The sequence below is a fragment of the Carcharodon carcharias genome, chromosome 3 (genome assembly GCF_017639515.1).
Source record: "Carcharodon carcharias isolate sCarCar2 chromosome 3, sCarCar2.pri, whole genome shotgun sequence".
In the NCBI taxonomy this organism is placed as follows: Eukaryota; Metazoa; Chordata; class Chondrichthyes; order Lamniformes; family Lamnidae; genus Carcharodon; species Carcharodon carcharias.
The window spans coordinates 84,275,278-84,419,456 of record NC_054469.1 but is presented as its reverse complement, the minus strand read 5'-3'; the positions used below and the strand labels follow the sequence as shown (position 1 = coordinate 84,419,456).

The window sequence follows — 144,179 nt, the reverse complement described above, 5'->3', positions numbered from 1 at the left end:
TTTTAAGTGTCCAATTAATGGCCACTTAGGTGCCTCATCCACCCCACCACTATTTTACTCATAGCAGGGTAGGCCCAAGCCAGTCGGGTAGCCCAGAAAATTTTACTGGGCGAGCTGGTGTTGGGCAAGAACATGGGAGTATCCTCTTGGGGGGACCCTGTGCCCACTGGAGGCAACCCCCCACAATGTCATATCCTCCCCTTAACTGTCCCCTCCCAGCCTCTCAACCCCGGACCCCACCTCCCCCATCCCCTCACTGGGGCCTGCCAGCTGATACCTCGGACTTACCTTCAGTCCAGTCTCTATAACCTCCTATTGTTCGGGGTCTGCCTGCAGTCCCAGCTGTGGCCACTGCTCAATCCTGGTATTGCTGAGACGACAGGGCTTCTGATCAATCAGGTTGCCTGCAGCTCTCTAAGGCGTGACTACCTCTCTAGCTAGGAGAAGAAGTTTCACCCTGAGCCAATTAACGCCCTGCAGAGCATAAAATAGCTGCGAAGCAGTTGGCTTTCTCATGGGCAGGCTCCTGACTAACCTTTTGGTCGGCAACCGGGGATCACAACGCCCAGTAAAATCCAGACAAAACTTTTAATAACAGTCAGCAGCACATGGTTCCACTTTGCTGCTGACCATAAGGCCCAGTCCAGTACTTCCAATGCTTATTGAGGACAGGCTTCAAAGGGCGATCTTCAGCTTGTGGCATCAGAGGGGTTGTGGCTTTACTGGAATTGTGACTCACTGCAATGCCTCCCTACTCATCTCGCCAATTAATCCAGACAGCCGGGAGAGCAAGTTCCCGCTGCAGCCAACGAAAAAAGGTAGACATGTAGTTTTAAACGTAGTCAGCGGTACATGGCTGTGCTTCACCACTGACCACAAGATCCAGGCTAATTCTTGTCCTAGTTTTGAAGTTTGTTCAACCCTAACAAAATCAAGCATTAGTTTCAACTTTACTTAGTGTCAGCTTGGCTCAGCTACTAGCACTCTTGGCTTTGAGTCAGGAGTTTGTGGTTTTAATTTCTTCTTCAGCACTTTAACAGAAATGTTTAGAAAATTCACAGAGGCCCAATCCCAGGAGTAGCACTAATTCTTCCCTCAGCTCATCAGTTGTGTTTCATCACTAAATGTACCACGAATGATGTTACTAGACATTTTATTTTACTGGGGATGTAGAAATAGTCTCCAGTAAAAGCCCAAATGTACATATAGGTACACTACATTTGTTAGCTTTCTGAAAGAAGACTGTCATTATCATTCACTTATTGACAGCTTTTTAATTCCTCTCCAATGACAATGTCTATTTCAATCTTTCTCTTACTTTTCCACAAATTTAGAATTCTTAACTATCACCAGGGACCACTGATGACTAAGGTTTGACAGATCTTCCAGTCTCTGGATCATCGGACGCCAGACATATTACCAAAGATGCATGTCAGGACCTTGCACAAGTCCCGATGCACTGATCTCCAAAAGAATTACCTGGGAAGTTTGAACTTCTGATGGGCAAACCCTCTGCTCCTTGGGACACTTAAAGGTTTCCAACTCTGAGTTTGAGTCAGAGACTTTCAGACAGTTCTGACATATTTACCTGGATAGTTACCCAAGAATTGTTAGAAAAATCCTAGTCTAATGCCTGGGTAACTACCTCCTGGCTAGACCTGACCAATCCCCACCACCGACTACCCCCGACCAGATTTAACTAGCTCCTCGACCTGGCCGCCCTTCCCAACCCAACCATCTCCCAACCTGACCGCCTCCCGACCTGACCGCCCATCCTGATGTGACCACCCCTCCCAGCCTGGCCACCCCTCCCAACACAACCATCCCTCCGGACCTGATTACCCCTGATCTGACTGCCCCTTCTGAACTGACCACCCTTCGTGACCAGACTTCCCTTCCCAACCCAACCACCCATCTACTGACCCATTCACCTACCTAGTCACCTCACCCACCTGCCACCTACCCACTTGCCACTCTGTCCAGCTACCATCCTGCTCCCCTACGACCTCACCCACCTCCCAACCCACCCACTTACCTCATCCACCTAGCCACCTTTCCCACCCTACCCATTCACTAAGATTCATTCATTCACCCATTCCCTAACATTCACACTGCATATTTAAACTTATCTTACAGCAGCTAGTGCCATAAAAATGGGGTGTGTCCAGCCTTCCCTCCCCCTCCCCATGCTACTCCACTGCAAAGGAATCTCCAATAGACTGTATGCTCCACATTCCTGGAAAAGCGGTGCTTGGAAGACTCGCCCAAAAATGTCCAGCTGTACCGGGGCGCAGGAATGTATGGTCAGAGCAGCAATCCAATGGTGATTACCGTGTCACGGAAGATATGGGCCAAGGTTTAAGATGTCATTCACAACAGGTGTCCAAGCTCTGATCCCAGCTTGACTCCATCAACATCTATTCCCAATTTGACTTTGAACACCCAAGTTAGAAATCTGGAGCATTACCAGTCACAGCACAGTGAATTTGGATTGAAGCATTGGAATGCTGTCCCCTCTAGTCCACAAGACAGGGATAGCCTGATACATTTAAATGCATTCATGTTTTAGGAACACAGAGATGCCTCAGATACCAACTGATTCATGAATTAAATGTAATTTTTGCCAAATGTTAATAGCTATGGGATATTGATAGCAGAGGCGGAAATATGTGTCTTCTGTAAAGAAAATAAGACAAGTAGTTGATTTTTCAAAGCAAATGAATAATTAAATTGATAACTTTTATAGAGACCAGGAGATAGAGTGATTTAAAAAAATGTGAAGGTTAGACAGGTGCATCAGGAACAGATCAATATTGACCAATGATTTCGAGATAGTTTCTTAGAGCAGCACGTTCTGGAACCAACCAGAGAGCAGGTTATATTAGACTTGGTATTGTGTAAAGTGACAGGATTAATTAATGACGTCAGAGTAAAGGCACCTCTAGGTAGCAGCAACCACAATATGATTGAATTTTACATCCAGTTTGAAAGGGAGAAGAGTGGGTCTAAGACTAGTATCTTAAACTTAAATAAGGGCAGCAATGTGGGGAAACTTAAATAAGGGCAGCTATGTGGGGATGAAAGCTGATCTAGCTAAAGTGAACTAGGAAACTAGGCTAGAGGATAGATCAATAGCGAAGTAGTGGCAGATATTTAAGGGAATATTTCAGAGTATTCAGAATAAGTACATTCCTACTATAAAGAAAAATTCTAAGGGGTGGACCCACCATCTGTGGTTAACTAAAGATGTTAAAGAAAGCATCAAACTTAAGGAAAAAGTATACAACTCAGCAAGGATGAGTGGCAGAACAGACGATTGGACAGAATCTAAAGAATGGCAGAGAATGACTGAAAGGTTAATCAGGAGAAAGAAATTAGAGTATGAGAGGAAGCTAGCTAGAAATGTAAAAACAGATAGCAAAAGTTTCGACAGGTATTTAAAAAGAAAAAGAGTAAGTAAAGTGAGTTAAAAGCAAAATACTGTGAATGCTGGAAATCTGAAGCAAAAACAGAAAACGCTGGAAAACTCAACAGGTCGAAGGTAAAGTGAATGTTGGTCCCCTAGAGAAAGACAGTGGGAGTTTATAGTAAATAATAAGGAAATGGTGGAAGAAATGAATAAATATTTTGCTTCTATGTTCACTATAGAGGATACAAGAAACACTCCAGTAATAGCGGCAAATCAGGAGGTGAACAGGAGAAAGGAACTTAGTGAAATTGAAATTACTTGGGAAATGGTACTGAGCAAATTGTAGGAGCTGCAGGCTGGCAAGTATCCGGGTCCTGATAGACCACATCCGAGGGTCTTAAAAGAGGTGGCTAATGAGGTAGTCGATGCGCTGGTGTTAATTTTCCAAAATTCACTAGATCCTAGAAAGGTTCCATCAAATTAGAAAGTAACAATTATAAGTCCTCTATTCGAGAAGGGAGGGAGGCAGAGAACAGGAAACTATAGGCCAGTTAGCTTAACATCTGTCATGGGCAAGTTATTAGAATTGATCATTAAGGAGGTTATAGCTGAGCACTTAGAAGAGCTCAAGGCAATAGGGAAGAATCAGCATGGTTTTGTGAAAGGAATATCATGTTTAACCAATTTATTGGAATTTTTTGAAGGAGCAACATGCACAGTGGATAAAGGGGAGGCAGTAGGCATACTGTACTTGGACTTCCAGAAGGTATTTGAGAAGATGCCACATCAAAGATTATTATGGAAAATAAAAGTGCATGGTGTAGTGGGTAACATATTAGCTGGCTGAAGAAAGTAGAGAGTATGCATAAATGGGTCTTTTTTTGATTGGCAGGATCCGAGGAGTGGAGTCCCACAGGGGTCTGTACTGGGGCCTCAACTTTTCACAATTTACATCAATGACTTAGATGAGGGGAGTGATGACATGGTAGCTAAATTTGCAGATGACACAAAGATGGGTAGGAAAGTATGTTGTGAAGAGGATATGAGGAGGTTGCAGATAGATATAGATATGTTGAGTGAGTGGGCAAAGATCTGGCAAATGGAGTTCAATGTGGGAAAATATGAAGTTGTTCATTTTGGCAGGAAGAACAAAAAAGCAGAGTACTACTTAAATGGAGAATGGCTGCATAATTCTGAGGTGCAGAGGGATCTAAGTGTTCTTGTGCATGAGTCACAAAAAGTTAGTATGCAGGTACAGCAAGTAATTAAGAAGGCTAATGGAGTGCTATCCTTCATTACGAGAAGGATTGAACATGAAAGTAAGGATGTTATGCTTCAGTTATACAGAGCATTGGTGAGACCACACCTCGAATACTGTGTGCAGTTTTGGTCTCCTTATTTAAGAGTGGATGTAAATGCATTGGAGGCGGTTCAAAGGAGGTTTACTAGATTGATACCTGGATTGAGCAGGTTGTCTTTTGAGGAAAGCTTGGACAGACTGGGCTTGTTTCCACTGGAGTTTAGAAGAGTGAGGGGTGATTTGATTGAAGTTTACAAGATCCTGAACGGCCTTGACAAGGTGGACGTCGAAAGGATGTTTCCTCTTGTGGGTGAGTTCAGAACTAGGGGGCACTGTTTTAAAATTAGGGATCGCCCTTTTAGGACAGAGATGAGGGGAATTTTATTTTCTCAGAGGGTTGTGCGACTTTGGAATTCTCTGCCTCAGAAGGTGATGGAGGTGGGGTCATTGAATACTTTTAAGGCAGAGGTAGATAGATTCTTATTAGGCAAGGGAATCAGAGGTTATCGGGTTTAGGTGGGAATGTGGAAATTGAAACACAAGAAGATCAGCCATGAACTTATTGAATGGTAGAGCAGGCATGAGGGGACAAATGGTCTACTCCTGTTCCTATTTCTTATGTTCACAGATTGAAAAGATAATTGTTTACACCATTCCCATAACCACTACAATGAGTGTTCTCTCTTCTCACAACTTGTTTGATTACTACAAACAAAATTCAAGTGAAATTATAGTCAAATGTTAGATAAATAAAAAGAATAAATGAATTAAGAATTTATGGGGTGAATTTTCCCCCCATTAGGGGTGGTTGTGCGGGGACATTGGTGCCCCCAATCTGGTGCGCACTGTCATTTTATGTGGGTGGGCCAATTAAGGCCCCCCCAGTGTGAGGCACACCCAGAAGTGCTGTGCACTCCCTGTGAGCATGCGGTGCGGGGAGGGGGGGAATCCCTGAGTCGGGGCCTGTGATCTTTCGCGCATGCATGTGAAAGAGCGCAGAAATCTCCCTGAGGTATGGAGGTGCCTCAGGGAGATCAGTTTAAGTTCTGGAATATTTAATAAAGGTGAAAAAAAATTTTAAGGACATGTCCCCTCATATGAAATTGTCACATGAGCTGGGGCATGTCCATTAATTTTTTCAAAAAAATTTTATTTAAATAATAAACCTTTCATGAAACCTCATCCCGCCCGTGGATGAAGTTTCATGAAAAATGTGAAGGCCGTCTGGACTCTTCATCTGCCCGCCAACCTTAAGGTTGGACGGGCAGCATTCTTAACAACTTTAATTACTTTGTTAATGGCCTTAACAGGCCTTTGACAGTTTGGGAGGTGCGCAATTGACACAGATGTGCACCTGCCAAACTAACAATCTTAATTATGCGTGGTGTTGTTGGGACACCCGCCCGATGTCACCACGCATCATTTTACACATCAGTGAGCAGGCCCCGCCCCCGCTCACCGACAGGAAAATTCTTCCCTATGATTAATTTGATAACATATATTCACATCCAAGCTATACTCTCTTCTGTGTAGTCCCTCATTGAACTTCAATTTTGATATCCACTCCAATTTATGGCTCATATTTATTGTCATTTTTTATCTTCATGACTACTGATGCTAACAAATCAGGTTGATGAAGAAATAAATAAAATTTTAAATACTTATTTGGAATTATGTGAAAATTTTGTACACAGACTATAATGAAATGAGGGCTAATATGTTTTTGAGTAACAAGCAATGTAATTCATCTTGAAAGTCTCACAGCAAATTAAAAATTGACAACTTTCAATTAAGCAGTCTGTTAAAATTTCTGAACCAAGATAGGAAGCCAGTGAATTGAATGCTTAGAAGTAGCTGAATTAAGTGATATCATCAACACAACATGTTAAACAGCAGGGAGCATCATCAGTACTATTACAAATCTTATATTCATGATTATACAAAGCAGCAGCCAAGTTCTGATTTAAAATTTTGCAAAGAAATTTGTTAAATACTGTATTGCTTTTAGAACATTTTTAAAAATTTATCAAACATATTAGTAGTTAACCTTCAGGTTTGTTTCTCAAAATAATTTAAACTTTGTCCGCATTGTCAGAATCAAGGTCAGGTCCTAAAGTACAGCAATTGCAGAATGAACACTTTCCCACTTTATTCTGGCAAGTTTTCCTTCACCAGCTTCTCTGGGAGAGACTCACATATCGTCATAAACTTTGGGCAGATAAGCAGCATGGACTCATGCTTATCTCCCAAAGTTATTAACAAGTACAAAGATGCAGCTTAACCCTCAGCACCTTAGCAAATTCATCCCATGGCTAGATCCACAGGTGTATAGGTGGTGGGGGGTGGGGGGGGTTGCCGTCGGAATGAGGGGAGGGCAGGCCAACAGTGGCCTGCAGTTGTTTTGTGGAGCCAGGAGCAGCATTCCTACTTCCTCCAACTCCACAAAAAATCAAGGCTGTTCAAAGGTTTTGGGCCTTTATTGCGCAGCTATGAGACTTTCAAGATGAATTACATTGCTTGTTACTCAAGTTCCAGAAATACCAGCCAGAGTTTGCACATTGCTAGTGTAAACATTACAAACCCAGTTTGAAATCTGGGCAAGGTTTCATTTCAATATTGAAATGAGGCCTGTGTTCATTTCAAGAGGCTACTAGGGCCATTAAAAAAAAACCCAGCCAATCTCACAGTGGCCAAAATGCACTAATAAATTGATTATTGCTGTGCCCATTTTAGGCCCATAAAATGGGCACAATATTGATAAAGGTAGGTATCTACTATCCTATCAGTCCAGGTTACATTCCAAATTTGGGTGCTCGGAATGAGAGGATAAATTTCACTCACTACACCTGTTTGTCTGTGCTAGTTCAATGAACAACCTATTAGCCATAACATGTTACTTAATGTGAGGCTCTTGGGATTAGAAACAGTTAGACGCAGCTCAGACTTACAAGTGCTCGAGCAAATATGGCTTTTTTATTAAATAGGTTTCTCCATACTCTCCGCTTCTGTTTACAGTCCCTCTCCTTGTACAATTCTGCAATGCCAGCTTCAAGTGAACAATATGTATATTGTAATTTCAGAACACAACACTATACTTGCTTTTGAAGAACTCTGACGTTATGTTCCTTCTATCGGATCGCTTTGCTCAGCGAACACAGTTGCACATCTATCTATTGATGAGTGAGTTGGTAATTAAGATGATGCAGATGAAGAGACCATTGTAAGTTAAAACACATGCTGTTTATTAACATAAGTAATGGAACACTAACACAAGTGTCTTCTCAACCCAAACCCTACTCTAAAACTACTGATCAACAATGCAGCCCATACTAAACAACAACTGGGTAACACAATCACATGGTCAATCTGCTCACCTTCTCTTAAAGGTGTATTGTACCTCAGATTACCTTTACTCAAAGGTAAAATTTACAATCTCTACAATTTATCAACTATTTACAAAAACTATTTACAAATTCAGTGTCTCTGGAAGCCTCCCTCTCAGAAGTCATCTGTCCACTAGGCTATCCAGTAGGAACCTGTAAATTTGTTTCTTCAACTCTCTCAGGTTCAACGGATCCTACTGGTACTTCCAAACCAAGTGGAGATCCTTTCACATGTGATATAGACTCAAAAGGGAATGCTTGGCATATCCTTTCTTGTAGGTCTGTTTCCTTTCTCCTGAGGTGATCTACGTGTCTCCTAATTATCCAACCTTCGACCGATATGTGATAGGACAGGGGTCCAATCACTGCACTAACTTCATCTGATAGCCATTTGGGCCCATCTCCAAAGTTCTTTGCAAAAACTGTGTCATGAACAGTGAAGTTTCTTTCACGACTGTGATAATCAAGTCCATTTTTCTGGGCCTCCTGACTTCTCTCTACCCTCCCCCTAAATTCTGTCTCATGAGACTCAAACGTGTCCTGAGACTTCTCTTCATCAATAACTCTGAGGGGGTAATACTGGTAGCCATGTGTGGTCTAGTCCTATAGTTGAATAGGAAATGAGTAACCTAGTTGCAAAAGAGTTTCCATCCAGTTTTCTCATTCCGGAATTCAAGGTCTGGACTGCCCTTTCAGCCAACCCAATATACAGGGTGGTATGACAAGGTCTTAACATGTGTTATGCCATTGAGACTTGCAAATCTTTGGAATTCCCCACTGGTGAATGCTGTTCCATTACCAGACACTATCATTTCCAGTAACCCGTGTATCTCAAAACTCTGATGCAATCTGTCTATGGTAGCAGCAGTTGTGGGTAATCTTACTTCATATACATCCACCCACTTCGAGTGAGGATCTATGATCAAGAGGAACATTGTTCCCAAAAAGGGCTCTATGTAGTGAAGGTGGAGACGGACCCATGGCCTTCCCAGCCATTCCCAGGGATGCAATGGAGCCGAAGGGGGCAATTTCTGTACCTGTTGGCACTGTATGCAGCTCTTGACTAAGTTTTCAATTTTGGTATCCATCTCTGGCCACCGTAAGTAACCACACCAACATTTTCATTCTAGAGATGCCAGGGTGAGCACTATGCTATTCGGTCAGTAATGGCTTTCTTCCTCTTGGACGCATAATGTCTCTCGCTCCCAACAGCAAGATGCCATCCTGGCAGGTGAGCTCGTATCTCCTATTAAAATAAGGCTTCATCTTGTCAGACTTTGGCTCATTAGACCATCCCTGTAAGACTTGCTCCCTTACGTGAGACAAAACTGGATCGCATTTTGTCCACTCTCTTATGTGTTTGGCCTGTACTGGTGACGAATCCAGAAAGTTTCATAACAAGACAAGTTGTTGGGGAATTGGGACATTCACATTGCTGTCTTTCAGAGGTAATTGGTTCAGTGCATCGGCATTTGCAATCTGGCTTCCCAGCCGGTGGATAAAAGTATATTCGTAAGCAGCTAAAATCAGTACCCATGTTAGGGTGCGTGCGGAGGCAACTGGGGTTATGGTCTTGTTTTCACCTAACAAGTCTAGTAGTGGCTTGTAGTCAGAGACAATGGTAAAATGGCAATCATGGATGTATTGATGGAACTTCCAAATATAATGGGTAAGCTTTCTTTCTCTACTTGTGAGTATCTTCATTCTGCAACACTGAGTGTTCTTGAGACATAACCAATGGGCTGCTTGGAGCCATCCGCTATCCAGTGGGAGAGTACATGTGTTTCTCACATGTCGGTGCAGACTCGATGGGCCGAAGGGCATCTTCTGTACTGTGATTCTGTGATACTGCCCCTACTCCATAAAGGGATGCATCGCAGGTCAAAATTAATTCCTTCTTTGGGTTGAAATGTACCAACAGGGCTGATGAATGTAGCAACTGCTTTACTGTTGTAAAAGCCTGTTGTTGTGGAGTTTGCCAAGACCACCTGTGGTTTTTGTAGAGCAAACCATATAATGGAGCCAGTACTGTCAACAAATTTGGGAGAAAACAGCCATAATAGTCAATCATTCCCAAGAAAGTCTTGAGTTCTGTGGCATTTTTCGGTGCCGGCACCTCATGAATAGCTCTCACCTTTTCTTCCACTAGGTGAGGGCCCTGCGAGTTGACCCTATGACCCAGGTAAACCACTTCTTTTGCATGGAAATTATATTTTCTTCTTTTCAAACATACCCCAACTTGTGAGAAACGCTTCAACACCCCTTCCAGGTTAGCCTGTTTTATGATTTTGGTTATCAGGTTCACTTTGTCTGGCAAACACTAGCTGTGCCCTTGATATTAACACATTAGCTGGTGCTTGAAACAGGCAGAGAGACCAATTAACTGAACAAACACTGGTAGAACAGAGCACAAGTACCTTGTGCTTCATCAATCACCTCCAGCTCTAGATTTACAGTTACCCAAAAAACTCCTGCTGTGTAGCAATTTGTCAATACAGTCACATGGTCAACTAACCACATTCTCTTAAAGGTACATAGCACTCCACTTTACCACATCCCTTCCTCTTTACTTGAAAGTGCAATTGACAAGCATCACAATATCCCAATTATTTATACGAATGGCTATTTACAAGTCAAGTCTCTCAGGAGGCTTCCACGGACCTGTCGAGCGTCGTAGCTCAACGGCCTCAGCTGGTTTTTCCGAGACCCCCTTCTCAGGGGTCAACTGTCCACCAGGCTCTTCGATGGAAGTGGGCAAGTTTGTGTCTTCGACCCACTCGGGTTCAGCAGGCTCCTCCAGTACTCCCAAATTGTGTGACATTTCTTCCATGTGCAGTACAAACCCAAACGCAAATGATAACGGTATTCTTCCTTGCGGAACTGTCTCTCTTCTCCAGAGATGATCCATGTGGCGTCTAATTATTCAGCCGTTTACCAACACAGGAGGTCCTGTCACACCAATCACTTCACCTAATAGCCAATTGGGCCCATCTCCAAAGTTCTTCATGAGAACTGTGTCTCCCATAGTGAAATTTCTTTCATGATTATGGCCATCAAGTCTCGCCATCTGGGCATCTTGGCTTCTCTCCACCCTCCCCACTAAATTCCGCCTGATAAGAGTTAGATGGGTGCAAAGATGACTCTTCATTAGTAATTCAGTAGGGGAAATACCGGTGGTCATGTGTGGCATCATCTGGTATGCGAAAAGTGACCGTGACAATCTGGTGCTGATGGAATCCCTGTCCAGCTTTTTCATCCCGGACTTAAAAGTTTGGACCACCCGCTCAGCCAAACCATTAGAGGTGGGGTGATAAGGCAAGGTTTTGGTAGGTTATTCCATTGAAACCTATGGAACTCCCCGCTGGTAAATGCAGTCCCATTGTCTGACACGAGCACATCTAGTAACCCGTGCACTGCAAAACTCTGTTGCAAACGATCTATGGTGGCAGCAGACATGATGACCTGACTTCGTAGACATTGTTCTGTCGAAGGGTCATGAGGACTCGAAACGTCAACTCTTTTCTTCTCCGCCGATGCTGCCAGACCTGCTGAGTTTTTCCAGGTAATTCTGTTTTTGTTTTGGTCCATCCACTTGGAGTGGGCGTCTATTAGTGAAAGGCACATCTTGCTCAAGAAGGGCTCCACGTAGATGATGTGGAGATGAACCCATGGCCGCCCCAGCCATTCCTAGGGGAGCAATGGGGCTAAGGGGGGGTAGCTTTTGTACCTACTGGCATTGAAGACAACCTTTGACTAGGGTTTTTATGTCCACGTCCATCCCTGGCCACCACAAGTAGCTGCGCACAAGCATCTTCATCCAATTAATGCCAGGCTGAGCGCTATGTAATTCGGCCAGTAATGGCCTTTGCCCTCTTAGGTGCACAATAACCTTTGCTCCCCAGAGCAATATGCCAGCAGGTGAGCTTATATCTGTGATTGAAATAGGGCTTCATGTCATCAGACTTTGGTTCACCATCCATTCAAGATCTGCTCCCCAGGTGTGAGATAAAAGTGGATCTCGGCTTGTCCACTCACGGATTTGTTTGGCCTGAACAAGGGAGGAATCCAAAAAATTTAGTACTAAGACAAGTTCCTGGGGAATTGGAACCTTCTGGCAGGGGGAGGCGGCTCAGCACATCAGCATGTGTGATCTGGCTTCCCGATCGGTGAATAAAAGTGTATTCATAAGCAGCCAATATCAGTGCCCACCTCTGGATGCAAGCAGATGAGTTTGGGGGTATCGCTTTATCCTCCCCAAATAATCCCAGCAGAAGCTTGTGGTCAGATATAATGTGAAAATGGCGACCATGGAGGTAATGATGGAATTTCTGAACACCAGACACAACAGACAAGCCCTCCTTCTCAATTTGCTGCTCTGCAGCACTGAGCGTGCGAGATGTATAACCAATGGGTGGTTCAGAGCCATCTGATGAGAAAGTACAGCCCCTACTCCATAAGGGAATGTGTTGCAAGTTAAAATCAATTCTTTCTTTAGGTCAAAGTGGACCAATTGATCTTAACAATTGCTTTACCTTCAGAAACGCATCCTGGTGCGGAGCTTGCCAAATCCATTTATGGTTTTTCTTAAGCAATGTGTATAACGGAGCCAGTATTGTTGAGAAATCACCCATAGTAGTTTATCATGCCTAAGAAGGCCTTTAGTTCTGTGATGTTTCTTGGTGCAGGTGCCTCGCAAATAGCCTTGACTTTTTCTTCCACGAGATGCAGGCCCTGCACATCGACCTTATGGCCCAAGTAAACTACCTCTTTGACTTGGAAAAGAATTTTTCTCACTTCAAGCGCACCCCCACTTGTGGGAAACATTTCAGCACCTCCTCCAAATTAGCTAAGTGTCAGTTCATCCAGTGACTAAGACATCATCCAGATAAACAACGACATGGGACAGTCCCTGAAGCAGATTTTTCCATGGTACGCTGGAAAATAGCACAAACCAATGAGACCCTAAAGGAAAGTCGAGTATATTGATACAATCCTTGATGTGTATTGATGGTCATGAATTCCCTACAGCCTTCTTCCAACTCTACCTGCTGGCAGGCGTGGCTCATGTCGAGTTTTGAATATGTGATGCCCCCTGCCAATTTCGAATATAATTCATCAATCTTCAGTATCAGGTGTCTATCAAGCTTGGCCATACTGTTTAAAGTTAACTTATAGTCACTGCATAAGCAAACACTTTAGTCTGGCTTCAGTACGGGTGCTATGGATGTCGCCCACTCAGAAAATTGCACCGGTTGTAAGATACCCAGCTTTTCCAGCCTGTTTATCTTGGTCTCGACCTTGTCCCAATGAGCATAAGGGACTGGTCTGGCTCTGATAAATCTGGGGGTTGCATTAGGACCTATGTGGATTTTGGCTTGTAGCCCACGAATCCTTCCTAGCTCGACACTGAAAATGGAAGTGTACTTTTGTAACAATTCATATAAGTTTCTCGTTCTGATTTGACAAATCTCCCCCCATTGCAATTTTGGAGCCAGTTGCGACCAATTAAACTGGGGTCTTCCCCAGCTAATACTAGAAGGGGTAAATTTTCAGACTGATCCCCATGCTGCACCAAGACTTGACGTGTCCCTTTCACTCTTATTTCTTCACCCGTATATGTTTTTAATTTAGTGTCCGATTGCTCTAAACTTAAAGGATGGACTCCTTTATTCAAGTGTCTGAATGTACGTTCTCCTACGACAGACATTGATACCACAGTATCAACCTCCATCTTAATGGGTTGTTCATTGACTCTAAAGACTTCTCGGGTTGGCTCTGTTCTACCCACTTTCAGGTTGTACATTGAATAGATGTCAGATTCTACTTCCTCTGGTTCTTCAACAAGACAGATTTCGCGATTCCTACCTTTGTTTTTAAAATGCTGTCTCAGCCTATCTTGACAGTGCCACATAATGTGACCATTGTGATGGCAAAAAAAGCATTTGATATTTTTGAACTGTCAATCGCCTGGATACATTTCTCTCATTAATATCCTTGGTTTTCACTGTGGTACTGTTGTTCTTCAATGGTCTGTACATGGTGGGCGTTCCCCGCCTTTCTGCAGAGTCCAACGTTTTCGTGCCTTTTATTACCAGCCCTTCCCACCCTACAAGATGGACGGCACCATTTTGTGTATCTTTTATTGCCTCTGAGTCTCTAACAGCTCTCTCCACGGCTGTTGCCAATTCTAATGCCTTACTGAAGTCGAGATTAGTTTCTGATAGCAATTGCATTTGAATAGCATCATCCCCGATTCCACATGTCAATCGATCTCTCAACATATCATTAATTGAAGTTCCAAACTCACAATATTCCGTTAATTCCCTTAAAGCAGCTACATAGCCAGTGTTTGTCTCTCCTGGAAGCCTATTCCTCGAATTGAATTTAAAACACTGCATAGTGACTGACGGCTTTGGCTTCAGGTGGTTTTTTTACAATGTTTACTAACTCGTCGAAAGTCTTCATATCAGGGATGTTAGATGACTTGAGTCTGCTCAATACATTTTGCTTCCGCCTGTGGATAAAAGAATCGCCCTCTTCTTATCCTCCCTCATGATGTCATTAGCGATAAAGAAGAATGCTAGGCGTTCGATGTAATAAGACCAGTCATCGGAAATGGCATCGAATGGTTCAAGATGCCCAAACTGCAGCATACTCGATGCCTATAGAGACTGTGCTTTCAAACAACTTTTAAGGTCATGGCGAAGTAATGTAGCTGGCTTACCGCGGCTTTCTTGATTGCTGTCAATTGACCCGGTTTAACCTCATCGCCAGTTTTATGTTTTTGATTATCAGGTTCGCTTTGTCCGGCGAAAGCTAGCTGCACCCTTGATATTAGCACATTAGTTGATGCTTGAAACAATATCGGCAGAGAGACCAATCAATTGAACAAACACTGGTAGATTATTGGAACTAAGCTTCTTCAATCACCTCCATCTCTAGACTTACAGTTACCCAAGAAGACCCTGCTGTGTGGCAATTGGTCAATACAGTCACATGGTCAATTAACTAAATTCTCTTAAAGCTACATAGCACTCCACTTTACCACAGCCAGGTATTCTTCATCAGTTAGTCTTGTTACTAGGACATCATTGAGATAACCTACAACATGGGGCAGTCCTTGAGGTAAATTTTCCATACTCAATTAGAAAATGGCACAAGCCGATGAGACTCCGAGGGTAACCGGGTATATGGGTATAACCCCCTATGTGTGTTGATAGTCACAAAGACCCTAGATGCCTTTTCTAGTTTGACTTGCTGGTAAGCATGGCTTATGTCGAGTTTTGTGTATGCGGTTCCCCCTGCCAGCTTGGAGTACGATTAATCAATTTTCAGGATAGGATTCCGGTTAAGTCTGGCCACTTTGTTAACGGTCAACTTGTAGTCCCTGCATATTCGCACACTCTGGTCAGGCTTTAGTACTGGAATTATGGGCACTGCCCATTCGGAAAATTGTACAGGTTGTAAGACTCCCAACCATTTCAGCCTATCTAATTCGACATCGGCTTTTTCTCACAGTGCAGGGTACTGGCCCCACCTTCATGAATCCACGCGGATTTTGGCTTGCAGCCCTGTATCTTCCCAAGCTCCTCCCTGAAAATGGAGGCAGACTTCTGTAACAATTCTTGCAGATCTTTCATTCTGAGTTGAAAAATCTCAGTCCACTCCAACTTTATTTCCTTAAGCCAGTCTGACCAAGTAGACTTGGACCCTCCCCTGCTACCACTATTAGCGGTAGATTAACAGACTGATTCCCATACTGTACTGGAACCTTGCATATACCTCTTACTCGTATGTCTTCACCAATATCCATCTTTAACTTAGCACCTGAATTTTCCGGGTTTAATGAGTGGTCTCCTCCCTTCAGATATTTGAACGTATGTATTCCTCTATAATTGTCGTGGATGCCCCTGTATCTGGTCACATTACATTGAACCCTTCTTTTTGGCCAGACTCATCACTCCTGTGGCAACTAGACGTTAGAGGGCAACCCCAGAAGGCCGCCTCGTATTTGCCCTTCCCCCTCACTGCCATACCACAGCCTTCCATCCCCTTTGCCCCCCGTGTGTTCATTATCCCACCCTCACCTCACAGCCCATCCCCGGTTGAAGTGCTAGTTTCTGAAAGTGGAATTCTGTCTGACTACCACAGAGGTGCCCTTGTGGACAATGGTCTCAGCCACCTGGAGTAGAAGATCCCTGCATGCCCCAACCCCAGCTGCAGTACTAGTCACTGTCTGATAGTGGAGGCCTGCATGAGTATCACACACAGTGATGTTCTTTGGGACAATGTAGGCAAAGAGCAGGTGCAGACCAACCCTACAGCCCCAGCAGTGCAGTGTTCACCACAACAAGACCAGCGCAGCACTTTGGCAGGTAGGCTATGTGTGTTGTACTCACCTCAAAATTATGAGCGAACTAAGGCCCAACTTATGCACACCACCACTTTTCAAACAGGTTTGAGGCTGACGCAATTTCCCACTGGTGTGACGCAAGATCAGAAGACTTGACAAGGTTCTGGTGAGCAGCCATATTAATGAGCATCCATGAGATGTTAATGAATGCAAATGGTGTTCACACCATTGGGATAACTGACCCTTTATAAACCCACCTCGGGGAGAATTGCCAGCTGTTTTTTCACCAGTGGATTCCCGACTTTTTGCCTGCCGCTGGATTCTCCACTCCCACCCAGCATGAAACCCGTTGTGGGTGGGATGGGAAAGTTCCACTCTTCATTTTTGTTCCTCAGTGACTGGGTCAAGCACTCTCAGGTAATGTATAACTCTTTGTGCTCTGCCCCGGCGCTCTCCTTTTAAGACAAACGGTGTTTAGTACCCCTATTTTTTCATGGCAATTTTCTATATCTCATCCTAGTCACATGTATAGATCTGAGCTGAACTGCCAATTTAGGGTGGGGTTTTCCCCTCTGTACACTAAGTGCAGTGGTGGGAGTGTAAAACAGTGTTTCACCCGTTGGCTGCAATGGTGGGTTTTCAAGCCATATAGTCTGCTTCCTGCTCCATTAATCACGCACACACAGGAAACATACCAGAACATGGGTGGGCAGCCTCTGATTCGCCCGCCCCTGCCATGAGCTTCTTCACCCCAGGCACCATATTTAAACGGCACCCGTGCACAGCTCTTTCAATGTCAGCAGCCAGGACTGTCACAGATGAGAGAGATGGCCTCAAAAGGGAAGAAGACAGCTGCACCCAAATTCAGTGATGCCTCCCTGGAATGCTCCTGGATGCAGTCAAGGCCCGCCACTATGTCATCTGCCACTGTGATGGCTGGAGGGGGTCCACCAGCCTCACCACTCCAGTTTGGGAGGCGGTGGCAGCAGTGGTTAATGCCAAAGCAGCACAGAAGAGGTCTGCCACCCAGTGCGGAAAGAAAGTGAATGATCTCATCTGTGCCACCAGGATAAGTCAATCTTTTCATCACTACCAATTCACACACTTACCAGCCCGTCAGACATTCACTGGCATCTCACATGCCGCCCGCTCAAGAGACATCACTGCTCACTCTCTCACACACACCTTCACATCTCCATCTGGGCTCATCTCCTCTGCAGCTTGGGTCCTCAACCCATCTATGCCTGCACTCACCACTCACACATGGCAAGCATCCTTATCATCTGCCCTGGCAGGCGTCCTGCTCCCACTCTCCATCTGTCTTTATGCAGGACAAGCTCACACACAATTGGAGGAAGAGGTCTCAGACCAAGGGTGGAGTAGCCAAAATCAAGGTCCTCACTCCTTCCAGTTACTGAGCCATTGAGCTGGCTGGAGAGGAGCCTGCAGTGATGGCGAGGTGGGCGGCACACACCCAAGTGAGGATCCTGCACCAGCTTGTCCCTCAGGTAACCACATTGTGAGTGCATTGTCCTGTTTTAGAGTCACCTGCCATGCACTAATGATCTCTCCTTTCTTTCATAGACATCTCCAGAAAGTGCTCAAGGGCATCCACAAGCCAGCCCTCAGGTCCAGCCCTGATGACACTTAGGATGAGGAACTAGAGAAGAGCACCATAGAAGAGCTGTCATAGCGCTCACCCAAACCCTCCAGTGTTGCAGAGACACACACCTCAGTGAGACCTAGTTCTAGAGCAGCCTTGGGGTCACAATCTGAAGGGCACAGCACACAATCTGCTCCACAGCAGGTGGAGGCAAGGACATCCAAGATTGCCAGCACTTGGAGGACTGTTGGAGGCCATAAATCTGCAGATTCTGACTCAGATGAGGAGCCTCTGGACTCGGTCCTAAATCAGTTGGTGGAGCTGCAGCAACAATCACAGGAACATCTGGGAAGTGTGTCAGCTGTATTCCTCAGATTGCAACAGACAATGGAGGAGTCTGTCCACATTTGATCTCAGGTGATAGCCCCAGCATGCCAATGCACCGAGGTCAACACTGGTCGGGTGCCGACCACTATGGAGACATTGGTCCTGCGCTGCTGCAGGAGCAGCATTCCATCACTGTAGCCATTGGCAGCATCCATCAGTGGCTCCTAGATGGGCTACCTAGATTTCATTCCAGCTGCACCTTCTCACGGAGCCAGCCATGGGCCCTCGGGCACCCATAGGAAAGAGGGCCAGCAGCTGGGCACCCGGGGCCATTCAGGTGACTCCAGGACTGTCCAGCCGATCCCAATGCCCCCTTCCTGTGACCCAGTCACCTCTAGCTCCACAGGCTGAGGAGAATACAACTGCCCCACAGGAGGACACCCAAAGCAGAATGGGGCCCTCCAAAGTCTCAGTCTTCCAGAGAACGTCTGCCAAAGGCATCACAGACAACAGGGTGTAGCAGTCAGCAGGCTGCCTCCACCTCCACTGTGGATGTCGGGCATGCACTCAAATGTAGTGGTAGGGTTAGGAAAGTTAAAAAAATTTAGGAGCACAAGTGTTCACAACATGTATGTAATATTCACAAATGTAAATAGAACAGCACCCATTTCACATCTCCTCTTATTTATGCCTCTTTTTTATAATGAGCTATGTTGCTGTCAATCAGGTGTGATACCATGGTCCCTCTCCCACTTATCGTACACGTCGTTATCATGGATGTCTCATCCATGTAGTCTGCTTCCATATCACCACAATGTGTGTATCGATTTTCAGAGCAATCTCGACATCAGTGATGCCTCGACCTTAATGTTAAGTGTGCTTGTGGATGGAACCTCGTTCATATGTCTTGCAGGGTCATGTCATGTTTATTCTTGGCTGTGTAAGATTGAGGCAGAGGTGTTCTCCTATCTCATCTTCATTCTTGAAAGGTGAAGGTGTAGTGTACAAGGAGAAATGTGTTTTTGCCTAGAGAAGGGTCATATATCACGAAACTTCATGTGTTCTCTGTCATCCGGCAGGGTTTTCATGCTATGAGCCCATACTCAGGGCTCGTGTGCGCTGCTGTCTGCCAACTGCATTTCTGATTTTCTGAGTGTTCACCTGCTAAGCTCACCAATAACTGAGAGCACCTTGCCCCGAAACTCTGCCCCTCTCAGCCACATTATTTCCCTGGTGATCGATCCTGCAGCACTGAGCGTTTCTCCACCTGTAATTGTCTGGATTGTGACCGCAAGGGTTCTTGTCACAATGTTGGAGTGCAGCGGGCGTCCCATCACCGAAACACTCACTGAGACGCATAGTGATAATTGCAGATGGTGATTCTTGGCAGTTGATAGAGCTTTTGAGCAGGCTCTGGAAATGCACATCATAGCTTCAGACAATGTTGAGGGGAGCATTGGGATAGGAGCGAGGATGCACTGAAGCTGAAGTCTGCTCTTTATTAGCAATGACTCATGGTGTCTGAGCATTTTGGAGTTCGCAAGGGACAGGGCTGGACATTAGGGCAAAATGTGCATCTTAAAGAGGAGACATTTTAACGTCTGGCTCGCAAGTGGTTGAACATCGTCATCCTCAGCTGGTCCAGGTGCATGGTAAGGTGAGGATAAAAGCAGGCCAGCATCCCTAACTGAGAGTGCCGGATGTTAATGTGATAGAGAAGGAGGTGACACAGAGTATTGAGTCTCTGAATAGATTCACACTGTGGTATGTCCTTAGCTACCTTGGCCCAAGTGTCGCTTTGCGACGTTACACAGAATGCGTTGTCCCATTGCTGGAGATGGATCTTCTTGAGGAGCTTTGTCAGACTGAAGGCAGACAGCTATGAGCCCACTGAGGATAGTGGAACAGCTTCTGGCTCTTGTAGGCTGCTACTGCGACTGGGATGCTGGAGAGACGCTTGAAGAGGCAGCACCTTCTGACATCTGATGCCAGGGCTCCCTCCTCCAGTTAGCACCTTATCTCAGCAAGAACACATTCTTCCGAGGCTTCATCATCATTCAAAGGATCAGAACAATGTGAGCCTGATGTGTAGCTATTCACTCTCATATTGAAATGTGTGGTTGAAATGAGAGGAATAGCAACATTGGTGTTAATATTGGCCCATGAAGGAGGGGACCTGTCCAAAAGGGTACTCACTGCAACCCCTCATCCTCCTGGTGGAACCTGGTGGCTTTGAGGGCCTCATGCACTCACCTGCCTCGTTTGGCCTGTGCTATGGTCTCTTCCCCTGCAGCCCTGGCTTCCTGAAATTCAACACCCTCATCCCTTTCAATGTCCTCCTTATCAGAGGAGACGTGTAGCTCCTCCGTGTCGGCACCTGGCAAGTCCTCCCCACTTTGCAGTGCCAGGTTGTGCAGTGCGCAGCAAGCCACAATGTTCTGTGAGACCCTTTGGGGAATGTACTGGAGTGCTCTGGCAGATCTGTCCAGGCATCGGAATTGCATCTTCAAAATATTCAGGTAGCGGCATGAGCTACGTTGTAGCTTCTTTCTGCAAGACTTTGTGGCTGCCACATGGGCATCATCAGCCATGCCCTTTGCGGGTACCCTTTGTCACTGAGGAGCCAACCCTGGATCCTGTGTAATCCCTCGAAGCTGTCCAGGGTCTGTGATCTATTCAAGATGTATGAGTCATGGACGCTTCCTGAGTATCTGGCGCAAACCCTCTTGATCAGTTTCTTATGGTCGCTGACCAACTGCACATTGAGCAATTGGTAGCCTTTCTGGTTTATGTATTGGAGTGCCTGTTGCCAGGGAGCTTTTATAGACACATGAGCTCAGCTGATGACACCCTGCACCTGTGGGAATCCGGAAATAACAGCAAAGCCCAGTGCTCTGGCTACCTGGTTCGTTTGATCTCTGTCAAAGTTGAATTAATTGTGGGCCTTGGCAAAAAAGGCATCTGTGACCTCATGTATGCATTGAGAGATCCCATAGAGGTCTCCAGTGGAGCCCTGTAAGGTGCCACTGACAAAGAAGTTCAGAGTGGCCATTATTTTCAAAGTCACTGGCAATGGATACTCTCCTAGTCCCTGTGGCACCAATTCCTGGAGAATGTGGCTAAAGTGAGTCATCAGATCCCTGGACATGTGGAGGCATCAGAGTCACTGTCTCTTGTTCATCTGCAGAAAATGACATGTGAGTTCAGTACATCCTCGGTCTTGCGAGCTGCCTATGCACAATGAGCAGAAGGACCCTGCTGCCCCTTAGTCTTGAGGGTTTTACTCCTACCTTTGGTGAGCCAGGCACCTCTGTCACAATCTTCTCCTCCTTCTCTCCTGCCTGTATGTGCTTATGCAGGCGGCAATAAATCCAGACTCCATCTTCCTGATGGTCCCCTCCCTGCAGTATCAGTGAGAAACAAATACAAGTCAGCATTAATCTCCAAGGGCGACTAATTCCTGTCAATGGCTCATCAGTGAATATGGGTTCAAGGGCTTTGTTCAGTTTCAGCAACTACCCACCACTGAAATCCTGGCCGGCACAGAGTACATTTCATGCTGCTCTTTCCCCCCCACCACCACCCTCCTTTACATTACTGACTGCAATGATGTTGCTTTGGCCTGGCTCTTGTATGTGCTGCTTTCAGCCCAGGCGCTAAGATCCTCATTCATTGCACTCTAATACTAGACTCTTTGAAATAAACACGAGGGAAAATGTTTAGGCAGGAAATTAGATTATTTGAGGGGAACCTGAGGCTTCTCCTCTGTGAACTGTCCAGCCCCATGATTCTAAGACACATCTTGTCCAGTTGCCCCATTGTTCTGGAGTTCATTATCACACTGGGGAATTTCCACACTGTGAACAAAGGGTTAATACAAGGAGATCAATTAGTGCCACTTTTCAGGATTAGTCTCTATGAATGTGTATCATCGCTTCACTTTCCTGATTCCCTGCATTGTCATTGAACAGCTCCTAACATGTCTTAACTGTGCCCCTCTCCACATTTAGGAATGCACAGTTCAGTTGGGTGCCCCTTTAATCGGCCCCCCAGTGCATACACCTGTCCTCCAATCTATTCTCAGAGCCCTCACCAGTAGAGCTTCTCCTCATTTAAATTCCTTCACTGCAGGTTGGAAGATGGTGGTGCTGAGCTCTCACTGGTGGGCCAGCTTGGACCCTCCCTGTGTGAGTGTGGAAACCCCTTTCGATTGTCCCAGAGGAACTTAACGTTCAGGGTTCCCTCTCTCCAAGACCTCTCAATCTTCCCCTGTATTCCTTGATCCCATCATGATTGTGGTGGATATCGTTTGTTAGCCCCCTGAACATTTTGAGGCAGATGTGCCTATGCTCCCTGTGGACCTCGTCCCTCCCCATTTTGAGGCCACTTGCACAGTTAAACATATAGCACCACCCTCCTCGCCGATACCTTTGGATGCCCCCCAATGCCTTTCACCCATCTGCAGGCTGCACATGCTTCCCCTGATTGAGTGTACCATCTGCAGCCCAGTATGATGCCAGAAACCCCATGGACCGAGGCACATGACATTACAACCAGGCCCTGCGCACAACATGCTGGGCATGACTGAGACTGGACTAACATGCCCTCCCCCTCCCTGAACTGGGTCAAGGACAGCCTTTGCAAGATCAACAATGTAAAATGAGGTGCTTCTTCACTCAGCAATCCTCCCATCTGGCCGGAAGTGACTTATGTTATTCTGTAACATTCTCTTTCCCCATCCTGGCACTGAGGACACTAACCCCCTGCACCCCATCCCTCAGTCATACGTCTAAGCACAACCTTCCCAATCTTAGCCCACCTCTCTCTCTCTCTCTCTCTCTCTCTCTCTCCCTCCCTCTCTCTCTCTCTCTCTCTCTCTTCCACCCCCCACCCCCCCCCGCCACCCCCCCCCCCCCCGCCCCACCACCGGTGGAGCCCTTGTCCTGCACCCATTCCCATGCCTCAGGCCAGTTTCCTCCCTTCCCCTGTGGAACCCCTGCCCTGCAGCACATTAAAAGCCATAACAAAAACAGAATTACCTGGAAAAACTCAGCAGGTGTGGCAGCATCGGCGGAGAAGAAAAGAGTTGACGTTTCGAGTCCTCATGACCCTTCAACAGAACTGATTGAATGTTAGAAGAGGGGTGAAATATAAGCTGGTGGGGGGAGGGGTGGGGGGGAGAGAATTTGGGGGGTGGTGTGGTTGTAGAGACAAGCAAGCAGTGATAGGAGCAGATAATCAAAAGATGTCACAGACAAAGGAACAAAGAAGTGTTGAAGGTGGTGATATTATCGAAACAAATGTGCTAATTAAGAATGGATGGCCTTAGCATCTATTTGTCCTAGTCATGACGTAATTTGTACTGTGAGCTTTGACCATTCGAAACTGAATGATGTTGCTCAAGTTTCATTTCACCCTTTGCATGGAAAGGAAAAGTTGATTCCAACAGTATGGACTAGATTTAAATCCCAGTCACAAAATGAACAGTGTGTTTCTTTTTACTATAAATGATGCTTATCACTATTTATTGTATGATACCTTATCACTAAAGTTCCCAAAAACATAAAAGCACCCAAAGTACTCATGCATTTGACTCCTGATGCACAGTAATGTGGTTGAATCTTAACTGCCTGCTGAAATGCCCCAGCAAGCCACTCAGTTCAAGGGCAGTTAGGGATTGGCAACAAATACTGACCTTGACAGTGATGCCCACATCCCATGAAAGAATTTTTAAAAATTTCACAAGTAATAGAACTGGAGACAGTAATGAAGCAGTGTAGAAAAGGTTAATCAGAGCAGTGGAAGAAATGCTCCAGCTAACATGATTGATGAGGAAACCCACTTGTTTAGCACTGCTGTACTTTGTTTTATATTGGTGTAAATTCTATGTTTTATTTCGCAAATATAATATTATGATCCTTAAACCTCAATGCCTTAAAGTAACTAATCAGTGCCTAAATACTGTTTTGCAGTTGTGTGTCCGGAAATTGTTAAAAGTTTTTGAGTGAGTGAGTGAATACAGAAGTGGAATCTATTGTTAGAAGATAAGAAGTATGTTGACTTTGGGAAAATAAGTAAGTTATAAGTTTGCAATGGAACATTGTGCTACAGGATGAGACAGGCAGGCCTGGATGTTGGGAGATTGTGAAGTATGAATAGTTACCAGACTAATGTAGAAAAAATCAATATGATTGGAGAACAATTGGCTGCAGGAAGAATGTGCACTATGACTGGGCAACTGGTACATCATTGTCATCCGTACCTGTAAACAAAGCCGAAGAAACTTGTAAACAAAGTCGAGGGATCATAATGCCATTGAACTCCATTTTAAGTTTGAAAGTGACATATTCCGATCAGAAACAAGTACCTTAAACTTAAACAAAGCCAATTACGTTGGTATTAGGGGGGAACTGGCTAAGGTTAATTAGGCAAATAGACCAAAAGGTATGGAGGTAAATGAACAGTGGGAAACATTTGAAGAAACAATTCAAAATGTTCAGCATACATACATTCAATTGAAAAACAAAAACTCAATGAGAAAGACACATCCGTGGCTCACTCAGAAGGTAAGTATAGTATTAGATTAACAGAAGACACTTACAATGTTGTAAAATAAACAGTAACAAATCTGAGGATTAGGAGTGTTTTAGAAACCAGCAGAGGGCCACCAAAAAATTGATTTAAAAAACTAGAACATGAGAGAATATGCCAGGAACATAAAAACAGGTCGTAGGAGCTTTTATAAGTATACAAAGAGGAAGAAAGTAGCTAAAGTAAACGTTAGCTCCTTAGAAGTTTTATCTGTTAACCGATCCTTTACCCATGCTAAAATACTACCCACAGCTCCATGAGCCGTTATCTTGCCTATTAACCTTTTGGAAATCCAGATATATTATATCTAATGGTCCCCCTTTATCTACACCACTAGTTACATCCTCAAAAAGCTCCAATAAATTTGTCAAACATGATTTCCCTCTAATAAAAGCATGTTGACTTGTTCTAATCATACTATGAAGTAGAGACACGAGAAATTATCATGGGAATGAGGAAATAGCAGAGGCATTAAACAAATATTTTGTGTCTGTCTGCATGGTAGAAGACACAAGTTTCATGCCAGAAATAGACTAACCTAGGGGCTAAAAAGAGTGTGAAACTAAATAAATTAATATTAGCAGAGAAAGAGAATTGGCAAAACTGGAGGATCTAAAATCTGGCAAATCCCTGGGACCTGATGGCATACAGCTCAGTGTTCTAAAAGAAATAGCTGCAGAGATAGTGGATGTACTGGCTATGATTTTCCAAAATTCCTTAGATTTGGGAACAGTCCCATTAGATTGGAATTTGGCAAATCTTACACCACTTTTCAAGAAAGGAGGGAAAGAGAAAACAATGAACTGCAGGCCAGTTAGCCTAACATCATTTGTTGGGAAAATACTGGAATCTATTATTCAGGAAGTCTTAATGCACTTGGAAAAGCATAGTATAATTAGAAAAAGTCAACATGGTTTTACTAAAGGGAAATCATGTTTGACAAATTTATTGGAGTTTTTTGAGGATGTAACTAGTGGTGTAAATAAAGGGGGACCATTAGATGTAATATACCTGGATTTCCAAAAGGTTAATAGGCAAGTTAACGGCTCATGGAGCGGAGGGTAGTATTTTAGCGTGGGTAAAGGATCGGTTAACAGATAAAAAGCAGAGAGTGGGCATAAGTGGGGCTTTTTGAAACACCTAAGATCTTGAAGAGTCTTGACAGGGTGGATATGGAGAGGATGTTTTCTCTTGTTGGAGAATCTAGAACTATGGGCCACTGATACAAAATAAGGAGTCGCCCATTTAAGACAGACATGAGGAGTAATTTTTTCTCTCAGGACATGAGTCTTCAGAACTCTTCCTCAAACGGCAGTAGAAGCAGTGCCTTTGAATATTTTTAAGACAGAGGTAGATAGATTCCTGATAAGCAAGGGGGTGAAAGGTTATCAGGGGTAGGCGGGAATGTGGAGTTGAGGTTACAGTCAGGACGGCCGTGATCTTATCGTAAGGCAGAGCAGGCTCGAGCGGCTGAGTGGCCTACTCCTGCTCTTTGTTTGTATGTTTGAATGTTTTCAAGTTGGCAGGCAGTGAATAGTGGAGTGCCGCAAAAATCACTGCTGGTGCCTCAGCTATTTACAATCTATCCTAATGATTTAATTGAAGAGACAGAGTAATATATCAAAGTTTGCTGATGATACCAAGCTACATAGAGGATGCAAACAGGCTAAGTGAGTGGGCAACAAGATGGCAGATGGAGTATAATGTAGGGAAGTGTGAAGTTATTCACTTTGGTTGTAAGAATAGAAAAGCTGTATTTTTTAAAGGTGCAAAATTTGTAAGTGTTGATGTTCAAAGAGTCTTGGGTGTGCTCATACAAGGAATGCAGAAAGTTAGCATGCAGGTACAGGAAGCAATTAGGAATGTTGGCCTTTTTTGCAAGGTGATTAGAGTACAAGAATAATGGAGTCTTGCTACAGTTGCACAGGGTTTTGGTGATACTGTGTCTGGAATACTGTGTGTAGTTTTAGTTCCACATTTATGAAAGGATATACTTGTATTGGAGCTGTTACAGCAAAGTTTCACTAGATTAGTCCCTGGGATAAGGGGGTTGTCCTTTGATGAAAGGCTAAGTAAATTAGGCTTATATTCTCTGGAGTTTAGAAGAATGAGAGATGAAGTTGAAATCTACAAAATTCTGAGGGAGTTTGATAGGACTGACGCTGAGAGATTGATTCTGCCAGTTGTGGAGTCTAAAACACGGGGGCACAGTCTCAAGATAAGGGGCTGACCATTTAGGACTGAGATGAGGAGAAATTACTTCACTCAAAGGGTTGTGATTCTTTGGAATTCTCTACCCCAGAGAGTTGTGAATGCTCCATTGCTGAATACATTTAAGGCTGAGATAGACAGATTTTTTATCTCAGTGAATTAAGGGATATGCGGAGTAGGCAGGAAAATGGAGTTGAAGCCAAAGATCAGCCATGACCATGTGGAATGGTGGAGCAGGCTTGATGGGCCACATGGTCTACTCCTGCTCCTATTTCTTGTGTTCTTGAAGCAAAGTGCTGAATGATTACTTCCAAAATGGGTTGACTGGCATCGGGTCAGAAGTTAAAATTCAAAAAATCTGAAAAAGGAACTGAAGCTGTCTCAAATCCGTCCACTTCAGGTTTTAAAAGAGGCAAGGTAAAAGATTGATGACCAATCCGTTTGCAGGAAGCGGGTTGGTCTTTAAATATTGTAAAAAGCTGTGTGCCTTCATCTTAATAGTCATTCTATTTTTAACTCATATCAGCCTGGTTTCCCAGACCCTGGGATGCCTGGCAGGTGGAAGGAGGCAAGAAGGGCTGAACCAAGAGGTAACAGCCTTTACAGCACTGCTTGTGGGCCAAGCCTCCAGGCTCAACAAGCCATTAAACCATTGCAATATGTCTGTTCCATTCCCCACCATTGAACACCCCTGTGAATCTTTGTAATTTGTTAATCTCAGAGGGTTGTGGATGCTTCTCCATTGAGTATATTTAAAGCTGAGCTAGACAGAGTTTTGGTTTCTCAGGGAATCAGGGAATCACATAGGAAGCAGGAGGGAAAGTGGTGCTGAAGCCAAAGATCAGTCATGATCATCTTGAACGGCAAGAAGGCTTTCATGGTTGAATGGTATACTCGTGTTCCTATTTCTCATGTTCTTATGACCACCATCAGACTCCTACACCCCACCCCCCACATGTGACTACTTTCTGACACCTTCAGATTACCATTTTCCCCCACCCCAACCACTATTGGGCCATCTCTACCCCCACTCTGAACACCATCTGCCCCCCTAATCACCATCATACGCCTAGAATTTTGGACACCCAACATGCAAACGGAACCCACCCCATGATTATAACACCACCTGCAATCAAAGCCCCCTCATGGCCAGAACTGTCACTGCAATCAGAACACCCCCTGATCTGAATCTCCCATCAGTGTCAGGCCCAATCCTCCCATGATCGGAATGGTCTGCAATGATCAAAGCAGCCCCCACCTCCATAATTTGTACAGCTCTCCACCCCCTACTAGACCTACTTGCTCTCAGATCAGCTCAACTGTGGGCTGGTGCTGTAGGATTGCCCATTCCTCACCTGACAGGTCTCTAGGCTGTCAATCAGGCTGGCTGGAAACTTTAGAGGAAATGCATCTGGCAGTTAAAATCTACAGTACATTGAGGAAACCTGTACTTCTGAGTTTCCAGACCTCAAAACAACACCAGCTCCACAGAATGCACCTCCCAGTTAAAATCCCAGCCAAAGTCATTTGCTGATACGTTGAAGCAACTCACCAGGTAACTTTGACAACATCTCTCTTCCATATTGAATGGATACTAAAATGGCAAATGGAAATTACTCTACATCTAGATTGGGAGCTACAGTGAATCCTCTTCAGAAGGAAGAAGTTGGCCGACTGCACTTACAGCATAGTACTCAATATTTGGCCAGTTCAGTTTTGCCTCGCAGCAATATAGCATGATATCTTCTTCCTGCTATGGTCAATGTTACACGCTTTGCTGGTATATCTGAAATCTGTCATAAGATTAAATTCATTTTTCAAATACATTTATGAAGTCTGAAGGCCTGAACCTAAATTATATTTGAAGACATGGTGCATGATTATCTAACAACACAGAATAAATGATTTTTTGTCCAGACCTGATCGGTGATGCAGCAAGTTGGAGCATTGATGCGATACATAGATAAGAACTTGGTTTATACTCACAATCTCCCTGCTTGAGCTCCTGATCTCATCTAGACCAATGGGAAAAAATTTCTAGTGGATTCCAAATACTTTGATTGAGGACAAGAAAAAAATCAAAATACTTTGATTGAGGACAAGAAAAAAATCAAAAGAAGAACTTGTCTCCTAGCAGCTGAAGATACACTAAAACAAGGACATTAGACAACCACTGGTTCTGGGAATCTGAAATAACAAACTGAAAATTCTGGAAATACTCAGCAGATAAGGCAGCACCTGTGGAAGGAGAAACAGAGTTAACATTTCAGATCAATGACCTTTCATCAAAACTGGGACAAGTTAGAAATATTACTGGTTTTAAGCAAGTGAAAGGCGGTTGAATAGAAAAAAGAACAAAAGGGAAGGTCCATGATAGGATGGAAAGCAGGAGAAATTAAATGATAAAAGAGTTGGTGGTGGAGGGCCAAAGGGAGTAGTAATGAGTTCAAGTCAAGAAAGTTGGCCGGAATTTTCCGGCCTCGTTTGTGTTGGGCATCATGGCGGGCTCGGGGTCGGTGGGGGGAATATGGCGAGAAGGCCAAAAATTGGTTTCACACCATCATGAAACCAATTTGCGATCGTCTGTTCCACCCATCAATGGCAGGCCACGTTTCCCGCTGCCGCACATCGGGAACGTCATTTTAATATATTTAATACACTTAATTATAAGCCCTGCTCGCCGGAATCACCCCCCCCACACTGGAGCATCCGGGCCACACCAACGTGCTTCACAACTGTACAGGAGTGATGTGCACCTGGCGAGCTGCACTTCACTTGGGACTTCGAGGTTTATTTGCCTACCTTGCTTCATGCAGCACTCGCGGTCATCAGCGCCAGGCTTCACAGACAGCACCACATCACTCTTAGAGGGCTCTTAGAGGGCTCATGGGTAGGCCTCTACCTACCAGATCAGCCGTACGGCAGGTGATGGCTTTTCAACCACTGCAGGGCTAGGGCTTGCTTGGAGAAGAGGGAGAAGTGACCTCAGGCAAGGGAAGAGGCTGCAAGGTGAGGTCTGTATTGGGGAAGAGGATTATCCCAGGGTATGTGTGGGGGCACATGTTGATCTGTGCAAGTGGCCTCAAGGTAGTGAGGGCTGAGAAGGCAGAATTCAGAGGTGATGAGGCCAGATGGAGATGTGAGGGAGTGTGTGAGAGATTAAGTGGTGATATCCCTTGAGCTAGCAGTGAGATGCCAATGAATGTCTGATGGCCCTGTTGGTGTGTGAGTTTAGAATGATGAGATGGTTTCCTTACCCTGGTGGCACCTATGAGATCATTCATCTGTTTTCTGCACTGGATGGCCAACCTCTTGTGTGCAGCATTGGCACTGACCACCTCTGTCTTGGCCTCCCATGCTGGAGTGGTAAGACTGGTGGGCTTCCTGCAGCCAGAATGGGTGAAGAACACATAGCAGTAGGCCTCCACGGTGTCCAGAAAGCGTCCCAAGGATGCGTCACTGGATGTTGAACTTTTCTTGGCTTTTGGGGTCATGTCTTCACCAAAGCAGTCCTGGGCTGCAAACATCGCAAAATGCGCGCATGGCTGCAGTTTAAATATGGCACCCTGTGTGAGGAAGTGGCAAGGTAATGGTGTGGCAAATCAGAGGCTGCCCACCAGTGAGACAGAGTGTTTCCTTGGTTGCATAATTAACGAGGTGAGAATGGGATGATACAGCGCAACAACACACTATTGCAGCTGGTGCTTAAAACGACTTTTTCCTACCCAACACTGCACTTTATGCAAATCTGGGATGATTCTGCCCAAAGTATATATCTAGAGGAGCTGTGAACGTCAGACTTATGTACAGCTGCTGTCCAAAAGCAAGAGAAAAACTAGAATAAAACCTGCAAAAAGGAACAAAATGGGAGCAGCAATTATGGTCTGAAATTGTTGAACTCAGTGTTGAGCCTGGCAGACCATAATGTGCCTAATCAAAAGATGAGATGCTGTTCCTCGAGCTTGTGTTGAGCTTCACTGGAAGACTGCAGGAGGCAGTCACTGTCATTTAATCTCTCCTGTCTTCCACTCTATCACAGACATTCCCCTTTGTTCTTTATTCACACTCCCCCCTTTCACATGTTTAAAACCTATAATATTTCTAACTTTTTCCATTCTGATGAAAGGTCATTGACCTGAAACATCCACAGATGCTGCCAGAACTGCTGAGTACTTCCAGCATACATTTTCTACATTAGACAACTGTATTTGCATTAGGTAAACAGCCTTTCACAGATTGCCAGTTACATAAGTTTTTTTATTTATTCATGGGGTGTGGGCATTGCTGGCTAGGGCAGCATTTATTGCCCCTCCCTAATTGCCCTTGAGAAGGTAGTGGTGAGCTGCCTTCTTGAATCACTGCAGTCCATTTGGTGCAGGTACACCCACGGTGCTGTTAGGAGGGAGTTCCAGGATTTTGACCCAGCGACAGTGAAGGAACGGAAATAGATTTCCAAGTCTGGATGGTGACTGGCTTGGAGGGGACCTTCCAGGTGGTGGAGTTCCAATGTGTTTGCTGCCCTTGTCCTTCCAGGAGGTAGCGGTCGTGGGTTTGTGGTCATGGAAGGTGCTGTCTAAGCGGTAGGAGTGCCAATCAAGTAAATACTCTGACCTGGATGGTGTTGAGCTTCTTGAGTGTTGTTGGAACTGCACCATCGAAGCAAGCAGTGAGTACTCCTTCATACTCCTGACTGTGACCTTGTAGACGGTAGAGAATTTCTGCAGGGCCAGGAGGTAAGGCACTCGTTGCAGAGTACCTGGCATCTGTTCTTCTCTTGTAAGCAGGGTGTGGCTGGACCAGCTGAGCTTATGGTCACTGTCAACCCTTGAGTTGTTGTTTGTGGGGAACACAGCTGTTGAAGAAGAGAATGGGGTTGCATTTAAAGAGCACCTTTCAGGTTTCATGAATATCTTCCTTTGTGCCAGGTATGACACCAGTCACTGGATGGTTTTCCTTGTGATCCCCATTAACCTCAATTTTGCTTCAGTATCTTGGCGTTATGCTTGATCAAATGCTGCCTTGGTGTCAGAGTAGCTTTTTTTATCTCTCCTACATTTTAAAAGTAAGACTTCTATTTATATGCTACAAATTACTTTGAAGTGTTGTGACTATTGTTATACAAGCAAGTGTGGAAACTGTTTTACAGACAGCAGTGAGACGAATGATCAATTAAACTGCTTTCAATGGCATTAGCTGAGGGAAGAAATTTTACCAAGATAGTAGTAAATAGCACTAACACACGTTTATATCTAAAAATGTGAAATCCCATCTCCATATATCAACAATAAGATATCAGTTTGACAAATAGTATTAGTTCATCCTTGTAACATATTTTCAGCTTCTTTGATTCAGCAATCATGTATTTTATATAAAATGTTTTAAATAGGCTGCCAGATGGCTCTATTCCTTATAAAAAGTGAAGACTTTGAGACCACATTTTTGAAAAGCCAGCTAGTTTTATAACACTCTAGATTACTAAGCACAAATGAATTTCTGGACAAATATGAAGCCTTTTGGCTTCTTGACAAGCAAAGGGCTAGTAATGATTGTAGTGCTATCGCAATAAGGGATAATGGTCAAGTTTAAATGCCTAATACAATTAATATGTACATTGTGATATCATGAGCACTAATGCAATTATTTATGATTTAAGCTTATTATGTTTTTTACATTAGATTTGTGCTGCCTATTTTTTTAAATGATTACTGCATGCAGCCAGTGCTCCACTTGCTGTTCATTTCAGCGATGCCTGACATCACGAGTGGCTAGCACTACTTGAAAGGTAGCCTACACCTCTTAACGGAGTGATGCATTGTGGCTTCAAGAAGTGGTGGGAGTTTTTGCAAAAGTCAAACTTTGAAGAATGGCTGAACATGCAAGAAAGCGATTATCAAAGTTTCCAGACAATGCATTGGAGGTCTTGGTGGATGAGGTGGAAAGAAGGAGAGACATCTTGAATCTGCAAGGCTGGAAGGTGCCATTTAGATATCTCTGCATGAGGCAGTGGAAATAATCTTCCAAGAACAAGGTTGCAGTGCAAGAAGTTTAACAATCTGACATGAGTTATCAAGATGAGTGAGTTGATCTTAAATGGCATATCCTACCAACTGCATCGTTAACCTCATCCACCACTTAATTCATTGCCCTCCCATCACCCACCAACCAACAATTTCTAACAAACAGTAGTCAACTCTAAAATTCATATGCTTTATCCCGCCCTCACATGCAGGGCTGTTGCAAGCCATACACCCACAGCTCACAGTTCATACACATTGAGCTGAATTTAATTGAGGCAGTGGTGACCCCAGTGGTGGGCTGGAAAGCCTGGGTCAGCACCACCGCAGCCCCTTCTGGAAGCCGCAACCCAATTAAATGGCCATCAGGCAAATAAATGCCTGGCACTGGGGCTTCCATCCTTTTAAGGCCAGAGGGCCAGCAGCTCTTCAGTCCCAACAGTACCACCAGGAGCAGTGGCCACCGATCGTACTGCAACAAGCCAGGATGAACAAACATGGAGGAGGCCCCAAGTCTCAGGTAAGTGTGTCGGGTTCACTGGGCTAGTCAGGCAGGCCTCGGTGGGTGTGGTCATTGGTAAAGGCAAGGGATGTCTTTCTAAGAAGGCAGCACTTCCTGTGCTGGTGGGGCCCTCCATGTGACACAAGATGCCTGATCAAGAGGGCCCTCCCTCCCTGAGTACACAAGCAGGCCGCCAACTTTTGGGGCGGCTGCCCAATGTGGCATAGAACCCCTCCATCACTGGTACTAGTGGTGCCAAGATGAGTGCCCATTAGTTAGGCACATAAAGGCATCAATTGGCATCCAGATGGAATGGCCACCCTCAACCTTCCCCACCCTGGACCAAATTGCAGAGAGTTGGGAAGACAAAGGGCACCTCCTCCCTCCACGGCCCACGGCCTCCCACCTCCCAGCCTGCTCCCAAGAGCCAGATTAAATTCCGTCCATTAGCAATTAATGAACTATGATAGTCATATCACTCAAACATATTGCCTGACAGTCACTGATACACTTACTTCTCTCTGGCAAGAGAAAATGGCATAGAAAAGGAAGAACAGGTAGAACAGGTAGAACTGGAGGAGGATAAGTGTTTCTGCATGTTCTAACTCCATTACTTTCTCCTCTTCCTTCACCACAACCCAACCCCTGTCCCTTTTTCATTTCAGATGCCCAAGAACGGAAAGCCTCCCAGTTAGAGGGGGAAGAAGAAGAAGACAGTGAAAATGAAGTTAAAGCCTCACTTGATCTTACACTCACAACTAGCAGCTCAGAGACTGACACTGCATAAATTTTAGAGGCTGGATAGGTGAGGAATCTGCATATGCTGAGATGCTGGGAACAAGTGTGCAGGAAGGCAGGGGAGGGGAAATGATAATGAATACACAAACCTGACAAAAGGCAAGGTCAGGCAGAGAAGTCAGGTGAGGACTTCAATGGGTCAAGTCAAGGAGAAGGCTGATGGTTGTACACAAGCAAATGCTTGCAAGATACACTGGAAAGCCTACCAGAAAGTCAGCATTCAGCGCCAAGGGAGATGATGGAATCCAGCTCCAACTTGGCACAGGGCTTTGCATAAAACTTGGTGCCCATCCTTTCCAACATGGAACAAGTGGTCACATCGACTGGTACACTTGTGGAACCCACCATGGGGCACCATCTGATGAGTGATGTCACATGCTTTCTTTGCAGCACAACCAACCTCTGTCAAAGGCCTGAGTGCTGAAGTGGAACTGAGACTGCTGCCTTGCAAGCTCAGATACCTGGCTGTGAATGCCAGTATTGAAAGGGGCTTCTCGTGGTCCATCAACCTGTCTTCCAACAATCAGTAAGGTTGCTGAGGTGCTACCCTACGAGGGTAGCAGTAAGTCCATAGAGCATGAACCTGCTGTCTTTTCTCTGAATAACACATTCCTACTCCCAAGCCTGCCACTCCACTGGTGTCCATGCTGTTACCTGTACTTCAACACCAGCCTGACAGCTGCATGAGAAGTAATCAAACTTTATACAAGTACAGGAAAGTAGAAAATTACAACTGCAGCCAGAAGAAATAATCCAGCAACTAAACTGTAAGAAATTCATGATCCTTTTAAGGTCGCCACATAGTACCTAAAGCTCAGACACTATGCAGCCCAATTTCACCCCATATTAATTTTTCAATGCCATTAATCAAGTTTAGATCATTACCAGAATATCATAATTAAACAATGCAAATGATAACAGCCACCACTTAGTGCTCAAAAGGAGTGCTTTAACTTACCACTGGAGTACACTAAGTGTAAGAGTAAAAGGTAAAATGAGAGAAATATATAAATGAAGCATTGTAATGATATGAAATAACATAAATGAACTGGGCTAGTGATATAAATACTGTGGCTACAAGAACAGGTCAGAGGCTAAGAATCCTGCGATGAGTAACTCACCTCCTGACTCCCCAAAGCCTGTCCACCATCTACAAGGCACAAGTCAGGAGTATGATGGAATACTCTCCACTTGCCTGGATGAGTACAGCTCCAACAACACTCAAGAAGCTTGACACCATCCAGGAAAAAGTGGCCCACTTGATTGGTACCCCATCCACGAACATTCACTCCCTTCACCACCGACGAACAGTGGCAGCAGTGGGTGTCAGCTACAAGATGCACTGCAGGAACTCACCAAGGTTCCTAAGACAGCACTTTCCAAACCCACAATCACTACCTATTAGAAGGACAAGGGCAGCAAATACATGGGGACACCGCCACCTGGAAATTCCCCTCGAAGCCACACACCATCCTGACTTGGAAATATATTGATGTTACTTCACTGTCACTGTGTCAAAATCTGGGAACTCCCTTCCTAACAGCACTGTGGGTGTACCTATACCACATGGACTGCAACATTCATGAAGGCAGCTCACCACCACCTTCTCAAGGGAAATAAAGGATGGGCAATAAAAGCTGGCCAAGCCAGTGACACCCATATCCCATGAACATTTTTTTTTACAAATACTGCATAGGGCATTTGCCAGAGACCTTTTTAAATCTGTGTCTGATAATAGTCCTTCGAAGATATTTCTCTAACATTGACTCAGTGATTCAAACCAGAAATAGCAAGACAGTTCAGTCACATATTGAGGACGAATTGGTGCTCATTGTGCCTATTTACCAAAATACTTAGGAAGTTGGTTGGAAGTATCTGCCCTGTTTATGCAGAACCGCTTGAAGTAGAAGTGACTGTATTTCTTGAACATTGATGCTATGTAATCTGAAATGGAAAAACACAGAAAGACTTGCATTTAAAAAGCATTTCTCATGACCTCAGGACATCACAAACTGTTTAACAGCCAATTAAGTACTTTTGAAGTGTAGTCAGTTTCGTAATGTAGGAAACAAAGTTTTTTTTTTAGGACATGGCATGGTTCCATGAACAGCAATATTATAATGACTAGATAATGTATGGAAAGGTTCAATGTACAACCTATCCATATGACCTACGCTACTGGTAGCAGCTTCTTCTATTGCTACTTCAGTTCTGCTGCCACTCATAGTGGGTAACAATTTCTCAAGGTAGGTTATTCACAATGCTCCTGGCAGCACAGCCGTATTAATTATATAACAGCACTGCTGCCAAAAATAATACTGCTGCTAGTGATGCCAATGTAAGGTAAAGGCAACAGATCTCTGTAAATTAGTTACCATCATTCAAATAGGCATCAAACGAGGCAATAGCATTAGGCAACACAAAATATCACTGCAGACATGGGCCTTGATATTCCATTTGATAACTTGCAACATTTTTACGTCATTAAAAAATGAGTTGTGCCTGTCTCAGTACTTACACCAGTATTTCCTGGGTCAGTAATGGTCGGCACAAAACCAGCATAAAATGGGAGTAATCTGCTGGGTTGCAATGGAAAGTTGGAAATCAGTCTTTAGCAAGCCTATTCTGGCTGAAGACGGCAGCAACCAACTGAGGAACAACAGGTAAGTAAGGAACAGTTCTTGGCTCAGTGACTTGGCTGGATGTCTCATGTTTTTGTGCCACTTTGCAAGAATATCTAGTGCGATGCAGCAGAGGCATTCAAAAAAGAGTCAAAAGGCATGATACTGATACAGAGAAGAAGTTGACACCAACCTGTAAATTCTCCTTGGTCAACTCAAACTAAGGAGAAGCAAGTGCTGGGTGTCTTTAGCAGTACATTCTTCATCCTCTAAAAGTGAAAACTGCACAAATCACTCTTTGAAATGCATTTTGATTAAGAGGACACTAACTCAGAATTTCACGATAAGGCTAACTATCTCCTCATGGCAGTTATTTGCATGCACAACTCTAAAGCCCTTCCTCCATTTTAACAGGCTGATATCATATCCTTTGCATAGCGTTACTTCACCACTGGGCACACACATCTCAGTTGCTAGGTTTTACCTAATTCATTTGTTGCAGGAGAAAAAGGCAGACAATTCTTACAAGAGTCATGTCACTGGAGAGGTAACACCAGCGATGAGGAGAAGCCCACGGAGCTCATTCTGTGGGATATGGTAATTTCGGGGGAGTATTCCTGGTAGTGACTGAACACCAACAATGTCGCCAGGGCATCTCTTTGAAGATCATACAGCCACAAGCTTCCAGACCTTTCCTTGTCCCCTTAAAGTCAAGGAGCTAAGGTTTACCCATTCTGAGCTTGAACCCCATTCCTACAGATCCACCACAGTAATGGAGAGCAAAGAATGAGGAAGCTGAAGAGGAGGAAATCAAGGACCAGGTGACAGAGTATCTAGACCAACATGCTTCCCCTTACTACTCTGCTCAATGCCCTCAATTCCACTCACTGGATCACTGTCTCTTCACTACCTCACACCAGCCCAGAAGCTTTCACAAGGGAGATTAGACTGTGTTTGTGAGAATGCAGCACTGGTTGGTTCACAGAGCACAAATCTGTTGAAAGAGTGGAGAGTGGTTGAGGATTTATAACCTTCCAGATGGAGGGTAGGAGGAGGCAGCTGATGGCTTTGGAGTTATGGGATTTACAACTCGTGGGTGTTCAATTTTAAAGAATAAGCATTACATGCAGCCTCTGAATTTCAGTCTTTGAGGATATGCACCAGCTGACAGGTGTGACGCTAGAGTCTACTGTTTTCATTTGTGGCACCAACAAGGAAGTTCTTTCCTCCTTGCAGACATCAATCTAGCAGAGGCTGCAGATCAGGTGGCCAAGAATAGGCAATGCCCTACATATCATATCATATCATATTCCATATGATGGCAGCTATGATGCATGCTGTTGTTTGTTAGTGCATTTGTTAGGTCTGATAGATGCTATTAGACCTGCCATCCATGAATCAACAGTTCCAGAGAAATAGTGATGGCTGAGTTAACCTGCCTGATATTCCTGTATATTAGGACAGTAGTAGCACATATCATGTCTCCAGCCTTCCCCCTTATAGCACCATTGCCAGGCTGCCCCAAGAATAAGCTCCAGAAACGCAGTCAGCAATGGCCATCTGCCAGGAACCACTGCCTGGAGGAGGAGGATCATCTCAGGCCCATCAACTTTTTGTAGAACATGAGTATCCATTGCCACTTGAGATGTTGGACCTCAGGCTGCCCCCTTGCAGAAGCAATAGAATAACTGAAAGAAGGGCACATATCAGAAGAAGAAGAAGAAGAATAAGTAGGTATGAGGAAAGTGTATGTTGCTTACATTTACTTTGGAGTTTGCCGTAACACAATAGAATGCCTATTTGATTTTTATTTTTGGATGTTAAATTCATATAGGACTTACTGGTGATAAGCAGAATTGATGATAACCTTCCTAGTGTGCACAGGGGTACTAATGTAATTTAGCCAGTTAACTGTGCCAGCTTACAAGTGCAGATCATTGATAAGTTTCTCACTGCTTGGACGATCCTATCCGTTAGATTTTTGAGTCGAGTGAGAAGAAGCTTGGCTCCCAGTGGCAGGCTCCAACAGTTCCTGAACATATATCATCATGCATGTCATTTTTAAATGACCTTGACATCAAAGAGACTCCACCTAGCTCAACCCCAAAATGGTTACCCGTTGGGCAACTGACAAAGCGCAGGTTTGAGCTCTGACTAGGTGGACAGCAGATACTAAAAGCTCTTCATAAAAGGTACGGTGAAAAACACAAGAAGAAAATATATGAGTGCATTATTACTAATCCCTGAGGTTCTGGTATAGCAACTATCTGCACACTCAATCCCATTAGAATTATCAGGATAATTATAACGATTCTATGTGCCAAGTGGGAACTCATTTTCAAAGGGAGATCAGGTTGGGGAAATCAAAATTTCTTTATATTTTTAAACGGTCAGAGACTGGGAAATATTCAGAAGGACATGGGAGTACTTGTACATAGAGTCATAGGCCAGGATGTTCCCGTCAGCGATTTGGGAAGCATAGCGCTTCCTGTTGGGCAGGCCGCTGGGTGGGCCTTAATTGACCTGGCCACTCAAAATGGCGGTGGGCCCCATTTCAGTGGCAGGTGTCAGCTGTCCGCCCGCTGCCGAGCCAGTAGGGTCTACTCGCCCACCAAGGGCAAAATTCTGCCCAAGGAGTTTTACAGCACAGAAAGAGGCCCTTCAGCCAATCATTTCTGCACTGGTTATCAAGCCCCTATCTACTCTAATCCCAATTTCCAGCACTTGGCCCATAGCCTTGTATGCTATGGCATTTCAAGTGTTCATCTAAATACTTCTTAAATGTTGTGAGAGTTTTTGCCTCTACCACCCCCTCAGACAGTGTGTTCTGGATTCTAACCACCCTTTGGTTGAAATATATTTTCCTCAAATCACTTCTAAACCTCCTGCCCCTTACCTTAATTCTATGCCCCCTCGTTATTGATCCCTCCAGAAAGGGGAAAAGTTTCTTCCAATCTACACCGTCTATGCCCCTCATAATTTTGTACACTTCAGTCAGGCCCCCCCTCAGCCTTCTCTGCTCAAAGGAAAACAACCCCAGCCCATCTGCCCTCTCTTCATAGCTGAAATGCTCCAGCCCAGGCAACACCCTGGTGAATTTCCTCTGCACCCCCTCCCGTGCAATCACATTCTTCCTATACTGTGGTGACCAGAACTGCAAATAGTACTCCAGCTGTGGCCTAATGCTTTATACAATTCCGTTATAACTTCCCTGCTCTTGTAATCAGTGCCTTGACTAATAAAGGCAAGTATCCCATATGCCGTCTTAACCACCTTATCTACCTGTCCTGCTGCCTTCTATGGACATGCACACCTTTGTACTTCCTAGGGTCCTAATGTTCATCCTGTACTCCCTTGTCTTGTTGGTCATCCAAAAATGCATCACCTCACTTTTCAGGATTAAATTCCATTTGCCACTGTTCTGCCCATCTGACCAGCCTGTCTATATCATCCTGTAATCTAAGGCTTTCCTCCTTGTTATTTACCACACCACCAATTTTCGTGTTGTCTACGAACTTACTGATCATACCTCCTGCATTCATGTCTAGATCATTAATATACACCACAAACAGCAAGGGACCCAGCACTGAACACTGCGGTATGCCACTGGACACAGGCTTCCAGTCACAAAAACAACCTTCGACCATCACCCTATACCTTCTGCCACTAAGCCAATTTTGATCCAATTTGCAAAATTGCCCTGGGTCCCATGGCCTCTTACCTTCTTGACCAGTCTCCCAAATGAGACCTTGTCAAAAGCCTTACTGAAGTCCATGTAGACTACATCAACTACACTACCCTCATCTACACACCTAGTCACCTCAAAAATTCAATCAAATTCCTTAGACATGATCTCCTCCTAACAAGTTCTGCTGACTATCATTGATAATCTCCAAGTTGAGATTAATTCTGTCCCTCAGAAATTTTTCCAAAAGTTTCCCTACCAATGACATTAGACCCACTGCCCTATTGTTCCCTGGTTTATCCCTACCACCCTTCTTGAATAATGGTACCACATTAAGTGTCCTCCAGTCCTCTGACACCTCTCCTGAGGCCAGAGAGGATTTGAAAATTAATGTCAGTGTCCCTGCAATCTCTTCCCTTGCCTCCCACAGCAGCCTGGTATACATCTTATCTGGGTCTGGGGATTTATCCACTTTTAAGCCCTCTAAAACCACTAATATTTCCTCCTTCTCAATGCCAATTTGTTCAAGTATATCACAGTCCCTCTCCCTGATTTCTATACCTGCATTGTCCTTCTCTATAGTAAATGCAGATGCAAAGTATTCATTTAAAACCTCACCTATGTTTTCCAGCTCCTCACACAGATTGCCACTCTGGTCCCTAGTGGGCCCTACTTTTTCCCTGGTTATCTTCTTGCCCCTAATATACTGATAAAACGCCTTTGGATTTTCCTTTATTTTACCTGCACATGATTTTTCATGCCCCCTCTTCACTCTCCTAATTTCTTTTTTAAGTAACCCCCTGCACTTTCTATACTCTTCTAGGGCTTCCACTGCTTTAAGACCTCAGTATCTACCATAAGCTTCCCTTTTTTTTCTTATTCAATCCTCTATATTCCTCAACTTCCGGGGTTCTCTGGACTTGCTGGTCCCACCTTCACCTTTACAGGAACATGTCGGCCCTGCACTCCCAATATTTCCTTTTTGAATGATTCCAAATGCTCTGATGTAGATTTTCCTACAAGTAGCTGCTCCCAGTCCACTTTGGCCAGATCCTGTCTTATCATATTAAAATCGGCCTTCCCCCAATTCAGAACCTTTATTTCTGGTCCATCTTTGTGCTTTTCCATAACTACCTTAAATATTTACTGAGTTATGGTCACTATCATTGAAATGCTCCCCCACTGACACTTCTACCACTTGCCTGGCTTCGCTCCCTAAAACTAGGTCCAGCACTGCCCCCTCTCTTGTAGGACTTTCAACATATTGGCTTAAAAAGCTCTCCTAGATACATTTTAAGAATTCCTCCACCTCTAAGCCTTTCACACTTTGTCTATCCCAGTTAATATTGGGGAAGTTGAAATCCACTGCTATTATTACCCAATGGGCAGAATTTTCTGCCTGTCGGGTGGGCCGTGCGGGAGTGGGTCCTTGCCGCCATTTAATGCGGGTAGGCCAATTAAGGCCCGCCTGGTGTAAAATGCTGCTCCCAAGAACAGTGGGAGTGAGTGGGCAGTGGGACTGCTATGATCATCGGGCCCAATGGAAACCCAGCAGCCTGTTTAAAAGTGCACCTGCAGCCTTGCAAAGGCTATCAAACATGGCCAGCAGAAGGGCTCCCCCAAGCGCTGCTGGTGAGCTGGCCAGGCAGGAGGGTAAGGCAGGGGGCCACTGTGCCCCTCATTTCTCAGACGATTGCCTTACTGCCCTCCTCGAGGATGTGGCAGCATGGCAGGAGGTTCTCAATCTGAGGGATGGGGGGAGGAGGCCCCCCCACATGACGAAACGTGCCTGGGACGATATGGTGGAGGTAGTGAGCTCCCGCGACATGGTGCGGCGCATGTGGATCCAGTGCCGCAAGCACTTTAACAACCTTTTGCGCTCTGGAAGGGTGAGTACCATGTTGGCATTGGTCACTTAACCCAGCAGGTAGGCTTTTCCCCCACCCCCCGGCGGCCTCTCCCCATGAGTGCAGCTACTGCATTGACGTGTCCTTCACTGGGTGGGCCAGCAGATATTGGCCATGCTGAGGTCACCCTGAGGGGGTGGTGATGAGATGGGTTCTGCACCCGCAGCATGTGATACAGTAACACCCACATTACTGTTTTGGGGGCAACCTGGAGGAGCTGCACCTAGCCGCAGTGCTGGGACTCCAGGCCATGTCAAAGTCAGGGTGCTGACATGCTGGGACAGGAGCTTCCAGGTGGCGTGGCACTGATTGATCTGCTGCTCTTTGCGTTCCATGTGCTCGTGCCTCCTCGCTTTGCAAGGTTGGACCATGTGGTGCCAAATGTGATGTAGGCTGCATTTGGCCAAGCGGGGGGTAGCGGGGGGAGGGGGGTGGTGGTGCTGGGGATAGGCCTGGCGTCTTTGTGTGTGTGCGGTAGCTGCGGGGTAAGAAGTCAGAGGAGTACTGCAATGTTCTGCTCTGGTTGGCGTGGGACGGCAGGAAAGAGATTCCAGGTACAAGTTGCTCTAATCAATGCTCATCTCTCCTTTTCAGGAGAAGAATGCACATGATGCCACTGAGCGGGTGAGGACTGGTGGAGGGCCGGCTCAGTTGGCCATCATTACATGGTTTGAGCAGGAGGCTCTCGATCTGGAGAGGCGCCATGCGCCCAGGTCCACTGGTGTCGGTGAGGCTGGGGTGCCACAGGCAGTTATGCTAGCCCAGCAGTGAGGTCACCATTAGTGTCCCAGCAGCCATGGCACTGCTGAATGTTCAGTGATTGAAGTTTGCAACATGGCTTGACAATTGTTTATGGAAGGATGAGCGAATAATGATCCGGGGGGCCAGGAGGCACATTGATATTGTCTTCAGGTTAATGAATCAAATGTCCTTATTCTTCTTTTCAGCATCAGTAGGACAGGGCCGGGAGGAGGAGCAGCAGGGACCCGCTCTCTCACCTGAGGGTCCTGAAGTCTCTGACCCATCAGCATCACACCATCTCTGCCAGGCAGGTACCAGTGCAGATACTAGCACCTCGGTGGGAATTAGATCATTGGCTAGTGTCCTGGGGCACAGCGATGAGGGCACTTCACAGTCCTGGAGGAGCTGGCGGAGACAGAGAGTGTCCATGGCACCAGCAGTTGGAGGGCTGCAGGGGACGGGGCACATGCTCAGTCGGTGGCTGATGATGTGCCTTTGGAGTCATCCATGAGGCAGCAAACACTGGAAGTCCAGTAGGGTATGCGGGAGGATCTGGTGGAGATAAATGAGGCTATGCCTTGCTTGGTCCCCATGGCGGAGGAGTCCACTTGGACCATCGCCAATGCAATGAGCCACATGGCCGAGCGCCATGCTCCCTTCATGGAGAGAGTGGTGACTCTCGTGGAGAGGTTCCTCCAGGAGACCAATCAGGCTTCCTGTGGATGCGCGCGGACCAGCAAGCCCTCTCATTGGCATTGACCTCAGCTGGTCAGTGGCAGTGTGGGAGATGATCTGGGCACTAAGTTCCCCAGCTCGGTGCCCATCTATCTACGGTGACCTCACGTTGGCGCAGCAGCTGCCTGTCATCTCTGCGGGCTCCTTTCAGGCCACTCCAGATGAGGGCAGCAGCTCCTCCGCCCCTCTGCCAGTGACCGTTGCTTCCTATGAGGCTGTAACAACTGGGGAGATAACAACTGTGGAACTGGCCGCTCCCTCCCAGGCGCAGCCATCAAACACTCCACAGGCCAGAGGACGGCCGCCAAGGTCATCAAGGCCAACAGGACAGCACAGTGAGCAGGCTGTCTCAGATGCCAGTGCCAGCGAATGGACAGCACTTAGACGTAGCACCTGAAAGTGTAAATTTAAGGCACCTTAGGCACACCACAGGTTTCTCACTGGTGATTTTGTGTTGCCCCGCAATGAGGTCATGATTAGTTGGTGTGGTGTTTTAACACCTTATCATTTTGTTCCCTAAAGATCCTTTTGTTCTATCATTAAATTTAGACATGTGATCATGGCTGAGGGTGCCTCTTTTTCTCTGCAGGCAGATGGTTACCCATGATGTTATGAGTGAGTTGTGTCACATTGAGCTTTATTGACAAGGCCCTTATTTAAGGTTCCTATCCAGGCAGATTTAGCACTCTGGTATCAAGTATGGAGCCTGCAGCACAGGCTTTTGTTGGAGGTCCTTCTGTGGTGTTCTAGCTGAAGGTTCGTTGGATTAAAACCTCCCGGGTGTCCCTGCCTCCCTGGAGTATGCCCAGGTCAGCATCTACCCCCTCAGCATTTCCCAGTGCGTGCTCATCCTCAGACTCACTGCTGGACTCATCATGAGCAGCCGCAACACTTGCATCTACATCTTCTTCGTCCACAGCGTCCCCCCTTTCCAGCACATGATTGTAGAGAGCACAGCACGCAATCACTATCAGTGACACATGATCTGGGGGGTATTGGAGCGCACCCCCTGAATGGTCCAGGCATCGGAAGCGCATCTTGAGAAGACCGATGGTTCTCTCCACCACAGCCCTTGTGGAGGTGTGGCTCTTACTGTACCGCTGCTCAGCTTCTGTTCTTGGATGGTGGAGAGGCGTCATGAGCCACCTTCTGAGGGAATAGCCCTTGTCACCCAGCAGCCATCCATCCAGCCGGGCTGGAGCACTGAAGAGCCCTGGTACCTGGGAGTGTCTGAGGATGTAGGCGTCATGGGAGCTGCCTGGGTACCTGGCACAGACTTGCAGAATCTGCATCCTGTGATCACACACTATCTGCATGTTCGTGGAGTGGAAGCCCTTCCTGTTGACGAAGGCACCAGGCAGACCCGCTGGTGCCTTGATGGCCACATGTGTGCAGTTGATTACACTCTGGATGCAGGGGAAGCCAGCAATGGCCGCCAGGTCTCTGGCTCGCTGTGTCTGGCTGGCCTGGTCCCAGCTGTCGTGGATGAACGTCAATGCACGCCTGAATAGTGTGTCTGTCACCTGCTTGACGCAAGTGTGTACAGATGATAGGGAGACGCCACAAAGATCACCCAACGAGTCCTGGAAAGAGCCAGAGGCATAGAAGTTGAGGGCAGCTGTGACCTTTAGAGCCACTGGCATGGGGTGTCCACCCACACAGTTAGCGGAGATCTCAGGGCCTATCATCTGACAGATAGAGTTGACTGTCTCCCTTGAGAGATGGAACCTCCTTTGGCACTGCATTTCAGACATATTGAGGTAGCTACTTCGCTGCCTGTGTACCCTGGCAGCAGGATAATGGTGTCTTCTGCAGCCCCTTCCACGTTGGACTTCCTGTTAGCCCTGCACCTCTTGTGCCTGCGCCTCTCCTCCAAAAGATGGCTCCCCTGGAGGCTGAATGTGCACTCCTGGCCTCCTTCCCTTTCTGTATTCTCCCTTCCTCCTCAGAGGAGGTGCCTCCAGTGGAGAACACAACTCCCATTCCCAGGCTAAGGGAAGGCTTCTTGAAATCTGCAGGCACCAAAAAGAATCTTCACTGCAGAGTGCTGACCTGAAGACTGTGACTCCTGTCCAAGCAGCTGGTATGAGTTTTGAAGTATTTCTGCTTACACAGGCAAGTACCAGCAACTTTCCAAATTAAATATCTGATTGAGCACATTCGCGACACCACAGACCCTTCTTATCCGGCCCGTGGATGAGGTTTATACAAATGTCTCCTATCCGCCTGCCCGTTGCGCCTGTGCAACTACCTGAAGATCGCACGGGCCCCGAAAAATTGCCGTCAATTGGTGCCTCAAGGGCCTTAAGTGGCCCCTTAATTATTGGTGGGCGCACATCAGAGGTCATTGCGCACCCACCCACCGAAATATCGGGATGGCACGCAGTGACTTCAGGATGCTCGCCCAATGTTACTGCAAGTCATTTTACTCATCGGCGTGCAAGGCCTGCCAGCCCCTGCACGCCAACCGGAAAATTCTACCCTATTGATTTTCCACTTCTCTGAGATTTGCCTACATATCTGCCCTTCTATCTCTCCCTGACTGCTTGGGGGTCTATAGTACGCTCCCAGCAATATGATTGCTCCCTTTTTGTTTTTAAGCTCTACCCATATCGACTTATTTGAGGAACTTTCTAAGATACCATCCCTCCTTATTGCACTAATTGACTCTTTGATCAATATTTCAACATTAGCTCCTCTTTTACACCACCACCCTCCTCCCCCACCTCCTGGTCGCGCCTGAAGATTCTATACCCGGGAATACTGAGCTGCCAGTCCTGCCCCTCCCTCAATCATGTTTCTGTGATAGCAATGACATCAACACCCTCCACTCATCTGCCTTACTCGCAAGACTCCTTGCATTAAAATAAATTCCATCCAGCCTCACTATGCTCCATTGTGCCTTAACTTTACTATATATGCTCTGCCTTCCAGACTGACTTTGTTTTTCTTCTATTCTTGTCTGTGCATATCCCCTACTATACCTCCACTCCGTATCCTATCCCCCTGCCAAATTAGTTTAAACCCCCACCAACAGCACTAGCAAAGCCCCCTACAAGGATCTTGGTCCTACTCTGGTTCAGGTACAACCTGTCAGGCTTGAACTTGTACAGTGATCTAGGAATCTAAAGCCCTCCCTCCTGCACCAACTCTTCAGCCACACATTCATCTGTTCTATCTGCCAATTCCTATTACCACTAGTATGTGGCACCGGGAGTAATCCAGTGATTACAACCTTTTAGGTCTTGCTTTTCAATCTGCTACCTAGCTCCCTAAATTCTTGTTGCAGGACCTCATCCCTCTTTCTACCTATGTCATTGCTACCAATGTGAACCATGATATCCGACTGTTTGTCCTCCCCTTCAGAATGCCCTGCAGCCATTCAGTGGCGTCCTTGACCCTGGCCCCAGGGAGGCAACACACCATCCTGGAGTCATGTCTGCGGCTGCAGAAATACCTGTCTATACCCCTCACTATTGAGCCTCCTACCACTATTGCTCTTCCTCTCTTTCTTCTCCCCCCTTGAGCAGCTGGGTTCTCGCTGCATTCCCCAGAGGAGCCGTCACTCTCACCATTTTCCAACAGAGAAAAACTGTTCTTGAGTGAGATGCACTCTGGGGTTTTCCTGAGTGCCTGCCTGCCTCTCTTCTTCTGACTGGTGGTCACCCATTCCTTCTCTGACTGCACTTCTTTAAACTGCGGGGTTAGCACATCTAAAAGCATGCTATCCACATAACTCTCAGCCTCACGGATGCACTGCTCTGCCTGCAGCCGACACTCAAGCTTCAAAGCCCGGCGCTCAAGCTGGTCAAACCAGTGGCACTTCCTGCAGATGTGGTCACCCTGACTGCCAGGAGTGTCTAAAATTTCCCACATTCTGCAGGCCGTGCAACACATGGGACTCAGCTCCCCTACCATGTCTTCAGTTAAAATACTCTTACCTTAAATTTAAGTCAAGTAGAAAAGTATTTAAGTTTCTTCCTTTCTTAAAGAAAAGCTAGAACTCTTACCTTTCCTTAATGTAGCTTTAAAACGAAAAAAAACAACTTACCCGCTATCTACCAATCAGCTATCTGCTTTGTGCTGATGTCACTTTTGGCAGCCATTTTGAATCCTGATGGCATTCCTGTTGGCATTAGCTGCTGCTCCAACTGGCTTGACCCGGGCCTCAGCCCTCAGTCTTTGATTGAGGAGCTCCGCTGGCGCCATTCACACCCAGGTTTGCTCCACTCCCGCTGCTGCTCCGACTGGCTTGATCTGGGCCTCAACCCTCAGGCTTTTACTGAGAACCTCTACTGGCACCATTCACCCTCAGGTTCGCTCCGCTCCACATCCACCGCTGCTCTGACTGGCTCATGATATACAGAAAGTTAGCATGCAGGTACAGTAAGTAATTGAGAAAGCAAATGGTATATTAGCCTTTAGTACAACAGGATTGGTGCTTAAGAGTGAAGAAGTCTTACTGCAATTGCATAAGGCCTTGAGACCACACCTGGATCTGTGTACAATTTTGGTCTCGTTACCTAAGGAAAGATATACTAACTTTGAAAGGAGTGTAATGAGATTTCACTAAACTATCAAGGATCTATCTTTGGCCCCTCCGAAGATGAGTCATATTGGGCTCAAAACATTAACTCTGTTTCTCGCAGATGCTGCCAGACCTGCTGAGTTTTTCCACCACTTCCGGTTTTTATTTCAGAATTACAGCATCTACAATATTTGCTTTTATTTGAGTAGGTTGGACCTTTGTATCTTAAAATTTAGAAGAATGAGAGGTTATCTCTTTGAAACATGTAAAATTCTCAAGGGACATGAGAAGGTAGATGCTGGGATGATGCCTCCTTACTGGGGAGTCTAGAACATGAGGTCATAGTCTCAGAATAAGGGGTTGACCATTCTTGGATGCCCAGGGAATTAAATGATATGGGAGTTGTAGTAGTAGAATGTAGTGGTAGTAGGGGATAGTATAGTGAAGGGGTTGATACTGTTCTCTGCAGCAAAGAGCAAGAGTCCAGGCAGCTATTTTGCCTGCCCAGTGCCAGAATTCGGAGCATATGCTCAGGGCTGGAGAGGAACTTGTAGTGGGAGAGAGAGAATCCAGTTGTCATGGTCCATATACGGACCAATGACTTAGTTAAAACAAGGAAAGATGTTCTCCAAAGTCAGTATAAGAAGCTAGGTACCAAATCAAGAAGCAGAACCTCAAAGGTAATAATCTCTGGATTATTACCTGAGCCACATGCAAATTGGCTTTGGCCAAATAACATTAGAGAGACAAATGTGTGGCTGAAAGACTGGTGTGGGAGAAGTGGGTTCCAGTTTGTGGGGCACTGGCATCACTACTGGGGAAAGTGGGAGCTGTACCACTGGGAATGTTTGCACCTGAACTGTGCTGGGAAGCAAATCGCATAACTAGGGAAGCAGAGAGGGCTTTAAACTAAAGAAGAGGGGTGAGGGATCAAGCTTGGGTAGAGGTAGCAATTCAAGGTGTAGAGTCAAGACATGAGAGCAAAATGGTAATATGAGAAACAAGCGTCAGAGAATGTCAGGAAGGGACAGAGAGAAAAAAACCTAAGAATACATCAACAGTCAAGATTCGATATTACAAAGGTAACCAAAAGACAAAACTGAAGGCTCTCTATCTGAATGCAAACAGCATTCATAACAAAGTAAATGAACTGATGGCCCACATTGAAGTAAATAAATATAATCTGATAGCAATGACGGAGACATGATTGCAGGATGGCAAAGATTGGGTCCTTTATATTGAAGGGTATGTGACGTTCTAGAAGAATAAGAAGCTAGGCAAAGGTGAAGGAATAGCACTGTTAATCAAAGAGGGCATTGGTGCAATAGTTAGAGATGACTTTGGTACAGGAGATCAGGATGTAGAATTAGTTTGGGTGGAGATGAGGGATAGTAGGGGGGAAAATCATTAGTAGGAGTGGTCTACAACCCCCCAACAGTAGCCACAGTGTAGGACAGAGTATTCAAGAGAAAATATTGCGCGCTTATGATAAAGGGACGGCAGTAATCATGGATGATTTAATCTACACATAAACCGGAAAAATCAGATTGACAATAGTAGCCTAGATGAGGACTGCTTAGAATGCTTTTGAGATAGTTTCTTAGAGCAGCATATTCTGGAACCAACCAGGTAGCAGGTTATATGAGACTTGGTATTGTGTAACGTGACAGGATTAATTAATGACCTCAACGTAATGACACCCCTAGTTAGCAGTGACCATAATATGATTGAATTTTACATCCAGTTTGAAAGGGAGAAGTGTGGGTCTAAGACTAGTATCTTAAACTTAAATAAGGGCAGCCATGTGAGGATAAAAGCTGAGCTAGCTGAAGTGAACTGGGAAACTAGGCTACAGGATAGATCAATAGCGAAGCAGTGACAGACATTTAAGGGGATATTTCAGAGTATTCAGAATAAGTACATTCTACTATAAAGAAAAATTCTAAGGGGATGACTCAACATCCGTAGTTAACTAGAGATGTTAAGGAAAGCATCAAACTTAAGGAAAAAGCATATAACTCCGCAAAGGTGAGTGGCAGGACAGATGATTGGACAGAATATAAAGAATGGCGGAGAATGACTAAAAGGTTAATCAGGAGAAGGAAATTAGAGATAAAAACAAAAATAGCTGGAAAAACTCAGCAGGTCTGACAGCATCTGTGGAGAGGAATACAGTTAACATTTCAAGACTGTATGACTCTTCATCAGACATAAGGAAATATAGAAATGTGGTGAAATATAAACTGGTTGAGGGGGGTTGGACAGGTAGAGCTGGGTAGACAGCCAGTGATAGGTGGAGGCAAAGAAGAGATTGCCAAAGATGTCATAGACAAAAGGACAAAGGGGTGTTGATGGTGGTGATATTATCTAAGGAATGTGCTAATGGTGACAATAAGGGTAGAAAGCAGGACAAGCAAGTGACAGATAGCCCTAGTGGGGGTGGGGTGGGGGGAAGGGATCGAAATGGGCTAAAAGGTGGAGATAAAATGAAAGATCAAAATAAATTTTAAAATAGGTGGGAAAAGAAACATATATTTAAAAAATTATAAATTATTGGAAAAAGGGGGATTGGAAAGGGGGTGGGGATGGAGGAGAGAGTTCATGATCTGAAGTTGTTGAAGGAAATTAGAGTATGAGAGGAAGCTAGCTAGAAATGTATAAATGGAGAGCAAGAGTTTCTACAGGTACTTAAAAAGGAAAAGAGTAAGTAAAGTGAGTTTTGGTCCTCTAGAGAGTGACAGTGGGGAGTTAATAGTAGATAAATAGAAGAAGAAATTAACAAATATTTTGCTTCTGTGTTCACTATAGAGGCTGCAAAAAACATTCCAGTAATAGCTGCAAATCAGGAGGTGAACGGGAGAAAGGAACTTGGTGAAATTGAAATCACTAGGGAAACAGTACTAAACAAGTTGATGGAGTTGCAGGCTGGCAAGTCTCCAGGTCCCAGTGGACTATCCTAGGGTCTTAAAAGAGGTGGCTAATGAGATAGTCAATGTGCTGGTGTTAATTTTCCAAAATTCACTGGATTCTGGAAGGGTTCCATTAGATTGGAAAGTAGTGAATATAACCTATCTATTCTAGAAGGGAGGGAGGTAGAAAACAGGAAACTAAGGCCAGTTAGCTTGACATCTGTCATGGGGAAGTAATTAGGATCGATCATTAAGGAGGTTATAGCTGGGCATATAGAAGAGCTCAAGGCAATTGCAAAGAGTCATCATGGTTTTGTGAAAGGAATATCATGTTTAACCAATTTATTGGAGTTTTTTGAAGGAGTAACATGCACAGTAGATAAAGGGGAGCCTGTAGATGTACTGTATTTGGATTTCCAGAAGGCATTTGATAAGGTATCACGTCAAAAATTATTATGCAAAATAAAAATGCATGGTGTAGTGGGTAACATATTAACAGGGATAGAAGATTGGCTGGCTGGCAGAAAGCAGAGAGTATGCATAAATGATTGGCAGGATGTGACGAGTGGCATCTACAGGGGTCTGTACTGGGCCCTCAACTTTTTACGATTTACATCAAGTACTTAAATGAGGGGAGTGAGGGCGTGGTAGCTAAATTTGCAGATGACACAAAGATAGGTAGGAAAGTATGTTGTGAAGAGAACATGAGGAGGCTGCAGATGGATATAGATAGGTTGAGTGAGTGGGCAAAGATCTGGCTTAAATGGAGAAAGGTTGCATAATTCTGAGGTGCAGAGGGGTCTAGATGTTCTAGTACATGAGTCACAAAAAGTTAGTATGCAGATGCAGCAAGTAATTAAGAAGGCTAATGGAGTGCTATTACTTTATTATGAGAGAGTTGGACATAAAGGTAAGGATGTTATGCTTCAGTTATACAGGGCATTGGTGAGACCACACCTTGAACACTATGTGCAGTTCTATTCTCCTTATTTAAGGAAGGAAGTAAATGCATTGGAGAGGGTTCAAAGGAGGTTTACTAGATTGATACCTGGAATGAGCAGGTTGTCTTATGAGGAAAGGTTGGACAGACTGGGCTTGTTTCCACTGGAGTTTAAAAGGGTGAGAGGTGATTTAAATGAAGTATACAAGATCCTGAACAACCTTGACAAGGTAGACGTCAAAAGGATGTTTCCTTTTGTGGGTGAGCCCAGAACTAGGGGGCACTGTTTTAAAATTAGGGGTCGCCCTTTTAGGACAGAGATGAGGAGAACTCTTTTCTCTCAGAGGGTTGTGCAGCTTTGGAATTTTTTGCCTCAGGAGGTCTTGGAGGCGGGATCATTGAATATTTTTAAGACAGAGATACATAGATTCTTGTTAGGCAAGGGAATCAAAGGTTATCGGGGTTAGATGAGAATGTGGAAATCGAAACACAAGAAGATCAGCCATGATCTTATTGAATGGCGGAGCAGGCTCGAGGGGCCGAATGGTCTACTCTTGTTCCTACTTATGAATAGAGCAGGAAGGTGGAACTGTGGGAAAATAGCAGCCATTCTGCCTATTACGAATAACCGAAGGAACATGCTGTTTGATTCGATCAGCTAATTACTGAGACCCTTTGAGATCTTTTGGTTATTGGTAATAGGCAGAGTACAGGCTGTACTCAACCAGCCCACTCTTGCAAACTCCAAACATGACACCTGCTATCAGATGTGATTCTGTGATTGGGCAGCACTTGCTGAACAACCCTGTGTCTGCTAATAGCTACACTAACAACCAATTTAAGCTAATCAGTCGAGCTCATAAAGTGGTTCATTTACAGTTGTGAGAAGCAACATATATTCATATACAGGGATCTGTTCTCTGCACTCAAAAACAATATCTTCAAGCCTTGCGGATTTTTTGAATTACGCAGGAGCTTGAGGAGCCTATAGTTCCCTGTTAAATGAAGAGTGCAGGAGGACATGCCAGGAGCAGCACCAGGCATACCTAAAAATGAGGTGTCAACGTGGTGAAGCTACAACACAGGACTACTTGTGTGCTAAACAGCATAAGCAGCAAGCAATAGACAGAGCTAAGTGATTCCACAACCAAAGGATCAGGTCTAAGGTTTGCAGTCCTGCCACATCCAGTCGTGAATGGTGACAGACAATTAAACAACTCACTGAAGGAGGAGGCTCCACAAATATACCCCTCATCAATGATGGGGGAGTCCAGCACATCAGTGCAGAAGATAAGGCTGAAGCATTTGCAACAATCTTCAGCCAGAAGTGCCGAGTGGATGATCCATCTCGACCTCCTCCAGAGGTCCCCAACATTAACTAGGGAACTATGCAAGGAGTCAGAGGAGCAGGAATCAAGGACAAGAACAAAAGACAGGAAGGGGAATAAGAAAAGTGATAGGCAGAGAAATCAAGGGCAAGAGTCAAACAGTACCTCTGGGAAAAATCGTGGGAACAGGACAAGTAATGTTAAAAAGACAAACCTTTAGGCTTTGTGCCTTAATGCGAACAGCATTTGCAATAAAGTGGATGAATTAACTGCGCAAATAGATGTAAACAGGTATGATATAGTTGGGATTACGGAGACATGGCCGCAGGGTGACCAGGGATGGGAACTGAACATCCAGGGGTATTCAGTAGTTAGGAAGGACAGACAAAAAGGAAAAGGCGGTGGAGTTGCATTGCTGGTTAAAGAGGAAATTAACACAATAGTGAGGAAAGGTATTAGCTCCGGCGATTTGGAATCTGTATGGGTAGAGCTGAGAAACACTAAGGGGCAAAAAACAATAGTGGAGGTTGTATATAGACCCCCAAACTGTAGTGAAATTGTTGGGAATGGCATTAAACAGGAAATTAGAGATGCATGCAATAAAGGAACACCTGTAATTATGGGTGACATTAATCTGCATATAGTTTGGGCAAATCAAATTAGTAGCAATACCATAGAGGAGGAATTCCTGGAGTGTGTCCGGGATGGTTTTCTGGACCAATACATTGAGGAACCAACTAGAGAACAGGCCATCCTCGACTGGGTATTTGTAATGAGAAAGGAATAATTGTCAATCTAGTTGTGCGAGGCCCCTTGGGGATGAGCGACCATAATATGATAGAATCCTTCATCAAGATGGAGAGTAATGTAGTTGATTTTGAGACTTGAGTCCTGAATCTTAATAAAGGAAACTACAATGGTATGAGGCGTGAGTTGGCTGTGATGGATTGGGAAACGTTACTTAAAGGGATGACGGTGGATAGGCAATGGCAAACATTCAAAGAGTGCAAAGGTGAACTGCAACAATTGTTTATTCCTGTCTGCCGCAGAAGTAAAACAGGAAAGGTGGCCAAACCATGGCTTACAAGGGAAATTAGAGATAGTATTAGATCCAAGGAAGAGGTATACAAATTGGCCAGAAAAAACAACAGACCTGAAGATTCAGAGCATTTTAGAATTCACCAAAGGAGGACCAAGTGTTTGATTAAGAAGGGGAGAATAGAGTACGAGAGTATGCTTGCGGGGAACATAAAAGCTGACAGTAAAAGCTTCTATAGTTATGTGAAGAGAAAAAGATTAGTGAAGGCAAATGTAGGTCCCTTACGGTCAGAAACAAGGGAATTTATAATGGGGAACAAAGAAATGGCTGACCAACTAAATACATACTTTGGTTCTGTCTTCACAAAGGAGGACACAAATAACATACCAGAAATGTTGGGGAACACAGCATTTAGTGAGAGGGAGGAACTGAAAGAAATCAGTATTTGTAGGGAAACGGTGTTGGGGAAATTGAAGGCCGATAAATCCGCAGGGTCTGATAATCTACATCCCAGAGTACTTAAGGAAGTGGTCCTAGAAATAGTGGATGCATTGGTGGTCATGTTCCGAGATTCTATAGACTCTGGAACAGTTCCTACAGATTGGAGGGTAGCTAATGTAACTCCACTATTTAAAAAGGGAAGTAGAGAGAAAATAGTGAATTATAGACCAGTCAGCCTGACGTCAATAGTGGGGAAAATTCTAGAGTCCATTATAAAAGATTTACTAGCTGAGCACTCGGAAAACAGTGGCAGAATTGGACAGTGTCAGCATGGACTTATGAAAGTGAAATCATGCTTGACAAATCTACTGGAATTTTTTGAGGATGTAACCAGTAGAGTTGATGAGGGGGAGCCAGTGGACATGGTTTATTTGGACTTTCAGAAGGCTTTCGCCAAAGTGCCACATAAGAGATTAGCGTGTAAAATTAAAGCACATGCGATTGGGGCTAATGTATTGAGATGGATAGAAAATGGGTTGGCAGACGGGAAACAAAGAGTAGGAATAAACAGGTCTTTTTACAAATGGCAGGCAGTGACTAGTGGGGTACCACAGGGATCAGTGCTGGGACCCCAGCTATTCACAGTATACATTAATTATTTAAATGAGGGAACTAAATGTATTATCTCCAAATTTGCAGATGACACAAAGCTGGGTGGGAGGGCGAGCTGTAAGGAGGACATAGAGATGTTTCAGTGTGATTTGGATAAACTGAGTGAGTGGGCAAATGCATGGAAGATGCAGTATAATGTGGATAAATGTGAGGTTATCCACTTTGGTAGCAAAGACAGGAAGGCAGATTATTATCTGAATGGCTATAAATTGAGAGAGGGGAATGTGCAATGAGATCCGGGTGTCCTCATACACCAGTCGCTGAAGGTAAGCATGTAGGTGCAGCAGGTGAAAAAGAAGGCAAATGGTATGTTGGCCTTCATAGCAAGAGGATTTGAGTACAGGAGCAGGGACGTCTTGCTGCAATTATACAGGGACTTGGTGAGACCACACTTGGAATATTGTGTGCAGTTTTGGTCTCCTTACCTGAGGAAGGATGTTCTTGCTATAGAGGGAGTGCAGCGAAGGTTTACCAGACTGATTCCTGGGATGGCGGGACTGATATATGAGGAGAGATTGAGTCGATTAAGATTATATTCGCTGGAGTTCAGAAGAATGAGAGGGGATCTCACAGAAACCTATAAAATTCTAACAGGACTGGACAGGGTAGATACAGGAAGGATGTCCGCGATGGTAGGGGAGTCCAGAACCAGGGTTCACAGTGTGAGGATACGGAGTCGACAATTTAGGACTGAGATGAGGAGAAATTTCCTCACCCAGAGAGTGGCGAGCCTGTGGAATTCACTACCACAGAAAGTAGTTGAGGCCAAAACATTATATGTTTTCAAGAAGGAGTTAGATATAGCTCTTGGGGTGAAAGGGATCAAAAGATATTGGGAGAAAGCGGGAGCAGGCTATTGAGCTGGTTGATCAGCCATGATCATAATGAATGTGGAGCAGGCTCGAAGGGCTGAATAGCCTACTCCTGCTCCTATTTTCTATGTTTCTATGTTTCTATCACAGATACCAGTCTACATCCAATTTGATTCACTCCATGTGATAACAAGAAATGGCTGAAGATACTGGATACTGCAAAGGTTATGGGCTTGACAATATTCCGGCAATAATACTGACTACTTGTGCTCCACAACTTGCTGCACCCCTAGCCAAGCTGTTCCAGTACAGCTACAACACAGGCATCTATCCGCCAATGTAGAACATTGCCCAGGTATGTCCTGCACTCAAAAAGCAGGACAAATCCAGCCTGGCCAATTAAAGCCCCATCAGTCTAATCTCCATCATCTGTAAAGTTATGGAAGGGGTCATCAACTGTGCTATCACGGGACACTTGCTTAGCAAAAACTGCTCACTGACCCTCATTTTGGGTTCCGCCATGGGTCACTCATCTTCTGACCTCATTACTGCCTTGGTTCAAACATGGATAAAACAGCTGGACTCTAGAGGTGAGGTGATAGTGACTGCCTTTGATATAAAGGCAGCATTTGACTGGGTGTGGCATCAAGGACCCCTAGCAAAACTGGAGACACTGGGAATTAGGGAGAAAACGCTCCGCTGGTTGGAGTCTTCCTAGCACAAAAGAAGATGGTGGTAGTTGTTGCAGGTCAATCATCTCAGTTCCAGAACATCACTGCAAGAGCTCCTCAGGATATTGTCCTCGTCCTAACCATCTTCAGTGACCTTCCTTTCAGCATATGATCAGAAGTGGGGATGTTCGCTGATGATTGCACAATGTTCAACACCATTCACGACTCCTCAGATACTGAAGCAGACCATATCTAAATTTAGCAAGACCTGGACAATATTCAAACTTGGGCTGACAAGTGGCAAGTAACATTCACGCCATACAAGTGCCAGGCAATGACCATCTCCAACAAAAGAGAGTGAAACCATCACCCCTTGATATTTAGTGGCATTACCATCACTGAATCCCCCACTATCAACATCCTGGGGATTACCATTGACCAGAAATTGAACTGGACTAGCCATACAATACTGTAGCTAAAAGAGCAGTTCAGAGGTTAGGAATCCTGTGGCGGAAGAATAAAAAATAAGCATATTTTCTAAAAAGTGAGGGATTGCAGAGCTCTGAGATGCAGAGGATCTCGGTGTCTTAGTGCATGAATCACAAAAGGTTAGTGTGCAGGTACAGCAAGTAATTAGGAAAGCTATTAGAATGTTATCATTTATCACAAGGAGAATTGAATACAAAAGTATGGAGGTTATGCTTCAGCTGTACTGTGTATAGTATTGGTCATCTTATTTGAGAAAGAATGTAAATGCACTGGAAGCAGTTCAGAGCAGGTTTATCAGACAAGTACTTGGAATGGGTGGGTTGTCCTTTGGGGAAAGATTGGACAGGCTTGGCTTGTATCCGCTGGAGTTTAGAAGTGTAAAAGCCTCTTTTATTGAAACATATAAGATCTGGAAGTGTCTTGATATGGTGGATGTGGAGAGGATATTTCCTCTAGGGGACTTTGTTTAAAAATAAGGGGTCGCCCATTTAAAACGGTGATGAGGTGAAATTTTTTTTTCTCAGAGGGTCGTGAGTCTTTGAAACTCTCCTCCTGAAAAGGCACTGAAAGTAGAGTCTTTGAATATTTTGCAAGGCAGAGCTAGATACATTCTTGATAAACAAGGCATTGATAGTGTATTCAGGGATAGGCAGGATGCAGAATTGAGGTTACTATTAGGTCAGCCATGATCTTATTGAATGGAGGAGCAGGCTTGAGGTGTCGAATGGCCTACTCTCTGCTTGCCTGGATGAGTGCATGTCCAACAACACTCAAGCATCTTGACACCATCCAGGACAAAGCAGCCCGCTTGATTAGCATCCTTTCCACAAATATTCACTCCCTCCACCACCAATAAACAGTGGCAGCAGTATGTACCATCTACAAGATGCGCTGCAGAAACTCACCAAGGCTCCTTATGTAGCACCTTCCAAACCCACAAACCACTACCATCTAGAAGGATCAGGGCAGCTGATACATGGCAACACCATCACTTGGAAGTTCCCCTCCAAGCCACTCAGCATCCTGATTTGGAATATATTGCCGTTCCTTTATTATTGCTGGATCAAAATTCTGGAACTCCCTTCCTAGCAGCACTGTGGATGTACTGCAGCGGTTCAAGAAGGCAGCTCACCACCACCTTCTCAAGGGCAATAAATAGGGATAGGCAATAAATGCTGGCCTAGCCAGTGACACCCACATCCCATAAATCAATAAACAAGTAATAATTTATGTGCAGAATTTGAACTAATTTAGTAATTTTCACTCTAACCAATGTCAAAGCTGATTTTGTTTGGTAGAAGACCAATCACAATACATGATGGTTTCTGTTGTAATGCATGTAAGAAAACACCATCAACAACAAACACCAACTTACATTTATATAGCATCTTTAATGTTAAAAAAACTTTTAAGACATTCCATAGAGGCACGATCAGACAAAAATGAATGCTGGGCCAAAGAATGAAGGGGTGACAAAAAGCTTGGTCAAACAGTGATTATTAGGTCATAAGAAATAGGAGCAGAGTAAGCCATTCAGCCAATCCAATCTTCTCTGCCATTCAATAAGATGATGGCTGATCTGATTGTGGCATTAACTCCACTTTCCTGCCTGCCCCCCACAACCCTTGAAGATTAGAAATCTGTCTATGTCAACAATACATTTCAAGGAGGTTCAAAGGGACAAAGGGAGATGGACAAATGGAGTGGATTTCGGGAGGAATTTCTAGATGTCTGATTTCTGATGGCATGGCTGCCAGTGCTAGGGCAAAGACACGATGGATGAGTCTTGAATGTGGAGTTTCAGGTGAGGTTACAGGGCTGGAGGAGGCAGCAGAGATAGGAAGGGACTAGGCCGTGCAAGATTTAGATGCAAGGATGAACCCAAAGCCAATGTAAGACGTTGCAGGATGTTCAAAAGCCAACAGAGTCTGATTAGCTACACCAGTCATGAAATCATGATCCATATCTGCAGGTTTTGGCATATGTACCTAACAATGACCATAGAGAGTTGCCTTCACAAGGTGGCAAGAACAAAAGGCAGACCTTGTCATTTGTTGCAAACCATCGGCAGCTACCATGCAGCAAAGGGCACAAACTTCTACTTACAAAGGTAGTGAGCTGCAGCATCACACCCATCTTCATCTCCTTCCAGATTTGCTGCAATTCTGTCCTTTTGGGCAGTACCCTGGAATGAAACTTGCACTACCACTCTCACAATATTCTTCATTTCAAGTATTCAAACAGGGCATCAGCTATTGTACTGTACTGTCCTGTCACATGCTTCCAGACTTTGTTTTATGCCTCCACATTAGCTTTCCTGTCATTTGATTTTGTTTACCACAACTTACCTCTTTCCCCTTTTAATATTGCAAAAGCAGTCACAAAGTTGAGATGTCTTTTCAGCCTTACTAAAGGCTGCAAAAAGAAGTCCTCTATTTTGTCACTTCTCTTTAAGTCCATATTCCTTTAAATTTCACCTGAATTGTAATTGTTCAATTCCACTGCTAAGTTACCTGCATGATAATGGAGCCATGAATAAGTTGACCGTGGAAAATGATGTGCGATCAGCTCACCATACTTTAGTTGATCTTTGCACTCATGTTTAACCATCTGTGATTAATTGCACCTATACCAGGAAATCTTGGCTCTTCTTTGAAAATATGTTCTTTTACATTTTGTTCCCCATGGGAGAAGAGCACATTATGTTCACAGTTATTACAGACATAACAGATAATGTTTGCATGTATATTAAGTTATGTAAATCAAGTTTACTACTCCTTTGCATAATAGACCAATAAGATGGCTTTAGAAACCATGGGAAATGTTCACAGCATCAAAAATGATTAATTAAATGAATTAATAGTTCAAGTCTGGGTCCTTTATCATCTTCAGTTGCAGCATCACATACTGTCAACTGTGCTTAAATTATTCAAATGTTTAATTATATTCAGTCTTGTATACTACTGGGAGCATGCAACTAAAATTGTCAGAGGATTTCAAAGCACATTTGTTGAAATTTGTTAAATCAATAGTACAGTTGGCAGAGTCAAAGATTGTTGAAGCAATCATGTCAGTCAAACCATGTGTCTTCCTTTGAAACAGACAAAGGCATTTGATAATCTAAAATTCTTTATTAGAGATTGTCAAAGCCTAGTTAAAACCTACCTAAGTGTGTGATTTTTCTCCTGCAGCAGTCTGTAGCAGAAGCTGTTAACTTAGAGCAACAAACAATGACACAGCAGTATTTCTCCATGATATAATACATTGGTGCGGTCTTACTCTGAGTTCAAAACCTTGGTAGTGGATTTCAAATCCAGCTGGATTACCTGGAAAAATTGCCTTTAAACTATGCCCTCGGGCATCAGCAGTATTAAGTCTGAGAATGGTGCTTACTAGGGCAACAAAATGAAGTCTTCATTCCTGATTAAACTGAAAATTATTTTGACAACCTCCTCTGAATAGTGCACAGATATCAGCGCCCAGACAGGGAAAATTAATTATGGTCTTTCATAGTCTGCAAAGAGGGATTTTCAGTGCAATCAGAATCCCCCTCAAAGCTTTGCTCTGTATTTAAATGAGTTACAAACCACAGCATGCTTTGAAGATATTGTTTAAATTTCTCTTTAATTTGCAGTTATATTAGTTTTAGATGGTATGATTTTGAGAATGGGAAAACTGGCAGTACCAAGTTATACTGATGCAGATCCCTTGTCTCTTAATTACATAAAATGAACCAAGGTTATTCAAAAAAATTGGCAGTAGGGTATAAGAATAAACAATAGGAATAGCATAAGACAAAGATTAAGATTAGTTTTATGGCTGTATTCTTATACAGTAAGTCCCCATCAAAGTTATGGAAAAGAATAAGATAAGGAGAGAATCAGATGATCTAGATGGAAAGATGGCTTTGGTTTGTAAACATTAATAAAACACTGGCTTACAAGTTGTGACAGGCTTGAGTTGGCAACCTTGAGTAAAGAGGTGGGGCAGTCTTCCCCTGTCTCGGAAAATCATAGTAGAGAAGAGAGGTGTATCTGAACTAGAACCTACAAAACGAAACAACAACTTATATTTGTGTAATGCCTTATATAACGTATTAAAACATCCCAAGACACCTCATTATAAAACAAAAGATGACACTGAGCCACATAAGGAGATATTAGGTCAGATGACCAAAAGCATGGTCAAAGAGGTAGGGTTAAAGAAGACACATGAGAAAGAGGGGCAGAGAAGTGTAGGTGTAGGACCGATCTGTCATTGCAAAGTGAGCTACAGGTTGCTTGATGTGAGGTTAAATAGAAATGAAAGGGTTTTTTTGCATAGTCAATACAATGGTAGGGTTCCTGCACTAGAAAGTGGACGGTGGTGTTCTGTCAGCATTAGAGAGCTGTCATCATTAGGAAGTATTTCAGATCTTCGGCCTAGGCAACTAAAGACACAACTATTGATAGTGGAGTAATCAAAATGGGGGATGCTTTAGAGGCCTTTAACGTCCTCTAGCTCCACAACCCTTTGAAGAACTGCTGTCCTCTAGCAAAAGAAATTATAGAGGTAGGGTTGGTGGAAGAAATGAAGGGATCTGAAGATAAGATAAGAATTTTAAAATCATGACGTTGCTTGACCAGGAGCCAATGTAGTTCAGCGAGCACAGGGGTAATAAGTGAATGGGACTTGGTGCAAGTTAAGACATGAGCAGCAGAGTTTTGGATGTCCTCAAGTTTATAGAGGGTAGAATGTGGGAGACTAGCCAGGAGTCTTTTGGATCAAGTCTAGAGATAACGGAGGCATGAATGAGGCTTTCAGCAGCAGATGAGCTGAGACAGAGGCAAAGTCAAGCAATATTATGGAGTTGGAAATAGACGACCTTAGTAATGGCACACACTTGTGGTCAGCAGCTCATCTTGAGTACATAAAAAGAATAGTTTGTCCTCTATGTATCAGGAGAAGCTATAGCATTGATTATGCATTGATCACTTATTCAGATAACTAATATTGCTTTCTTTTGAATGTCGTCAGAATGTTTACCTCCTTAATATGTATTTTTTTCGTTTTTTTGTCGGTTTATTAGCTGAGGTCTTGATTTGTCTGTATTTATGTGCAGGCCAATTTCAGATCTGAAATCAGACAGTATCATTATCTGAGTGTCTTATGTTCATTTCAAGATTAATTCAAATTTTGATGTTGCATCTACTTGGAAATTTGAGAAGCAATAGTAAGACATCATAGAAGATATGGAATAAGTGATTCCATTATTTAGATAATTAGCTGCACTTCAGTTCAAAGAATAAGTAGTTAATATAGTCAGGAGCATAAATTAATACCCTTCCCTTTCTAATGCCTCTTCTCTTCTTAATACTTATAAAAATAATCATGGTATAATGAGGAAAGCAGCATCTAACCATGGCCAGAGGAACATAGCAACAGGAGCCTGTAAGCCATTCAATCAAGTCATGGCTGACCTGTAAACAATGTTACTATAGTTAACCTGAGACTCAACAAGAACATTCCATCAATTTGATTCTGTATACAGATAACATTCAAAGCATTAACAATCACAACATGCATAAGGACATAAGCAAAATACTACAGATGCTGGAAATCTGAAATAAAAATAGAAAATACTAGAAAAGCTCAGTGTCAGTGTTGAGAGAGAAAGAGTCAGCATTACAGGTTCATGATGACCTTTCAGCAGGATTCATCATCAGCCATAAGAGCACCTAGTCTTTCAACAGTAGCTTGCAATACTTATGGTTGACATTAAGCTTGTGGAAAGAAATCTGCAACATCTTAGTTCCAGGTAGTTACTTTCACCTGCATCCCCATAATAGCATCCCTCCCCCTGGCAACAATCAGACTAAACCAGTCTGTTTACAAACTTGGCCTCATATTTGACCCTGAAATGAGTTTCCATTTATGTATTCATCCGATGAAAAAGATCACCTATTTCCACCTCTGTAACGTTGCCTGATTTTGCCCTGTCTCAGCTGAAGAAACCTCATTCATGCTTTTGTTACCTCTAGACTTAACTATTCCAATGCACTCCTGGCTGCTCTCCCACATTCTATTCTCTGTAAAGTTGAGGTCATGCAAAACTTGCTGCCCATATCTTAACTTGCACCGAGTCCTGTTTTCCCATAACCCCTGTGTTTGCTGACCTGAATTGGCTCCCAGTCAAGCAACATCTTGATATTAAAATTTTCATCCTTGTTTTCAAATCTCTCCATGACCTTGCCCCTCCCTAACTTCATAAGCTCCTCCAACTCCAGAACTTTCTGAGATATCTGCCCTCATCTAATCCTGGCCCCTCGCACATTCCCAATCCACCATTGATGGCTGTGTCTTCAGTTGTTGAGGCAGCTCTGGAATTGCCTCCCTACACTCCTTCTGTATTCCAGTTCGCTTTCTCCCTTTAAGACACTCGGTAAAACTGACCTTGTTTTTGGTAATCTGACCTAATATCTCCTTGTATGGCTCATGTGTCATATTTTGTTTTATATTGTTCCTGTGAAGCAGCTTGGGATGTTTTATTATTTAAAAGCAATATATAAATATAAGTAATGGCTGTTGCATAGACAAAAATGTTCATGTTGCTCAGGAAAATAAGATCAAGGCCTTCTCAGAGTGAATTTCATGAAGCAGTAGAGCACAGAGCACATAATCAACTCATATCTATTTATTCCAGCTTGAGGAATTAGAACTAAAATGATACCCTTACATACCAGAGTCTCCCTCAAAGCGTCTGCTTATATAGGGTTTAACTTTCCTATCAACAAGAAATTTTCTCTGGAAATGAACTGAGTTAATTCATGTGCTATGCAAGTGGCTTTATACAAACAGTTGGGCACATTGAAAATATATTTAGTGGTATAAGTCTAAAGGCCAAGAATAGATCAGACTGATGCCAGTAAGTGGGTTAACCTACGTTCATTCATATTATTACTTTGAACCAATATTTAAATGTACCTTTAACTGGTGTTAGGGACTGAATCAAAATGAATTTACAAATTCTGATTTTATATTACTATGGTGGTTCTTGGCTCAATGCCAATGTAATTATATAACAAAAGTACCAGTAACCCTGCTGTTGACTCTACTGCAAACAGTCTAGCTAGTTAAATATTAAGCAGAAAATGCAAGCAATAGTTTAGGCTGAAATTATTTGGTAATCCCAAAGTCCAAACTGTTAAATGGACTACTTATATGAAATGACAGATATATCTCTATCACTTAGGACAAGGGCAGCAGAACACCACCACCTACAAGTTCCCCTTTGAGCCACACACCATCCTAACTTGGAAATATATCGTTGTTCCTTCACTGTTACTGGGTCAAAACCCTGGAGTCTCCTTCCTAACAGCACTGTGGGTGTACCTACACCACATGGACTCCAGTGGCTCAAGAAGGTGGCTCACCAGCACCTTCTCAAGGGCAATTAGGAATGAACAATAAATGCTAGCTTCACCAGCGACACCCATGTCCCGTGAAAGAATATATTTTAAAAAACCATAAAATCCTAGCTTATTGCCTAGTCTGTTAATTATTCAGATGGGATAGAACGGTACTTCAGTTAACCTTGGTGCTACTATGGTGGGGAAAATTTGTCCAAGTGTCTAGCCACCACAGCTGAAAATCTGCACATGTGGGCCACAGCCAAGTGTGGTTTGGGGTTCAGTAGTGATGGGTCCACCAGTCCAAAAACCTATCAATTCCCATTCATTCATAAGAGAAGTAGCAGAGTGTTGCTGCTGCCCTTGAAACTACCATAAATACCATCTTCAGAAAAGGGGAAGGAAGAAAATCAAAAAGGAAATTAGAGAAATAAACATAAAAATAAATGACTGTATTTGGATGAAATAAAAAAAACAACCTAAAATATTTAATTTGGAAAGAAAATGCGTTTACTGTTCTAACCCAGAATTGAGAGTAATGCATTGAAAATAAGAAAAGCACCATCTGTTCAGGTGAGTTGTGGTCCAGCAGTCTAGCAATGCCTGTGTTCATACAGCTTGATGGTTCTGAAAAGCTACCCAACCCCCTTCTCTTATTCGCCTGTATTACAACAGTAAAACAAGATTTCAAAGTAATTTGTGGATATCTCATTCTGAATATCTAAAACCTCGATTAGTTTTCTAAAACGGACCGATCTGTTATTGCGAAGTGAGCTACAGGGTGCTTGTTGTGAGATTAAATAGAAATGAAAGGGTTTGTTTGCACAAGTCAATACGACGGCAGAGACAATACTTGGGCTAGAAAGTAGACTGTTGTGTTCTGTCATCATTAGAAAGAACAGATTTTAATACAAACCTGCTTTGAAGAAAGCAGCATTTTAAAATACATATATATATATATCTTCCAGCTTTTCGTAAAACCATGTAGCAGAATAATGTACGTCATTTCATGCAGGTCATTTTGATGACCAAAAAAGCTTTATCGAAATGGGTTCTGCTAAATTGCTTACTGAGAGAAAAATGCTACAGTATATGTTGAGAAAAATAAACTTAATATAGTCATTTAAAAGCTGTGGAAAGCCATGGTGACTTATGTATGTTGCATTGTATTTAATAATAAAGAAACATAATAAACGTACAGTATCTGTATTCTTTTAATGTAAAATAGCTCATCGACACACATTTGAAGGGCATACTACGTTGCAGTGCGATAGCGAGGGCTGAATTAATTTGCTGGTGGCCAGCGCGTTTTGATTAAAGCCGTGAGGGAATAAATAAATTTCCTCAAGTGAACTTGGGGGTGCTGATTAAAAGGTTAGGGATTATTGACTTGCAGATTAATTGATGTGAGGTGATGGTCTGGACTATTTGCAACCTGGCTTGTCTGTGTGTATGGAGTCTGATACTTAGTGAGGGTTTATGAATGGTGTGACAGTAACAAATTAAAAAGGAGAGGGAGTGGCTGCTGGTTTGGTGTTGTGTAGTGAGAGCAGACGGCGCACCGCTGCAGGATCGCCTCTTTTTCCTTCCACTGGCAGTGAGGGGGGGGGGGGGCGGGGACTGTGTCCCGGGCGCCTCGCGCTTTCGGTGCTGCCGGCCCCCGGGGAGGGAGAGCGCCAAGTCCGCTCGCGAGCCGCTGCGGCTTTTTGTGCCGCTCGGGGCCCCGTAGCCCCGGGGTGTGATGGGAGAGACCATGTCGAAGCGGTTGAAATCGGAGCTGGAGATGGAGGAGCGCTGCTTCTGCAACCCGTACCCGGACAGCAGAGGCAACGGCGCCGCCAGCAGCAGCAGCACCGCCGCCGGGGCCGAGCAGCAGGAGGAGGCGGCAGACTGCTTCGACCCGCAGGGCAAGGTAATGGAGGCACAACCACAACAAAAAACCATTAATGATGGGACAGCGGGAGGTTCTGCCGGGGGGAGGGGGATGGGAGGGGAGTGACCGGGAGGAACTGTCTCCCCTGTGACTGGAAAGCAACTGACATGGAAGAAAATAAATCGCCATCGACGCTCAGGAGCCCGTCAGTTTGGGTTCGTGAGTATGGCCGATGTTTACCTATACCACCCCCCCACTATCCTGCCCCCAAAACTCGGGGCTTCACCCGCCTACCTTCCTCTTAGAGATTGAAGGGGGAAGGACAAGGGGCTCGTCTTGTCTGTATTTCTTTTAAATCGGCCGCTGAAACTGGCGACTGACAATATTACCGGAAACATAAAGTTATTGCAACCCAGAACATTATAACCCGGGAGGTACCGTTGATGCGAATCGTGGAATGTACTGGGGTTTTCTGGTCGTCTTCTTGAACTCAGGGCTGCAATGGGATGTCTGCACTAAAATGGAAAATAAATGTAGATACCAATTTTAAGTTTGTCTAGTTAAAGTCACAGCACTGAAACGTCTCTTATCAAAGTCATAAATTAAATCTTATGACTGTGACCAAGGTAAAACTGTCCATCCTGCTGATGGACCTGTCTGCAGCCTTTGACACTGTTGACCACACCATCCTCCTCCAACCTCCAACACCGCCACTGTCATGCAGCTGGGTGAGACTGCTCCCACTTGGTTCCATTCTCATGTATCTAATCGTAACCGGAATATCACTTGCAATGATTTCTCTTCCTGCTCCTGCATCATTACTCCTGATGTCTGCCAAGATCTATCCTTGTCCCCCACCCCCCGCTATTTCTCATATACATGCTGTGACACCCAAAATCACAGCATTAGTTTTCACATTTTCAGTGTTATGATCTCTGAGACCAGTAACTTTTTTATTTTTGAGAAATCTAAAATCCCAGGTATTTACTAAAAGAATGAAGCCACAAGGTTCACAATTTGAAATTAAAAATATTTTACTACACAACAATCAAAGGAACATGAATACTAATAATTACACTCTCTAAAGGTATTAAAAGTGTGATGAACACAGTTGCATATACTGTAAACTACTTTACTCAACTTTCCTTCAACATGTTTGACTTACACTCCCAATTACTTAAGTCAGGTACTCATCAGAAATTGGAAGATTAACCACTTTGTCTGAATACCATTTCAAAGATTCATGTAAGAGTTGAAATTTCTCAGGCCTTCTGCTTATTTCTGTTAAGATTTTTCCCTCCAGCCATCCCATGGTTGTAGACTCCTTGTTCAGCCGAGGCATAGATAGCACCTTGAGCTTAGTGGCCCCTGGTTAGAACTCTCCTGGTTCTAATATTCTTTAACTCTGGAGTCTTGCATCTAAAATTCTCTTTCTCTTTCAACCCCCGCTTGGCTATCCCAAAAGTTCAACTCTCAGTTGGTAAAGTCCTCACAGTTGGTAAAGTCCTTCAGCTAACAAGGTTTTTTTTAAAAAATGCACAAACACAATTTCCACTGAATTCCACTGTAAAAGATGTACTCTGCATTCAGCTTGCTCAAAACTAACTAAATGCAAACTGCTTGCATAACAAAACCACACCCAGGAACCTATTCGCCCCCATAATTAACTTCTGGTTGACCTTGTTTCCATTGCTTACCTCCCAGGCAACTTGATCACATGATTAGTCAGCGGGAAATTGAGGAGCAAATATGTGCACAGTTTGCGGAGGTGTGTAAAAACAATAACAATAGGGTAATTATATTAGGTGATCTCAACTTTCCCAACATTAATTGGGATAGTCATAGTGTTAAGGGCTTGGATGGAGTTGATTTCTTGAAATGTGTACAGGAGAACTTTTTAGGTCACTGTGTAGAGGACCCAACAATGGACGGCACAGTGCTGGATGAGACTGCTAATTCTGGGGAATGAAGCCGGACAGATGGCTGAGCTGTTGGTGGGAGAGCATTTTAGTGATAGCAACCACAGCATGGTACAGTTTAAGTTTGTTATAGACAAAGAAATTGAGGGAGAGTGGATTTTCGTAAAATAAGACAGGATCTGGCCAATGTAGACTGGGAACAGTGACTTGTGGGGAAATCTACAGAGGAGCAGTGGGAGGCATTCAAAAAAGAAATGGGGAGGATACAGGCTCAACATGTTCCCTCTAGGGTGATAGTAAGGAGTAACAAGCCCAGAGAACCAAGGATGACCAGGGATATTCAGGATACGATGAGAAGGAAAAGACAGGCTTTTAGCAGGTACAAGGGAAACAAATCAGCAGAGGCATTAGTGGAGTACAGAAAGTGCAGGGTGGAGCTTAAGAAATCAATTAGGAGAACAAAGAGGGGATATGAAAAAGCTCTGGCTGGTAAAAGTAGGGAAAATCCCAGGATATTCTATAAGTATATCAATGGGAAGAGGATAACCAGGGAAAGAGTAGGGCCCATAAGGGACCAAGGGGAAATCCAAGGGTGGAGCCAGAGGACATCGCAAGAGTGTTGAATGAATACTTCACATCTGTCTTCACCCAAGAGAATGAGGATGAAGGTTTCGAACTCAGGGAGAGAGACTGCGAGGTTCTTAAGCAAATCGATATAGGGAGTGACAAGGTGTTGGATGTGTTGGCAGGCTTAAAAGTGGACAGATCTCCAGGTCTGGATGATTTGTGTCCCAGACTGCTGAGGGAGGAGACGCAGGGGCTCTGACTCAAATTTTTAATTCCTCTCTGGCCACGGGGAAGGTGTCAGAGGACTGGAGAACAGCTAATGTGGTTCCGCTATTTAAGAAGGGTTGTATAGATAAGCCAGGAACTACAAACCAGTGAGTCACGTCAGTGTTAGGGAAACTATTGGAGAAAATTCTGAAGAAGAGAATCTATCTCCACTTGGAGAGGCAAGGTTTCATCAGGGATAGTCAGCATGGCTTTGTCAGAGGGAGGTCATGCCTAACAAATTTGATTGAATTTTTTGAGGAGGTGACCAGGTGTGTAGATGAGGGTAGTGCAGTTGATGTTGTTTATATGGATTTCAGCAAAGCCTTTGACAAGGTCCCACATGGGAGACTTATAAAGAAGGCAGATGCACATGGGATACAGGGTAATTTGATAAGGTGGATTCAAAATTGGCTTAGTTGTAGGAGACAGAGGGTGATGACAGAAGGATGCTTTAGTGACTGGAAGCCAGTGTCAAGTGGCGTACCACAGGGATCCGTGCTGGGTCCCCTATTATTTGTCATTTATATAAACGACATGGATGACTATGTGGAGGGTAGGATTAGTAAGTTTGCGGATGACACAAAGATTGGCCGGGTGGTTAACAGTGAGTTTGAGTGTCTTGGGCTACAGGAAGATATAGACGGGATGGTCAAATGGGCAGATAAGTGGCAGATGGAATTTAATCCTGAAAAGTGAGAGGTGATAGACTTTGGAAGGAGTAATTTGATAAGGAAGTATTCAATGAACAGCATGACACTAGGAAGTTCTGAGGAACAAAGGGACCTTGGCGTGTGTGTCCATAGATCTCTGAAGGCAGAGGGGCATGTTAGTGGGGTGGTGAAAAAGACGTATGGGACATTGATGAAATGCATTTCTGCCTTATCACCGCTTCTCTTGACTCCTCCACTGTTGCTAAATTATCAGACTGCTCATCCAGCATACAGTACTACATGAGCAGCAAATCCCTCCAGTTAGACGTCGGGAAGACTGAAGCCATTATCTTTGATCCTCTGTTCCTTAGCTACCAAATCCATCTATTTCCCTGGCAACTGTCTGAGACTAAACCAGAAAGCTCGCGACCTTGGTGTCATATTTGCCTCCGAAATGAGCTTCTGAACACGTTTGTCCCAATACCACCTATTTTCAACTCCATAACATCGTCTGACTTCACACCTGCCTGACCTCATCTGCGGCTGAAACCCTCATTCATGCCTTTGTTATATCTAGACTTGACTATTCCAACACACTCCTGGCTGGCCTCAAACATTCTACCCTCTGTAAACTTGAGATCATCTGAGATGTACTGGCCATGTCCTTGCTCATCAAGTCACGTTCACCTATCACACCTGCCCTTGCTGACCTACATTAGCTTCTGCTCAAGCAACACCTTGATTGTTAAATTTTCATCCTCATCTTCAAATCCCTACATGTCCTTGCTCCCCCCACCCACCCACCGCCATGATCTCCCCCAGCCTCTCAAACCTTCGAGATAATTCACTAATCTAATTCGGATCTCTTGGGCATCTTTTTGATTTTAATTTATTTGGTAGTCATATCTTCAGCTACCCAGGCCCTAAGCTTTGGCATTTCCTCCCGAAAACATTCCATCTCTCTACGTCTCTTTCTCCCTTTAAGGTTTTCTTAAAACCTACCTATTTGATTGAGCCCATGGCCATCTGCCCTAATATTGGCTTGGCATCAAATGTTGCTTTATAACGTTCAAACATCTTGAAACATTTAATTACATAAAAGGTGCTATATTAATGTTGTTAAAGGAGGCATCTTGCATATTTTTTTAAATAAATCATATTTATTTAATCTGTGAAGATGACATTTAGGGAAGAGGGAGAGAAAGAAGGGGGTAATTTCTTAGCTCAGATCAAAGATCACAAGAATATTTACAGATGAGGAAGGTAATTTTGGTACATCCAAATTCATCAATCCAGAAAAATTGTAGACCCCCTTCCCATCATGTTTCTTAAACAATTTTGAAGTCTTTCGCCCTGTCACTCTGTCTTTGGAAAGGCTTTTTTTAATATTCGTTCAAGGTATGTGGATGCCAATGTCTAGGCTGGCATTTATTGCCCATCCTTAATTGCTCTTGAGAAGGTAGTGGTGAGCTGCCTTCCTAAACTGCTGCAGTACATGTGTTGTAGGAACATCCACAGTACTGTTAGGAAGGCAATTCCAGGACAAATATTGATCAGCCCTTTCATGAACTTCCTCTATTAGTCTTTAAATAACCTTTTACCAGCCTGAACCTCTATCTCTGCCCTAGTTCCACTTTTAAATTTAAAGTGGCATTTTGGATTAATCTTTACCTTGCTATTTATTATTTTGTTCGGCTTTATAAGATCACATCTCTATCCCCTTCTGTTCCAGGCTGAAAAGCTAAAGGCTCTTGAGTCTTTCCTGATAAATCAGACTTGTGAAACTAAGGATCAGCCATTTGGCTGTCCTCTGCACTGCCTCCAGTGTTGGAATTTTTTCAGTCCAGGACTAAACAGCTCTTGAGCTGTTTTTTTAAGCTCATCTTGTAGCCATTCAACTCCACTATTGCTTGAAAATTTAACGAACTTGCATTGTATTTTATAATCTAAGGCATTGATATAATTAAGAAGTAGTGGTAATTTGAAATTTAACCCTTGAGTTGTCCTATGTATTCATGCTGACATTAACCCTCAGTAAATTTCTACCTTTTAGACAGTTCCTTTGTCCTGAACCCAACAGCTTTTGAATTTTTTCAGATAACCCTTTTGTAAGCCAAAGCAATTTTCTATTGTTTCAGCTGAGGTTTATGTGGATACAAAGCCAGTGTTTTGTTTCCCACAGCTCACCACAGAGAGTTTGATGCATTGTTTTGTGGGAACAGTAAATATGATAAACTGTTGCTGACATCAGTTATGTGATGAGCACAATTTCCAAATAAAATACTTATATGCCTCAGCTATTTTTTTTAAAGTAGCTTGCTTGTCTTCCCTCGCTGACAGCCCAACATCTACACCGTAAAATGACAGAATGGTTTGCACATCAAGCTTTCAAACTAAAATTTTATTGAGAACAGGAGTGTGTCATTTAGCCCCTTGATTGTATTCTGCCAGTCAGTGAGGTCATAGCTGATCTGCACCATGATTCGATATTTCTGTCTTTGTCCCTTTCCCTAAGATTTTTGTTAACCAAAGGGATTATCAACCTCAGTTTTATTTATGACATTTTAATGATCTATGTACCTGGATGCCCCAAGACTCTTTGGCCTGCCACTGTTTCTTGTGTTTGACCATTTAGGAAGTACTCGTTCCATTCTTTTTAGGTCCAACGTGGATGACCTCAGATTTGCTGCAATTTTGCTCATTAATCTATCATATCTCTTGGTAATGTTACATTTCAATTTACAGTACCACCTATTTTTGTGCCTTCAGCAAATTTGGACAGGTGATTTTCTATCCCATCATCTACAAAGCAAGTAGTTGAAGCTCCGTTATAGGTACTTACAGGATACTACTAGTCACGTGCTGCCTTCCCAGAGCAGTCCATTGGCTGAGCTGCAGTAGATGGAGAGTAGGGACAGTTTCCTCACCTAGTCAATAATTTGTCTTCAATGCCATTGGCTTTGATTTTTAGCTTGCAATCTGTTATGAAGGATCTTATCAAATGCCTTCTGAAAATCCATATAACTAACATCCATTGACATTCCACTGTCCACTTCTTTAGTCACCTCTTCAAAAAATTTAGTCAGATTTGTCAGGCATGACCAACCCTTTGCAAATCCATGCTGGTACTCTCTGATCAGTTGAAAATTTAAGATGTTCAGTTACTGTGTTATTAATTATGGACTCTAGTAATTTCCAGACAACAGATGTTAAGCTAACAGGTCTAATTCTCTGGTTTCCCCCTCACCTTTTTTAAATAGCAGAGTGATGTGCAATTTTCCAATCTAAAAGAATGGTTCCCTAATCAAGAAAACTTGGACAATTATACTTAGGGCATTTATAATATTTTCAGCCACTTGTTTTAATCTCTAGGATGGAAACCTTCTGGTCTTGGGATTTGTCATTCTTTAGTATCGTTATTGTTTTCACTACTATCACTACATTATTTTGGGTGAGTCCTTGACATTGATTCAGTATTAATTTCCTTGTGATGGCATGCATGCTGACCTCTTCCTCTGCATACTTGAGACAATGTTTAAATCAAAAATTGGCTCTTATGTTCTAAAAATGAAACGAGACTATTTGGGCATGGAACAAAGCATTACCTCAAGGAACAATACAGACCTGTGCACCACCAAGGATCAACATTGGACTCCAGTGGTATCTTCACAACTTCTAGCCCGCTCATGATCTCTCAAAAGGACCAACAGGATGTTTTTTCAGTGACAATTACAACAGAGCAGCCCAAGATTATGTGACACTTTTCACTTGAATCTACAACCAAGTAAACCAGATGAGCCAGTTCGTAATATTGGCAGTCGGATTTATTAGAACTTAATTGTCATTGTAGGCAAATTAGTATTTACACATTGTCACCATTTTTTCCTAGCGTTTCGATAAATGTAGTATTAGTCATGAAAATTTGACACTAATGTTCCCTAAACCGTGGGCAAACATCTAACAATTTACATAGGGGGAGAAATCTACCCCTTTGAAAATTTGAGGTGATAAAGTGTACCCATCATAGCAACCAGTAACCCAGGACTCAGTGCCAGTGTTTGCATCTGAGTCATGGGTTCATACCCTAATCCAGGAAGCACAGAATCTCAGCTGACGCTGTCTAGTAGTTCCGGAGCACTGCAGTGTTGGAAATGCAATATTTTAGGTGACCATTTAATCTAAAACTACATTGCCCCTTGGGGTGGATATCAAAGCTTCCTTTGGGTTTTTGGAAGAACACTAGTTAAGTTCTCCCATTATTCTAGCCAACATTCATTCCCTCAAACACCAGCACTAAAACATTATCTGTTAATTAATTTAGTTTCTGTTTGTGGGATCTTGTGTGCAAATTGACTGTGGTTCCCTGCATTATAACAGTGACAGTACTTCAGAAGTAATTAATTGGTTGCGAGGATGTTAGGGATGTTCTGAGATTGTGAAAGGCACTACATAATTACAAGTGATTTTTTAAAAAGCTCACTGGCTTGAACCAATTTTTATCCAAATGTAGCAATATGATAAATAAGCAAATTGTCTGCATAGAGAAGGAATATAATTTTCCCTAAAAAAATTTTCCACAATAATGCAAAGCAATATAACACTGTACATGTCAGAATGGCCCAGTTACCAACACACATTGATGCATGCAGTTATAGAGTTGATCTTCAGATAACTTTTATTAGTGGAAACATTTAACTTTATTTACAAGACAGCAGCAACTACACGTGTGCATCAAACACCATAGCTAAAGAAGTACTTTCCCTTTAGGGGTTCCCTGTGCTGCTAACACATTGGTTTACACAGATCATGTGATCTTACAGCACCAGATTATTCTTAAAGCTACAGTCCAACATTTCCCAAAACTATAATTACACACCCTCAGTCTTAAAAAGGGCAAAGAAAAATATTGGTAGAAAGGAGTGAAATACAGTAGGGCAATTCAGATATCATCCATGAATATAAACACTCTGTAGTTTATTGTTATGCTATGCCTGGTATCACAAAACAATACAGCCTCAATGCATGGATTTTAAATGTGGATAAGAATGGATTAAATATGTGTGCACTCATTAGAATAGCAAACTAAAACAAAGACAAACATGGGATTTATAACAAGAAGTTCTTCTTCACACATTGATAAATATGTGGCAAGGACTCCAGAGGCAAAATCCCTGGAATTATTTAGGGACCAACTAAATGCAGCATCATTCTGAAATCATGAATGAGTTTCCTCATTCCTAATTATCTTGTAAAATCATGAACATTTGCAAATGAAAATGAACAGGTGTCCCATTTTATGTTAACGCATTTGCCCATGTTAATGCTGTAATGTAAATGAGGTGGTGTTATTAAAGAATGGTGAACCATTTCAGATCTTGATGTTGATCTGCTTTTCTCCAGGTGGCAGCAAATGTAAGTGGCTGTTGCTATTTCAGATCACCCGCTGAGCACTTAGTCTACCTCTAAACGCCATCAATGCAATTTTCAAAGTGCTGGCCTCTAGAGACATTCTACCCTGTCATCAGAGAAGACCCAGCAGCTGGGAAGTAAAATAATGACCGCAGTTTTCTTTTAGTATTGCTAGCAGGTACAATAAAACCTACCCCACAATGCAAATGAGAAAAAGTCTGCAGCACCGATAACCCCAGGATATTAAAAAACATTTGTAATATGAGATGCATTCAAGATCTAATAACTGTTAGCAAACGTTGGAGGACCCACTTAGAATAATAGAATTCATCTTTCTAACTAAATGTTCAAAATTTCAATACCCAGTCAGTGTATACAAAATTTCAATACCCAGTCACAGTATGAGTTGAAGTTAAGTTGTGTAATCTAACTGAAATGATAACAGATTCTGGGATACAAACCATTTGCACCAAAGTAAACAGCCTGGGCATATTGTAACTTGGTGCATATTCACAGGGCTTGTTCCAGTACAAACAAAATTTTTGTTTAAAATATATGTTCTTCAGGCTCCTCTTCAAAAACTTGCAAAGAATAACACATTTTATTGGTGCCTTAGACTTGTGTTTGGTTCTTCCTAATGGACTAGTTTTTCTTTGCAATCAAGTATTCTCAATTCTTAAAGTTTCTCATTATTCAACCGGCTGTAATGCAAATGTTATTGGATAGCTTAAAGCTTAATTGAATAAAAAAAAATCTAATTCCAACCTCTCATTGTGTGACAGTTACTTTAAAAAAAACCTAAAATCAGAGATGAATATCCAGCTTGGTTGAATATTTGCTGCCTGTTGCAATTTGAAATTAACAATTGATCTAACTGAGTTTGCAAGAAAGAGTTCCAAACTTCTGCCACACTTGTTTCTTAATTTCATTCCCGGAGGGTCTGGCTCCAAATTTTAGATTATGCTCCCATATCCTAGACTCCCTAACTAGCAGAAATAGTTTCTCTCTTATCTACGCTAAATATTCTTCTTGATATCTTGAAAACTTCAATCAAATCACCACTTAACTGTCTAAATTCCAGGGAATACAACTTTCGTGTAATCCCTCCTCATGGTGTAACCCTTGGATTAGAGCTATCATTGTAGTTAATCTACACTGCACGTTCAAGGCTGGTATATCCTAGCTAAAGTGCGGTGGCCAGAATTGCTAGCAAGCACTTCAGAGGTTTGTTAGTACCTGTACGGTTACGTGCTAATACGGTGTGCCACACAGCAATAGGATATGGCCAGCTACTAGATTACTGTTGTCCACTACATTAACCACTATTCAAAATCTACATGTGACTCATTGCATTTGAGTATATAAAAAATGAGAAACAGATAGTTATTGGCCATATGATTTCAGTGCTCATATTTGCATGGTACATACCATGCATTTTAATTTTTTTTGTTGGTATACTGGTAAGACAAAAGCAGTTCTGATCAAAGGTCATATACCTGGAACATTTACTCTAATTTTGTCTCCACAGATGTTGCTTGACCTGCTGAGTATTTTTAGGATTTTTCTGTTATTATTTAAGACAAAAAGCAGTGTGCTTGTTTTTTTGTTTGATCATTGATTGCTTTACCTCCTTGGTTACTGATTGATACATGTAAATTTAGACATGTGCAATGCATTTTCCTGGATTGCATAAAATATGTATGGTATCTTCTACTAAAATCCATGTATATGGCTAAAATGGTGCTGCACAACCACACTTAAGGCTAGTTAACACTGGCCAGCACTGTACTAGATACTTCCTGAGGCTAGCAAGAAACTTTGTGGAGAGGGTAGTAATGAGTGATAGAAAAATGAAAATTCCTTGCCCTTTCTCTTCTGCTCAGCTACCTGTCCCCCATCATAATTCTCCTGAGGGAGGGAAAAATTGGGAACATTTACAAAAGCCTCATATATTAAACCTGCCTTTCGTAAAAACATCATGGTCTCCTCAGCTGAAATAAATAACTTATGTATATTGATTTGCTGAAATAAAGATCAAAAACTCCACTGAAAAGCAATGCTTTGAAATGTTGCAATTTCAATCAGTTATGCATCACTGCTTTTTGACCCAATGATTTCTAACCCAGATGAATCCCTAATTAAAAAATGTGTTATCTTCTAAATTGTATATTTATTTAAAATAAACTACAAATTGGCAGTTATATGCTAAAAATGCCTTTCAAGAAACTTGCCCTTTCCTGAGTGAAGAGGCTTGTTCAATTAGAGACTCAAAGAATACACCCTGCAACTGCATGATTCACCAGGGTACTACAACTCCCTGAATGTATTGCTATCTGTCCGTTATTATAGAATATAACTCCGAGGACTGCCACTTTCTCCTTTATAATATATTACTGCACAGCAAGGGTGAATTTACAAACATGATATTGTGCCACAACTAATAATTTTTTTGTAAAAACTATGCCTTAAAGTCCAATATTGATTTTCTGATTGGATAAAGTACAATTTTCCCCCACATACAATTTATCATTCGGAAATCTTTCCAGAACTTGCTACAGTTGCATTCCCAATTCTATTAAGCAGGTAAGCTGTTTCCTCTTTAAATTTAAATTTAATTTTAAAATTCTGAACCCTAACCCATGACTGTCTGCAGCAATGTTTTATACTCCAGTTCTTTGGGAATAAGACTATGCCAAATATTACGCTGTGTTCTAGACTAATGTAAACAATGACCAAAGCAGATCAGCTGATTGTTTATATATCAAAAAGATCCGTTTTTAAGATGCCAGCTATTTCGTTTTTGAAATTTTCTTTTTCACCATTAGGACTGGTGGTTTGTTCACATTTTTGATAATAGCATTTTTTCCTTATCGGTTTTTGGTAGCGTTGGTTGATGTGTAAATGTTGGCCAGTCATTCAGATCTTGAATACTGCCATCAGTTCATTTAAGTGCATTGTTAAGATTTCCTTAATCATGCCAGATGGGGATTTGCAGAAGGGAATTTAATGGGATATACATGTCTCATTCAAAGGGCAGGTGTTGCAAAAATGCTCCATCCTCGGTGCTGCGCCGAAGCATCATTTTAGATTATGCAAATGTTGCACAGTTGTCAAGAAAGGAGGAAGGGAGAAAACAGTGAACTACAAGCCAGTTAGCCTAACACCAGTTGTTGGGAAAATGCTGGAATCTATTATGAAGGGAGCCTTAACAATGCACTTAAAGCATAGTATGATTAGAATAAGTCAACATGTACTAAAGGGAAATCCTGTTTGACAAATTTATTTAGTTTTCTGAGGATGTAACTAATAGGGTGAATAAAGGGGGAACCAGTAGATGTCATATACAAATAGTTGTTTGGCAGTACAAAACTTGACCATTGCTGAAAAAAGACACATATTGTTGAATCTTTTTGGCTTGCACTCATCAGGACAATTCGCAAGAATAACAAAAGTAAAGGGAACAACAATTTATACTGCATGAGAAGAAAATGCTGATAGAGGTGTTGCCATGGAAAATGCACCAGTTAACTGATAACTGACAGTTAACTGTCAAGCTTTGTTTAAATTCCAACCAGGCAGGTTGACAGATTTCATTCCCGAAGGCAAGGCCTTGACCAGAGAGTGGCTGTCACCTATTTTGTTTAGTTGAAAAAGGTGCAATGTATATACATGTCCTTTCTGTTCGCAAGGATAGCGACCTGTGTATTAATAAATGAAGCTTCTCGCATGCATAAGTGAGCCACACTGAGCCTGACCGATGATCTTAAATTGGTCGTCAGTGTAATTCTTAGCACACTCTCAGGATGTTGTCCAATGGTAGAATCACATCTAATGTTGGACACTGTTTTGAATTTGGCAAGCATGGGCTTGTTGAATACAGTCAGTACCTTGCCTATTGTGAACAGCCGAAGGCACATGCTATTTGATGTGAACCACCCGTCTTTGGGATGTACAGCCTTCGTACCTAGCATCACACTGGCACTGAAATTCATATATCACATTACTCATTTGTCTGATAGCAGAACATCTTTTTGGCTTGACGGCAGGATCCTGTTAGTGGCGAACATCACTTGTGTTGCTATTGCATAGTAGCAATGTGAAATGGCTAGCTTCATCTGTTGCTGAACTTTTTGAGATACCTTACCCTTGTAACCTGAGGCTGACTGGGCACTTTTCAGGAGCAAAAGTGGTGGCCTTAGGCCCATTCATGAGTTTGCTCGCTGTATATTGCACAATGATCTGATCAGGGAGCCACTAACTCAAAGGATGGCTTTGAGCCCTATTTCAGCATCAAACTTGCACAGTGAGCAAATGAATCAGACCCTATTTGCGAGGTTGCCAATAATGCCATTCTTAGTGCATGTAGGAATCCCAAGGCATATGTTAACCAGTGAAGGTAGGCTTGCAATACTTGGTAATAGAGAACCCCTTGACAGATTTCTCAATTACCATGTTGAGGAAAGGGAACTCATTTGATTGCACCGTTTCAAAGGTGCTTGCTTGCAGTTGTGGATTCAAATGCAGCAAATGGATCATCCACATTTTGTAAAAATGCAAGGGGTGGGAGGTTAGATATCAGATGTGCTTCTTGTGGAACCCAACAAAGATGTGTGCGAGAACTGGACCCAGAGGAGATGTATGGCAATGCCATCTGTTTGGGCAAACAAGCTGTTGTAAAACGGAACTCAACTGCATGATTTGTTAAGTTCATAAGTCCATCGAATTTGGTGGTGTGTCTAGATCGCCATGATGTCATGCTGCGGTGCGAATGTTTATGGCTTCCTTGAGCAGTGCATTTGTGAATAGGCTAGCAATGTCAAATGAGCACATGGATACAGCATTGCTATAAATATGCAAGCCCTGTATGGTCTTTGCAACTGTGATGGAATCCTTCATTTGTATGTGGAAAACTGTAGCAACTCGCCCAACCATTTGGCCAGTTCATGTTGTGCAGAGCCTGTCATGGATAAGAAAGTGTGTAAAGGGACATCACCTTTGTGTCTTGGGCAACACATACAGACATGGGGACAGTGAGCCATGAGGATGAATCCTATCATAAATGTCACCTGGCAGCTCATTGCTCTCACAAGTCCAACAAAATTTTGTACCTGATTGTTGAACAAGACAGTGGTATAGTGGTATTGTCACAGAGACCCAGGGTAATGCTCTGGAATTAAAAGACCAATGATGACCATGAAACCGTTGCGATTGTCGTAAAAATCCATCTGGTTCACTAATGTCATTTAGGGAGGGAAATCTGCTGTCCTTACCTGGTCTGGCCTATATGTGATTCCAGACCCACAGCAATGTGGTTGATTCTTAAATGCCCTCAGAATGAGAGTAATTAGGGATGGGCAATAAATGCTGTCCTAGCCAGCCACACCCACATCCAATGAATGGATAAAAAAAGGAAGGCTGCCAGGTCATGCAGGTCCAATGGATACAAATTTGGATTAAGGAGGGCATATGCATTTTGTTGATATTGTCACCCTTGTTAAGGATGACTTCCAGTTCCTTTGCTGGGTTTACAGATATGTATGTCTGGGTTGTCAAAGCCTTTTGCAACTCTACAAGACATTCGTGTTTCATGTGAAAATCGGCCAAGTCATTCGGAATGCTGCAACGTGCATGTGCTGGATCAGCTAGGCGTGCTTTCGAGGATTCATCATCTTCAGTGAATGTCGGTTTTTGGTGGGATAGCTGAGAATAGAGAAGTTCAAACTCAGCAAATACCCCTTCCCGTTTGAATTCGTGAATGGGCTAGCAATTTGAAATGAGCATACGGACATGGCACTCGTGGGTCAAAGATGCACCAAAATTGAAACCATGCACAAGAATAAACTCCTCGTTTTCAGGGAATATATGTTCAGAGAGATTTACCGTATGTTTGGTGGTGTCATTAATTGCATTACCAAACTGCTCCCACTTGAGTGAGCTTACAGTGCAGGCGTGTTTCAAATGGCTATTGTTTGTGGTGTGGTCATCAATTGAGGCAGTATTGCGGCACACATGGATCAAATTGAAAAAATGGAAGAAATTTGCGCACCTCAGACCAAGTGCAGTGTAGGGCATGATGTGAATTAGTAATCCTATTACCGATCAATTCAATCTCATCTTGCATAAACACTCACTCAATCATGGGACTCTCTCTCACTTTGGCATATCATTATGCTTGGAAATGAAAACTGGCACAACCTTGGGTCTAATACACACTCGAAGAAATTCGACAGCTTACCTTTTCCTAACTGACCTGAGAGTCGAAATATGTTGTGGGTATCCCAAGTTTGGTCTTTATTGTACCTTTGTCTCAGGTATACAAATAGTTGTTTAGTCATACAGAATTTGAATATTGCTGAAAAAAGACACGTTGTCAAAACTCTTCACCTTATACTCACCAGAACAATTGGCAAGAATTCCAAATATAATAGTACTTCTCACGCAGTATAAAGTGTTGTTTCCTTTACATTTGGTGTTCTTGTGAATTGTCCTAATGAGTGCAAGACAAAAAGCTTTGACAACATGTTTTTTTTTCCCCAGCAATTCTCAAGATGTAGTATACCTAGATTTCCAAAAGACATTCGCTAAGGTGCTGCACAAAAGGTTAATGACAAAATAAGGGCTCGTAGAGTTGGGCGTAATATATCAGCATGAATAGAGGATTGGCTAGTGGATAGAAAGCAGAAAGTGGGCATAAATGGGACTTTTTCAAGTTGGCCAGCAGTGAATAGTGGAGTGTAGCAAGGATTAGTGCTGGGGCCCGGGCTATTTACAATCTATACTAATGATTTGGATGAAGAGAAAGAGTGTGATGTATCTCAATTTGTTGATGATACCAAACTAGGTGGAAAGGTAAGCTGTGGGGAGGACACTGAGAGGCTGCAAAGAATGTAGATGGGTTAGATGAGTGGGCAACAGGATGCCAGATGGAGTATATTATAGAGAAGTGTGAAATTATTCAATTTGGTCATACAAATAATAAAAAAAAAAATTTTTTTTAAAGTGAAAAACTTGTAAGTGTTGATGTTCAAAGAGACTTGGGTGTGCTTGTACAAGAAATGCAGAAAGTTAGCATACAAATGCAGCAAACAAATAGCATAGATAGAAGATTGACTAACTAATAGGAAATGGAGTAGGCATAAATAGGTCACTTTCTGATTGGCAGGATGTGACAAGTGGAGTCTTGCAGGGGTCTGTGCTGAGGCCTCCGCTTTTTCCAATTTACATTAATGACTTAGATGAGGGGAATGAAGGCATGGTAGCTAAAATTGCCGATGACACAAAGGTAGGTAGGAATGTATGTTGTGAAGAAGACATCAGTTTGCAGACAGATAAAGATTGAGTGAGTGGGCAAAAATCTGTCAGATGGAATATAATATGGGAAACTGTGAAATTGTTCACTTTGGCAGGAAGAATAAAAAAGCAGAAAATTACTTAAATGGAGAACAACTGCAGAATTCTGAGGTGCAGAGGGATCTAGGTGTTCTAGTGTATGAGTCCAAAAAGTTAGTATGCAGGTACAGCACATAATCAAGAAGGCTATTGGAATGCTGTCCTTTGTTATGAGAGGAATTGAACATAAAATGTTATGTTTCATTTATTCAGGGCATTGGGGGTGAGACCACATCTCGAATACTGTGTCCAGTTTTGGTCTCCTTATTTAAGGAAGGATGTAAAAGCATTGGAGGCAGTTCAGGAGAGGTTTACTAGTTGATACCTGGAATGAGCGGGTTCTCTTATGAGGATAGGCCGAACAGGCTGGGCTTGTTTCCACTGGAACTTAGAAGAGTGAGAGGTGACTTGATTGGAATATATAATATAAAGAAAATATCATTTTTTCCAATATTACGGGATACTGTGAAGCCGGCTTTTGAGGCTGTGTGTATGTTCTGTGTTTGTGTGTGACTAATTTAATTAAACTGAAGACAGTCAAACTGCAAGGTTTAAATCATCAAAGGAGCTAGATGTTATGGCAGGCATTTTGAAGTGGAGATTGACAATATAAGATGGGATCTCAGTAGATACAACATGAATAGGAATTTGCATTAGGAAATGAATGAGTTGAATTTTAGCTGTTGAACTTTAAAGAGAAATGAAAGGAAGTTTTACAGCTGACAACGATCATAAATAAAGCAAACTTAAGTTTATTTTTCCCGAAAGTGGTGGCCGTAAAGACGGCATGAAAGATTTTAGATTCTGGGAAAGGTAACTTTCAAAAGAAAGTTTAAAAACAATGGGCTTAAAGATGAAAGGGGAGAAATGAATTTAAGGAAAGATTGAAAGCTCTATGAGGTGTGTGGCCATGTGATCTTGAACAGAGTGCTGTGCGAGCATAGTCTTGTGAAGGAAGCTGCTTCTAGCCACCCAAGAGAAATGTCTGGTTGGTTCAGAAAGCAAGGTTTTGTTCTAAGCCTTAGATTTCCATTGTCAGTTGGGAGGGGGAGAGAAGCTGGTAAAATACCTCCCTTAGAGCAACAGTGGGTGTCTTGCGATAATATTACAGGATATTTTAAAGATTAGAACCTGTTAGGACTGTTGCTTGAAAAAGGATGTTTATTTGTGAGTCTAGCTAAGTAGAAGTCTTTTGGGACATATGAAAAGTTAACTGTGTAACTGTAATCTTGTGTGTTTAAGTTTTATTTTCTTTTGTTAATAAATATTTTAATTTAGTATTTAAAATCTCAAAGTGGTAGTGGAACCTTTATTTCTGACTTCAGTACACACACCTTCACATAATAAAATACAAATTGCAAATCATTGTGATAGCTTGGCCAAGTTTCCCATTGGGGTTTGGTCAGGCCGGCACTTACCACTTGCCATATCATAACGTGCTGAATGGTGAATTTTTTTCTGAGGGTAGTAAGTCTTTGGAATTCCCTTTCTCAAAATGCGGTGGAAGCAGAGTCTTTGAATATTTTTAAGGCAGAGCTAGATAGATTCTTAATAAGCAAAGGGATGAAAGGTTATTGGGGGTAGGTGGGAATGTGGAGTGACGATTACAATCCGATTAGCCATGATCTTCTTGAATGGCGGAGCAGGCTAGAGGGGTCCATGACCTACTCCTAATTTGTATGTTCGTATGTAATTATGAAGGCAAATGGCATGTTGGCCTTTATTGCAAGAAGATTGGAGTGCAAGAATAAATAAGTCTTGTCGGCTTTTGATGAGACCACATCTGAGTACAGTGTACAGTTTGGTCTCCACATATAAAGGATGTACTTGCATTTGAGGCGGTACAACAAAGGCTCATAAATTGATCCCTGGGCTGACGGGGTTATCCTATGATGAGAGGCTGAGTAAATTGGGCTTATATTCTCTGGAGTTTAGAAGAATGAGAGGCAATCTTATTGAAACCTACAAAATTCTGACAAGGTTTGATTGTCTCTGCAGATTGGGGAATATAAACCATGAGGACACAGTCACAGGATAAGGGGCCAATCATTTAGGACTGAGATGAAAGGAAATTACTTAAGTATTATGTACCTTTGGAATTCTCTACTCCAGAGGGTTGCGGATGCTGCATTGTTGAATACATTTAAGGCTGGGATAGACAGGGTCTCAGGGAATTAAGGGATATGGGGAGCAGATGGAGAAAATGGAGTTGAAGCCCAGGATCAGCCATGATCATATTGAATGGCAGAGTAGGCTTCATGGGCCATGTGGTCTACTCTTGCTCCTATTTCTTATGTTCATATGTACTCGAGGTTCTCAATTGGGAATTGAACTCACAGCCATCTGTTGCAGAGCCAAGTGTGATTACTGAGCTTAGTCTGAGGCTTTCAGCATACTGCAGAACCTTTTCCAATAACACGATATCTTGAATTTGGGGACTAAATGCAGTGCCCCATTTGAGCAATCCCACGCACAAATTTAAATTTCTACCTTCAATTTATATTTTTTTTGCAACCTGCAAAGACTGGGCTGAGGGTGTTTGTGTCTAGTCCACCATTTTGCAAGAGCTTTTCAGCTTTGATATGTTTACATTGAGGTATATATTCATCATACCTGCTACCTTTTTCTTTGGAATGTGAAAGGGAAGTTTACAATTATTAAAAGTTGTCATAAATGCTCAAAGGTTTATTAAATTAATTAACTACAAGACTTTCTTTCTTTACTACTGCACTTGTAATATTGAAAAATGCAACGCGTAAAAACAATAACAAAAAATTACTTTTTTTGCAGATCAATCCGGCCTTCATAAAGCGGATTAAACATAAAATCAAGGACCTTCTGATACAGATGGAAGAGGGTCTGAAGACTGCAGACCCTCATGACTGTTGTGCTTATACCGGTTGGACAGGTGAGAACATTGCAGTTCTTTATAATTACTCAAGTTTCATGGATTCAAATCCAAATGTATCCACTGTACATGGGATATTTTAGGATTCTGCTTTGTGTTAATCCTTGCTTCTCCAAACAAGAATTGACTTTGCCCATCATGATTGCCTCTAGTAGTTTTTCAACCATTAATGTTAGTCAGACAGGCTTGTAGTTACAAGCTTTATCCATCTCCAGGTTTTTTTAAAGGGTTGTTACATTTGCAATCTTACAGTGCTATTGCACCACTCCCATGTCCTAGGGGTATTGAAACATTGTGGTCCAAGCTGTGGTCTTCACAGCTTCCCTTGGGAGCCAAAGATACATCCCATCTAGACCAGGTAATCTGGAGTGATGCCAAGCTATATGGACCTGCTTGCTATTTTTGTTCTATCCAATATCTCTATTCCCTCTGCTACTGCAACCCTAACTTCATACTTTTTTTTTGTAATGAAGACACATGTGAAGGACTCATTCAGCATGTCAGTCGTGCTCTCTTCCTCCACAAGATTTCCTCTTTTGTCCCTGTTTTATTCATTCATGGGATGTGGGTGTTGCAGGCTAGGTCAGCATTTATTGCCCATCCCATATTGCCCTTGAGAAGGTGGTGATGAGCTGCTGCCTTGAACTGCTGCAGTCATGTGGTGTAGGTACACCCACAGTGCTGTTAGGAAGGGAATTCTGGGATTTTAACCCAGCGATAGTGAAGGAACAGCGATATATTTCCAAGTCAGGGTGGTGAGAGACTTGGAGGGGAACTTCCAGGTGGTGGTCTTATCTATCTGCTGTTCTTGTCCTTCTATATAGTAGTGGTTGTGGGTTTGGAAGGTGCTATCTAAGGAGCCTTGGTGAATTTCTAGTTGGCCCCATCATTTTAAATGTGCTTTTACTTTTTATCTGTTTATAAAGATTTTTAGGTTCCCCTTATGTTACCAGTTATTTTTTCTCATGCTAGCTCTTAGCCCTTTTTATATCCTTCTTCAGTTCACTCTGCACTCTCCGTATTCTATCTGGTTTTCTATAGTGTCCTATTCCTGGCCTTTGTCGTAAACATTTTTTAACGTGATTTATTTTAATCTTATGTCATCCAAGAGGTTGTAGCTTTCCTCCTTTCAGTAATATGCCTGTAGAATCTCTGCATGAAGACCTTCCATTGGTCATTTACTGTATGCTTAGTCCACCTTTGATTCCAGTTCACCTGTGCTAGAACCATACTTTAATCATTGAAAGTGGCTTTCTCCACTTTGGTATTTTTACCTTTGATTTTTCTTTGTCTGTTTCCATGACTACTTCAAAGTTACTTGTTATTTTCATTATTACCCTGATGGTGATTTTTTTCCTGGTTTCTTTTAAAATGTGAGCTCACAATTGTTACTTGTCCACATTTGATATGATTTTGCAATGTTTGTCGGATGCATATCACCACCTCACATTTTCTTTTCACTGTTTGTTTCTTGCCATCTGTAAAAAAAGGATTGGCTTTCATTTAAATGGCACTTTTTTTCCAGTTCAGAAATTATCAATGCCTTTCAAGTGCAATGAACTACATTTTGAAATTAAATTTCTGCAATGTGATACAAATGCATTTCTACCTATGGCAGAATCTATGATTGTGTTTGGAAGCAACATGGCATTATGCTGAAGATTAAAATCAAACCCTACCAGACTAATGTCCTTACCATCCTGCTGTATAGAATCAGACTCCTAGTCTGCCATAGGCCCCACATCAAAGCTCTGGAATGTTTCCACCAAAGACACCCACCATATCCTCCACATAGATGATCACAGAATCCCCATACAGACCTTCTTTGGGAACTGTTTCAGGACAAACAACATTAAGGTGGTCAATACAAGTGATACAAGGAAACCCTAAAAAGAGACAAATAAAGTTCTATATTTCATTCGCCTCTCTTGGGCAGCCAATGCAGCTGACTGGCCCACGTGAAGGCAAGCACTGAAATTTGGTTTAGCATGTTTCGAGGATCATCTATGCCAAATATGTAACATCCAGTGTGCCCAGAGGAAGACCCAGAGGTGGCACAGCTGCAGAAGTTCCCCATGTACCAACAATGACAACATGAATTACTTGTCCTCTGCACGGCCATGCCAATCTCGCATGACACAATCATGAGAAAACACACAGAAGACGACAGTTATTTACAGCTTGGGCATACTGGAGTAACGAGGAATCTACCATTGTCCATATTCATTAGCTTTGTTTTTTGCCTATTCTACAAAAAGCAAGGTGATGAAGAACCATTAGTTCATGGAGGAACCTTGACCATTAGGAGAACTTCTTGTTCTTTGACTTGCATCACAGAATCTATATTCCAGCTGAAGTAACGGAATATGCAGCTGGGACCTTGTTTAAAGTTTGTGAGCTTAGTATATCATTGGAGTGTCAGATTATAGCGAAGGCATGAAAGGCACTACATGAATGTGAAGTTTTCTTTTTCCCCTTATTGAAATATTTAAAAATAATTTAAAAGCTCACCTTTAGGGAATGCTTCCTAAGTTTGTTCCTTAGTCCTTGGTAACATCTTTGTGAATTGTTGCTAGGCCTTGCGTCATCCCTTAAGTCATGTGGTATTGTCTGCCTTTGGATGTTTAAAGCATTATATAAATGCATTTTGATGCCTTTTCTTGTAGTTGTGTGTTTGCTGTTATGTCTGGATATAAAGATAAAATAATTATGTCCCTTCAAAGTTCTTCTATATTAGCTCCAGACCTGGAGATTAAATGTCTGTTGCTAATTTTGGAAGACATTACCAATAGACAGACTGACTGACTGACCTGTCTGAGTTGATGATTACTAATTTGAGACAATTTACATGATTTAGTATTTGATAGGTTGGAAAATCAACGTGTCATTTTTTGTTAAATTGGAGATTTCGGCTTGAATTAAATTAACCACAAATGTAACATACTTTTATTTGTTCTAGGGATTGCCCTTCTTTATCTGCAGTGTTTCCGTGTAACACAGGAGACAGTACATCTTCAGCGATCTTTGTATTATGTAAAGAGGACTCTACGTAATCTAAATGGCCGAAGAGTCACGTTTCTGTGTGGTGATGCAGGACCCTTAGCTGTTGGTGCTGTTGTCCATCACAAGCTGAAGAATGAAATTGAATCACAGGAGTGTGTCACAAAGTAAGGACATAGATTTAAATAAAAACAAAAAACTGCGGATGCTGGAAATCCAAAACAAAGTCAGAATTACCTGGAAAAACTCAGCAGGTCTGGCAGCATCGGCGGAGAAGAAAAGAGTTGACGTTTCGAGTCCTCATGACCCTTCAACAGAATTGAGTGAATATTAGGAGAGGGATAAAATATAAGCTGGTTTAAGGTGGGGGGTGGGGAGAGAGAAGTGGGGGGCTGCGTTGGGTGTGTGTGATTGTAGGGACAAGCAAGCAATGATAGGAGCAGGTAATCAAAAGATGTCACAGACAGAACAACAGCTCTCGTCGGGACTTGGAAAAATGTATTAATTTTGCTTCCAATCTCCACCCCTCCATCATTTTCACATGGTCCATCTCTGACACTTCCCTTCCTTGACCTGTCTGTCTCAATTTCTGGTGATAGACTGTCCACCAATATCCATTACAAGCCTACCGACTCCCATAGCTACCTCGACTACAGCTTCTCACACCCCGCTTCCTGTAAGGACTCCATCCCATTCTCTCAGTTCCTCCGCCTCCGTCGCATCTGTTCCGATGATGCTACCTTCAAAAACAGTTCCTCTGACATGTCCTCCTTCCTTAACCGAGGTTTTCCACCCACGGTCGTTGACAGGGCCCTCAACTGTGTCTGGCCCATCTCCCGCGCATCCGCCCTCACACTTTCTCCTCCCTCCCAGAAACATGATAGGGTCCCCCTTGTCCTCACTTATCACCCCACCAGCCTCCGCATTCAAAGGATCATCCTCCGCCAACTCCAGCATGATGCCACCACCGAACACATCTTCCCTTCACCCCCCCCCGGCAGCATTCCGTAGGGATCGTTCCCTCTGGGACACCCTGGTCCACTCCTCCATCCACCCCCTACTCCTCAACCCCCACCTATGGCACCTCCCCATGCCCACGCAAAAGATGCAACACCTGCCCCTTCACTTCCTCTCTTCTCACCGTCCAAGGGCCCAAACACTCCTTTAAAGTGAAGCAGCGTTTCACTTGCATTTCCCCTAACTTAGTCTACTGCATTTGTTGCTCCCAATGCGGTCTCCTCTACATTGGAGAGACCAAACGTAAACTGGGTGACTGCTTTGCAGAACACCTGCGGTCTGGCCGCAAGAAAGACCCAAACCTCCCTGTCACTTGCCATTTTAACACTCCACCCTGCTCTCTTGCCCACATGTCTGTCCTTGGCTTGCTGCATTGTTCCAGTGAAGCCCAGCGCAAACTGGAGGAACAACACCTCATCTTCCGACTAGGCATTTTACAGCCTTCCGGACTGAATATTGAATTCAACAACTTTAGATCTTGAACTCCCTCCTCCATCCCCACCCCCTTTCCATTTCTTCCCCCTTCCTTTTGTTTTTTCCAATAATTTATATAGATTTTTCTTTTCCCACCTATTTCCATTATTTTTAAATCTATATCTTTTATGCCCTGTTAGTCTTTCCACCCCACCCCCACTGGAGCTGTACCTTGAGTGACCTGCCATCCATTCTTAATTAGCACATTCGTTTAGATAATATCACCACCTTCAACACCTCTTTGTTCTTCTGTCTGTGACATCTTTTGATTATCTGCTCCTATCACTGCTTGCTTGTCCCTACAACCACATGCCCCCCCAACTTCTCTCCACGCCCCCCCCCCACCTTAAACCAGCTTATTTTTCACTCCTCTCCTAATATTCACTAAGTTCTGTTGAAGGGTCATGAGGACTCAAAACGTCAACTCTTTCCTTCTCCGCTGATGCTGCCAGACCTGTTGAGTTTTTCCAGGTAATTCTGTTTTTGACATAGATTTAAATGTTTGGCAAGTTCACCATTTAACTTATTTCAAAAATAGTCCAGTCCAGTTTTCTGAAATTAAAAAAAAAATGTTTATCATTTAAGTAAATAAATGTAACTCATTCTCCTATGTATTTTTCAGTTTCAATTTAAAATGCATTTTTAAACAAGGACACACTGGATAGTTTAGCACAATTGGATAACACAGTATTGGTCATGGAGGATCTAAACATAGTTGATATTCTATTTTTTAAAGATACTTTAAACTTGGTTAAACAGTAGTTTAAACTTGTTTTCTTTAAACGATATGTTGTACTTTTTAACTAACCCTGATTGAAGTTTTAAATCCATATGGTGGTGACAGCCTTCCATCTCGTGAGACAATGGCTTGGATTGTGGTGGTGAACTTTGTGTTAAGCATTGCCTGGTGTAGCTCAGGATCCCCATTCTGACATGGCAGTTTCTGCTGCATTTGCTGCAGAGCAAGACATCTCATATCTTGCTTGCAGATGTCCTTGTAGCAGAGGTATGGTCACCTGGGAGGCCTTGCCTCGGTGGCTAGGTCATCGTACAGAAGGCCTTTGGGTATACAGCCATCATCCAACTATTGAATGTGGCCAAGCTAGTACAGATGTTGTTGTCTTAGCAAAGACTGTTTCCTGTTGTATTTAGCATGCTCCAGGACTAAGTGAGTTTGTGACTCTTTCCTGCCAAGAGATGCTGAGGATACACCTGAGACAGCAAACTGTTAATGTTGCTAATGCTGTGACAATTGACTGGATGCCAAGAGCAGCTGATATTACTTGGGGGAAAGTTAGGGCACATATATAAGAACCAGTTTCCACCTTTGTGGGGAGGGTACTGTGGAAGAGAAAAGTAGTCCACACTTTGGTTTATTCACAAAACATATGTTGAAGACAGACTGTCTCCAGCTTCTTACTTTGCCAGGTGGATGTTCACCAATACCGTTTGGTATATTCTTCATTTTGCTGCTGTCATATGCCTTCAGGTCATATACAGAGGGTGTCTCCTTGCATACAGAACTGATGAAAAGCTATTCATCCCAGTTCACTTGAGATCCAAGACAAAGGTGCTCCAAGTCCTCCCCAGAAAGTTGCTCAACGCTGATGATGCAGCACTGGCATTCCACACTAAGGGACAGCTTCAGAAACTGTTCTGCTTTTTCTCCTGCCAAGTGTGTGTTGTCCAGATCTCACCACTAGAGGAGTGCGCTGAGGATACAGACTTGGTAGGCTCGCAGTTTGATGTTCAGTCAGATTATTGTTGTTCCACATTTGTTCAGCTTGGACATACGCATTGCAAAAGCTGCAGCGGATGTGTTGATTTCGGCATTAAGTGATAGCTTCACAAGCAATCAACAATCTCCAGCGTTACATTGTCAATGCTGATGGATGAGAGTAAGGCAACCTCTTAGACCAGGACATTTCTGCTGTTGATGGTTAAACCGAACTCTTTTTTTTTTTACAGGTGTGAGAGAGTCTGTCCATTTGCTGCAGAAGGTGTCCCTCTGTGTCGAATGCCAGCGCTGCATCATCAGCCTTGAGCAATTCTCTGATAAGGACTTGGAGCACCTTTGTCTTGGATCTCGAGCGAGCTGAAATGAATAGTTTTCCAACAGTTCTGTACGCAAGGAGACACCCTCTGTATATGACCTGAAGGCATGTGACAGCAGCAAAGAGAATATACCAAAGAATGTCTGTGCCAGAATACAACCCTGTTTGACCTCACTGTGAATCTGTGTTCCAATGTTGCCCCATCATTGCCCTTACCCATCATGTTGTCACGGAGAGAGGAGATCATATGGAGCAGCTTTGGCAGGCAGCTGCTTTTTTCCAGCATCTTAAATAGACTGCCTCTGCTCACATGGTCAAAGGCCTTGGCGAGATTGATGAATGCATTTATATAGTGGTCTCCTTTGTTCATGGCATTTCTCTTGCAGTTGCTGGACTGAGAGATCATTTCAGTTGTAAACCTTCCAGTTCTGAAACCATACTGGCTCTCGTGGTAGATGTGTTTGGCCAGGATCTGCAGTTTGACACAATTAGCACTGGCAAATACACTTTACACAATGCTCAGCAAAGCGATGTCTTGATAGTTGTTGCAATCACTGTTGTTGCCTTTGTGCTTGTACCTGGTCGCAATCTTTGCATCATGCATACCCTGGGGCACTGTCCCCTCCCTCCAGTAGAGACCAAGAAATTCATGCAGATCCTTTAGGAATGCTGGTTTCCTGTGCTTAATGAGTTCAGGAGATATAACATTAGTACCTTGAGTTTTGCCCATGGCATGCGAGCCAATAGCTTTGCCAAGCTCTGCCACTGTGGAGTGATATCCAGCTCTGCCATGACAGGCAGGCTTTCAATAGTGTCTGGAGTTTTTCCTTGGTGACGGTGTTCTCCCTGGAGTACAGAAGTGTTCCACCTATCTTTCCAACTGTTTATTGCAATCGGTGATGGCCCCCCCCTTGCCTTTGTTTTCAGTGGAGCATTTTCTTTGTTGATGGATCTATTGCCTTTTTGGTCTCTTCATACATGCCCCTAGCATTCTCTGTTTTGCAGGACATCTGGATACTCTGGAAAAGTTGTCAAGTAGTCATTGGCACACAGCCGAGCAGTCTATTGGACTTTACTTCAGTTGCCTCTTAGTGCATTCACAGTCTTAAGGCTCGGATTTCTCTTTTAATTAATGAGAATGGACGGCTTGACTTCAATGACCGGTTACATCACAGTGATGTTAACCTTGAACCAGTCAGCACTTTTCCACTCTTGCTTCCCATATGTTGAGAGTGCGGTATTAGATGGTGTCTGGAAAAATGTTTCACTTTGCTTCTGCACTCCGTGAGAATGAACAGACGCTCTCCGGCAATATGGTTGAACTGCTGATTTTTATCTGGGTGGGCAATATGAAGATGGCATTTCTGCTTTGAATGAAAAGGGTTGCATTCTAACCCTGTTGCATACCAGGGATTGATCTTACAGCCAGCATTGTGTTAGCTGTATGTGTTGAGAATGCTGTCCAGAATCACATCTGGTGATGATCAGATCCAGCTGGTGCCAATGCCCTGTTCTTGGATGTCTCCAGGATAACTTGTGGAATGGTTTATTCTGAAAGAAGGTGTTAGTTACTCAAAACTCATGGTAATAGTGAAGTTCAAGAAGTCTCTGTCAATTCTTCTTTATCTTTCCAGGTCATGATTTCTCATGCCTACTCTTGCGTTGAAATCCCCCGGTAGTTTTAAGTTGTTCTGACTTGGGAATTCTGCTGATACTATCATGCTCTTCATAGCAGCACTGTGGGTGTTCCTACAACATATGGACTGCAGCGATTTTAAGGAGGCACTTTTCCTGTGGGAATGGGGATGGGCAATAAATGATGGTATAGCCAGCGACACTAACATCCCATGAGCGAATTAAAAACAAAAATAGAGCTAATTTTTCACTTCTGTGAAGCACAGTGTTGGAACATAGATACCCTTGATATTAACTGGTCCTGTTTGAGTTGAGTGGCGGATGGAGAGAACACATTCCAAGCCATTTATCGTGGGTACTATCATTGAGAATAGCAAGTTCCTTACAGTGAAGCCTATACCTTACTCATGCATTTCCTCTGAACTCTTACCCTGCCAGGTTAACGTGAAATGTTTTTCTTTTGGTGATCTGCTCTGGAGCTCCTGATTTCTTGTAGGGATGCTACGTCAATGTTCAGCCTATCCAGTTCCATTTCAACCTCGACTGTCTTGTGCGCGTTATCAACCAGCTGCAACTCATCAGTCCCATGCACATGGCCCTGATATTCCAGCTTGCCAGTTGAAGAGTTAGTGGCACTTTCTTTTTCTTTGTTTGCCTTGAACAATGGATCCTGTCCACTTGTTGAGCAATGATTCTAAGCTTCAAGTACCCATTGAATCAGGTGGGGCGGGTGAGCACTTTATTAGTTGGGGGTTGCCCAACTTGAGGTGGGCCATGGCTGACTAATGGAACACGATGGTCTCTCCCACCGTCGGAGGCAGCCTATAGCACCCGTTCTCGACGCCAATCACCTAGGGCTTATCACTCAAAAATGCTGTACCTTGTGTTGTGTTAATGCTCTACAGCAAAACAGGAGCCTCCTCTCCAGGGTGCAAGTATAGTTTAAAAATTATGGAGATTCTGACTGGCCAAACATCAGGATCTCTCTTTCGACTTCCCTGGTTGAGTTCAAAGGATTGCAAAGCACTATGTTCTACACCAGCTTGGTTGCAGGAATTGCCAGAAAGATTACATATTTAGACATCAGTCTGCCTTTTGGGCTGCACTCCAGATTTTTGCCCAAATTTTCCGAGGCGTGGATATCACCGTCATATTGCCACTCCACTCCTATTTCACTGCACCACACTGGAGCTCGGCATATCTGACTTCCGATCCCGGCTTCTCCAGAAGCATGAAGCATACCTGGAATCAAACAGCTTTGTTTTAGTGCTGGATTATTGGGGGAAGTCAAGTCATGTCAGTTTTTAATGCTGTAGCTGCTGTATTCTGGCAGGTGTTTGTTAACTCGCTGAAAAGCTGGGTCGTATAAACATATGATTGTATGTGTGGGTGAAATGGAGTAATCAGGGTTCAGTGTGAGTGATTGGGCGATCAGTTCTATAGTTAGCCAGGAGTTAGACTAGGATTTTTCTGTCTAACGTTTCCTGAGGAACTATTCAGGTAAGTAAGTTGGAATCATCCAAGTCTCCGACTCCAACTTAGAGTTGGAGACTTTTTCAGAGGGTCCCAGGGAGCAGTGGAATTTTCCATTGCAAGTTCAAACTTCCTGGGTAATTCCCACAGAGTCAGTGCGTTGGGATTTCTGCAGGGTCTCAATGCATATCTTGTGGGTTTTGTCTGATCTCTGACAATCTGGGCTGACATATTTGGACATCAGTTTGCCTTTGGACTCCATTCCAGATTTTTTGTCAGGGTTTAACTCTCCAGAGGTACCCACAAGGCAGTGGAGCTATGTGCCCACACCTGAGTTTGTTCATGAGTGCCAGGATGTGTCCACATGCCAGTGGGCCTGCACACTGCGTTTTTGGACCTCCTCTGAGCTAGTGCACGAGGGACCCAATTTTTCTGTGTCACGACAAGACAAGACTTGCACATTTGGCTCTCTTTTTCACATTGCGCCTCATTTTCAGCCTAAACTTTCTTTGGCTTTGCTTTGCTTTGGCAGAAAACATCAGTAACTTTCTTCACTCATTCACCTTGATGCATCACATTGACATATTAGACATACAAAACATTAGTGTCAGGAGTGGGATCAGCATTACAAATACTATCCATTGTGTAAAATTGCCATTGGTGTAGAATATTTTTCTTTCAAGACTGATGATTTAATATTTTATCATAACCCTTAAAGCACTTTATTCAGATGCATGTGATTACTTTTTTTTGATATTCATGATTTTTCTTGCGCCTGTTAGATTGTTACAACTGCAGAGAACTGTTGTTTGTATGGAATCCGATATCCCAGATGAGCTACTGTATGGCCGGGCTGGATATTTATATGCTTTACTATATGTGAATGCAGAGATTTGTCAAGATACTGTTCCTTTTTCTATTATTCAGGAGGTAAGAAACCTACATTCGTTTTACAGGTTTAATTTGTAAATTTAACTGCAACTTTGTTTTTGCATGTGTTTACATTTCTTACAAGTATCAGCTTTTCTCAATTCATAATGTTCAGGGTTCAAACATCACTCAGGCACTTGAGCATACATTTAGTCTGACATGTAAGTGATATATTGATGGAGTGCTGCATTATTGGAAAAGCTTTCCTTTTAGGTGAGATGAGATCCTGTCTGCTTGTTCATTTGGATGTTAAAGATCATGTAGCACTACCTGAAGAGAAGCAGGGAGTTCTGTCAGGGTTCTACTCAACATGCTTCCTCAATGGATGTCCGCAAGACTACATACACTTGAATTACTCTGTGAGGTCTTGATATGCAGTATTGGCTGTAGTGTTTTCTTTTGTGACAGTAACTACAAAAATTACCCACTCCCTGGGAATCTGACAAAAGAGTTGCAGTAAACTTTTTTTTCTCTGTTAAAATACATTTAATGGAAGAAAAAAGGTGTAGACAACTGACAACTCTGCTTCCTTGTAGACAAACCAGAATGAAGGCATGTGGCACCCATTTGTAGTTAGGCACAGTATTGCCACCTGTTTACATTAAATCTGTGTTTGATCTTGGGTTTCTGAGTAATGCCAGTGCAACATTGTTACGTGGTATTAATGAGTTGTGAAAGCTGCTGGAAAATCACTTTTTGTCAAAGAATGGATCCTGAGTATGTACCTTTTTCTGTACTGATTCTCTCCTGTGCTTTGTAAATAATTCACTGATGAGGACCACTAATTCAATCTCAACCTTGCATGTTCTTCAGTCCTTGATTATCATAGGATACTTATGCATGAGAAAGACCATTTGGCTTATATTCATCCATCCAAAAATACCCTTGGAGGACCCCTGTTGTGGTTTCCAACTGTTTTCCAAATTTTCCTTTTCCACTTTTTTAGCTGTCGTAAACCCCTTAGATCACTTTTTAGGACATCTCCTCCTTTCTAGACTCTTCAGTCTTTCTTCGTAAATTGATTCTTTGACATAGGCTTAGCCTCGTCATTTCTTCCTGTACTTAAATACCTGTCTCTGATTCTCAGCAACTGTATTGAATACGATACTCAAGGTGTGGCCTGATCAGAGCAGTGTAGCCAGGTCATGAAATCTTTCTTTTATCCTACTGCTTTTTCTATGTAACTCCCAAAGTTATATTGGATTTGTTGATTGTTATCTTGCATTATTTTTACATGTTTAATATCAAGTTTACTAAGTCTCTAATCCATGAAATGAGATTTTAATGTCTCAATTTTTTCTTTGTGAAATGTACTACACCTGTCTATATTAAATTTCATGCCCCATTCTGCCCATCTACATATTTTGCTTAACGTGCTCTGAAATTTGAGCTATCTCCTTCATTTCCCACTGCTTCTGGTTTGATGCTATCTGCAAACTGTTCATATTTGCCATGATTTTCTGAATCTAAGCATTGATGTAAATTACAAACAGAAGTGTTCCCAACACCAATCTAACTACCCTTAGTCCCATCAGCCAATTTCTTAACTATTCCCAAATTTGCCTTGAATCTCCACAGATTTGAGTTCAATTTATCAGCCTTTAACTTGGAACCTTAACAAATGCCTTTTGGAAATTTAAAGCACAGAGTGTCATAGCGTTTAGTTTGTCAGTTATTCAAAAAAAAAAATCAGGTAGCTAATCTAGGCAGGTGTTTCCCCTTCTGAAGCAATGTTAACTGCTACTTAATAGGTGGTGGTAATTTTACAAATAATTTTCAAGTTTACCCCTGGTAGGTGGCTACTATTATACATAAAATTGAAGCAATATTAATGGATTTATAGTTGCTTGTGCCTGTCTTGTCACCCTTTTATAGAATATGGACACCACATTGGCCTGTTCTCAATCTATTAGTAAATCTCCAGTGATCCCCTTAGTAATTGTCAATAGCTCAAATGTTCACAATATTAATTTGCCATGGCTAAATACAATTTTTTTAGATTTGTAACTCATATCCTTAGCTGTTCATTCATCATATCGTTTGCTTTCTTCACTGCCTGTTGACTGATTCACCAAAACCAGGGACCTCTCTCCTGCTCTGTTACCTCAAACATTTAATATGTAATCCATATTCTCACTGCCAACGACTACTATCAACCACCTCTCTACACCAGTGGCTTTGCCTGCCCCGATTCCTCTTTATATTATACGTTGACTTGTAACATTGGCCACTGAACCTAGTTTGGTATCTTTTGCAAAATTGGACAAGGAATAGTGTAGTATTCAAATTGGTGTCTTATGTGTAATAAACGTGGGCTATAATCAATATAATTACAGTTTCCTAGGCCTTTGTCAACCATTTATTTAATAGGAATTAATGACTACAGCAGATGATGCTTGTATTTTCATTTGTTTATTCAAGTGAATGTTTTAATTGATTGATATGGCATCTTAACAAATCATTTATTATGATAACAGAGTTTGCCACTCATTTTTGTACTAGCTAGACTTTTCAATCACAGGTTTTTTTTCCCCATTTACCCCTTCCATTTCCCCTTCCCCACTCTAATTTTGGATTCAGGTGGTTAATGCCATTATCGAATCTGGCAAAAATCTTTCCAAGGAAGAACGCAAAACTGAACGCTGTCCTCTTCTCTACCAGTGGCACAAAAAACAGTATGTTGGAGCAGCTCATGGTTTAGCAGGGATCTACTATATGCTAATGCAGGTTGGTTTCAAGTGTAAACCTTAGGTTGATTTAATTTAACCTCAGCAACCTAATTTGAAGCAAATAAACTCTTAATACCTTGTAGCATCTATGTCTTATTTACCTTAACAGAATTCAATCATCCAATAGACAAGTACACAATAATAATTGATTGAGAAAGCTAAGAATGCAAGTGATATATTGTTTAGAGAAATTGAAAAATAAGTGGCACAACATGATGAATGTATGGAGAGTCAAACAGCTGTATTCTCACGTTGCAACAAATATATTGGTCTGGATTCAGCAGTGCAAATAATGATGGGCAATCAGCAATTAGTATTAATAAGTAGTGAATCGGACAGCAACTTCTGGCGTCCGTACAAACACAGTTAAACATGGAGATTGGAAGTTGCTATCCAAATTGTCCTGCTTCCCCTCACGCTTCACTCTAACAGTACCTTGCTGAGAGTCCATAAGACCATAAGACATAGAAGCAGAAATCAGGCCATTCGGCCCATTGAGTCTGCTCCGCCATTCAATCATGGCGGATAAGTTTTTCAACCCCATTCTCTCGCCTTCTCCCCTTAACCTTTGATCCCCTTACCAATCAAGAACCTATCTATCTCAGTCTTAAATACGCTCAATGACCTGGCTTCCACAGCCTTCTGTGGCAATGAATTCCATAGATTCATCACTCTCTGGCTAAAGAAGTTTCTCCTCATCTCTGTTCTAAAAGGTCTTCCCTTTACTCTGAGGCTGTGCCCTCGGGTCCTAGTCTCTCCTACTAATGGAAACATCTTCCCCATGTCCACTCTATCCAGGCCTTTCAGTATTCTGTAAGTTTCAATCAGATCCCCACTCATCCTTCTAAACTCCATCGAGTATAGACCCAGAGTCCTCAAATGTTCCTCATATGTTAAGCCTTTCATTCCTGGGATTGTTCTCGTGAACCTCCTCTGGATCCTCTCCAGGGCCAGCACATCCTTCCTGAGATACGGGGCCCAAAATTGCTCACAATATTCTAAATGTGGTCTGACCAGAGCCTTATAAAGCCTCAGAAGCACATCCCTGCTTTTATATTCTAGTCCTCTCAAAATAAATGCCAACATTGCATTTACCTTCCTAACTACCAACTCAACCTGCAAGTTAACCTTAAGAGAATCCTGGACTATGACTCCCCGCATTCTCCTAACCTGTCCAAATCCTTCTGCAGCCTCCCCGCCTCCTCAATACTACCTGTCCCTTTGTATCATCTGCAAACTTAGCCAGGATGCCCTCAGTTCCTTCATCTAGATCATTAATGTATAAAGTGAAAAGTTGTGGTCCCAACACTGACCCCTGCGGAACTCCACTAGTCACCGGCCGCCATCCTGAGAAGGAGCCCCTTATCCCCACTCTCTGCCTCCTGCCAGACAGCCAATCTTCTATCCATGCTAGTACTTTGCCTTTAACACCATGGGCTCTTATCTTACTGAAGAGCCTCCTGTGCAGCACCTTGTCAAAAGCCTTCTGGAAGTCCAAGTAGATAACATCCATTGGCTCTCTTTGGTCTACTCATTATCTCCTCAAAGAATTCTAACAGATTTCATTGAAAGGGTGTGAAGTTGTGGTACCTACCTACCAGGTGTACACTAAACGTACCAAAAAAGGCTGGGGTTTATCCAATCAAATGTAAGTGAAATTTTAATGCTGTGGTGAGCCTTAATTATTACCAAATAATCTCTGTGATATTGAAATTTATTCTTACGTATAGAGTTTCATATTCAGATTTTAATTATTGTTGGAGGTTTACTTACTTTGTGTCTTTTACTTCTTTTCTGTCAATCCCAATTTTCTTTCCTCCTTTCTTTCACTTTCTATATATGATTTTACTTTGAATCAAATATTCTAACTTGTACTTCCTGGTTTGTCCCCTGCTTGCCTCAGTAAGATTCTTCAATCTGATTGGTTGAGGAACCACATTGTTGGTTGCCCTTCTCTCACAGGTCCCAGATCACCTGTAGAGGGTGCTGAGCTGTTTTGATTTTCTATATTTGCAAAGTGATTTTCAATAACCCACATACTTTCTGTGGGCAAGTGTGACGAACGGTGCTATTTGTTCGCCACTGAACACAAAATTTGGGCCAATCTACCTTCTAGTCATTGAGGCACATAACTTCAATTAAAACACAATATAACCTATTATGTAGTGCCATTTCTTGTAATTCTTTAAACATAACAATTGAATATAGAGGGACAAAGAATTGATTCACCCGAGAAGTAAATATTACAAGCCACCTAAGAGTCAGCAGTTATGACATATTCTTTGTCTACACTGTAAAACTTTAAAAATTCCAAATGTTGGAAATGTTCAGGTCCATCAGTAACTGTAAAGCGAAATGTAGATTAATATTTTGGTGTAGAACCTTTAAAATAAAACTTAATGGTTTAATTTCTTTTCTAAAATATTAAAATACTTTTTTTCAGGCTTTTCTCTTTTCAAATTCAAATGTGGAGGATTTACCAATCATGCAGAAGATCTGCTAAGATTTCTGTAATTAAAACAAAATGTTGCAAAATATTCAGCAGATTCATCAGCACCTGTGAAGAGAATAGGGTTTTACATCTGAAGTATTAACTCATTTACGCTTTCCGTAGATATGGACTGACCTGTTGAATGTTTCCACAATATTTGAATTTTTGTATTGTCTTTGTTATGTAAACAAAGTTAATTGTCATCTCTATGAAAGCATTGGACATTACACTTGGCTCTACATTCTGAGCTGAAATCCATCTCATTGTGCTGGTGTGGTCTTTGCGAGGGCAATCCAAAGCTGATCCCACTGCCCTGCATTTCCCTAAAGCCCTCTATCTTGCTGTACTTCAATTTTTTTTCCCATTCTTCTCACCACCATCTCCCAAATGCAAACTCCCAGAATACATGCTGCATTCTTGTTCCTTAACATTGAGGTTATAGCCAGTTTCATCTAATCTCTATTGTACAGTTTTTAGTATTCTACTGTAGTGAGTTTTGAATGGCATTTGCTAGATTTTTAATAACTTATTCATGTTCCAGCCAGGCTCAAAGTTGGACCAAGAGACTTTGACGGAACTCGTAAAACCCAGTGTGGACTATGTGCGACATAAAAAGTTCAGGTCTGGAAATTATCCATCATCGTTAAGCAATGAAACTGACAGATTGGTTCATTGGTGCCATGGTGCTCCTGGTGTTATACACATGTTATTACAGTCTTACAAGGTTAGTATTTGAAGGTTGCATTGGAAGTTTACTTTTTTTGCTATTATTTATTACCCAAAGATACTTTTGCACTTTGACTTTTTTTCTTTGTCATGGCTCACATTCACATACATCAGCTAGAAGGGCAAGTGGTAGCGGAAGCTGATGACACTTGCTTTCTGGTGCATGCTAAATATTCACTAAATTATTGTGATATGACAGGTAGTATGTGCTAGCCTGACCAAATCCCAGAGGGAAACTTGGCCATGCTATCACATTTTGCAATTTGTATTTATTACAAGAAGGTTTGTGCACTGAAGTCAGAAGTAATGAGTCCACTACCACCTTTAGATATTTTAAAGACTAAATTCAAACATTTATTAACGAAAGAAAACTTAAACACGCACAAGATTACAGTTACATGGTTATCTTTAGTTTTATAACAGTTCCCAAAATTTCTACTTAACTCAACTCCCAATCACATGCCCCTTTCAGATAACAGTCCAAAATAGATTCTTAATTTATAAAATATCCAGCAAGATTACCACAAGCACCCACTGTTTCTATAAGGGAGGTATTTCACAGCTTCTTTCTCCCTCTCACTCGACAATGGAATTTTAAGTTTTTTAACACAACCTTGCTTTCAGAAACAACAAATTTCTCCAGAGTGGCTAGAGGCTTTTTCCACAAGTCTGTTTCACACAGTACATCTTTCAAGATCTTACATGGTGGAATTTGAAATCAATAAAATATTTGGAATTAAAAGTCTAATGATAACCATGAAACCGTTGTTGATTGTTGTTTAAAAACCTATTTGGTTCACTAATGTCCTTTTAGTGAAGGAAATCTGCCATTCTTACCTGGTCTTGCCTACATGTGACATAAGACCCACAGCAATGTGGTTAACTCTTAAATGGCCTGGCAAGCCACTCAGTTGTATCAAACCGCTACAAAGTCTCAAAGAAGAAAGGAAACCTAACAGACCACCGGCATCGACGTAGGCACCGGAAACAACAACGGCAAACTCAGCCCTCTAGACCCTGCAAAGCCCTCCTTAGTAACACTGGAGCTAGTGTCAAAATTGGGAGCGCTGTCTCTGACTAGTCAAGCAACAGCCTGACATAGTCATCCTCACAGAATCATATCTTACAGACAATGTCCCAGGCACCATCACCATCCCTGGGTATGTCCTGTCCCATCGGCAGGAAAGACCCAGCAGAGATGGTGGCACAGTGGTATACACATGGGAGGGAGATGCCCTGGGAGTCCTCAATAGCAACTCCGGACCTACGAAGTCTCATGGCATCAGGTGAAACATGGTCAAGGAAGTCTCCTGCTGATTACCACAGGGTAATGCATCAGCTGATCCATACTCCTCCATGTTGATCACCACTTGGAGGAAGCACTGAGGGCGGCAAGGGCACAGAATGTACTCTGGGTGGGGGACTTCAATGTCCATCTCCAAGAGTGGCAAGGTAGCACCACTACTGACCGAGCTGGCCGAGTGCCAAAGGACATAGCTGCTTGATAGGGTCTGCGGCAGGTGGTGAGGGATTCAACAAGAGGGAAAAACATACTTGACCTCATCCTCACCAACCAACCTGCCTGCCGCAGATGCATCTGTCCACGACAGTATTGGCTGGAGTGACCACCACACAGTTGTTGTGGAGACAAAGTCCCGCCTTCACATTGAGGATACCTTCCATCGTGTTTGGCACTACCACCGTGCTAAATAGGATAGATTTTGAACAGATCTAGTAACTTGAGATTGGATATCTATGAGGCACTGTGGGCCATCAGCAGCAGAATTGTATTCAAACACAATCAGTAACCTCATGGCCTGGCATATCCCCCACTCTACCATTGCCATCAAGCCAGGGGATCAGCCCTGGTTCGACCAGGAGGTCATGCCAGGAGCAGCAGCAGGCACACCTAAAAGTGAGGTGTCAACCAAGTGAAGGTACAACACAGGACCACTTGCGTGCCAAACTGCATAAGTAGCAAGTAACAGAGCTAAGCAATCCCACAACCAACGAATCAGATCTAAGCTCTGCAGTCCTGCCACGTCCTGTCATGAATGGTGGTGCACAATTAAACAACTCACTGGAGGAGGAGCCTCCACAAATATCCCCATCATCAACAATGGGAGAGCCCAGCACATCAGCGCAAAAGATAAGACTGAAGCATTTGCTACAATCTTCAGCCAGAAGTGCCGAGTGGATGATCCATCTCAGCCTCATCACAGATGCCAGTCTTCAGCCAATTCTATTCGCTGCACGTGATATTGAGAAATGGCTGAAGGCACAGGATACTGCTAAGGCTAGTGGCCCTGACAATATTCCAGCAATAGTATTGAATACTTGTGCTCCGGAACTTGTTGCGCCTCTAGCCAAGCAGTTCTGGTACAGCTACAATACTGGCAGCTACCCGGCTATGTAGAAAATTGCCCAGTTATGGCCTATACACAGAAAGCAGGGCAAATCCAACCCAGCCAATTACCACGCTATCATTCTACTCTCGATCATCAATGGAGTCATCAATAGTGCTATCAAGCAGCACTTGCTTAGCAATAACCCGCTTACTGATGCCCAGTTTGGGATCTGCCAAGGCCACTCAGTTCCTAACCTCATTACAGCCTTGGCCCAAACATGAACAAAAGAGCTGAACTCCTGAGGTGAAGTGAGTGACTGCCCTTGACGTCAAGGCTGCATTTGACAGTATGACATCAAGAAGCCCTAGCCAAACTGGAGCCAAAGGAAATCAAAGGGAAACTCTCCACTGGTTGGAGTCATACTTAGCACAGAGTAAGATGGTCGTGGTTGTTGGTCAGTCATCTCAGCTCCAGGACACCACTGCATAAGTTCCTCATGGTAGTGTCCTCGGCCTAACCATCTTCAGCTTCTTCATCAATGACCTTCCTTCCAACATAAGGTCAGAAGTGGGAATGTTCGCTGATGATTGCATGATGTTCACCATTTGCGATGGCTCAGATACTGAAGCAGTCCATGTCCAAGTGCAGCAAGACCTGGACAATACCCAGGCTTGGGCTGACAAGTAGCAAGTAAAATTTGCACTAGACAAGTGCCAGGCAATGACCATCTCCAACAAGAGAGAATCTAACCATCATCCCTTGACGTTCAATGACATTGCCATCACTGAATCCCCCACTATTAACATCCTGGGGGTTACCATTGACCAGAAATTGAACTGGACTAACCATATAAATACTGTGGCTAAAGCGCAGGTCAGAGGCTAGGAATCCTGCAACAAGTAACTCACTTTTTGACTCTCCAAAGCCTGTTCCCCCACCAAGTCTGGAGTGTAACAGAATACCCTTCACTTGCCTGGAATAGTACAGCTCCCACAACACAAGCTTGACACTATCCAGGACAAAGCTGCCCACTTGATTGGCATCACATCCTCAAACATCCACTTACACCACCACCTATGCACAGTAGCAGCATGTGCACCATCAACAAGATTCACTGCAGGAATTCACCAAGGCTCCTTGGACAGCACCTACGACCACTACCATCTAGAAGAACAAGGGCAGCCGAAATATGGGAACACCACTCACCATCCTGACCTGGAAATATATCACCGTTCCTTCACTGTCGCTGGGTCAAAATCCTGGAACTCCCTCCCTAACAGCACCGTGGGTGTACCTACACCACATGGACTACAGTTGTTCAAGAAGGCAGCTCACTATCAGCTTCTCAAGGGCAACTAGGGATGGGCAATAAATGCTGACCTAGCCAGCAAATCCCACATCCCGTGAAAGAAGTTTTTTTTTTAAATGGCCACACCTATACAGTTCTCCATCCTTATTTAAATATGATTCCTCCTTTTTGATCTGGAAATTCATTGTTTTACCCTGTCTTTAGAAGTTACTTTTAACTTTTCACAGAATATAAAAATCTTGTGTTATCGTTATGGCTAGCACTCTTGGGCGAAAAATAAACATAATAACTTTGCCTTTTTTATCTTGCCAGTTATAAACATCTTACCATGTCCATTTTTGAAAAGCCAAAAAACCTCTTCCCTCATTGAAAAATGCAAATTCCATTTTACTTAGCTCGACCATTAGCATTTCAAATACCTGTTTTTTTTTTACGCTTAATCCCTTTGATTCAAACCTTGCAGTCCAGCAGTTTCCTTAAATTATTCACACACACACACACAAGCCTGCTTTAAAGTATCCCACAGTAATATCAGGAAAATATGATAGTTCCTTGATGGAATGTTGTTAGGAAATAGAGTTTAAGTAAGTATTTACGGGTGTTAGGAATGAGTTTTAGTTTAATACTTAAGTTTGATTTGTATTCTGTATTTGTGTTAAGAAAGGTCAAACTGAATTTTAGTTTCACTTTAAAAGGTGCATTTCTAATGAGAGTTTTACAACTGTTGCAGCTAAGCTAAACAAACAAGAGTAAAGAACTGGGCTGTTGAATAGCAATAGGGGCCCAGAGAGGCAGGTGCCTCCCACAGATGCACACACGCACACCACATGCCACCCCCACGTGCACTGCACACACGCCAGTTTGATTTGGAAGCTGTTTGAGTTTAGTTGGTTTTGAAAGTAGCTGCCAGGAGAGATTGGAGCAAAGGGGACAGGTAGCCAGTCCCAAACTAAAGGAAAGACCCCAAACTCTAGAGCAGTGGAACAGGAGAAAGTCCCAAGCAGATCTTCTAGTCGAAGGAAGGACAGGAACATGGAAAAGGTCCTGTTAAATTAAGTTAAGAGTGAGGGGCAGAGAAAGGCTTCAAGTTTAAAAAAAGCAGATTTAAAGCTAGAGGCCAGAAGGTCCAAAGATGGTTGAAGTCCTGTAACTCTTTACTATGGGCATATGAAGCAGTGGTGTGCTGTTGACAGCTGAGTCATTGTGTGCGCGCGCAGGGAAGAGGAACAGTGGAAGGAGCGTTCCAGACCCTGGAGCTAAACCCTTACAGAAAGCATCTGAGAGACAGCATTGTTTGGGCGAAGATTCCAATGCGAGCTCTTGGAGAGTGGCGATTGGTAACCGTCCTGTGAAAGACTGAGTGCAGTGCGACCGGTTGGCTCATGGTGGGGTTGATGAGAGATCTATAGCTTCAGGTTGAGATGGCATCTGTCACTTGGCTTCAGAGTGTGACGTGTCTAACCACAGGTAGCCTATTGGTGTATTTACTGTGAACATGAGAGTATAAGAGAGCTTTTGTAAATTGTGTTATCTTTACAAATCTGTATATATATCTGTAAAGGTATACAAAACAAAAACAGAATTACCTGGAAAAACTCAGCAGGTCTGGCAGCATCGGCGGAGAAGAAAACAGTTGACGTTTCAAGTCCTCATGACCCATCAACTCAGTTCTGTTGAAGGGTCATGAGGACTCGAAACGTCAACTCTTTTCTTCTCCGCCGATGCTGCCAGACCTGTTGAGTTTTTCCAGGTAATTCTGTTTTTGTTTTGGATTTCTAGCATCCGCAGTTTTTGTTTTTTTCTCTGTAAAGGTATAGTTGTGGGCAAATGTATATTGTAATATAGTTCAACTTCTCCTGTTTAATAAATGTTTTATTTTGTTGTAAGTTCATTAGTTGACTCTGTTCGATAGCCCCTCTCGAAATATCTAAACAAACAAATAGAAATTAGGATCTATCAAGCTGGGTTCCACCCTGGGAATAGGCTTGTCCAGTGGTAACCTCAGCTGGGGATCATAGCTGGGAGTCCTATAGATTAGCGCAATGTTATTTGTCGTATATGTAATTGAGATTTCTCCCCATCCACCCTCCACAGGAGATGGCTGAAATATCCTGAACCCCCACAATTATGCCGCTACTGTATTGCAGTATTCGCTTTCTTTAGCTCCCAATATTACACATATCTTCAGCCAGTGCTGTACAGTGCTTAAGGTGGAGAATAGATTAGCGGTGGGCATTTTTTTGTAATTGATGTCTGGTACATTGTTGTATCTAGTGCCCTGATTTGTTGAGGCTAAAGGATCCAGGTTGCATGCTTGTTTTAGGGTGACTCATTTGGTACCATGACAGAGAAGTCCTGTAGACCGTTCTTGGAAGAAACACATTCTGTTAATTTACAAAACGAACTCAGCAGCAACACTCGAGCGCTTACAACTCAAAACTCTGTCTTTACTCTTCGGACTCTAACTCAAGACTACTGACCACAGAGGTAGGCCGTGCTACTCTGCTATTGGGTATCAGGATCATGTGATCTTGCATTACAACATTTGTCTTTAAAGGTGTATTATACATCAGATTTCTACATACACCCACCCATAGTTTAATGTGAAACAGTAATGTTCTAATGAATAAGACGTCTAGCATCATTCTAAATGCAGTACAAGATGTGAAGAAACAGGTTAATATAGCTGAGTGCAGGCCTTCAAAATCAAAGTTTTATTGAAAATGTCCTATATGCTATAGCACCTTAAACATTCACTCCCTCCATCACCGACACACTGGTAGCAGTGTGTACCATCTACAAGATGCACTGCAGCAACTCCACAAGCCTCCTTTTGACAGCATCTTATGAACCCATGACCTCTAGTACCTTGAAGGACAAGGCCAGCAAGTGCATGGGAACACCACCACCTGCAAGTTCCACTTCAGGCCACACGCTATCCTGACTTGGAGTCTGTTCTTTCACTGTCGCTGAGTCAAAATCCTGGAACTCCCTGCCTAATAGCACTGTGGGTGCACCTACATCACCTGGGCTGCAGCGGTTCAAGAAGGCAGCTCACCAACATTTTTTTCAAGGGCAACAAGGGATGGGCAATAAATGCTGGCCTAGCCATAGATGCCCACATCCCGTGGAAGAAATTTTTTAAAAGTACCTACTGTAGATTGCAGCATACAGGTCGACATGGCATATAAAGCAACCCCGTATTTTTGATGCCAAAAATCATTCTTTTGCATATATGGCAGCACCCCCCATCCCCATCAGCTCTGAAATGCAATACTTGCATTATTAGTCGGCCTCAATTTTTCACCCCAGAAATGCAAATTTTACTTGCTTTTATACTGTAAGTCTGCTCATGGGATCTAGTGGGTGATACGGGCTGTGTTGTGAAGGTGCTGTAAGGTGTTTAAGATATCCACACACAGATCAGAGCATGCATGGCATCGAGAGCGACGATGTGATCAAAATTCATGGGCTTCAACATAAATAATGAGGCATGAAGCTGCTTTTGAGCTAAAAATTATAATGTTTGCTAACTTATCAAGTAAGTTGTGCTGTAGCATAGGAATTCAGTGTTAGTGAATCCATTATGAAGATCCTGAAGGCCAAATGAGCCATCAGGGCAGAGACCAGCCAATGGCCTGATCTTGGAAAACACGTATTGGAATAGGTCCTCAAAAATCATTGGAACGGTCACATTGCCACCAGAAATGCAAAGTGTAAACGTGGATTTAAGTGGACCAAATTGCACACTAGTCCAGCAAAGGTTTCAGAACAACAGCTAGTTGCTGTAGCTGCTTTACAGAGCAAAACAGTCTGGTGTTGTGAGAGAAGACCAAGATTGCTCAGAGACTACCAAGAGACCTCAATGTCAAAATTACCAGTTTCCAACAGATCGTTATCAGACAGCAGCAAAAACACAAGTAGTCATTATGATTCACTGCCAATATAGATGAAGAGCCCATGAATTTTGATATGCCTGGCAGTGAAAAAGTGTAGTGAAAAGTGAAAACTACAGGACATGAGAAGACAAGATTCACAGTGCTAATACCCTGCATAGCTGATGGAGCAAAATCAAAATCCATGCTAATTTTCGAACCTAAAACCATGCCAAACATCAAGTTCCCTACAGGAGTTTTTGTGTATGTGCATAACAATAGTTGGATGAGGATGGGGTGAAGTTATGGATCGATGCAGCCAATGTTTTAAAAAAAAAATGCAGTTTATGATTGTGGGACATGTTCAGATTCCATATAACCTGTGATCAAAATCACATCCACATCACTGTTGCACCAGGGGGTCTGATGTCCGTAGTTCAACCTTTTTGAATGTATGTGTCAATGAGCCATTCAAGGATCATGTTCATGCTGAATGGAATAGATGATGGTTGATGGCAAAATGTCCTTCCTTCACAAATGAGTGGACATATGCGTGTTGCCCTGCTCGATGTTTTGTGTGGTTTTATCATATTGTGGGGTGCCATTAGCACCACAAATTATCATTGGATTGTTCAAAAAATGCGGAATATCCAATTCAATGAATGCAGAGGAAGATGATTTGTTGTGGAAGGATGATTCTGAAAGCAAAAGAGCTAAATCTGATCCGGAGTGGGAGCCTTATGATTATGGAATAGCCAAAGTGATTCAGAATAAATTCAATTAACTCTTTGCATTGGATGCCGAAGACAATGAAATTGACTCTTTCTTTCAAAATGCTTTGATTGTGGTTAAAGGTATCTTTGTAGAATTAATTAATTCAATAAACTGTGCCATATTAATTTAATATGAATTACTGGTGGGTTTTTTTTTTCCACATTTCAAAATGGCGACTACCCACACCAGTGGTTAACATCGTATACTCGGCGTAAAAGTCAACCCCCGTTTTTGGAAGGATTTTTGGAGGCTTCAAAGGTTGATTTACTTGCTGCCATCTGTGGTATTTGTCTTTCATTAGATGAGAGAGTGGGTTTTTTTTTTAAGTTTAAACAGTTTTGCTTATTTTTGTAAACAGACTTTTAAAGAAGAAAAGTACTTGAAGGATGCAATGGAGTGTAGTGATGTTATCTGGCAGCGAGGGCTCCTGCGGAAGGGCTACGGAATCTGCCATGGAACTGCAGGAAATGGATACTCTTTCCTCTCTCTATATAAGTTAACTCGAGACAAAAAGTTTCTCTACAGAGCCTGCAAGGTAAGATGAAAAATGATTATCATTAATCCAAACATTAGATTCTCTAAGTTCTGTTAATGAATGTGACATTAACCTAGGAAAACCTCCCAAGGCATTTATCTCTCTCTCCCTCTTCCTGTCGCATCTGAGGGTGCTAATTTTTTTTTTTATTCATGGGATGTGGGCATCGCTGGCTAGCATTTATTGTCCATCCCTTATTGCCCTTGTTTAGAGGGCATTTAAGAGTCAACCACATTGCTGTGGGTCTGGAGTCTCATGTAGGCCAGACCAGTTAAGGATGACAGATTTCCTTCCCTAAAGGACTTAAGTGAATCAGGTGGGTTTTTATGACAATCGGCAATGGTTTCATGGTCATCATCAGACTTTTAATCCCAGATTTTTATTGAATTCAAATTTCACCATCTGCCATGGTGGGATTCAAACCCAGGACCCCAGAGCATTACCCTGGGTCTTTGAATTACCAGTCCAGTGACAATGCCACTATGCCACCACCTTATCATGGAACGCTTATTCCATGACGTCACTATGGGGAAAGGAAAGCAGGCCTCAAGAACTACATCAGCTGGTACAGGGATTGAACCCGTGCTGTTGGTGTTATTCTGCACCACATTGTAAGCATCTAGCCAATTGAGCTAACCAGCCTTTGGAAGGCCCTTCACAGTGGTATATTCAGACAAAAATTGATGCTTAGACAAAGGAGGAGATATTAGAATGGGTAACAAAATGTTTGATCAAGCAGGTAGTGTTTGGAGGGCCTTAAAGCAGGAGAGGGAGGTGCACAGGCTAAGAAATATAGGGAGGGAATTCCAGTCTGTGGACCTCGACAATTGAAAGCACAGATGCCAGAGCTGGGGCAAAGGATGCTTAGGAGGTGACGGTTGAAGGAACCGAGTTCTGGGAATGGGTGGAGGTGAATTGGAAGGCGGAAGTGACAAAGATAGAGGGGCAAGGCTATGTTTTAAATATAAGAATATTAAATTGGCAGCATTGGGTAATGGGGAGTCAATATAGATCAGCAACAACAGGGGTAATGGGGAGTCAATATAGATCAGCAACAACAGGTGTGATGGGTGAGCAGGATAGGAAGTGGGGAGCTGAAGGTTAGCGTGGAGGATAGGATCTGACCAGGAGAGATTGAAATAGTCAAGTCCGGAGGTAACAACGCTATGATAGAAGTTTCAGCAGCAGATGAAGCAGCGGAGGAGATGCGTGATGTTTGGAATTGGAAATAGGAAGCCTTGAAGAGAATATAGCATCAGGAGCTCAGCTTGAGGTCAAACAGGATGTTCAACAGCAACTTATATTTACAGCACCTTTTAACATAATGAAACATCCCAAGGCACTTCAAAGGAACTTATAAAATACAGTATGACACCAAGCCACATAAGGTGATATTACAGAATCACAGAATTGGTACAGTATAGAAGGAGGCCATTCAGCCCATCATGTCTGCACTGGCTTTCTGAGCATTTTAACTTTATTCCAATCTCCTGCCTTTTCCCTGTAACCCTGCACATTGTTTCTATTTAAGTAATCATCTAATGCCCTCTTGACTGTCTGTCTCAATTTAACCTGCCTCCACCACACTTCCAGGCAGTGCATTCCAAACTCTAACTACTCACTGTGTGAAAAAGTTTTTTCTCGCCTTACATTTGCTTCTTTTGCAAAACACTTTAAAACTGTGCCCTCTGGTTCTCAATCTGTTTGAGCGGGAACAGTTTCCTCTTGTTTACTCTGTCCAGGCCCCTCATTATTTTGAAAACTTCTAACAAAGTCTCCTTTTAGCCTTCTCCTCTCCAAGGAAAACAGTCCCAACTTCTCCAATCTTTCCTCATAACTGAAGTGTCTCATCCCTGGAACCATCCTTGTAAACTCTTCTGCACTCTCTCCAATGCGTTCACATCCTTCCTACAGTGTGGCGCCCAAAACTGTGTACACTACTCCAGCTGAGATCTAAGTATCTTGTATAAGTTCATCATAACCTCCATGCTCTTGTACTCTATGCCCCTATTAATGAAGCTTAGAATACTGTCTGTTTCAGCAACAGCTCTCTCCACCTGTCCTGTCACTTTTAATGTCTTATACATATATCCACCCAGGTCTCTCTGCTCTTGCACACCCTTTAGAATAGTATCCTTTATTTTATACCGTCTCTCCATATTCTTTGTACCAAGGTGTATCACCTCACACTTCTCCTCATTGAACTTCATCTGCCACCCATCTGCCCACTCCGCCAATGTGTCAATGTTATTTTGGAGTTCTACACTTTCCTCCTCACAGTTTACAATTCTCCCAAATTTGGTGTCGTCCACAAACTTTGAAATTGTCCCCTGCACGCCAGGATCTAGATCATTTATAAATAAATCAGGAAAAGCAAGGGTCCCGATACTGACCCCTGGGGAACTCCACTACAAACCTTCTTCCAGCTTGAAAAATACCCACTAACCACTACTCTCTCTTTCCTATCCCTAATCCAATTTTGTATCCACATTGCTACTGTCCCTTTTATTCCATGACCTATAACTTTCCTCAGACATCTGTTGTGTGGCACTCTATTGAATGCCTTTTTGAAGTCCATATACACCACATCAACGGCCTTGCCCTCTTCAACCATCTCTGTTACCTCTTCAAAAAAAACCCAAGTTAGTTAGAAAAGATTTTCTTTTAACAAATCCATGCTGACTCTTCCGAATCAATCCACGTTTTTCCATGTGACTATTAATTCTATCCTGAATAATTGTTTTTAGAAGTTTCCCCAACACCGAAGTTAAACTGACTGGTCTGTAATTGCAGGGCAGACCTTTACAACCTTTTTGGAATACAGGTGTAATGTTTGCAATTCTCCTCTGGCACCTCCCCTGAATCCAGGGAACATTGAAAGATTATTGCCAGTGCCTCTGCAATTTTCACACTTATTTCCTTCCAAGTTCTTGGATGTATCTAATCCGGTCCCAGTGCCTTACCAACTTTAAGTACCGACAGCTTATCCAACACCACCTCCTTATCAATTTTCAATCATTCTCATGACTAAGTTTCCTCCTCTGTCACCATGGCCTGGGCAGCATCTGCTTTGTAGGTAAAGCCAGATGTAAAGTGTTCATATAACATCTCAGCCATACCTCTTGCCTCTGTGTAAATCCCCCCTTTTTGGTCCTTAATTGGCCCTACTCCTCTTTTTACCACCTTTTTACTATTGATGTGCTTATAAAATACTTTAGGATTTCCTTTTATGTTAGCTGTCAGTCTTTTTTCATAATCCCTCCTTTGCTTCTCGTATTTGCTTTTTCACATCCCTCTGAACCTTCTGTATTCAGCTTGGTTCTCAATTGTATTTGCTACCTAACACCTGTCATAAGCACTCTTTTTCTTAATTTTTATCTGCTTTGTCATCCAGGGAGCTCTGGATTTGTTCGTCCTACCCTTTCCTTTTGAGGGAACATACATTGACTGCCCAAACCATTTCCTCTTTGAAGGTAGCCCATTGTTCAGCTATTGTTTTTCCTGCCAACCATTGGTTCCAGTCTATCTGGCCCAGCTGCATTCTTGTCTCATTGAAGGCCACTCTCTGCCAGATTATTCTTACTATGGATTGACCAATGTTATTTTCCACTGTCATCCTAAACCTTATGGTTCAGTGATCACTGTCCCCTAAATGTTCTCCTACTGTTACTCGATCTACTTGGCCCACCTCATTCCCAAGAACCAGATCTAGCAGTCTGATATTAGATCAGATGTTCAAAAGCTTGGTTAAAGAGATCCGTTTTAAGCAGTGTCTTGAAGCAGAAAAGTGTGGTAGAAAGGTGTTGAGAGGGAATTACAGAGCTTTGGGCCGAAGCAAGAGAAGGCACGGCCACCAGTGGTAGAGCAACTAAAATTGGGGATACATGAGAGGCCAGAATCAGAGTGCACATATCTCGGACGGTTGTGAGGCTGGAAGAGATTACAGGGGTCGGAAGGAGGGAGGTTATGGAGAGTTTGAAAACAAGTATGAGAATTTTAAAATCAAGACGTCGCTTGACCCATTGCTGTAGGTCAGCAAACACAGGCATGACAGGGGAATGGTACTGGGTGCATGTTCAGACAAGGGCAACAGAGTTTTGGATGACCTGGAGTCTACAGAGGGTAGAATGTGCATGACAAACCAGGGGTGTGTCGGAAGATTCAAGCCTAGAGGTAATGAAGTGCTTAAATAAGGGCTTCAGCAGCAGATGAACTGAGACGGAAGTGAAGTTGGGCAGTTGTAAGTGTGGAAGTAGGCGGTCTTAATGATGACTATAAGGTCAAAAGCTCATCTCGGGATCAAATATGACACCAAAGTTGTGTACCAACTTTTTAATCGTGGACTGTTGCCAGGGAGAGGGATGTTGAAGTCGCAAATAATCTGGTTTACACTGAGGCAGTGAACAGAGAGGGGAATGGATTCAGTGAAGAGGGCAGGGATTTTTTAGCAGGGGCCAGAGATTCCCATGTTTAACTTGAGGAAATTGGGGCTCATTCAGGATGGGATGTTCGACAAACAGTCTGATAGCACAAAGGAGTCCGGAGCGCTCTTTAATAAGCTGCCATCAAAATGCACTGTTTAGTACTTAGTAATGCTATCATGATTCCATCGATTGCTAGGATTTGAAATTTTTTTTAGGGGCACAGTAAAAATTTAATAGGTTTTTCATGTTTTTTGTAGGGAAAGACTTGCTGATCCAGGTCTGCTGGCTGCAAAAACCTGCACAAAAACCAAATGTGCACTGTTTACAGTATTGGCACTCCTTTACTGCTAAATAAATTGATTGTACAAAGGTGCTACAAAAGGGAAGCAAGTCCTTTGGTCCAACCAGTCTTTCAGTATTTATCTTCCATACGATCAAATGGTTCCATCAGATTTATCTACCACTTTCCATATCCCTTCAACCTCATTTCCTTCATCCACCTATCCAATCTTAATAGTGAATGTTACCATCATTTCAGCCACCTAGAAGTGAATTTCACAACTTCACAACTATGTGAAGAAGTTTCTCTTGACCACCACCCCCTCCCACCCCACTGGCCATTCTAAATCTCTTGGACTCACAGGTGCAAGATAAAATCTGTTACATACATTTCAACTTCTGGGAACACTGTGCCCCTATCTACATTTTCTCATTGTTTGTACCATTTTAAACACTTCTATCATACTGCCCTGTAATGTATGCTGTTCTAACTAAGCCAACCCAGTTTTTCAAATATTTATTTGTATTTCCTAAGAGGCAGCATCATAGTGAATTTGTGTTGCTCCCTCTTGAAACCTTAATATTGCCCTTGTAGTGTACAGCCCAATTCTGCACATATTAATCTATCTGAGATCCTAAGCTTGTATATAGGTTATAACTACCTGTTAGTTGTCTCCTACTTCTAAACCTCAGTAATAGCCTAGTTAGAATGTTTCCCCCCATCCTGCCTTTTGAACAGAGCGTATTGTGTCAGAATATATTTTGTACAAATTATTTTATTCAAACCAAATTGTCTTCTAAAACTGGAGCAAATTATTTGTATTTCCAAAAGTTAGAATTGATCTTTGTGCCTTGGCCTTGAGGGAGGGGTAAATTCAACCATGACAGCTATCAAGTGACTTCAGTTGGAAAATGTGCATCTATGGGTGTTTGGATCTTTGTTCTTTGCGGCCAATTAACTTGCTGAGCTCAAAGGGTAGTATAAGAATAAGATACTGCAGAGCCACCACTCATCATTTAACCCTGGAGAGGGAGAAGATCACTGAATGTACACATTTTTAATTTTATAAGTTCCCAGTTGCTTAGGTGTAAAGTGGCATCAACAGTAACTTACATTGTAAGATCAGAGGGATCAAGGGTAGGTTTGTAAGGAGGGAGTGATGACAATTTTGAACAGGAAAGGGGCAGTTCCTGAAAGCAAACAATAGTACCAACTAACAAATCTCCTACTTAAACTTCTTGGCTGCAAATTCGCTGTTAGGGAATGATTTTCATTTGATTTAGATGTTCTGTCTTCTAAAATCAATAAGGTGCTTGCATGTTGGTGTCATTTTTCATAGTTTATTAAGCATATGGTTCCTGCAATAGTATTTAACAGTACTCACAATAGTGCCAGGGCAGGTATTTATTGGGGCCACAAACTTGTTACAGTTTTGAGTTCAGTATACAGATTGATATCTTTCTCAAATTGTCAGCATCTGTGCAAACTTCTACCTTTTATACATTTCTCTTATTTCCTTCACCCCCTAAGTGGCATTGCATGATTATAGAAAAGTTAAATTCAACCTCAGTTATGACCGGTGAGGATACATGTCAGGACTTGCCCTTTCTTTCCCACCCCTTGATTTATCATAACCGGGTTTTTTGTAATTTGTAAGGATGAGAGCATTAATTCAATGTCTGTGCTTAACCATTTACGTGCTGATTGCAAAGAACTCAGTCTGACAGGCTTTATTGATTTTAAAGACCAAGAGGTTAGTTTTTATTGAGCTAAAAACCCACCCAGGTAATATTTAAAAAGGTAAACACACGTCCTGACATTTGCCCCCCACACATGTGTATATACAGGCATACACTTACGAGAACTATAGTAGGAGGTTACTTCTTGGTCAAATTTAAAATTCAAGGTTAAAAGAATTGAGAGTTCACTGTTTGAGTCCTTTGCCAGCATCCATGGCTGAGGTAGATTTTTCCCGCAGTGGTCTTGAAATTCAAGTGGAGTTGAGGCCAATGTAAACAACAATTTCTGGATACGATCTCTTTTTAAACGTAATCCATCCTTTCCAAAAGTTGATTCTGTTGCACCTGATTTTCCTTTCAATGGAAGTTCTCTATCTGTGGTGGATTGTGTCTTTAACTTGACGGAAGGGAAGAGAGATGATACTGCTCCATTGGCAGATTCTTCTAGATTGTCTTAAACAACCAGGGTATTGTAATAAAAGACATTGCAAAATGGTTATTTGGGTCACATGACCTCTTCTCCCCCCCACCCCCCTCCCCTCAAGATTTCAGGAAATAATTAGCTCATGTCTAGATGATATTTTATTGGCCTAGATGATGAGTTTCTTTCACTCCTGAATGGACCATTCTTCCCCCTAATGAGCTCGGAAGAACACTTATATGGCCATTGTCCTGGTAGATTTTCTGTCTTTGCCTGAAAGAATAGTCTTATAGAAATGCAAATGGTGAAGACCAGTATAGTTTTAGTACATCTTTGAAGTAATTCTTGACATCAGCATGTGTAAAATTCCATAGGAGGTTGCATTGGCATGTCTTAATTGTAATCCACATCAGAACCTTCCAGAAACTGGCAACTTGTAATACCAGACATCAGGTGACCTGCGGCAGCCATCTTAAGTCAGTGTCTTGGCTTGCTTTTTTCAAAGTCCTTTTAAAGCAGCTCAATATATATTTGACCAGCAGATGAAATTAAAGATTAATATCACGCATGCATACATCACATCACCTTGACATCTCCTATAAGGAGAATTTAATTGAACTTGGTTCAAACATGGACAAAAGAGGTGACCGCATTTGACTGAGTGTGGCACAGAGCCCTAGCAAAACTGGAGGCAGTGGGAATTGGGTGGAAAACTTTCTAGTTGTTGGAGTCATATATAGCACAAAGGAAGATAGTTGTGGTTGTTGGAGGTCAGTCATCTCAATTCCAGGACATCACTGCAGGAATTCCTCAGGGTAGTGTCCTAGGCCCAACCTTCTTGAGCTGCATCATCAGTGACCTTCCTTCCATCATAAGGTCAGAAGTGGGGATGCTTGCTGATGATTGCACAATGTTCAAAACCATTCATGCCGACTCAGATACTGAAGCAGTTCAGACCCAAGTGCAGCGAGACCTGGACAATATCCAGGCTTGGGCTAACAAGTGGCAAGTATCATTTGTGCCACACAAGTGCCAGGCAGTGACCATCTTCAAGAGAGAATCTAACCATTGGCCCTTGACCATGTGATGGCATTACCATTGCTGAATCCCCCACTATCAGCATCCTGGGGGTTACCATTGACCAGAAGCTGAACTGGACTAGCCGTATAAATACTGTGGCTACAAAAGCAAGTCAGAGGCTAGGAATCTTGTGGCGAGTAACTCCCCCTGACCTTTCAAAGCCTGTCCACCTTGTACAAGGCACAAGTCAAAAGCATGATGGAATATTCTCCACTTGCCTCGATGAGTACAGCTCAAATTACACTAAAGAAGCTTGACACTATCCAGGAGAAAGCAGTCTGCTTGATTGGCAGCTCTTCCTTCCACTGCCAACAAACAGTGGCTGTAGTGTGTACCATCTACATGATGCACTGCAGAAACTCACCAAGGCTCCTTAGGCAGCACCTTCCAAATTCACAACCACTACCACCTAGACGGACAAGGGCAACAGACACATGGGAACACCACCACCTGGAAGTTCCCTTCAAAGCTACTTACTGTCCTGACTTGGAAATATATCGCTATTCCTTCACTATTGTTGGGTCAAAATGTTGGAACTCCTTCCCCAACAGCATTGTGGGCATATCTACAACACAGGGACTGCAGCAGTTCAAGAAGGCAGCTCACCACCCCCTTCTCGAGGGCAATTAGGGATAGGCAACAAATGCTGACCTAGCCAGCGACGTCCACATCCCATCAATGAATTTTTAAAAATTTGTCTGTTATCAGTTGCTTTAGTCAATAAACTGGTTTCCTTTCTTAAACTCTTTTGCCATTGAGTATAGCTCCCTTTGTTTGTTATCTTATCCATAGTTTCACTCTCGTTACATACAATTGCTTATTGTACCAAGTGAAATTTTTATCCATAAGTCAGTCTTCGCCAGCAGTGAAGAACAGTGGGAAACCAGGGGATTGGGAAGCCTACAAAGACGAACAGAGGACAACTAAAAAAGAAATAAGGAGGGAGAAGATTAAATATGAGGGTAAACTAGCCAGTAATATAAAAGAAGATTGCAAGAGTTTTTTTAGATATATAAAGGGTAAGAGAGAGGCAAAAGTGGACATTGAGCCGCTGGAAAATGATGCTGGAGATGTAGTAGCGGGGAATAAAGAAATGGCAGAGGAACTGAATAGGTACTTTGCGTCAGTCTTCACAGTGGAAGAAACGAGTGACATCCCCAAAGTTCAAGACAGTCAAGGGGCAGAGGTGAGTATGATGGCCATTTCCAAGGAGAAGGTGCTAGGAAAACTGAAAGGTCTGGAGGTGGATAAATCACCTGGACCAGATGAAATACACCCCAGAGTTCTGAAGGAGATAGCTGAAGAGATAATGGAGGCGTTAGTGGTGATCTTTCAGGAATCACTGGAGTCAGGGAGGGTCCCATAGGACTGGAAAATTGCTAATGTAACCCCCCTGTTTAAGAAGGGAGTGAGACAAAGACGGGAAATTACAGGCCGATTAGCCTGACCTCGGTCGTTGATAAGATTTTAGAGTCCATTATTAAGGATGAGATTTCAGAATACTTGGAAGTACATGGTAAAATAGGGCAAAGCCAGCATGGTTTCATCAAGGGGAGGTCATGCCTGACAAATCTGTTAGAATTCTTTGAGGAGGTAAATAGTAGGTTAGACAAAGGAGAGCCAATGGATGTTATCTACTTGGACTTCCAGAAGACCTTTGACAAGGTGCCGCACAGGAGGCTGCTCAGTAAGATAAGAGCCCGTGGTGTTAGAGGCAAGGTACTAGTATGGATAGAAGATTGGCAGAGGGTATCCACCCTCATGCCTTCTCCTCCCTCCCAGAAACATGATAGGGTCCCCCTTGTCCTCACTTATCACCCCACTAGCCTCCGCATTCAAAGGATCATCCTCCGCCAGTTCCGCCAACTCCAGCATGATGCCACCACCAAACACATCTTCCCTTCACCCCCCCCGGCGGCATTCCGTAGGGATCGTTCCTTCCGGGACACCCTGGTCCACTCCTCCATCACCCCCTACTCCTCAACCCCCTCCTATGGCACCACCCCATGCCCACGCAAAAGATGTAACACCTGCCCCTTCACTTCCTCTCTCCTCACCGTCCAAGGGCCCAAACACTCCTTTCAAGTGAAGCAGCATTTCACTTGCATTTCCCCCAACTTAGTCTACTGCATTCGTTGCTCCCAATGTGGTCTCCTCTACATTGGAGAGACCAAATGTAAACTGGGCGACCGCTTTGCAGAACACCTGCGGTCTGTTCGCAAGAATGACCCAAACCTCCCTGTCGCTTGCAATTTTAACACTCCACCCTGCTCTCTTGCCCACATGTCTGTCCTTGGCTTGCTGCATTGTTCCAGTGAAGCCCAACGCAAACTGGAGGAACAACACCTCATCTTCCAACTAGGTACTTTACAGCCTTCCGGACTGAATATTGAATTCAACAACTTTAGGTCTTGAGCTCCCTCCTCCATCCCCATCCCCTTTGTTTCTTCCCCCTTCCTTTTGTTCTTTCCAATAAATTATTTAGATTTTTCTTTTCCCACCTATTTCCATTATTTTTAAATATTTTAAATCTTTTATGCTCCCCCCACCCCCACTAGAGCTATACCTTGAGTGTCCTACCATCCATTCTTAATTAGCACATTCGTTTAGATAATAACACCAACTTCAACACCTATGTGTTCTTTTGTTCTGTTGTCTGTGACATCTTTTGATGATCTGCTTCTATCACTGCTTGTTTGTCCCTACAACCACACCACCCCCCTCCACTTCTCTCCCCCCACCCAAACCACCCCCCCCAACCCACACACACACACACCTTAAACCAGCTTATATTTCACCCCTTCCTTGGATTCACCTAGTTCTGTTGAAGGGTCATGAGGACTCAAGACGTCAACTCTTTGCTACTCCGCCGATGCTGCCAGACCTGCTGAGTTTTTCCAGGTAATTCTGTTCTTGTTTTAGAAGATTGGCTGTCTGGCAGGAGGCAGAGAGTGGGGACAAGGGGCTCCTTCTCAGGATGGCGGCCGGTGACTAGTGGAGTTCCGCAGGGGTCAGTGTTGGGACCACAACTTTTCACTTTATACATTAATGATCTAGATGAAGGAACTGAGGGCATCCTGGCTAAGTTTGCAGATGATACAAAGATAAATGGAGGGACAGATAGTATTGAGGAGGCGGGGAGGCTACAGAAGGATTTGGACAGGTTAGGAGAATGGGCAAAGAAGGGGCAGATGGAATACAACGTGGGGAAGTGTGAGGCCATGCACTTTGGTAGGAAGAATAGAGGCATGGACTACTTTCTAAATGGAGAGAGAATTCAGAAATATGGAGTGCAAAGGGACTTGGGAGTCCTAGTCCAGGATTCTCTTAAGGTTAACTTGCAGGTTGAGTCGGTAGTTAGGAAGGCAAATGCAATGTTGGCATTTATTTCGAGAGGACTAGAATATAAGAACAGGGATGTGCTGCTGAGGCTTTATAAGGCTCTGGTCAGACCACATTTAGAATATTGTGAGCAATTTTGGGCCCTGTATTTCAGGAAGGATGTGCTTGCCCTGGAGAGGGTCCAGAGGAGGTTCACGAGAACGATCCCAGGAATGAAAGTCTTAACGTATGAGGACTGTTTGAGGACTCTGGATCTATACTTGATGGAGTTTAGAAAGATGAGGGGGGATCTGATTGAAACTTACAGAATACTGAAAGGCCTGGATAGAGTGGACGTGGGGAAGATGTTTCCATTAGTAGGAGAGACTAGGACCTGAGGGCACAGCCTCAGAATAAAGGGAAGACCTTTTAGAACAGAGTTGAGGAGAAACTTCTTTAGCCAGAGAGTGGTGAATCTATGGAATTCATTGCCACAGAAGGCTGTGGAGGCCAGGTCATTGAGTGTATTTAAGACCAAGATAGATAGGTTCTTGATTGGTAAGGGGATCAAAAGGTTAAGGGGAGAAGGCGGGAGAATGGGGTTGAGAAACTTATCAGCCATGATTGAATGGCGGAGCAGACTCAATGGGCCGAATTCTAATTTCTGCTCCTATGTCTTATGGTCTTATGGACTGGTACCAAATGATACAATCTCCTGAATCTACAGAAATCCTAAATAAATTAAAAAAAATGTATATCCAGATATTTCCCTTCTACAGAGCTAACTGTTCTACCTGAAACTTAGAAATTGGTATGCAGAGCATGCAACCTCCCTTGTTTCTCAGGTAATCACTTCATCCTGAAACTGGCCATTGCTGCATTGATTCAACAAGTCAATGGTCACTACTTATCAAGCAAAGGCTACTTGAGATTGAAAGAATATGCACTTATATAACACCTTTCAAGACCTCCAGCCATCCCAAAGCAGCTTACAGAAGTGTAGTCACTGTTGTAAAAGGTAGTTTTACTATAATATAAAGAAACAGATGCAGAGCCATTTAACTTGATCAAATGCTGATTTCAGACTGCCGCCGGAATGCATAAAATCAGTGAGGACCAACATGGCAATGACCATGCCAGCAGAATGGATTAGCTACAAGAACTTGTAGAAATTGGTAAACATTGGACCTGTTATATGCCCAAATAAACAAGAAAAACACGTCAGTTTATACCCCAATATGTCCCAATATGCTAAATGTGGTCAAGTCAAACAAATTGAATTTCTCCCCTTTTGCCCCATTTAGTGTAAAGAAAAATCAATAGCAGTATAACATTAATAGACTTCAGAAAAGTTGACCTAATACTTTCCTTATAGCACCTTAACCTCATACTCCGCTCTTCGTCTCCTGCAGCTGTGTTGTTTTAGTGTGAAATGGTGGCAGTCTGTACTTGCATTAAAATCAAGTTTTCCAGCCTCTGGAGTCACAAGCTAGTGGTATTCTGGAGTCAGAGGGCAGTGTTATGGTCCCCATAGAGACCATAGCTTAAAGAAATTCGAATTTACAGTTGATAGCTGAATGGATGACACAAGATTTCATGTTTTAAAACTTTTACTGTTACAGATTAAAAGCACTAGTGCGTAAACATTATTTTTGTGGGTAACTTATACTTAGAACTATAGAACAGAACTTTTCCCCTTTTACTCAACACAACTGAATAGCCCCACTTCATAGAAACATAGATAATAGGAACGCGAGTTGGTCATTCGGCCCTTCGAGCCTGCTCTGCCATTCAATATGATCATGGCTGATCCTGTTTCTCAACCCCGTACTCCGGCACTCTCCTCATACCCCTTGATTCCTTTAGAGTCCAGAAATCTATTTCCTTTTTAAATATATTCAGTGACTTGGCCTCCACAGCCCTCTGAGGTAAGAATTCCACAAGTTCACCACCCCCTGAGTGAAGAGATTTCTCCTCATCTCAGCCCTAAATCGTCTACCCCGTATCCTGAGAGGAAACATAATCCCTGCATCCAGTCTGTCCATTCCTATCAGAAATTTATGTCTCAATGAAATCCCCTCTCATTCTCCTAAACTGCAATGAATACAGGCCTATTCGGCCCAATCTCTTCTCATATGACAATCCTGCCATCTCAGGAATCAGTCTGGTGAACCTTTGCTGCACTCCCTCTATGGCAAGTATATCCTTTCTTGGTAAGGAGACTTACTCCAGGTGTGGTCTCCCCCAGGCCCTGTACAGCTGCAGGAAGACATCCTTGCTTCTGTACTCAAGCCCCCTCGCAATGAAAGCCAACATAGCATTTGCCTTCTTAACTGCATGCTGCATCTGCAGATTAGTGTATAAGGACACCTCGGCCCCTTTGTACATCAACATTTACCAATCTAACACCATTTAAATAATACTCTGCCATTTTGTTTTTCCTACCGAAGTGGATAACTTCACACTTATCCACATTATCCTGCATCTACCATGTACTTGCCCACTCACTCAACCTGTCTCTTAACACCCTCCACATCGCTCACATTCCTATCTAGTTTTGTGTCATCAGAAAACTTGGAAATATTACATTTGGTTCCCTCATCCAAATCAGTGATACATATTGTGAATAGTTGCGGTTCAAGCACTGATCCCTGCGGTACTGCACTAGTCACAACCTGCCATTCCAAAAAAGACCCAGTTATTCCTACTCTCTGTTTCCTGTTTGCTAACTAATTCTCAATCTATGCCAATATATTACCCCCAATCCCATGTGCTTTAATTTTGCACACTAACCTTGTTTGTGGGACTTTATCAAAAGCTTTTTGAAAATCCAAATACGCCATATCCACTAGTTCTTCCTTATCTATTCTGCTAGTTGTGTTCTCAAAAAAAACCTTCAGTAGGTTTGTCAAACATGATTTCCCTTTCGTAAATCCGTGTTGACTTTGTCTAATCTCATTGATATTTTCTAAGTGCTCTGCCATCACATCCTTTATAATAGACTTGAGCATTTTTCCTACTGCCAAGTTTAAAATAACTGCGGATGCTGGAAATCCAAAACAAAAACAGAATTACCTGGAAAAACTCAGCAGGTCTGGCAGCATCTGGCAGTTCTGTCAAAGGGTCATGAGGACTCGAAATGTCAACTCTTTTCTTCTCCGCCGATGCTGCCAGACCTGCTGAGTTTTTCCAGGTAATTCTGTTTTTGTTTTGGTAACTTTTAACCCCTGATAGTCTTTTACAGTGAGGGTTTTTCCTTGAGATTCTCCCTCTAGTGCCAGCTAGGTGAATCTTCCAGCCTCAAATCCTCGTGAATTTTGTCTTTTCTGTACGAGTGTAAGCTCCCACCCGCATTTCTGCACTGTGAACCATAGAGACTTTCAGCCTCTACCTGCTCCCTGGATCCTGGCAAACTGCCTGCATCTGAGAGTTTTCGGTGATATCTTAAGAAACATTTCCCTCTTGAAGCCCATCTCATTGACAACGTGATTCACATGCGCCTTGTCTCCAGCTGGAAATGATGATTAGTTATCCTCGAGACCTTGAGTCATAGAGTCAGAGTTGTACAGCACATAAGCAGGCCCTTCAGCCCGTCGTGCCCATACCAGCCATCAAGCACCTGTCTATTCAATCCCATTTTCCAGCACTTGGCCCATAGCCCTGTATGCCAGGGCGCTTCAAGTGCTTATATAAATACTTCTTAAATGTTGTCAGCGTTCCTGCCTCTGCAGTGTGTTCCAGATTCCAACCACTTTCTGGGTGAAAAAAAATTTTCCTTAAATCCCCTCTAAACCTCCTGCTCCTTACCTTAAATCTATTCCCCCAGTTGTTGACACCTCCGCTAAGGAGAAAAGTTTCTCCCTATCTACCCTATCTATGCCCCTCATAATTTTGTATGCCTCTGTCAGGTCCTTCCTCAACCTTCTCTGCTCTAAGGAGAACAACCCTAGCCTATCCAGTCGCTCTTCATAGCTGAAACGCTCCAGCCCAGGCAACATCCTGGTGAATTTCCTCTGCATCCTTTCCAGTGCAATCACATCCTTCCTATAGTTTGGTGACCGGAACTGCACACAGTACTCCAGCTGTGGCCTAACTAGCGTTCTACAGAGCTCCAACATGGCCTCCCTGCTCTTACATTCTATGCCTCGGCTAATAAAAGCAAGTTTCCCATATGTTGCCTTAATAACCTTGGGCAGGATTTCCCGGGCGGGGGGCGGGGCCCGCTCACTGTCGCATAAAATGACGTGGGATGACATCGAGCGGAACTCCCGACATCACCCCGCGTCATTTCAATTTTCAGCTCGGCAGGAGCTCAGCCGAATCAGCTGTGAGCCTGCCGACCTGTCAACAGCTAATTGAGGTCATTTAAAAACTAGTTGCAGTAGTTAAAGGACCTGCTCATCCAAACCTTAAGGTTGGCGGGCAGGCTGGGAGCCCCAGCAGGCTTTGGAGAAAGCATGAAAGCTCATCCATGGGCAGGATGAGGTTTCATGTAGGTTTTCAAAAATTTATTAAAAGTTTAAGTAAAAGTGATGGACATGTTCCAACTCATGAGGGGACATGTCAGGATAGTTTTATTTTTCTATGTTTAACATTTTTACATTTGGAGATGAGTGCGCTTTTTCACTCGCATGCGTGAAAGAGCGCACTCTCGGCTTAGGGAATTCCTCCCCCTCCCCCCGCCCGCACAGGGAGCACATAGCACTTCCTGGCAGACATCATGCTGGGTGGGCCTTAATTGGCTCGCCCACATAAAATGGCATTGCACCCCCAATTTGGGGTGCCGATTGGTGGCGCACCAGCTCCTGAAATCCAACACCACCCCCCCCCAAACCCCTTCCGGACGTGGAGGGAATTCTGCCCCACTTGTACAAATTCTGTATCCACTTGTGCTGCTGCCTTCAGGGATCTATGGACATGTACATCAAGGTCCCTCTGATCCTCTGTACTTCCTAGGGTCCTACCGTTCATTGTCTACTCCCTTGTCGTGTTAGTCCTCCCAAAATGCATCACCTCACACTTCTCAGGGTTAAATTCCATTTGCCACTGATGTGCCCATCTCACCAGCCCATCTATATTGTCCTGTAATCTAAGGCTTTCCTTCCCTATTTACGCCACCACCAATTTTTGTGCCATCTGTAAAGTTACTGATCATACCTCCTATATTTATGTCTAAATCATTAATGTACACTTCAAACAGCAAGGGGCCCAGCACCGATCCGTGCGGTACGCCACTGGACATAGGCTTCCAATCGCAAAAACAACCTTTGACCATCATCCCCTGTCTCCTGCCACTAAGCCAATTTTGGATCCAATTTGTCAAATTGCCCTGGATCCCATGGGCCCTTACCTTCTTGACCATTTTCCCCTGTGGAATCTTGTCAAAAGCCTTACTGAAGTCCATGTAGACTACATCAATGGCACTATCCTCATCTACACAACTAGTCAACTCCTCCTTGAAAAATTCAATCAAATTTGTTGGACATGATCTCCCCCTGACAAAGCCTTGCTGACTATCCCTGATTAACCCCTGCCTCCCCAAGTGGAGATTAATCCTTTCCCTCAGAATTTTTTCCAATAGTTTCCCTACCACTGATGTTAGACTCACTGGCCTGTAATTACCTGGTTGGTCCCTACTATCCTTCTTGAATAATGGTACCGCATTCGCTGTCCTCCAGTCCTCTGGCACCTCTCCTGTGGCCAGACAGGATTTGAAACACTCTTTTATCTTGGAAGTAAATGGACTGTTTGAAGCATAATTGTTTACAACTTAACATTCTCAACACTTTTCTGGGACCTTGGAGACTAGCAGTTCAACCACTATAAACACACCTGCTGCTGCCATTTTTTCCCAAACGTGAACACTTCACATCTTCTTCCCAGCAAAACTATCTGAGCCTTCCTTTAATCTATAATAGCCATGCCATTCAGGCCTGCTGTCAGGCAGACAACAGGTCATGTCGCCCTTTTCAATTTACCCTAAATTAAAGACTTTTACAAAATTAATAGAGACCATTTCTTTTTGAAAAGAAATCAAACTCCCAATTATTAACTGATAATTATGCCACAAGATTTCACATTTTAAACAAACTTTTACTGTACAAGAGTAAAAGTAAGTACTACTTGCAAAAGTAATACTAACTTATCACTAAATTTTGTAACCACTTGACCATTAAACCCAAAAATCTTAACTAAATAATTCTCATTCTACTTTTTTTCCACCCAAGAGTTCCCTATGCTTTACAGGATCTTGAGGCTTTCTTCACTTCTTAGACTAAACCGAGGTGTGCCACAACTCTTAAGGAATTCACTTTGATTCTTCTCCGTGTTCCTGCTATTCTTCTAGGTTTGAGATTTTTGGCATCATTCCAACTTTCCTTCAACTTCATGATTCTGGGCTCCCCAGTTCAAGCATGGGCCTCACTGTATCCTTGTTTGGTTACTTCAAAACAGAAAACACCCTTGGTTTCTGTTAGCCCTCTGCTGCTGATTTACAGCTCCTAGTAACTTTTTTATCTGTCTCAAGGCTGTGCTGGACACAGACTTCAGCTGCCTTTCTGCACAGACTTCAGCTGCCTTTCTGTGAGAAATCACAGATAAAAACTCAAAACAAGAAAAAAAAACTTCCCCGTAATCTATCCCCTATCTAATGTGGCACCCCTGGGATATCTCCAATAGAGATTTAAACTAAGTATCCCCAATTTCTAAACCTTCCCTTTTGTTCTGGGAAATCAGAAAAATAATTTAGGCCCCTTATTGACACAGCTCTAGACACCCTGTCTCCACCTAGAAGCTTAGAGAGGGGTCACCCACTCTTAGTTTTGCATTTTCCTACTTCCATCTTTGACTTTATTAAAAAAACATAGGTCACCCTTTGAATTGCACTTATTCTAAGTTTGTTTACCAAACAGAGTGTTTCCATTTAAGTTACGTTTAAGGGTTTCAATCCCCAAACTAAAAGTTACGTTCCTAAGACATATGAATCATAAAATTAGATGTTCATAACTCCTCCCACGAGGGGAAAATGAAAACCCATCACCATCGTGAAAGCTTTCCTTCTCTGGAGGAGCAGGAGCATTCTTCCAACTCCACAGCACTACTTTGGGCTGCTACCAATCGTACAGTGCCTTCCTGCATCAACAGTGAGAATTCCAAGTCTCTCCCCCTATTCACCATTTGCCTATCAGTGTTTTTCTTTCACTGCTTAACGCACAATAATGTCTCCAGTTTTTACTGGTTGCTCCTCTCTTGGTGCATTGCTGCTGCTCAGCTCTGCAGGAGTTACTGGACCCCAGTCCCATTCATCTGCCCAATCCCTTGTAATTCTTAGTCTGACACTCTGACACTCTCTCGCGCTCTCTCGCTCTGTCTCATATCCTTCTGTTTAGAGCCCTCCATGGTCTTTTCCCTTCCCTTTGTGAGCCCTACAAACTGCTGAACTGTGTTTCTCTAAACCTAGGTGCTTGTGCTACTCTGATCTCCTTCACTCTACCATTGGCAGCAGTGTCTTCGGGCAATAGGTATTAAACTCTGCAGTTCGCTTCTTAAATTTCTCCACCCCCTCACCTTTTAAGTTACTCCTTAGACCAAAGGCCAAGCATCTCCTTATGTGGCTCGATGTCAGATTTTCTTTGATAACACTACTCTGAAATACTTTGGAATGTTTTGCGACACTAAAGGCGATATTTAAATGCACGTTGTTCTGGAAAATACAACTGTGCGTGTCCATCATTTAAAAACAATGTTTGTAAGTGATTAAGTTTGTTCACAGAATTATTACAGCACAGCAGGAGGCTATTCAGCCCATTGCGTCTGCACCAACTAAATGAACAGTTCATATTGTGCCATTCCCCTGCCTTCTCCCTGCATGCTCATCCTTTTCAGATAACGGTCTAATTCCCTCTTGAATGCCTCAGTTGAACCTGCTTCAATTACTTTAACTTGAACAAGAAGACACAGATTTTTAGTGAAAGAATCCTGAATTTTAAATTCTATGCCTTCGGTCATGCCAATATTGATCTACTTAATTGATGTAGATTATGTAACTGCTGACTGGACCAGTTGTTCCTGATTCAGCATTATGCTCTCTGCGGCATATTTAAATTATTTTTCTAGGAAATTTGGAGCAAGTTGAAAATGGGGACACAACCAACATAAAAGTGCAAGTCACAGAAGGTGTCATTCTAGTAAAGTTTGGCCCTGCCGTTTGTTCCGCTGTTGCTCTTGCCTGCATGGTCTGCTGGTTCTGTAAAGCTGATTTATAAGGTGATCCAGTTCATGGCTTTAGGTGTCCATGACTTCCACTGCTGGCCCTGTTACAGCACTCAGATAGGGCAATCGTATCCATTACTCAACTGCAGAAGTGAGATCTAAAGGCATTAAGTGTCTTTCTCCAGCTGCAATGATAACCACCACCTCGTCGTTAATAGAATAGCTGAAGGTGACCTCCGTGTAAGACCTGTCACCATGAAACTTGCAGTAGTAATCTGCAGCAAGTGGTCTCAAACCAATGGTGTAGTTCACCAATACCCTAGATGAGCAATTCTAGTTCTGTGCAACACCTTATCCTTATGCATGAAATTGCTGAAAAAGAGAGGAGGCCTTATCTGTTCCCAGCTTAGCTTTGACTAATAGTTTTAAAACATACAAAGAGAGGCAGAATAATAACTGATATACTAACTGTGTGAAACTCATCATTTACTGATTTTTGGATTGAATACTGATCTTTAACATTAAATATAGCATGAAACGTCTTTAATATTGCTTGCTTTTACAGTTTGCTGAATGGTGCTTGGATTATGGAACACATGGATGTCGTATCCCTGACAGACCATATTCCTTGTTTGAAGGTAATACAGTGAGCAATATGTTGGCCTTATTAAAAATGTTTTAAGACTAATCAAATCATAGTTTGATTTGTCACTCCAATGGTGTGTTTAAGGAAAACAAAAGCTACTGTTGCTGTTTTGTTTAGGACTTGGGTAATCCTTATTAAAAACAAGTTTGTCAGAAATGTTATGCTTGGATTAGTGTTCTAAAGCAAAAACATTTTTTAGGAAAAATGCTTTAGCATCTAAATTGCAGCTTTCATACAAATTAAGTTTAGCAGTGCAATTAACTTGACTACTTGTTAGCATTAACTGTTTGTGACTGCACTGTTAGCAATGTCGTAAAGCAACAAGAGGTTCTGATAACAGTACAAGAGGGAACCTTGCACAGTTTTAGTCCTCTGAACCCCAAAATATTACCTCTGCATCTCATACCCATCTGTAGTATTTGGGGAAAGTATCCATCACAGTTAAAAGTGCCATGTTTCAAAAGTGTATGTCACACTTGCATGATTGAGGGGATTACAGTCAAATTAGGAAAAGTTGCCAATTAATAAACAGTCTATACAAACCCAACCAGTTGCTTATTTTTTCAAAGCTACTAATTGACAGTCAACATATAGCACAAATCAAAGAAAGCAATTAAATCATTTAAATGTTACACGTGGTTGCCATTTTTAATTTTTCAAATCAGTAAATAGGCCAAAAAGTAGTAAATAGCGATGAGGATATTTATAGGCTTCCAGATGTCATAGACAGGATGGTGAAATGGGCAGAAACATACAGCGAGTTAGCTACAGAAAAGTGAGGTGATGCACTTTGGAAGGATATGGAAAGATAGTGTACCATAAATGATAAGATTTTGAAAAGTATAGATAAGCAGAGAGACTTTAGGGATTTTTGTATAAAGACACCCAAGTGGCAAGGCAAGTTGATAAGGTGGTCAAAATGCATATGGGTTTGGGTTTATAGAGGCATAGAATATAATGCAAAGAGATGCACTAGAACTTTTATTGATCATTAGTTAGCTGAGTTAACACTCAGCTGGAGTATTGTGGATGATTCTGGACACCACACTTCAGGAAAGATGTAAAGGCCTTAGAGGTGGTACAGAGAAGGTCTAGCAGGGATGAGGGATCTTGATTAAGAAGTGGTTGGAAAAGTTAGAGCTGTTTTCCTTGGAACAGGGAAGGTTGAGAAGGTGATGAAAGATTTTAATGGAGTAGATTGAAAACTGTTCTGCTTGGACACTCAGTAATAAATTTTACAAACATTGGCAAAAGATCTAGTGGTTGATGAGGAATTTTCTCAGATTGGTGGGATTGGTAATAAGCTACCTGAAAAGGGGTTGGAAGTTAATTCCATGTTTAATTTTAAAAGGGCGCTCAACAGGAACATGCAGGGTTACGGACAAAAAGTGTAAATGTTGGGACTAAGCATAACTGCTCTTTCAATGAGCCAGCATAGGTGTCACAGGCCAAATGGCCTCCTCCTGTGCTGCAAGTTTCTATGATGCTATGTAAAGGACACAAAAATAAATTATGCAATTTTTAAAAATGTTGATATAATGTTGGAAACAGCCAGGAAGAAGTTTCCCCACAGAGTTGCTCCTCTTTATGTGGCTGTTTCTTAAATTCTGATTTAGTCCCAGAGTTGAAAATTTCACCCAAACTCTTGCTGCTCGGAATTCTAGTTTGGATAACCAAATTCTAAACACGAGGATGCTTTTCGGGAATTGTATTTCGACAGGGACAGAATCAAGACTACAGTACCTTTTTAGTTTGTCATGTAAAGTTTAAAAAATACCTAGATTTATTATTTTTGTTTTCCATAGCAGCTTAATGAGTGGCTTGCTAGGTCATTACAAAGGGCAGGTAAGAGTCAGTCACATTGGTGTGGATCCAGAATCATATATAGGTCAAATCAGACAACAGTGGCAGAGTTCCTTTCCTAAAGGACATTAGTGACCAGATGGATTGCTGTGAATAACTAATAGTTTTATGGTTTCTATTAACTGATACTTTTTATCCCAGACTTATTTAATGAACTGAATTTAAACTTCCCAACTGCTGGCTCTTCAACTCTTATCTCCAATCATTAGTCCAGGCATTTGGATTGCTAGTTGAGTGAAATAATCATCATGCTGTTGCACCCTTTAATATTAGACTCAACTCAATTGGGTAAGGACAATTTGATCATCACGGTAGTAACTGAATCTATGCCAAATGTCTACCACTGTATTGGGGAAAGGGATGGAGAAGAAACTGGATGAGGGGTAGTGGGGGGAAAGAAATCTTGGATCAGAGAATGACACAGCGTAGAAACAGACTAATTTTCCATCAAGTCTGCAGTGTGTTTCTTCTCAAGCTAGCACACCTGATCCCACGCTCCAACTCTCACCATTTCCTGTACTTTTTAAAATCATTTTTCAAGCAACTACAATTCCCTTCTAAAAGAATTTTTTGGCTAAATTTTCATAATTTTGTGGCAAAGAATTCCTTATTCTGATCACTCAAATTATTTATAACCTCAAGAAATTTGTATCTGCCCAAACATTTCAGCAAACAGTGGAACATTCCATCATTATCGCTTTATTATAACCCGTTATGTCTTGACGATCGTCAACCACCTAAATTCTAGTGAAAATGGCCTAACTTCTCTCTGTAGAAATGTAATCTCTTATCTCTGGTAATATCTTAAGTGAATCCACAGCACAGCTTTTCATGTGATTTGTGTTCCTCCTATAATATATACCTAAAACGTACACAATAATACATATCCTGGAGCCCTGAGAGTATTCTTCTGGAACCAATATAGCAATCACTTAAAAAATAAGCACCAAATCAAGGAAAACTAACAAAATCTATACTCATCTTAATATTTATTTGCAGTTATCCCTAATATGTATAGAAAATTCAGCATCAGAACACTCAGATTTGGTTGCAAAGTTTAATTTTTAGCATCCTTGTTTGATTCTTTAAACTGAATTTCCAGCTCATCGGGTGGCTTGTCGGATGGCTTATAAGTAAATGTGATGATCTAGTCTTGGTCCAAATTTATTGCACTAAGACTTAATGCTTCAAATTTCATAACTCCATATTGAATGCCACTTGGAAGAAGCACTGATGGTAGCATTGTACTTTTAGTAGGGGATTTAATGCCCATCACCAGGAGTTTCTTGACAGCACCACTACTGAAGGACATAGCTGTTAGACTAGGTCTGCAGCAGGTAGTGAAAGAACCAACACAAGGGAAAAACCTACTTGACTTTGTCCACTACAGCCTACCAGTTGCAAATGAATCTATTCATGACATTATAGGTAGGAGTGACCATCGCGTAGTCCTTGTGGAGCTGCGGCCCCATCTTCACAATGAAGGCACCCTCTATCATGTTGTGTGGTACCAACACCACCCTAAATGAGATAGATGCAGAACAGATCTGGCAGCTAAAAACTGTTTCCTTGAAACACTGTCAGCCATCAGCAGAATTGTATTCCACCACAATCATAAATCTCATGACCCAGGATTACTCCCACTTTACCATTTTCATTAAAGCCAGGGGACCAACCCTTGTTCTTTGAAGAGTGCAGGAATGCACACAAGGAGCAGCACCAGGCATACTTCAAAATGAGATGTTAACTTAGTGAAGCTACAACACATGATTATGTACTTTTTAAACAGTGGAAGCATCATACTATAGACAGAAGTAAATTCAAAAAACTGCGGATGCTGGAAATCCAAAACAAAAACAGAATTACCTGGAAAAACTCAGCAGGTCTGGCAGCATCGGCGGAGAAGAAAAGAGTTGACGTTTCGAGTCCTCATGACGCTTCAACAGAACTAGGTGAATCCAAGGAGAGGGGTGCAATATAAGTTGGTTGGGGGGTTGGGGCGGGGAGAGAAGTGGAGGGGGGTGGTGAAGTTGTAGGGACAAACAAGCAGTGATATGAGCAGATCATCAAAAGATATCGCAGACAAAAGAACAAAAGAACTCAGGTGTTGAAGTTGGTGATATTATCTAAACGAATGTGCTAATTAAGAATGGATGGTAGGGCACTCAAGGTATAGCTCTAGTGGGGGTGGGGGGAGCATAAAAGATTTAAAAATAATGGAAATAGGTGGGAAAAGAAAAATCTATATAAATTATTGGAAAAAACAAAAGGAAGGGGGAAGAAACAGAAAGGGGGTGGGGATGGAGGAGGGAGTTCAAGACCTAAAGTTGTTGAATTCAATATTCAGTCCAGAAGGCTGTAAGGTGCCTAGTCGGAAGATGAGGTACTGTTCCTCCAGTTTGCATTGGGCTTCACTGGAACAACGCAGCAAGCCAAGGACAGACATGTGGGCAAGAGAGCAGGGTGGAGTGTTAAAATGGCAAGTGACAGGGAAGTTTGGGTCATTCTTGTGGACAGACCGCAGGTGTTCTGCAAAGCGGTCGCCCAGTTTACATTTGGTCTCTCCAATGTAGAGGAGACCGCATTGGGAGCAACAAATACAGTAGATTAAGTTGGGGGAAATGCAAGTGAAATGCTGCTTCACTTGAAAGGAGTGTTTGGGCCCTTGGACGGTGAGGAGAGAGGAAGTGAAGGGGCAGGTGTTACATCTTTTGCGTGGGCATGGGGAGGTGCCATAGGTGGGGGTTGAGGAGTAGGGGGTGATGGAGGAGTGGACCAGGGTGTCCCGGAAGGAACGATCCCTACGGAATGCCGCCAGGGGGGGTGAAGGCAAGATGTGTTTGGTGGTGGCATCATGCTGGAGTTGGCGGAAATGGCGGAGGATGATCCTTTGAATGCGGAGGCTGGTGGGGTGATAAGTGAGGACAAGGGGGACCCTATCATGTTTCTAGGAGGGAGGAGAAGGCGTGAGGGCGGATGCGCGGGAGATGGGCCGGACACGGTTGAGGGCCCTGTCAACGACCGTAGGTGGAAAACCTCGGTTAAGGAAGAAGGAGGACATGTCAGAGGAACTGTTTTTGAAGGTAGCATCATCAGAACAGATGCGACGGAGGCGAAGGAACTGAGAGAATGGGATGGAGTCCTTAGGAAGCAGGGTGTGAGGAGCTGTGGTCGAGGTATCTGTGGGAGTCGGTAGGCTTGTAATGGATATTGGTGGACAGTCTATCACCAGAGATTGAGACAGAGAGGTCAAGGAAGGGAAGGGAAGTGTCAGAGATGGACCACGTGAAAATGATGGAGGGGTGGTGATTGGAACCAAAACTAATAAATTAATTTTATGGGCCCCAGCTATGCCTGTCTCTTTATGGGATATGTGGAACATTCCTTGTTCCAGTCCTACTCCAGAACCCTTCCACAACTCTTTCTCCGGTACATCAATGATTACTTCGGTGCTGCTTCATGCTCTCATCGGGACTTGGAAAAATTTATTAATTTTCCTTCCAATCTCCACCCCTCCATCATTTTCACGTGGTCCATCTCTGACACTTCCCTTCCCTTCCTTGACCTCTCTGTCTCAATCTCTGGTGATAGACTGTCCACCAATATCCATTACAAGCCTCCCGACTCCCACAGCTACCTCGACTACAGCTCCTCACACCCTGCTTCCTGTAAGGACTCCATCCCATTCTCTCAGTTCCTTCGCCTCCGTCGCATCTGTTCCGATGATGCTACCTTCAAAAACAGTTCCTCTGACATGTCCTCCTTCTTCCTTAACCGAGGTTTTCCACCCACGGTCGTTGACAGGGCCCTCAACCGTGTCCGGCCCATCTCCCGCGCATCCGCCCTCACGCCTTCTCCTCCCTCCCAGAAACATGATAGGGTCCCCCTTGTCCTCACTTATCACCCCACCAACCTCCGCATTCAAAGGATCATCCTCCGCCAACTCCAGCATGATGCCACCACCAAACACATCTTCCTTTCACCCCCACGGCGGCATTCCGTAGGGATCGTTCCTTCCGGGACACCCTGGTCCACTCCTCCATCACCCCCTACTCCTCAACCCCCCACCTATGGCACCTCCCCTTGCCCACGCAAAAGATGTAACACCTGCCCCTTCACTTCCTCTCTCCTCACCGTCCAAGGGCCCAAACACTCCTTTCAAGTGAAGCAGCATTTCACTTGCATTTCCCCCAACTTAATCTACTGTATTTGTTGCTCCCAATGCGGTCTCCTCTACATTGGAGAGACCAAATATAAACTGGGCAACCGCTTTGCAGAATACCTGCGGTCTGTCCGCAAGAATGACCCAAACCTCCCTGTCACTTGCCATTTTAACACTCCACCCTGCTCTCTTGCCCACATGTCTGTCCTTGGCTTGCTGCATTGTTCCAGTGAAGCCCAACGCAAACTGGAGGAACAGTACCTTCTTCCAACTAGGCACTTTACAGCCTTCCGGACTGAATATTGAATTCAACAACCTTAGGTCTTGAACTCCCTCCTCCATCCCCACCCCCTTTCTGTTTCTTCCCCCTTCCTTTTGTTTTTTCCAATAATTTATATAGATTTTTCTTTTCCCACCTATTTCCATTATTTTTAAATCTTTTATGCTCCCCCACCCCCACTAGAGCTATACCTTGAGTGCCCTACCATCCATTCTTAATTAGCACATTCATTTAGATAATATCACCAACTTCAACACCTCTGTGTTCTTTTGTCTGTGATATCTTTTGATGATCTGCTCCTATCACTGCTTGCTTGTCCCTACAACTACACCACCCCCCTCCGCTTCTCTCCCTGCACCCAACCCCCCCCCCACCTTAAACCAGCTTATATTTCACCCCTCTAGTTAGATTCACCTAGTTCTGTTGAAGGGTCATGAGGACTTGAAACGTCAACTCTTTTCTTCTCCGCCGGCGCTGCCAGACCTGCTGAGTTTTTCCAGGTAATTCTGTTATGCTATAGACAGAGCTAAGCAATCCCACAACCAGTGGATCAGATCAAAGCTCTGCAGTCCTGCCACATATCCAGTCACAATTGGTGCTGGACAATTGAACAGCAAAAGGGAGGAGGTGGCTCCACAAATTTCCCCATCCTCAATGATGGTCAAGTCCAGCACTAAAGTAAAAGATGAGGCTAAAGCATTTGCAAGCATCTTTAGCCAGAAATGCTAAATGGATGGTTCATCTCAACCTCTTCCTAAGGTGCCCAGCACAGATGCGGCCTTTAGCCAATTCAATTCACTCCACATGATACCCTTTGCTGTAACTGTTTCTGGATATGAGCCCTGATATTACAACGGCTGAAGCGCTGAAGACTTGTGCTCCATAACCTGCAATGACCCTAGCGAGCTGTTCTAGTACAGTTACAATATTGGTATCAACCCAACTTAAGTGAAAAATTGTACAGGTATGTCCTATTCACATGAACAAGACAAATCCAACCTGATCAATTTCTGTCCCTTCACCTTACCATCAATCATCAGCAAAGTGATGGGAGGCATCATCAACAGTGACTTTCCACTCTTGTAAGACCACAAGTGAGAATATTGGCTAATTGCATTCTGTTTCATACTATTTGTAATGCCTCAGATATTGATGCCACCTATACCCACATGCAGCAAGATCTGGGAGACATTCAAGCTTGTGGAGAGTAACATTCATGCCTCACAAGTGCCAGCCAATGACCATCTCCAGCAAGAGACAATTTAGCCCCCTCTGTTTACATTCAATGGTATTACCATCACTAACGTCCCCATCATCAAACTCCTGGGGGTCACCATTGACCAGAAACTTAATTGGACCAGCCATTTAAAAAACACTGGCTACAAGAGCAGGTCAGAAGCTGGTCATTCTGTAGCAAATAACTCACTCCCTGATTCTTCAAAGCCATTCCACCATCTAGAAGGCACAAGTCAGGAGTATAATGGAATACTCTCCACATCCATGTGCAGCTCCTACAGCACTCGGAGTTCAACACCATCAAAGACAAAGCCGCCTGCATGATTGGCACCTTATCCATCGCCTTAAACTTTCATTCCTTCTTTCACTGGCATATTGAGATTGCAGTGCAAACTATCTACATGATACACTGCAACAACTTGCCAACAACCTTCCAAACCCGCAACCTTTACTTAGAAGGATAAGTTCAGCAGGTACATTGGAACACCACCACCACCTACATGTTCCCTTCCAAGTCACAACTATTTTGTCTTGGAAATGTATCACTGTTTCTGCATTTTAGTTGGGTTAAATCCCCAGAACTCCATACTTAACAGCTCTGTGGAAGTATCTTTACCACACTGTAAAGTTGAAGAAAGCAGCTCACCACCACCCTTTCTAGGGCAATTAGGGATGAGCAATAAATGCTGGCTTTGCCAATGACACCTACACCCCATGAATGAATTTTTAAAAAAAGATTCTTAGTGATATAAAATGGAGCCAGGTCTATGGCAAACCCTAATTTGATATCTCATTTAGGCAGTTATGCAGTATTCCAAGGCAGTATTGTTGATTCGAGGTAAAGAACATTCCAATAGCCTTTTTAATTATTTTGAGGGGGCTGGAATACAGAAGGCTTGAAGGTATGTTATTTATATAAAGCGCTCATTAAATCCCTATTTAGAGTACTGTGTTTGTTCTGGACACCACACATCAGGAAGGATGTATTAACCTTGGAGAAAGTGCAGTGCAAATTCACAGGAATGATACCGAGTTGATATGCTAGATGGAGAGAAACTCTTTCATTTGGTACGCAAGTCCTGAAAATGGGGGACATAACTTTAAGGTAGAGTATGACAATTCAGGGGTGATGTCAGGACACTTTTCTTCACACAAAGGGTAGTTGAAATCTAGAACTTCCCCCAAAAAATCTGATGCTAGGTCAATTGAAAATTTCAAAACTGAGATTGATAGATTTTTACTAGGCAGGGTATTAAAGATAAGGCACCAAGGTGAGTGGATGGAGATGAGATACAGACCAGCCATAGTCTAATTGAGTGATGGAACAGGCTCAACAGGCTGAATGGCCTACACCTGTTCATATTGATCAACAAGCCTAGCTGCTTAGATATCCTAGCAGGTTTATTGTATTTTAGCTTGGTAAATTCCAGCAATCCCTTTATGTTCATTTGGCCCTGAAACCTTGGCTATCACCAACTAGCAGCCAAGTTCTCCTAACTTGCATTAAGTTGAGTGCCTCCCTACAGAGAAAGAATGTGCGTCCCTTTTGAGACAAATGGAAACCTGTATCCCTGGATTTCTGTTAATTTGTTCGGAGACTCTTAATAGTGACAGGTTTCCATGCATCCTGGAGCTCTCTTCCTAACAGCATTGTGGGTGTACCGACACCACATGGACTGCAGCAGTTCAAGAAGGCAGCTCGCCACCACCTTTTCAAGGGCAACTAGGGATGAGCAATAAATGCTGGCCCAGCCAGTGAAGCCCACATCCTGTGAATGAATAAAAAAAAATCAAGCAGCAAGTTGATAAAATTTTTGGATACTTGAGTATATCAAAGACAAGTGTGTGTGTGTGTATATATATATATAGCAATATATTTATGCAGATAGCAGCAGCCATTGGCAAGAATGAGATGCTCTTGTTCATCCTTCCCACCCCAATTTTTTTTTTTATAATGAAATTACTTCCTTTTTCTGCCCCTAATTTTAAATCCTGAAATTGCTCCATAAGGCAAAGAATCGTTAGAAATTTTGGAGAAGATAGCCATTTCACCCATCGCTCATGTGCTGTTGCTAACTGCTGATTCAAGCTATTTACTACAGTCCCATTTCCTGCTTTGTCATTTTTAATATTTTGGTGAATGAAACTACATGTAAGTTTCTCAAGAACTTGTTTTGGAGCTTCTTGAGTATTGTTATAGTTTTTGAGCATGTCACTTGGCAGACTAAAAATCAAAAATAGCCTATTAAAATGAGCTGATGAATAAATGGTTACAAAAGGGGCAATTGCAGAATATAGGTGATTAAATATTATTTGGAAACATGGTGTCAGTCCAGATGGGAATGCTGTATTTGAATACTGTGGAGTGTATTATATGAATGTTCTGGAGTTTTTTGCTTAATTGTACTTATTTTGTGTCGGCTTGATATTTAATGACCTTTCCTTGTCATGTGTACAGGTGCTACAGAAATCACAATTTACTAAAAAAAGGCAGCATTTTTAGTTCTATACATTCAGAAAAAGGATTTTTAATATTTTGCTAATTACCTTTTTAAATCTATTGGTTTCTGTTTTAGCTGAGTGTGTAAGAAGAATATTAATTATGCATTTTGTTATTTAATTATGTTTTTCCTACCTTGTCCTATGCAGGGATGGCTGGAGCTATTCACTTCTTGTGTGACATGCTGAATCCAGAGGCATCTCGATTTCCAGCATTGGAACTCTGAAGTACGACAATGTTATGCTAAAGGAAGATTGAAGGATTTTGTATCTAATTTAGGAGGACTTCTTTTCTGTGGAGAGCAGGACGTCTTAGTGCCTCCTTTATGAATACACAGGCCAAAACTACCACTAGCTCAAGAACCAAGACATTAGAGGCAACATATGAGCCAAAGCTCTGGATAACTTTTGTCTTAAAATTAGTGTGGCATTTCAGTTTAAAGGAAATTAAAAATTTCAGTTTAATACAAGTCCTTACTTCAGGGTTTGATTGTATGCACGCTTAAAAATCTGGTGTCAGTGGCTGTTTTTGTTTGTATGGAATCCATCTTGTTTGCAAAGGTTTCATTATAGTGGTTGTCCTTTTATGCATGTGATGAAGCTCATAACTGGTGATCATTGATCTCCTGGTACCAGTTTATTTTTGATTTGTTCTTGGATGTACCTATAAAACTAGGCTCATAAAATTGTTCAATTAGCCAGGGTTGTTGGTCATATTGCAAACTTGCAAAAAGAAACCTTGGCATCAAGATTAGATTGAACATAGTTTGTCTTTGCTAAATCTATTAATTGATTTATGTTGAAGAAAAATAATCCTACTTAATAGCTTTGTGTAATAGGTAAAGGTGAATTCTCATCCAAGAGTAACTTTTATCTCTCATTCATTTTCTCTGCCTCATTCTTTCTCTCTTGCTCCCTTTCTTCTGTTAAATTACAGTAGGTGTTCCATGATTATCTGTTGGTTCAAAACTTATTTAGTGTTGGTGGAAAAGAGCAAATGTTGCTGAAATATGATAATGCAAAACTAGCTGAGGAAGGATTTTCCTTGGATGAGAACTATGCTTTCTGTACTACCAGAATCGCAAGCTTTTCTTTGTGAAATAAGTATTCTAAACTAAGCTTGTTTTGCTGAGAAGGAAAATAACATACTGAAATTTATTTATGTCAATGAATTGATATTGAAGAAGAGTTTGTTTTTCCTAATATAAAATATAGCCAACCTTGGAAACATCAGTGCCAATTCTGTCCACTTGACTAGTTTCATTTTAGCTATTTCCTTCAGCATAAAATGCCAAATGTATAATGTTATGTGAAACAGAGGTTTAGCTTTTCAGTCTTTTTGATGTGATATTTTCAGTCCATTTTTAAAAATGATGACATATGAACTGACCAGCTCAGTCATTGTTATAGCTGTATTGTATGTTGAGTCATTGCTATTGTCTTTATTGTAAACCAAAGCTGAGCCTTCCATGATATTTCTGCTATTTGCTGTCATTTGATTATTTTTATGGCAACGTTGATTTTATACGCAGGTTTTTGAGTAGCATAAACAGCAAGCCCTTCTACTATTCTAATACTGCTTCATTACAGTTGATGTACTGTGAGATACCCAAGATGAAAGATGGTATTGGTTGACAAGAATGTACAGTATTCTGGCCACGATCATAACTGAATTGTCTCCGTACAGACTGTCAACATTCATATTTCCCTCAGTCCATGCTTTTGTAATGAGCATAAGTAGAAGAGGCTGCACTTTTGAGACAGGTCAATATTTCAGATGAGAGGTTTGTTTAACTGCTGACTGACTAGCTGTGTATTCCAGTATTTTCTGTTTTTTCACACATTTCTCGTCTGTATTCCATGTAAACATGTAAAAGTTGGTTCTTATATTTTTCAGACAAAGCAATAAAAAGTATAGAAAAAGTAACCACCTGAGGGTGACCGGGTGAGTACATTGCTGAAAAAAATGTTAGGGAAGTTGCAGCTTTCAAGGGGTGAAAAGTTTGAGTAATTTTGTTCAAAGTATTCTTTTATATTGAAAAACATGCATCCTTGATATTTCATAATTTTAAAAAAATAAATTGCCATTCCCACAGGGTCTCACCCAGGTCAAGCATCCTTGCTGCTGGCCACTCCTATTTGTGATGGAGTTGTGGCCATGCATCTGGAATACCTACCATCCACTGATTTTCCTTCAGTTAAGTGAAGTAGGAAAGGGAATAAAGGATGAATAGTGTTCTTTAGATAAAAGAAAAATACTGCAGATGC

General features: G+C 42.8%; 1 protein-coding gene across 2 annotated transcripts; it reads left to right on the top strand.

Moving 5' to 3' along the window:
* The first annotated feature begins 67,011 nt into the window (after positions 1-67,011).
* lancl2 (LanC lantibiotic synthetase component C-like 2 (bacterial)) lies at positions 67,012-143,838 on the top strand. Of its 2 annotated transcripts, none has more exons than XM_041184978.1 (9): positions 67,012-67,309; positions 86,262-86,379; positions 89,339-89,546; positions 96,815-96,962; positions 99,543-99,689; positions 102,724-102,906; positions 111,573-111,749; positions 131,791-131,863; positions 142,062-143,838. In XM_041184978.1, the coding sequence occupies exons 1-9, from the start codon at positions 67,139-67,141 to the stop codon at positions 142,136-142,138; spliced, it is 1,302 nt and encodes a 433-aa protein (XP_041040912.1). In that variant the 5' UTR covers positions 67,012-67,138; the 3' UTR covers positions 142,139-143,838. The 2 variants fall into 2 exon arrangements, with proteins under 2 accessions (XP_041040912.1, XP_041040914.1); XM_041184980.1 differs by lacking the exon at positions 67,012-67,309 and adding an exon at positions 67,407-67,485.
* Positions 143,839-144,179: the final 341 nt, after the last annotated feature.

Bases quoted from the DNA above. Each gene is read 5' to 3' on its own strand.
- lancl2 (XM_041184978.1), top strand. From the start codon at position 67,139: ATGGGAGAGACCATGTCGAAGCGGTTGAAATCGGAGCTGGAGATGGAG. The intron at 96,963-99,542 runs GTAAGAAACCTA...TTTTGGATTCAG, and splicing joins CTTTTTCTATTATTCAGGAG to GTGGTTAATGCCATTATCGA. The intron at 99,690-102,723 runs GTTGGTTTCAAG...TTCATGTTCCAG, and splicing joins TCTACTATATGCTAATGCAG to CCAGGCTCAAAGTTGGACCA.